The sequence below is a fragment of the Lathamus discolor genome, chromosome 6 (assembly GCF_037157495.1).
Source record: "Lathamus discolor isolate bLatDis1 chromosome 6, bLatDis1.hap1, whole genome shotgun sequence".
Lineage (NCBI taxonomy): Eukaryota > Metazoa > Chordata > Aves > Psittaciformes > Psittacidae > Lathamus > Lathamus discolor.
Genome location: NC_088889.1, coordinates 32,155,663 through 32,275,946, shown reverse-complemented (window position 1 = coordinate 32,275,946; position 120,284 = coordinate 32,155,663). Strand labels below are relative to the sequence as shown.

The 120,284-nt window shown below is 37.1% G+C and overlaps 1 protein-coding gene across 5 annotated transcripts; it reads right to left on the bottom strand.

Annotated features, from left to right (window-relative positions):
- Positions 1-5,946: 5,946 nt before the first annotated feature.
- On the bottom strand, positions 5,947-107,933 carry EML5 (EMAP like 5). 5 transcript variants are annotated; one of them, XM_065685869.1, is made up of 42 exons: positions 107,482-107,933; positions 88,242-88,401; positions 85,717-85,815; positions 85,075-85,143; positions 83,615-83,800; positions 75,044-75,179; positions 71,895-72,096; positions 70,899-71,036; positions 69,910-70,166; positions 67,973-68,185; positions 65,976-66,143; positions 64,312-64,418; positions 63,805-63,923; positions 57,081-57,267; positions 55,186-55,291; positions 53,866-53,959; positions 51,461-51,561; positions 49,416-49,618; positions 47,867-47,978; positions 46,770-46,897; positions 44,828-44,969; positions 43,133-43,285; positions 42,147-42,278; positions 41,117-41,205; positions 40,347-40,523; positions 39,205-39,406; positions 36,534-36,660; positions 25,363-25,441; positions 24,085-24,214; positions 23,658-23,756; positions 21,572-21,592; positions 18,543-18,716; positions 16,994-17,202; positions 15,908-16,065; positions 13,570-13,684; positions 12,898-13,086; positions 12,516-12,688; positions 11,189-11,351; positions 10,200-10,303; positions 8,867-9,020; positions 7,271-7,371; positions 5,947-6,959 (listed from the first exon to the last, which is right to left on the bottom strand). In XM_065685869.1, the coding sequence occupies exons 1-42, from the start codon at positions 107,676-107,678 to the stop codon at positions 6,923-6,925; spliced, it is 5,910 nt and encodes a 1,969-aa protein (XP_065541941.1). In that variant the 5' UTR covers positions 107,679-107,933; the 3' UTR covers positions 5,947-6,922. The 5 variants fall into 5 exon arrangements, 4 of the variants coding, with proteins under 4 accessions (XP_065541941.1, XP_065541942.1, XP_065541943.1 ...); XM_065685870.1 differs by lacking the exon at positions 21,572-21,592; XM_065685871.1 differs by lacking the exons at positions 5,947-6,959; positions 7,271-7,371; positions 8,867-9,020; ... (3 more) ...; positions 12,898-13,086; positions 13,570-13,684 and having other exon boundaries at positions 15,914-16,046.
- Between the last annotated feature and the right edge of the window lie 12,351 nt (positions 107,934-120,284).

Here is a 120,284-nt window from a genome sequence, read left to right as displayed (position 1 = left end):
GGTTAAGGGCTGCTATGGAAAGGGGATTGAAAAGAAAAAGGAGAGCAATGGGAAAGGTACTGAGTGAGTAACTGGATGAGGAATGGGAGGATGTTAAATGAAAACCTTTATGGTTTTGTTGTCCCCCAGCGGCTGTCACCCTGCAGGACTGACACTGAGCACCCACCTCTACTACTTCCTTCCTGCAGCACCCACCAACGGGATACTCACTTCAGTCACCTGTGGTTACTTCCTTAAGCACTCACCTCCTGCCTTGGCCCCACAGAGACCTGCCCAAGATGATGCCAGCTTTATGAAAGCTGCAGTTCCACTCGGCAATGGGACAGCAGCATTCCTCCCCTGCTGGAGGATTCCTCTCACTAAGAGCTGGTATAGCACAACTGACCTCAATCCTCCAGTTTAGAACACCTGCTTTGGTGGGCCTACTGAATAAGTTAAGTGGGCACAACGAGCTTGCTTTTAAGAACACAGAAAGGTGTGAATCAAGACACGCTGTTCACGACAGTAATTTTGGGGATAGTTTTAAAAACCAAAACAAGTTTGAGGTCGTTGGTTTTGTTTTGAAGGGCGTTTTGTTTTTAAATAAGCTCTCACATGACATCTGTGCCCAAACTGAGCAAGGTATGTACTACTAAGGGCAAAATCACTTTGTAGGGTCTTGAAGTTTTCCCGCAAGAAGCAACAGAAACTCGGGAAACTTACTTATACTTTGGCTTTTGGAAGAGAAATCCAGACACACAGAGGGATGGAACACTGTGCCTCCCACACCCCAGGCTGAGCTGTCCTCAGCAGGCAGGGAAGCAGCAGTCGCACTCTGTGCACAGATTTGGCATCCCTTACGAAGAGTTGCTACAGGTGAAAGACCAGTTCAGCTGTAAGCAGCTAAGCAGCACCTGCAATGGATTTGGATTTTTCTTTTACATGAAGTTCACATTAAGCCAATTACATCCTTATTTTGTAATGGTTTATTACAGCATCAAATTAAGAACTTTACTAATTCATTTTTACTCACGTGTATTTTTAGGCCCACATCACACACACCCTCCCTGACCTGCTATACCTAAGGTATAGGAACCACCGAAGGAAAGTTCATCTCCTGTGCAATTCAAACTGCCCTTGCAGACACCTGTCACCAGCACACCACGAGTTCAGGCCTCGGCTTTGGTGCCTCCCATCTTGAATGCTGTGACAGCAGCCCGGAATGGGTGAACAACATTTAGACAGCAATGGAATGAAAGAGGCAGGAACCAATACCACTTGTTCATGAGGAGGTTTCTAAAGCACAGTATTTCTTTGGTTTAATGCTTCTTTGTTTAAAGAACGCATTCAAGCCCAGTTGCACAGGAAGCTAAAATAAGGATAAATCAGAAAAAGCCACGTAACACCACTCATGCTTGGTTCATGTGGGAAAGATGAGATTAAACTCCTGCCAGAGCTCTCAACACTACATGGCATTTCTGCCTTTACAGTATTTTCTTTGCTACCAACATGCACATGCTGCAGCAGAAGTTAACCCATGTTAGCTGCTGCACTTGAGCACTAAATAGCTGTCCCACAGGGATGGGAGTGGAAACAGCAACGAAAAGGAGCAGATGCACCTTCCCAAAACCAGCCTCTCCATGAGCACTCCACTGCTCTCCAGCCCTGGGACTCCATGCCCAGTACCACGGGGGCAGCTCTTTGGTACTGCCTTTGGTTGGTTGTGAGCCTGCCTTCATCCGATTTCCTGTTCTCATTTCTTTCTCCTTTCCCCCAGGTTTATAGTTACCGGTTTCCTGTTATCGTTTGCTCCACCCTACGTTCCACAGTTTCAAAAATGAGTGGAAATTATGGGAATTGCCTCTTGGCACTGTGCTCAGACCTTACACTGTTGTTTTGTTTTACATGAGGAGGGAAAAGCACACATCCCATGCCTTCTTTCTTTTCCCTTTTTTTCTCTCTTTTCCCAAGGAAAGAGTGAATTGGTTGGATCCCTCGTTTAACAGTTAACAAAAAAACACCAGATCAAGGTGATGACTGGTGGCTGTTGGTAATCTGAGAAGGGGACGGTGAGTGGTTATCTGTTCCAGCATCAAGCAGATGGGAGAAAATCCCCAGCAAGCCACCTCTACTTCTTAGTTACTTATGATTTTGGCAAGGAAACCTATTGTGGCTGTTATTATACACCTAAAACTATTCTTTTTGTTCTCAAATGAAATAATGCAGTTTAAGTCTGAAGTCAACGTTAATTGAAGAGCAGAAGCTGGAGACAACCAAAGAAAACACACTGCAGTGACTGGTATGAAGAGTGCCCAGCAGGCTTTGGCAAGCTCACAGCTCTATATCCACATGATCCAAAAACTCAAATGGTGCTATGAACTTCAGGAAAACACAGCAGGTTGCAAGGAAGCATAAGAAAACCATGAGAACAAAAGAGTATGCAAGTGCAATACAGCCAGTGATGTTAAAATCACTGATGTGGCAACTGATCTGTGACTTGCAATCTTCCCTTTCTGTAGAGTCTACAGGCTGGTTTTGTCCAAAACACTGACAAGTCAACATCTGTCTATAGCTTATGCTAATAGCATTTAAGAACAAAAAAAAAAGAAGAATCTTTGCAGATTAAGGCCTGTCGCATCTGTGACACTAATACTGAAATAGGGAAACATCACCTTGCCCATGTAAGCATAGCATTTGAAACCAAAACCCTTAGCTTGTGACACTGCTGCACCTCGCGCTGCAAGTTCAGTAAGGGACTCCGATGCGCAGGTCTGGAGTGAAATCCACGTGCAAGGGGAGATTGAGCACTGTGGGGTGCAACCCAGAGGGAGCAGAGCAGGTGCTGCACAGATGGACACAGGGCTGGTTGAAGAGGGGCACCATTTGCCTTGGCAAGCCTGCAAGACCAATAGCAGGGTGTAGGCAACAGCCACGGGAGTGGATCATGGTTTTAAACTAAGTCATTCCTGAATGCTACCCAAGCCCTGCTCTTGGTACTGAAGTCCTTTTTTTTTTTTTGATCTAGTTTCCAGATTCAGGAGAGAACTGCAATGTGTCTGCTTTCTGACACTAAGATTCCAGGTCAGCGTCAACTGGACTTGTCTGAAGTTCAGAGTTACGCTGAAATGAATCTTGCTAATACTGAAACCCTGATACTGAGCAAAGTCAGAAGTTACTCTGAATGGATGCCCGCCTTCAGCTGTCAAAATGTGATAAAGTAACCTTAAAACTTTCTGAAATGCTTTCTTTATCCTTAGTTTCACACCATCTCTTGCCTCCCTATCATAATCAGAAAGTCATAATATGCAATGACTGCCTCCTTAAGGATAAAACCCCCTAAGATTTCAAGTCTAAATGATTGAATATATTTGGCCAATTTGTTCTCCCTGACCTAATCTCAACAGTGCTCCTCAGTTCCTGCAGTTAAGAGCAACTTTCAGTTCTCAGTGTGTTTATTTGTAATTTTTGTTTGCTCCTAGGAACTGGATTTTCTGTCTCTCATTCTCTTTTTTCTAAGCATACTTTAGTAGCTTTCGAGGGCAATTTATTTCTGCAAGTGAAATGCCATTTTGCTTTTATTGAATCAGTTCTCTAGTTTATTTCTTTTACACAAAAAACACTGCTGACTAAAGATCCCACAGATGTCAGGAAGGCAAGCTAGAGAACAAAGTCAGCCATGAGTGGTTAAATCACACAAAGAGCTTTTGCCTCCCCTTCCTTTGTGCTGTATTATCACACAAAAGGCTTTCTCCAGCTTCAAAGCAAGCCCTCCTGCCCGAAGTTCTTCTCTCTGATGCTCTGAAGGAAAGGCTGTCAGTAGTCCCTCCACATCCCAGCTTCTGCCCTGACCTGGCCTACAGGGTTATGTCATCCTCTGACAGGAGCTCCCATGGCCCACCACAGCAGGCAGTCTGTTCCTGAATACACGTGCTTCATGCAGGGATGGCAACAGTTAGCAGGTTACTACAGTAGCATTTAACGTAAACAGCAAAGGAGGCACAGGAACATGCATCATCGCAGACAAAGACCAAAAAGCCTACAAAGCTGCCACCTTTAACCATGCGCACAGCCAGCTGTTCAGCAGGGAATGCCACTTGTCCTACAGAATATGCTCCAAATTGTCCTCAGGAAGAAGGCTGCAACTGAGGCTGTACTCCCTCCTCTCGATGTACATGACCATTCCCAGCTGCTGACCCCATTTTACTTGGCAAACCACCAGCAGTTTGCCAGGGAAAACACCAGTTACCCATACCAGCTGCAACAGGAGGAAGAAGGCTGGTAGTTTTGCTGTTAAATAGCTCCTCAGCTTCCAGCCATTCCAGTCCCCACCCCCAGCCCTTCACTGCAGCAGTGAGGTTTGGAAGGGAGTGCAGAAGCAGGCAGATCCGGAGGCTCAGACTCCAGCACTGCAGCTATCAGCCTTGCACTGAGGCAATTCACCCATCAGCTGCCCACAGGTATTTCACCACTGGGGTGGTGGCATTTGAGCCTCCTCAGGGCACAACAAACGGACACATTATCAGTGCAGGGGCACAGCATTAGTGAAGGGGGTGGAGGGAGGGAGGGGAAGAGGGCATTACCAGTGACAGGCATAGAGGAACAAACCCCTTGACAGTCCACATATGTCTTTCATGGGATGAAGGCCTATGGAAGATTATGAGGCTGGGAGACACTGGGTTTAGGATTTTGAGGGAAAAAAATCAAAAAGAGGCAGAAAAATTTGGACTTTGATCTTGCAGTCTGAGTAAGTAAGACCATGAGGGAGCAAGCTCTCAACAGCCATCCAACTTGAACCAATGAAAGGCAACTTTAAAACAGAGGCAGGACAAATCTTACTGTAGGATAAGAAGTCCTGCAGAGATGTGTGTAATAAGGATAGAATCACAGCTACCAAATAGCCTACTGCAACTGATTTCTCTGTCACAGGTAAGATTTAAATGCCAGATAGTACTTTCCACATGAAACAGGTAGGCAGGCAGCAAGGTTACAAGACATATCAGGTCTAATCTCAATTCTCAAATGCAATTCTGCTGAAGTCAAAAACATAACCAGTACGATCTCCCTGTACACTCCTGACCAAATCCACAGGTTTTGCTCCTGTAGCTCATGACTGGAAAAAGTTTGCTAAGAACCATCATGCAAAGAAACCTGATAAGTGATTAGTTCTTCACTTCTTTAAAATAAGAATTTGTTATACCTTGATATATAGAATATACTATCGAAGACCATTGGGTAACTAGCTTCAAATAGAACACAAATGATTTTTAGACCTAGGAGAGCCCAGAAGGCTGGCTCATTAACTTTTTTCCCCCTTCCTTCCATACGCCAGCCCTCCCATTCCCTGTATAACCACCATGCACACAAGATGCTTACAAGAAGAGAAGAAGTTTATTTCTCTTTTACTTTTACCTGGCATAGGAGAATGCAAGGGGTGGGTAACATCAAAGCCTACCAACTGACCTACATAAATGCCGTTGTTAAAGCACTGCTGGCTTACACAGAGAAAAAGAGCTTTATGTTCACAGCAGAACATCATGATGAGAGTAGTGCTGAGAATTAGTGACTTCTGTTCCCTTCCACACTGCATGAACATGAACTGCACTGATTAAAAAACAGGTTCAGCCTGTAGTATGACATGATTTAGACAGACAGCTGAGATCTTCCTCACTTGTGCCCAAAACACAGCTTTGTTCAGGTTTTCATTATCACTGAAATCTTTTTCTCAACTAAGAGGCTCAGTTATGTTGCAGGATAGCATAAATGCACTTACACTAGAGGTGACAGCAGATCCATTTAAGGAAGCATACGACCAACAGTTTTTACAATCAGGAGAGAAATCTGAGTAGAGACATCTCCCAGCTAGTCCTAACTCTGTTAAAAAGTTCAAATGTACAAAATACAACATTTGGAAAGTTTATATTTTTTCTGAATTCCCTCTTCCCCCACCCCCCCCACCCCCCCCCCATGATGCTGAGAAAATAAAATCAATTCATATTGCTATGAAATTCTATTTTTGCAACTGGTGGCATCCCAAGCTTTATCTATGAACTATAAAATCTTCAGCCTCATCCACATTTCCAGCACAGCGGCTAACAGCCTAGCCAAGTAATACAGCAATAATCTCTCTTCCACTGAGAATACTTTTATTCACAAGGCAAAAATTGGAGTTAGACTTTTAGGTTGTGGGCAAGGCACTCGCAAAGTGAGCAAATCTGTTTTTGCTCACAGAACTAATTTAATGTTTAAGTGCAACAAAAACACTAAATTAGCCATGAAGATCATGCATATCCAACAGTTTTCACCAGACATGACTGTGACCCAGGCCTCTAAATACAGAAACATTAAAGTCCTAAGGAATCAGCTCTATTATTTTCTGCTTCACCAGATGATGTTTCCTTTTGACCAGTCATAGAAATATAATTTCTATTATCATAATTAAACATTTAATAAAATACTATATATTTAAGAGTTAATATATGGTTTCTTTCTGTAATAAAATATGGAATACTCTTTTTTCAATGATATTCAGACCCCAAAACTTAAAGGAGAAACATTCATGCTGAAAATAGATCAATGTACAGCACTAGGTCAGGAATCACATCTCTTGATTAAAACCCCAGCATCTCACTGTGAAACTGTACATTGATTAACAATTCACTGTTTCCTTTTATCCACATATTTCATTTTCAGCATCTGGCAGTGAGTGAAATACAAACCCGGATTATCCAACACTGAAGCAAATCTAACAGCCTCAGAGTATTTGTTACGGTCCATCCTTTTGACAAACTCTAGACACTTGTCTTTCAGAGACAGATTGCTCTATGTCTTGGATCAGCACCATGTCTTACTCATGCAGGGCACAGCAGAATGTCACATCACAATCCTGGGTTTTTCATGCCTGGTACTTCATGCAGTGTCCTCTTTGCAAGTCTCCATGTCTCTCTCAATGAGGCATATGCACGCATTTCCAAACAAACAAGCTGTGTTCCCAAAGAGATATTAAATATGAGATATGAAATACTACAATATTGGCAAAAGAAATGGCTAAGAGTCAAAAGAAAAAATTAACCTCTATAATGCTGAGTACAGATTAAAGCATATTTTCATTTGTTAAATCTTAACTTGTTCATATTAACATCTGGGCTATTTATTGTGCTGCAAATACCCATTTCTTTATATGCAAACAGAAAAGCAAGCACACAGACAAAAAGATGAATACTCTTAACTTGAACTTTATAGTGTTCTGGACTGTCCATGTCCGCTGCTGTGTACTGACAGGAAGGATACGTACCTGCAGTCATCCCCTCCAGCACTGACCACGTATCTATCTCCACTTGTGAATCGAATATTGGTTAAGTGGGCAGAGTGACCTAAAAATCGTTTGTGTTTTGCCTGGAAAAAAGACACAATACAACAAAATGAGGGTCTAAATATTTCGTGTCCTTCTCAGCCAAACAAGGCATGTATGTTTTTATCTACCTTTTTATTGCATAGCATTCAGAATGTTATATAGGTTTTCAAACATAAAAGATCTCCTAAAAGAGAACCATTATTGTGCTGCAACACAGTTGAAATGTCACTAAGTGAGACAGCACCTGCAAATTGGGAACAATGCTCAAGCTAACACAACTAAATGAAATACAGCTTGTCACAAGAAATATATCTTGCACAAACTCTAAATACTGTGCACAAATTCTTAAAACTGAAAAATTATATTGATCCTAAGTGTGTAAGGAGTTTACACTGTGCAGTCTCAAATCCTAAAATTGAGCAGTGCTAGTGTTAGTGAAAAATCTGTAAACTCTTCATCCATGGAAATACACAGATGGGACTAAAATTACCAGCTGTCTTCCTCATCTGTCAAATGGAGACTGGAGACGCAGATAAATAAAGCTAAGGGCTCTGAGATTTTTATTGTGGAGGCACTATGCTAATACAGGCTGCCTGGGGAGGTGGGCTGATGCCAACCTTATGAAGTTTAACCATGACAAATATAAGGCCCTACACCTGGGTTGGAGCAATCCCAGGCACAGCTACAGGTTGCGCAGAGAAGAGATTCAGAGCAGCCCTGCGGAGAAGGACTTGGGGGTGCTGGTCGGTGAGAAAATGAACATGAGCCAGCAGTGTGCGCTCGCAGCCCAGAAAGCCAACCGTATCCTGGGCTGCATCAAAAGGAGCGTGACCAGCAGGTTGAAAGAGCTGATCCTACCCCTCTACTCTGCTCTTGTGAAACCTCAATTGGAGTATTGTGCGCAGTTCTAGTGTCCTCAACATAAAAAGGACATGGAACTGCTGGAACAAGTCCAGAGGAGCACCACGAGGATGATCAGGGGACTGGAGCACCTCCCATATGAAGGGAGGTTATAGGAATGCTGGGGAGGGACTCTTCATTAGGGACTGTAGTGGTAGGACAATGGGTAACAGGTTAAAACATAAATAGGAAGTTTAGGTTAGATATAAGGAAGTTCTTTACTGTGAGGGTGGTGAGGCACTGGAATGGGTTGCCCAGGGAAGCTGTGAATGCTCCATCCCTGGCAGAGTTCAAGGCCAGACTGGACAAAGCCTTGGGTGGCATGGTTTAGTGAGAGGGATCCCTGCCCAGGGCAGGGGGGGTGGAACTGGATGGTCCTTTCCAACCCTAACTATTCTATGATTCTATGATTAACACATACAAGAGCTTATAGCTTACAGCAAGAGCTACTGAACAAAATAGGAAAACTTAAGAGAGACAAAGCATACTTGTGAGACTACAGAGATGAAGTTATACAGGTGCATTAAAAAGCTACAGATTTAGAGAAGGAAGTATTTCCATCACAGGTCTTCTGGAGAAACAGCACAAGACCATAATATCAACAGTACTTGTAATAATTGAAAAACAAGTTCTTACAAATTTTTCAGGACATGGGAAGTCAAACAGTTTGACCATGCCAAAATCATCGCCTGTTACAAGATTGATTCCCGAATGAGAGACACAGGCACAGTTCACATCAGCTTTTTCAGCATGCCTCGACCAGATTCCAATTACTTCATCCCCTAGAACACTGCAACAGAAGAACAACAGATTCTTTTGAAAACTACAGCAAAAAGAATAGAGTAAGGAAACAGTGAGCAGCTCTCACGTTGTAACTGATTCTATAGAATTGTACTTTTTACATTTTATTCTTACACATACACATCTCAGACAGGTTTTACTCGGTAACTAATTTTTGTATCACTCCATAATTACTTCTGAAAATGATTCAGTAATATACTTCCCAAAATAAAGTGGCCCATAACAACACTAAGAAGCAGAGGTGAAATCAATGGTACTAATATTATCCAGTGAGGTATTTGCCAAAAAATTGAATGAAGGAAAATTAAAAATCATCCTTCTTCATTATAACCAGAGGGAGAGAGAATTGTTCAAACCAGAAAACATAATTATCTTAAAGATTCCAAAACAGACATTTATAGAAAGTTTCCTTCACAAACTGTTGTGAAAAGTTGCTTTTCATTCAGCTTTGCTTACAACGTATGTGCATACTTCCAGGAATGCACAGAAGAAAAGCACTTTATCATTTGTTAGGAGGTGAATGATTTGGGAATTCTTCTGCAACTCTTTCCTCCTGAATCAGAGCACAGTACATCACATTCAAAAGGAATTATTTACTTCAGACTGAAATAAAAGTAAGATAAGGTAATTTCTAAGTCTGTTTAATGAACTATAACAACTTTAAGGTATTTAAAAGTACTTTTGTATATCTTTTGATATGCAAATGTTAATAACAACTTTAATACACAGATACCATTAGTGTAATACTGTAAATAAAACCTGAATCATCACAGTTTTGTATTGTCTTTTCATGTTTTGATATGTTTTAATATTACTTGTACTCTTATCCCTATGTTGCCATTTTGAAGTAAAAATTCCAAGTATTTGTGCAGTGCCATGAAAAACTACTGAGGCTGCTAGAGATACAGCAAGGTAAGGCAGAGATACACAGCAAACAGAAAGGCATATGTTGAAGATATCAGTTGTTACCGGATGTCCTCACCAGTCAAATTCATATTCTGTACTATCTTTTCCTGTACTGTACTTAACTGATCTGCTGCCAGAGCAGATGGGTGCATTAAAAGAAATTATCTGGCTCAATGAAGGAATGAAATATGCTTTTAAACAGTAGGTGCTTCTCCTGGAAGTTACAAGTGCTTTAACAGGTGTAAATGTGTGAATCATTTACCTTGTCCAAGTCGCCCAGGTTATTCTGTCAATCACAGCCTGGTCCACAAGCTGTTTTCCTGAAGGCACTTCATAGACTTGCCTTTTGTAAGACCCAGTAGAGACCTTTGAGTTGATGACAGACAATTCAGAATACACAAACTTTTTTGAAAAGATGAAAACATAAATCTAAAGAGCTTTAAAAAACATTTTCTTGATAGTTATCTTTTACTCTGTAACTTAGCTATTAATAAGCTTCCTTAATGAACTGAAAATTCTCAAGACTCTGTACAAGCCTAAAGCAACAGTGAGAAAGTATAAGAAATCTTGAATTTTAAAATAACTAATTGATAAAAAATAATTGAAACATCTCACAGTCTGCATAGTAATTCTATATATACAGATACTGTGTGCATTAGTATGTGTGTGTGTAAATAAGAAAGGCAAAATAAACTCCTATCTTTAAAACTGACACAAAGATATTCCTTTGTTGATTTGATAGTGAAAGAAGCTTATTCCTCCTACCAGATATGAACAAAATATAGAAAACAAAGCATGCCTATTTTATTTTGTTTTTAAGAAATGTTTTAAGCCCTGTGGGCTGGAAATTTTAACACCATGATTCTGGTGCTGCTCTGCCAAGGCTAGCACCAAAACAGTGTGTAATGCTGCCATTTTGGTCAGGGATATAAAAAATTCCCATGTCCCTGAGGCTTACAGAATAACAGACTACTAATTTTTCTTAAGCAGCCCATCAGCCTCACAGAGGTAAAAGGGCTGGGAGACATGTTACAGGGATTTTGAAATCCGTTTCTCATTTCTATGCTTATTCTTTGTATTTAATATCTAGGATAACTATTTTCATCACCCACTTATCACAAACAGCCCAAGGGCAGTAACCTACTGAACATTTCATTACAAACTCTAGCAGTTGTCAAAGGAGAATACTTGCAGGATCTCCCTCATGAGTATGTTTTACATTCAGTAATTTGAAAAATTAGTGACTGATACCTGGAGATAGGAGCTATCTGCAGAGAAGTCCATCTGGATCACAAAACTTGGGATATCTTTGCAATAGCTGACTCGATTCAGTGTGGGACCCAAAGTCAGATCGTAAAAATCCACTGCGTTCTCACTGGAACCAACGGCTAAGTAACGAGAATCTGGGCTAAACCTGAAGAGACAAAAGAGTCTGCTGAGCAAAATAGTTTCTGAAATAATTTTTTTCAGTGAACATACATGCCACAGAATGTGGCAATAACTTTGGTACAGTTGTCACATATAAGCGAAATGGGAACACTTCTGAATAACTCTGTTCATCATTACCTGTTCTCATTACCATTTCCGTGGTCTAACTTAGTGACATGCCCTGATACCTGATTCTCTAATGCCATACTTATAAGGCTAAAAACCAGAAAAACGAACTGCTGTAAATGAAGAAAAGCCAGACCTTCTAGATGAAACGTACTGAACAAAAAGGTGTGAAATCAAACCTTTCATCTGCCCAATGTATTTCTGCACAGTGGTTTCCTCCTTCCAGTTTTTCTTTCTAGTCTTGAAACTCAGCAGCTTCCTGAACTGAACAAATTCCTCACAGCCCCTTTTGTGTTACTAAGGAAATATCTTTATTATCATTATCTCTGAGATATACACTGGGACAGGTTTCTGATTCCAGCAACCCCCTAACTCCTAGCAGGGCTCTCCTGCCTCCTTGCAGCAAGGTCCTTGTTTGCTCATATTTCTCCTGCAAATCCCTCTTTGCTCTCCAGAAACTTCTCTCAGCTGATCACAACCAATTTAGCTCACAGAAGGAACACTCTTGCTCTCCTCTCAGGAAATGGAAGCAAAATTTTACTTCTAACTCCTTTCTAACAAAATACAACAAAGAGCAAACTGACATACAGGCATTTCCAGTGTCTCTCACAGTCCAGTCTGTGCCTGTGAACTTCTGATCTCATTTTACACGTCATCTCAACCTGCTCTTTTTCACACCTTCTCATCTGCCCCTTGATTAGGACAGTCTCTTCCTATTGTCCATTTCCTTTCTCATTCAACTCTTCATTTTAACTAATTCTTGACAATATCATCTGAACCCCCCATGGTATGGCCCAGGTTTTGAGTGACTGTATTCTTATGTCTTCATGTACCTCCTCCTCCCTTTTTAATTTCTGCTATCAGAGCAATCACACAAACTTCACAATTCACTTATTGATTCCAGAACTCTGAAATATCATTGCAGTGCTTCCCAGAACACAAACTTGTATTTTAAAAAAATCAAAATCTTATACATTTCTAGAATACTACAATAGAAAAAAAAATAGGCATTATATTTTCTGACCTTATATCTTGAATTGCTGATCTTCTGTCCCTTTTCTTCCCCCAGATTTTTAGAGAGGTTACAAGCAAGATAATAAATTCTCCATTTTTCATGCCAATAGCTACCATATCACCTTCTGGGCTGTAACAAACTGTACGTGCTGCATGTCCTAAGCTGACTTTGTTCAGCATCTTCTGTGAAGAAATAAAACCACAGGAGAGTAAATATTTGTATTTGTTCATACTTCAAAAGAACCTTATGCTAACAGATTGGCATTGTCAGATGGATTATTCTCAAAACACAGTAAGAAAACAAGTTTCAAGTCCTCAACACCACCACAAGTCTAGGATATTTTTTTTCTTACTATTTTTTTCCTAAACAACAACTGTCCTCCAACACCTACCTTTTCTCCAATATCCCAGAGTCTTACTGTGCCATCTTCTGCAGCAGAAAGGAAAAAATCTCTGGAAGGATGTGTTGCTAGGCCCCAGATCGGTCCATCCATATGACCATTAATCAGAATGTTACATGCAGCATTTTTCTCTCCAACTTCAATTATTTCAGCATTTCTTGTCCCAACGAGAATTTTCCCCTTCAACAACAGTGAAAGAATTATCTCTGATGTAACACATTAACTACTCATGATAAACAGTAATAAAGATACAATCCAAAACTATAGTTCTGACAAGAAGGTTTGCTGAGATCCAATGATTATTGAATCAAAGATAATTTATTTCTTAAACTCATCTATGACTTATTCAAGTACAAAGCTGTACACAATCATAATGCCAGTTGAGCTACTGCTTGTAAGTCAGATATTTGAAGTGTAAAAAGAAAACAGAAAAGAAATAATTAGTCTTTAATAAAAATATATAGAGAATATTATCCTAAGACTAGGATCTCCTGAAGTAATTTTTTTTTCTGTTGTAAAATCAGTTGCAGAAACCTTCTATCTTAAACTTTAATTTCAAATACTAATTATAGGAAAAAGAGGAAACAATTTACCATATATTTAATGCTATAGATCAACCCACAAATTCTAAGCGTCCTTTTAAAGTCATGAGGCTTTTTTTACCTTGCCTCTGCAAACAGAGCGAACACAGTCTGTCATTTGTCCTGTCTCTAGTCTGAAGGCACGGCATCGTTTCAGCTCTTGATCCCATAGCTTAACTGCTCCTCCCTCCTTTGAACTATGAAGAAATCAGGAACAACCATGAGTGTAATAGCTGGTACAAAAAAAAAAAAAGATGATTAACGTATGAAAGAACTGCATTATTTAACGTAAAGTATTATAAATGAGGCATTTCAGTGTGTTTTGAATCATTAAAGGCTCCATTTGTTTTTACTGAACATGTGATGTTAATATGCTGAGCCTCCTAGCCCAAGAAATTCTGATTCAAAGTCCCCATCGTGCTTCTTTACAGAGCAAGTTGAAAGACGGCTGCTGCTAAGCTTGGTCTGAATTGGTATCTCTTAGGAAATTTGCCTAGTCAAAGGAACAGTAAAGTGTGTGAACAAACTGTCATATTATTAAGATAGGCAGAAATTATCAAAATATAGTTGGGGAAACAGGAAAGATACAAGATCCATATTTTACTACTGTGAAATTAACAACAAGAACAAAAAAAAAATCACTTTTGTGAAAATTTCACTGGTTTCAGTGCTGTGAAATAAATGACAAAGATATAGTAGAAAATACACTCAATGTTAATTGCACAAGATACCCAAATAATCAGTACTAATCATGAAAGCTCTCAGTATTTCCCACCCACTTTCAAGAGAACTCATATTTCGGTAAAGAACACATTAAAAGAAGTTTCTAAAAAGGAGATAATGTTTAATGAAACTCTTATAAATATGGCATTTCCAGTTGAGCAGGGACATGTTTTATCCGTCTTCAAAAATAATCTCCCCCAACAGGAAATACAATGTTCCATGACATTGAGCTGCCATTGTTACAACTTTGATTACTGATTGAACCCTGACAAAGAACAACAGAAAGTTTAATCACAATTACTGCTTTTGTACTGTTATTACTAAAAGAAGTGTAACGTATTATAAATTGTTAGTTCTTGCAGTGCAATATTCTTTGCTTCCCAACAGCAGTGTTTTCACATATGATTGGTCATCATACTCAGCAAAAAGATTTTATCAAAAGAGGCTGGAGAACTGCAATCAAGAATGCCAAAGCAGAAGCAAACATGCAATTTTCCTAATTGTAGCTTTTGGTTTGTATACTTTTAATACTCCATTTTCTCACAGGGGATGGATTATTGTTTCTTACTGTTATTCATTACCATTTCTTTCAGGTCAAACACTAATTATTTAAGAGGCTCTGACAGTAAAATCATAGTGGTGTTTCCTAAATACTAGAAGAAAATATTTCAAGCAGAGAAATAAATTTTCAGCTGGGTTTGAGTATCAACCAGGATCTTTAAGGACTGTTTAAGGAAAAGGTAATAAGTGGTCTGCGTCCTGCAAAATGGGGTGCCATCAGATGGACTGTATTGCAGCTTAAGGAGGGAGAACTGTAATACAGTCCACCTGAAAGAAAACATAGGGTTTTTTTTCCCTTTTATCATTAGCAAGGCACTACAAAAAAATTAAAATGCTTGAAGAGGTATTTTGCTTACAACCCCAGAAACAAAGGATGTTGCTGTACCTTAGATTTCAGAGAAGAGAGTTTACCTCTGCCATCATAACTAAACAGATTTTTCCTTTAAAAGAAGTTGTGCTGTATGATGTTATAATATTTATCATTCATTTATTTAATCACAATTGTGCAAACTACTTAACAACCTCAGCTCAACTTCAGAAAAAGAAGTAACCACCAAGGACTAGGTAACTTTTTAATGCTTAAAACTATATTTTAAACTAAATGTTTTTGCCTTCTCTTTCAAAAGTAATACTGCTGTGATAAATACCACTGAATCATTTAGTAACATAATAACATGATCTCAAGGCTATTTTTATTATGATAATTCAGCCATTTTCAGCTTAAGGAGGGAGAACTGTATCATCTCATTGATAACTGTGACTGAAGAAGCTTGTACATGTGCTTTAGAAACATGACTGTTATCTAGAATTTAAAATTATGAAGAAGTACTTGTACAGCAGTTAGATTCTGATTCATCCCCCTTGACTTTAGGTACTTAAGGTACCCAGGTCAGAATTGTAGTGACTTTAGGCTCTCTTCATCAAGGAAAAAAATAGGTAATTGAAGTTCATATGGGCTTACCTTCTCTTTGGAGGTGGTTTCTACTTTTTTTCCTACCACCTAATCAGGAATCTGAAAATTACTACTCTTCTAATTTTGATGTCTCAACTGCCTAGTGTTAGATGGGATGAGTCCAAACAATTTTTAAAGAATGCATGTGCATGCAGAAAAAAACCCAGAACAAAAGATGACTCACGGCCTTTCTTTGCCTCCTGTAACGATCAAACCATCTCTTAATGTAGTATACATTGTGAAAACTGGTCCATTGTGAGCTTTGGCCACAATTCGTATCAATACATGATCTTTCCAAACACAAACATCTCCACTGATAGTACCTGTAAATGTCAAGTTATTCTGAAAAGGGGAAAAACATATTCATCATCTGATTCTGAGTAAGACAGGAAGAAAGCCATTCAGAAATAAAAATCATCACCATTTGCATTTAGGCTAGATTGGTTTTATTTGCTGCTGTAGAGGAGCAAATTGTAGAAGGGGTAATAACAACCTGTAGGGAAAAAACAACGAGCTAGTATATTCTTTCCTGAAGTCCGGAACATGCTTTCTTTTAGCAAATAGGCTCTGCAATACAGGAAGAAAGGCAGCCACAGGGCTATCTGTGTTTTCAACCTACAAAGTGCACAAACTCTTGTGAAAAAGTAGAAAAGCAAGAGCAAAGAAATTAATGGCCCAGGTGAATAGAATGAGTGCTGCTCATACAGAGCACTTTCTGAAATGGCAAAGATATGGAATTTAGCAAAGAGGCCTGCATCTGTCAAAAAAACCCCAAAGCAAAACAAAACAAAATCCTACCGCGGTCATCTAACAGTCACAGATGTTAGCGAATGCCCCAGGACAATGCTGTTCTTAGGTCACCCATAAGTAGTAAATGCATGCAGATTATAATACAATCACCCTCAGGCGGGCATAAAATTAGCCTCATTTCTACTCTTTGATTCCTGCAGTACAGCGTTGGCATTGTTTTACCTGGATTAAATAGCAAGCAGCATATTATCTGTCCAAAGCATGTACGTTTGTTTCTCTTGAAAAAACACAAATCCACAGTCTTTTTCTTTTCTGCTCTAAAGAAAGCTGGTATTCATTCTAACTAGCAGGCAAATATTAGAAACACTAATCTGAGTTTAATAAAACAACCGACATATTCATTAGCAGATTAGAAAAACCTCATTAAACTCATTGAATAAAGGCAGAAATGAAAAAAAAAAAAATTAAGAAAAAAAAAATTGTTTGCATGCATTTAAAAATTGTTTCTTAACATACATACCGCTCCGAATGCTACAGAAAGCATCGTTTGCATTCGGGCATCTTCTATGGAGCTCAGAAGCCCTTTTTTACTGAGAAGAGCTCTTCCAGCCAGTGTCCAGAACCTCACATGTTTTACTCCAACAGAAACAAACTGGGTATCTGAATCTGGTCTGAATTCTGCCACAAATATACGCTGGTTGTGACCAGCTCGGCTGGCAATTTTGGCACCTGGCAGAAAGAAAATGGATATTCTGAATTCAATGATGAAAAATACACATTTATAGTTAAAAAATCCCTAGTTATGGGGAATGATGAGTCACTCCAGACCATACAGGTCAGGAAGAAAAGCACAAACTGCTCCTAAATTAAAACTAAATCAAGATGCAGATAAAAAAATAAACCAGCAACCACCATATTAAATCAGTCCCTCTAGCAAAGTGTAGCACCTAATGAGTTAAGAGCTCAGATCCAAGTTCCCATCTCCTCTTACGCTCCTATGACTCCTCTGAAAACCCCAAACTTTGGACAAATTATAAGAGACTAATGAATTACTTCTCTTTAAATTTTGCCAAGGTTAGAAAACTTCCCACTTTCTGCAGAAAATGCAGAAACTGACTTGGTTACATATGGTCTTAGATTCAAAGCTAATGCTTTTCCAGTCTCTCCAAAAATGTTAAAATAAGGCCTTTTGACCCATATGAAGATTCCTCGGTCTGGTTCCTTAGCTGCCATGTTGAATCTGTATAAACTCTTAAGAAGGAGACTTCTGACTGACAGCAGTGAATTGCTGCATGACCTTTTACCACACATCCTTCATGCTAAGTAAGATTGTATAATACACATTTGACATTGCATCCAGCTCAACAGGATCTAGCAGACAAGCTGTAAAGGATAGTTTTTTATTAACTTGGTAGCTGATCTTCAAACTTCTGAGAGATACTAATTGATCAATGGATATAGCCAAAGAGAGAGGAAATAAACCCCTAAGATTAGAGAATCAGTTTCATGGTCTGGGCACGGTTTTGCCAGACAGAAAGAAGATCAGGAAAGGAGCTGACCAAAATGCTTTAGCCTAAATCCTGAACTCCAATCAAAGCACATCTGAAAACATTCAGTGTAACTTAAGACACCAACTATATAGCTGCATAAAGGATCTATATGGGCATCACATTTCTGCAACTTGCAATTTTGAGGGGATAATTTTAGGAGTACAACAAACTAGTCAGTAACAAGACTTCAAAGAAGAATAAGAACGGAGAAGAATTTCAGAAGCAAAACAGATTTTATAAAGAGTTTTTACCAAGCAGCAAAGAAATGCCTGAAATTTAAAAATAAATAAGTGAATAAATAAATAAAAAAAAATAGAAGAGTACAATTTTCTTTAATTATTCTAACTGGAAACCTTGGTCTTTACACAACAGTTCCAAAGGATATATACTTAGCAGTTAGTAGAACGGGCAACTGCATTTATATTACCTCTTCTGTATTTACGTTACAACTGCTCTTGTCTCAAGTCAAAGTTCCTCTAACAGTACAAACACATTCAACAGAAACAATTGCTTTCTTACCTTCCTGCCACTTCCAAATGGTAATGGTGTGTTCGGGATCCAGCCCTACGGAGAGCAGCAGTTTGCCAGTGGCACTGAAACTAACTGAGCACACGCCCTTTGAATGGTAGCACCGCAGCACCGACAGAGTCTGTTTGTTCATTGCATCCCACACATGAATAGAAGGAGCTGTAGCTACACAGATATAAAAACATGTAAGTGGTATATGTTTTGAAAATGTCTAATAAGGTCTTACTGAAGAATTCTTATTGAAGCAGGTAGTATTTTTTAATCAGACAAATAGAACTGTTCTGGGCAGACAGAGGAAGAAAAAGAAAACAAAAAAAAATGAGATTTTGGCCTTCCTTTGGCAACCAATTTGAGGCAAACAGGATCATTAAATAGGACTAAGAAGTTGGCCTTTGGCCTCCTTACACTACTGGAGATGAAAACTTTGCTTGTCCTTTTACTGGACTTCTGAGGCACAGCATACATAGAGGCTCTGAAAGCAAGCCATCTTCTCCTTGTTTTCTCCTAAGTAAAACTTAGCTCCACATGCTAACTCAAAAACCTTCATAAATATTGAATAGGTTATCAAGAATGTAATTTCTACATTGGGCTTTTGACAACTGGTAGCAACAGAGAAATTAGTTTACACTGTAAGGCCAAAATCTCCTTTTCTACAAAATGGCCATCTGTCTGAAATGCATGCTCTTAAGAGAGCGTCAGCTGAATAGTCAGCTTGCTTACTGATGCAGAAGAACTAGGGTATTTATTTTAGTTTGCGCTGTTTAGACTGCAAGCTCTCTGCAGTAAGAACCATCTTTCCATGCTATTAATATATGTGATTATATCTATTATGATGACAGCTAGGGTTTTTTTCCAAACGCAATTCCCTCTCCAGTGATCTTGCAATCCATGTATAGTTTGCAATCTCTAAATAGCATCTGGGGCATTTCCAGGACAGTACGATTCTCTTTCAAACTTCTTTACTTCTGATCTCTAGTAAATCTGACTGCAGAGCCTGGAGGTCACTGATTATTGTTGTAGACCCTGATTCATTTAAACTAAATTCTATTTCAGCTCCACGTTTTGTGTTTCTAATCAGCTAAACCTAGCCCCTCAAAGGCAGACATGCAATGGAAAACAGTAGGCAGAGGGACCTACGTAAATTTTAGCAACATGAAGCCAAGCACAGCTCCACAGATGTTCCAAAACAGTCTCTAGATAAATCTCCTTTTTCCCATTGGAATTCCTTCTCACGGTACCAACATACTGTTATTATCACCTTTCAAGAGGTACCACAGCACTGTACAGACATGCCATTAAAACAGAAAGGGCAGGGGCTGGCGACAACTGGCCTATCTCAAAATTGCTGTCTCAAAACTCCTTGCTGTCCTTACAGAAAGCTGAAGGAAGAAAGAGCTTTCTTATGGCTTCGAACTGTTTTTTCATCTTCAGCACTCCCCTGGGTAAAACTCTGCATTGCCCTTTACCTGCGCGCCTCCCACATAACCATGGCGAAAATTTATCTTCTGGGTGGCAGACAGAAATTTTCACCTAGGTTTTATGAATAAGAACCAACAAAATCTTTCAGAACAAGATTTGCAGGACAGCAAACGCAGACTCTGTCCTGACACTGTGTCCTCCTTATGGAGTACTCCAGCTGCTCAGCATCTGCTCTCACAAGAGAGATTTTCATCTCCTTCTGGGATAAGTCAGATAAAGCTACTATGGCCTGGCAGGACAAAAAAATACCTCCACTAAGATGAAGGAAATGTATACCAAGTCATTATGAAACTTAATATGCCATTCCAGCCTATTGCAAACATTACTGCTTCAAGAACCCCTGCATCACTGTAGGCAACATAAAATTGGAACAGGGAAAGTAAAAGCTGCTGATGACCAACGTGCCAGATAGCTATAGATAAATATTAAGTGAAACTATGCAACTTTCTAATGAAGGCAGGCAGCAGTTTGGATTCCAGACTAGTGGTTCCATAAAGAAAAAAGCAAGTGCTGGTTTTCAGGCAGTGACAAAAGAATTTAGTAACACATACAAGGTCAAACTAAACCTTCAGTAGGAAGGGGGCAGGCAAGAGAGGCAAAGTCTCTAGGCATTATATGCAGGACTAGAGATTTTCTTTCATATAAACAACCATATCACCACTTCTTTTATACAGTTTTAAAAGTGTGGGGAAAAAGTACCTATATGCTTCCTGCCATCCTTAAAGCAGGCACAATATGACATATTTAAAAGAAGCCAACACACATTAAAAATGCCATTGTACATTTATTCTTCACAGAAAAAGCTTTAGATCCACATGAAAATTATTATACTTTCTAGGTATACATGAACACACATTTATGCATCTCTGGAAGATGTGTCACAAAACAATTATGGCTGCTTAACAATGAACTCATTCACACATGATGGTGATGAATTTTTGAAGATTGCAGTTCAAAAAACAACATAGTAATAAAAAACGGCTCAGTCAAGACTGTCAAGCTGTCAAAGACCCAAAATGATAAAGAAAAAATTAAACTGACATCATAACCAGCATTTTGGATCAGTGGTAATAACTGCATGACAATCATACATAAATGTGAAAGGTGATTGGTTTTTTTTTCACTCAGTCACCTAGGCCTCCTCTATGGAATTTACTGTAGAAATTCGTATTTAAAATTATACTCAATTGAGTGTCTAAAATGAATGATAGCTGTCAGCCCCAACATGTCTATAAAATCTGCAGGTGTACGTAGGAATGCTACAGCGGAAGTATATATTAGAACCCACTGATCACTAGGCAGCAAGAAGGGAATATGTTACAACAAAAGTAATTTTTGAGTGTGTTCTAACATTTTAATTGGTTCTATACTTACAATTTGCTGAGCTGTTGTGGTTTATATTCAATGCTGACAGTAATATGACTGATATAGGTTTTAATAAACTAAAAATGAACTCATGTCACTCATTGCTCTACAAAGCTGTTGACAGCTACTAGATAGGCTAACTACACCTGAAGATGTTAAAATTTTATTGCCCTTACCTGACATATCTGCTGAGTCTCCTGTAATGGAAAAGCAGCAGAAAAATAATTAGACCAGAAATAAGATTAGTTCTAAAGAAAATATATGCCACATTTAGTGTAATTTCTTAACACACACCTTGATGTCATCTCTGCATCGCAGCAGCACCAGTACTGCTTTTAAAGATGAACAACTACTGATAAAAGGAGGCCACATCAGAAATAAAAATCAGTAGAATATATTTTGATTTTCCATTTTGACTTACAACATAAAAATCTAGTTTTGGTGTATGTTAGGTGTCCTTCTGCCAAGCTAAATAAAAATATATTTTATATGTTACTGATATTTTAATAAATTAAGTGGACCCCCCACCCCAAAAAAAAAACCACTGATAGCTACTTCTGCTAAGCAGTAATGTTTGAGTCTGATCTTGTCAAGTGGCAAATACACCCAATGTTCTTCTATAGGAGCATTAAGAAAGAAGGAATATAAAGGTTCAGGTACTGGGAAGTATTATCAAGACTTTGCATAGCAGCATTACAGTTTAAAAATGCTTGAAGTAATGTTTCTGTAAGTCTTTTGAAGATTTAAATCATGATGGTGAAGCTATGTTTGTGCCAGTCACATGAGTAGGAAAAGTAGCAGCAGTTAAGTATGTTCTTTATGGCATATTTACTCCTTAACATCTGTTCAGATTCTAAAAATAAATGTTGTTTGAAGATATTTTGCTTCCAGCTCATTTTTCAGATTTAATTCTCTCCTTAAAAATGTTTTGTAGTCTATTTTTTAAGTGTCATCTGCTCCTGATTTGTATGCCTTAATCCACATCACAAAGCAATTAAAATTGTTCTACTGCTATAGATGTAGAAATTATTACGAAATAAAAAAGCATTAAGGGTCCTGTGTTTCTTCTTGAGTAAAATGAACACAGAATAAAATTCACAAAAACCCCCCATTTTCACATTATGCCTACATTCCTCCCATATATTCTGTCATATGGAAAGGCAAACATGGCCAGATTAAGAAATACGCTGAAAAAGCAAATTCCTGAAGACAACAAAAGGTCTTTAATTCCTGCAAATGTTCTTTTCAACCAAAGCATAGGCAAAATCTGTTGATTGTTTTTTTCCATTTAAATAATTTCCATTAATGATTTCTTTAAATTGAAGTGAGGTAAGAAACTCACCAAGAAATGAAGCTAACCATTTTAGCTAAGCAGTTACCACTATCAATGAGTCAATTTTAATGAGACATGCACCTAAAAATCCAAAACGCAGAGGGAAGCAGGTAATAAACAAACTGACCATATTTAGAGGAAACATCTAAAACAAACCTACAGGGAAAAAAAACATATTCTGGCTAAAATGAACCAAGGGTTTTTGTATTCTATGCACTAAGGAAAACCATGTGGTTTTGAATCTGCTGAGAATCAAATGAAGAAAACTGCAGCTGGGTTGTAGGACTACAAAAACACACTGTTCTGCAAAATTTAGAATCAGCAGTATTAGTTCAGCTGTGGAGATGCATAGTGGGGATCTTTTTATTTTATTTTTTTTTCCTGGTTAGTTTGTAGACCAATTTTAATGTTATTATGAAACATATATATTTTTTGTCCCTAAAACTAAATCTTCTGTAGGGAAACAGCATTAGGGATTTAATTCAGGTTAGAATATTTCAACTATGTATTATCAAAACACCAAGTAGGTATTATAAATCTGCCTGATGAGATAGAACCTACATAAAGTGGCATTTATTTTAATAATTCTGAGTTTGGTCCATATAAAAATGAAGGGTAGCTCAATTAAGCTTCAGCATACTCAAGCTGATAGTTAAATAAAACCAGACTAATTTCATGGGGCTTAAGATTTGTAATAAAATATTTTTGATAACACTCCAAACAAAAGATAAGCTTAATCTTCTTTCATGCCTTAATGTTTTTGTTCAGCTTTATTAAATTACACTAAAACATATAAAGAGGACAGGTAACTGAGTAACACTCATACAAACGGAGATAGCATAATCAAATTTTTGTGATTTATCATGAACTCACACGGCCCTAATTGCATGCTCTTACATTAATTTCTTTTTACAAATATACAAACATACCTACTTGGCCAGTTGCCACTATGTTGGTAAACTTGGGGTGCTGATTTACAGTGAGGCACAAAATATCATCATTGTGTTCCTGGTAAAAAGACTGAGAGCCTAAAAACAAAAAAATAAAAAAGTCCAACCTTAATTATAATACTTACATACACATAGAGATGGTTAATGTTTGAAAAAGTTATCCAAAAGGAATTTTGGAAAGCTAATAACAAAATAATCAAATCTTTACTTCCTTCAAAATTCAGTCACTGGAAACATTTCAGTATTTTTAGTTTGTTGATGCAGATATTACAAATCATCCCCACAGGCTAAATTTTCAGCAATGAATACTATTTTTCCCACATACTTTCGTAAGACCTAAGGCATACCAGTTCTGCAATTCAAAGTGTGTGAGGAAATACTTTTCCTCAAGTGGGTTTTCTCCTACCTGTTGCCACATTATACAAGATCCCAATGGACGCAGTATGATATATTACATCAGCACCATCATTCAAGTAGTGCACATTGTTTCTGCAGTCCTTGCCTCGGTACCCAAATACCAGCTCCAAAATTAGGTCCTAAAAAAAAAAAAAAAAAAAAAAAAGGTATTTACATCCATTAGACATTCAAAACCTTAAAGCAATTATGAACTTTACTGTCTTTTCCAGGGTTTTATTTTCCAAATACATCTTTATGCAGTAAAAGAAAATATGTTTAACGATGTCTCAAACCAACAGAAACTGAGATCGTGCCTTCCCTATAAACTTACATTGCTGCTCTTTCTTGTCAGACCCAGTCATGTCATCCTGTCATCTCTGTTTGGTGGATGCTGTAGAATACTTATATGTGTATACATACTCACATACATATACATACAGATATTCATAGACATGCATGTAAATAAATTACAGTGAGCAAAGAACACAGTTTTTTTGATGCAAAAAGGTACCAAGAAACAAAGAGTGATAAACACTGGTCCGCAATTTAATTCCAGCTGGCCATTAAACAAGCTCAATTGCAGCCTAAAACTTCTAGAACACTAATGATAAAAGGCTATATTAATAAACAGCTATCATAGACCTATCATAGGAAATAAACGTAATAACCATAGGGAATAAACATAATAATAGAAGTATCATAGAAAATATTTCAGTTGACATGAAGAGCTGCATTTTTCAATGTTAGATGAAATTTCCACTTCAGATTAATCAAAACAAAGTATATTTATTTGCATAAGCCAAGTAATGAAAAAACACCAAATGCCCGAGCTAAGGACATCATTAATAGACTTTTAAAAATATTTTTAAAGCTAGTAACAATGATGAACTTCAGATAAAGTTTTAAAGTAAATTTTTTTAAGAACTGCTGTAAGAGATGCTTAGTTTTATTAGCGATAATACACCCATTAACAATTCAGTTATCTAACCAGAACATAACTGCTTTCCACACACTGCATTTAAAAGGTTTTATTGTTACTAAGAATTGAGTTGTGCTCCATTTCATTTGCAAGAAAAAATAGTATCAGGCTTTGGAGATGAAAAAACCCCACAAAAATCTCTGCCACTTTTTGGGCTATTTTCTCACTATTCAGTGTTTCCATCATTGATTACATGTAAAATGGATCAATCATTTAGTGTGTCCAAAATTTGTCAATTTTTGGGGAGATAAGGGGAAGGGAAATAATAATCCTAGAAGGAGAGGAAGAGGAGATCAATGTTTTTCTTACCTCTATAGGTCTCTTTTTTTTCCCAACGTTATTTGTCTGAAGTTTCTCCGGCTGTGGCAATGCCCTACTAACTGGTGGTCTGAAATAAAGAACTGCGAATAAGAGAACGCTGTCCGTCACCCATTCCATACTAACACAGTACCTTCCAACGTGCTAATGCATATGGAAAACTTATAGCCCTATCCTGCTTAACTGATATTTTCATTCATCTTTAAAAGAAATACCTCTGTCAAAGCAAAAAATAAAAAAGTAAAAAAAATCTTTGTTTAACATGCTAGGGTTTTTTTCTTTTTGTCAATTCTTCAACAACCCATGAGGTTAATGCAAAAGCTTGTTTTACAATGAATGACCACTGATAAAATATTCTTCACTTTTTCATGCTATACTCTTCAGGTATTTCCATCTTTGTAGCAATTTTTATTGGATAAACTTTAAAGGCTTACCTGATGAATCTAACTACTTGAGATAATCATTCCTGTTGCCACATGCCCTCAGAAGGCCCTAACTTTCCTATTTTTGTAATAGTTTGTAAAGAACTCAAGGGACAACTGCCCATTCACTTTTACATCAATAGAAACAAGTTATCAATCAACACTTAGAAGTAAACTATTACCATGCAAACGCATGAATATCAGCCATAACTTCTGTTCCACTGTTCTGAATAGCCCAGGCTGAAGAAATACCAAATAGATATGTTTGATAAAGATCTGTAACATATCTTTCAGATTATGTTCAATGGGTCATATACAAAGAAACACACATAAGTTTTCTTTATCTAAGGTGGGCAATTATTTCAAGTGATTTGCAGAACCATTAGTTATTGATTCTAGATATACAGCGTATGCGGCTATGAAAAGAAAACTAAGTTTGACCCATAAGAGAAAATTAATTTAAAAATAAATTCTATGTATATATTCAATGAAATCCAGATGATTTAATCCAATAGGCAGTATGACAAACTAGTATCACACATACAACAGGTCGGCTGTCTTTCATATTCCCTTTTTAGTATGAAGTACTTTTAATTCTACCTCTGGTCTTGAATGATGGCTTTGACACAAAATAATCACTATGTCCTTTCTAAGAATATACTGTGGTTTGTTTGTACATTGTATATTTTGAATTACATCTGAAAAGTATGTGGTTCAAATACATACAGATATTTGAATGATATTAAATTATTCAAATAAAATACCATTTTCTGAGCTTTATTAATGCATTTTCCCTGACTAATTTTAGTACTATTTATAGATTTATGTCATATCCCCAATTAAAAGACTTGTACATATTATAATGCAATTTTTACAGCAACTAACTATAGACTGTGTTCTGAGATACTTCAGTACTTCCTCTATGCTTAGATGCCTGTCAGGTACCTATGGAAAAAAAAAATACAAAAAACCCCACACAGATGACAAATTTCTGTTTGGTAAAGCAGCCTGGCAGATGCCTGGATCATGTAAACACGATCAAGTTTATTAAAACTTAACATGGGTATTAAACAAATTCTTATCAAAGTATAAAATAATAATGTAAAGTTAAAAGGAAAACTAAAGGCATGAAGGACAATAATTAAGGGTCATATTTCATATTCATTCATAAATAAGTGCAAATTAAAACAGAGGACACTAACTGAAGTATGAAGAAAGACTTCTATAACTTCATAAAGAATGGTAGTCTAACACTTGGTTTTTGCTACTCCAAAATTCTTACTCTTCGAAATCAGACTTCTAACAAACTGGCAGTAAAGGCAAAAATCTGGGGACACCAACAATATAGAGCAATGCAGGTGGGGATGTGCACTAAAGGTCTCCTTGCTCAGAAACAAATATTAAAAGATAGCAGCTCTTAAATACACTGTCAGTCCTGCTTGAAATACATCTGGTGGGAATGCAACCCCAGATTTCATTCTCAAAGGTCCTCAGTTACAGATCTTTTTTTCCTCTACGAGGTCTCCAGTTACAAGGAATCCACACACATCTCAAGACAGAAAAGCAAGGCATTTGAATTTGTTTCTTTCTCAGTTATAGCTTGGATCAAGCTCACAGCCATAGCTCCTGTCCCTTAGTTTGTGGAGATGAAAAAGGATTCTCCTAAATTTTGCAGAAAAGGCAGAAAAGTACACTGAGCACAGTCGGAGCTGCCCTCCTCATTACCTATATAAGCATGTTGGCCAGTACAGGAATCAAGGAATATATCTGATTTCTGTCAGCAAACCTAACATCCAATTTCATGACCACTCTTGAATCGCCCATCACTATCTCTCAACCAGCTCTTTCCAGGTTTTATAGTTGATGGAAAATTCCTCACCTCCCCAGCTATTTTCAAGGTCCTTTCTTCAATTCGGTCTTATCAACTCCTAGCATACTCTCATCTAGCCTGTCACATTACTAAGATAGTATCACTAAGTATAATTAAAGAGCTCACCTTTTAATTTTTAAAAATAAAGAAATCACAGTTTTCCTCAGAACGTTCTAAATCATCAACAGAAAACACTCATAACAGGTCACAATGTTTATCATATTACACACATATGGAGAGAGGATATCTAAAGTTTTGCAGAGGAAAAAAAAAATTGACCATATTTGTTCCCCCGCCTTCACAGTAGATGAGCAATTTCAGTTATAAATACACTGATCAAGAGGTTAACAGGTATCTCCCAGTGCCATATAAGCCTTCTTAACACTGTGCGCTACTCAAACTGAATCAACTCTAATCAAGTAAAACTACTGAAATTCATGAACAAAAACCGAAAGGTACAAATTCTATATGGGGAATGGGCTATTTTAAGAAATAAAGCTTTGTTTGAGGTTTGGAGTGGTTTGTTTGTTTGTTGGGTTTTTTTTGCATATGAACATAAGTACTGCTTAAAGCTGAACAAATTCTAGTCCTTATAGTGTCTGAAGTTAAATGGCAAAACAATAACCAGCTCCCTCCCTGTGCAATCAAAAGTCTTTGAAGAATGAATAGGGTTAACAAGTTAATTGAATATGCACATACATACCCCATTATTTTATGGATAAAAATTATAGTTATTGAAATACATATAATGACTGGTTTGTGTAATAGGTTAATGATATTAAGAGCTGCTAATGAATATTTTTCCCATTGACAGTTTATTGCTTTGGATTATAATTAAAATTCTTTAATTCCTTTGATAACTCCATAAATAATTGCTACTCATTTATTAACTAACTAGGAGCACAAATACAAACAAAAGAAATTCCTTAAAAAACACTTAAGAGAAATTTATGCTAGAATACTAAATCTAGAAATTTACATTCTTGCTCCTGTCATTTTGAACATCAGACTAAGAAGTGTATCAGTAACTAATGCTACTCAAAAAAACCCGAACAACTAGAACCAAAAAAACACTATGAAAAGTAGCTCAAGAGCAAATGAAGATTTCAGATCAAAGAGAGGAGACTACTACATCACCATCAAGAAAACCCACAGGATTTGAAGCAAGCAGTCCAAACTGTAGGGAACTGAGTCCAGTTCACTTGGGACAACTCCTAGCAATCTATCCATAAAAATATTTTAATGCCTATCTCAATTTAGAGATTCTAAAGAAAAAAAAAAAAAGGCATTCCCCAAAACATTACAGTTTAAGAGGAACAATGTGCATTTAATTGGTTGTCAGACGCTACTACTGTTTGACTGCTGTTGCAAATATACATAAAAATCAGAGACTGCATTGGTCAGGGGAGATATGAGACAATAAAAAAGATAAATCTAAACCAACAGATGAAATAAGTACTCCAAATAATTACACATTTGAGGTAAAGAAAATCAAAAGTAGATTCAACAACCTTTTCCCTGGGGAAAGAAAAACAACCATTCTCCACCCATTTCATTTATGGAAAAGGCAGCATAAAAAAAAAACAGATAGACCAGGAGTGCATATCTAATGTTTCATGAAAGCAGCAAAAACTGAAAGGACATGCTTCCAGCACAGGTTTATGTTACGGGAACTGAGCTGACTGGAAGTGAAGATTTCTCTGCTGTTTGGATGCAGAATGTGGCATTTTTATAATATGTCTGCTAATCCCTTGTGATCGAATGGGAGAAGAGGTAAAACTATCTCACATTATACAACCACCTGAATAGACCACCTATACTTAAAAAGACAATACAGATAAACAGATACAAATCTAGGCTGATATTCATCCTTAGCCCATCATTAGAGTGTATTTACGTCTGTACATTACCATACAAAAGAATCAAGTGAATGTACAATGGTCAATAAAACCTGACTTGACAATTCACACTCAGCCATATTATCTCACAGGTCACCTATACAATTTACACAAGTACCCACCTAAGAAAGGCTAAGTCTGTATTAATTCAGAGCAGTGGAACTAGAATGCAAATTACAAGGGTTTTTTTAAAGGTGTGAAAGCTAAAGGTGTTTTTCATTTACTATTTAATGTGCAGGCAAGTGAATAATGGCCAATACAACATGGTCACGTACCTGCATGCATAACTGGTTGCATGCTCAAAAACTGCATGCAAAAAGATGGGAAGGAGAGCATGAATAACATTTTGGGGTGAATGCTCATATGGATGGGATCAGTTTGCACATGCGGAAGGAGAGTTCCAGCCATCTATCATAGGGAAAATATATACCTTAATATCAGCATTTTACTTTCAACATTAAAATACACTTAGCATGTATATATATATATATATTTCTTGTTATAAGACCGTAAAAATGGAATACAAGCACTTGAAGTAGTTTGTGAAACAAAGAAAGCCCCATTTTATGGTTTTAGGCATTGTTTCAGTATTATTGACACTGCTACCCATATTGTCTTGCATGATGCTGTTGTACTTCACTCCCTTTTTTTAGTATTGATACTGAGTTTCTAAAATTATTAACAGAAAAAGGGATGGTCTTTTGTGGTTAATATAAACTGACAGCAATTCTTCAAGTTCCATGGTAACTTATGACAGTGTCAATCAACATTTAATTCTCTTTTAATAATCCAAGTGTTATTTTGGACATGATTTTGCAGAGCAAATTACAGCTGTTAGTACAAAAGAAGTCCCTTCCTGTGAGCGTCACTATAACTGCATCTCATAATTTGGGGGACTGGGAACTGATTTTGCACTAGCCTTCAGCATAAAGTGACTTTCACTGCCCAAAGGTGTCGGCAAGCATGAACTAATTTTAAAAGGAAAAGGTCCTTCCATTTATTCTTGGCAAGATTTTCAGAGTTACTTGTGTAACTTCTTACGTCTGATTTTCTTAGAAGATAATGAAACCTGCTAGTTTTTAAACAGTGCTTCTTGACAGTGATTATTCATAATTATTTTCATATATCCTATGAATAGAGTGAAAGGTGCATGGTATAGCACCCAACATGACAGATGGCTTTTTAAGGAAAATGAGAGATGAGAGTAAAATACAGACTAGACAGCAAAATAAAAGCATTACCTGGAACCTCTTTTCAGCAGCAGGTGGGAAAGAGAAAAGGATTACTTATACAAGTTTGGCTGATAGCTAGGTGTCTGTGGATTATTAATAGAAGTAATTATATTTGCTTTCTAGTTTGCTTACTTCTTTTTACAAGGGGATTATTCATAACTTCAGAGGTTATATAAACCTATTATTCTTACAGAAAACTCCCATTCATTTAAATGGGAATTACAAACAAGTGCTGTCATTAGAATAGAATTCTTAGGAATTAGTACTACGGCAAAAACATAGAAAGTAAGCAGAAGCAGACCCAAAAAGCTGTGAAGTATATCAAGTGTTTCAAGAGTTGGCAAACACAGCACCTGAATTACTCAAAGAAAGGTTGTGCAGGTTTAACTTCATGGAATAAGCATGTCTGCTGATGACACTAAGTTATGTGGTTCAGCTGATACACTGGAGGGAAGGGATGCCATCCAGAGGGAATGTGACATGCCTGTGAGGTGGGCCAATGCCAACCTCATGAAGTTCAACTATGTGAAGTGCAAGGTCCTACACCTGGTTTGAGGCAATCCCAGGCACAGCTAGCTACAGGTTGGGTCCTCATAGCAGCCTTTCAATATCTGAAGGGGACCTAACAACGATGTTGGAGAGGAACTCTTCATCAGGAGCTATAGCGAGAGGACAAGGGGTAATGGGTTTAAACTTAAATAGAGGGAGATTTAGGTTAGATATAAGGAAGAAACTCTTTACTGTTAGGATGGTGAGAAACTGAAACAGGTTAACTTCTGTGCTAGCCATAAAAATTACTAAGATACACAAATGCCCACTGCTCCTAGGAAAACTGCTGTTGTGAAGGGGAAAACAGTTGTTATATTTTCATTTTTTTTTTAACTCCTGCTATTGCAAGGAAAAAGAAAGTAATTTTGTGAGCCAAACAAGGAAACTGAGAACAGGACCCTACCTCCGATGGAGAGGTAGTGTGCACGTTCTAGAAACTGTGTTTACATTTTGAATTAAAGAAACACTGGCAGAAAATGATTATGCTACACTGAATGTAGAATCCCACGTTCCATACTTCACAGAGAAACTACCTGCTCACCAGACTGCAGTGTTTTGCAGCCTTTTTTGCTTATTTTCTCTTTCTGACCCTAGGGATTCTTTCATTCCTTTCTGTAGAGCTTTAGCAAAAAGGAGTGACACTGTTTTGACCCAACTAGTGATATGAAGTTTTGATGGACAAACAGCCTAAGCCTCCGATTTCCTATGTCACCCTACCACTTACAATGTAAAAGGCGAGATCAACTTAACCTAGTAACATTAGAATGAAAATAATCTTAGTGCATCAATTTTTGATACCCAGTTGAGTAATTTCTGACTCTAAATCCAGGCCATGGTGTTGGAATACTCCTGCCCTCACAGATGTGCTTTTGTGAGACAGAACTAAGAAACAGACAAGATTTCAGGTATGCTTTAGTATTCTACTGTTTCTCTCACTTAATAATCTGGATACTAAAACTCATATTCCCTCTATACAGAGGGCACATCACTAATCAGTCTTAAGTAGTAACTACATTTTTGGTATTGTCTTCATTTCCATCTTCTCCCATAGAGAATGCACTCAGTAAGAAAAGAGATTCAGGTAACTTTCTGATAAGGAATCTTCTTTATACACAAACTCAAAATTACTTGAAAAACATTCTCAGAAGCACATTCTACACTAGCATTTACTTCTACACTAGCATGGAGAATGTGATCCTGAGAATACAAGGGGTTTAATGAAGTGTTACTACATGAAACATATCTCTTCTAATGTCTGGCAGTCCATGTAACAAGCCTAAGTATAACACAGAATGCCACAGATGTACTTGGAGAGGAGGGAGACACTGCTCCTGAAAGCTTCCCATGTGTCCAATACAGCCAATGCCAGCTGGCTCCAAGACAGACCTGCTGCTGGCCAAGACCAAGCCCATCAATGACAGTGGTAACACCTCTGGGACAATATTTTTAAGAAGGGGGGAAAAAAAAAGCAACCTGGGCAATGGCAGCCAGAGAGAGGATTGAGAATATGTGAGAGAAACAGTTTTGCAAACACCAAGGTCAGTGAAGAAGGAAGGGAGGAGGTCCTCCAGGCACTGGAGCAGAGATTCCCCTGCAGCCTGTGGTGCAGACCATGGTGAGGCAAGCTGTGCCCCTGCAGCCCATGAAGGCCCATGAAGGAGCAGATATCCACCTGCAGCCTGGGGAGGACCTCCCATGGGAGTAAGGTGGATGCACTCAAAGGAGGTTGTGTGACCCTGTGGGAAGTCCACGCTGGAGCAGGTTTCCAACAGGACGTGTGGCCTCATGGAAGGGATTCACGCTGGAGCAGTACATGAAGAACTGCAGCCCATGGAAAGGACCCAAGTAAAAATTTGTGAAGAACTGTCTCTCATGGGAGGGCTCCTAAGCTGGAGCAGGGGAAGAGTGTGAGGAGTCTTCCCCTTTAGTAGGAAGAAGTGGCAGAAGCAAAGAAGCCTCAATCCCCATCCCCCTGTGCCACTGTGTGGGGAGCAGGCTGGGAATTGGGAGTAAAGTTAAGCTCAGGAAGAAGGGAGGGGTGGGGGGAAGGTGTCTGAAGATTTCGTTTTTCTTATTACCCTACACGAATTTGATTGGCAATTAAACATCTTTTTTTTCCCAAGGTAAGCCTCTTTTGCCTGTGACTGAGTGATCTCCCTGTCCTTATCTTGACCTACGAGCCGTTGTTAACATTTTCTTTCCTATGTTTGGCTGACGAGGGGAGTGACAGATCCACTTTAGTGGGCAGCTGGTGTCCAGCCAGGGTCAACTCATCACAGCAGTATACCCAAATACTCTGTGAATGAACCAATGCAGAAGGAAAGTCTGTGTGAGTTATACATGTTCTGTATAACTTGCAAAGAAACCGACTTTACAGATACACATTTTTTAAAAAGCCTAAAACCAGAATTAATTTGACACAGTGGTGTGAATGCTCCATTCCTAGTGGTGTTCAAGGACATGCTGGACATAGCCTTGGGTGATATGGTTTAGTGTGAGGTGTCCCTGCCCATGGCAGGGGGGTTGGAACTGGATGATCTTAAGGTCATAGAATCATAGAATAGTTAGGGTTGGAAAGGACCTTAAGATCATGTAGTTCCAACCTCCCCGCCATGGGCAGGGACACCTCAGACTAAACCATGCCACCCAAGGCTTCGTCCAACCTGACAAAGTCCTTTCCAACCCTAACTATTCTATTATTCTAGGATTTAAAAATTTAGATCAAGACTGTGGCTTTCTTGATTGTGTCAAGTTGTCTGCAGAAGGATACACAGAGAGTAACACAATTCTATCATCTATCACCACAGGGATGTGATTTCATTGTGGAAACAGGGTCCAGGTACGTATGAGGGAGTTCTCCTTTCTTAGGCTGTGTAGGTCCAAGTGTCCTGGCAGCTTAGTCTACCAGTCTGAAGGGTGCCCTACAACCTATGGATTTGTTCTACTACAAACGTAAGAGTATGTTTTTGAGTATGCATATATTCTTATTACTTATTACTACCTACTGCTGGCACCCAAGCTAGTTACTCTGCATGTCATATGGATGATACTTGGACCTAGCAGGTCAGATGCTTTAGTACAGATGCATCGGTACGTAAAATGCTGCAGCCAAGTCAATAACACTCCTGTTGTCCCTGAAGCTTTATTAGCTCCAACACAGTGGTGCAGACACGGTGATACTGCTTATACAGCCACTTCAGGCATCTCTGCAATGTGCTCCCTGCACATCTTATTCCATGCTGGACCTCTAGACCAACACTGTGATGCAGTCTTACAGAAGTCCACAAGAAGTCAGGCTTCTTGTTAGAGTGTATAAGCTACTTAAGTGAAGCTGTTCCCTAGCCACTCCAAAGTCATGAGGAAAAGAGGAGGAGACTTGATAATTTCCCCCCAGATACTCTATTTAGCACCCTTCTCACAGCCACTCAGACTGAGAACTGGGCTTATTCTTTGTCCCTTATCCCTTTTCCACCCATTAACAAGTTACTATTTAATAGCAAAGAGTTAAAACCTTCACTTCTATTTCAAAGTATCACTACTTTTCCAAGCAGCTTAAGTTACTAAAATGTGTTTGATCCTGGACTTTGTGTAAATGAACTTACCTGACTACCCCCTGCCTTCATATGAAGCAAAAGGAAAGGGAAATAAAAATAAAATAAAATTAGTATCTATGAAAGCAGACTTACTAAAACCTTTCCTAAGCTTACACAGTATTAACATCAGCAAAACAGAAGTTAAAATGCATGCAGCAACCATATTCTGGTTCCAATTTTCACAAAAAAAATTCTGTCAAATTTCAGGGCCCCAAACTTTTAAACAACACAGGCAATGAAATCCTTTTATGAACTTTCATGTGCTCTGAATCAGAACCTAGTTACCTTACAACAGATCTTTCTTTAATATTTTTACGTGAAACTGAAAAACACAACTCACTTATCTTCCAGAAACAATTACTGACAGAAATACCAGAGGCTTATAATTTCACTTAAAAATCACAAATCATACCTTTCATTAACAGCAGTAAATATAAACTCAAAATGTTGATGCCATGTGCAGTATTTATTTTTGATTTCCACATAAATTATTTAATAAACAGAAAGGCAGTTTCTAATTTTAAATGCAAGACAGGGAGCTACAGCTTCATACACAGGCATCCATTATCTCCTTCAGCAACAAAACTTAAAAAAAAAAAAAAAAAAAAGATGAGATCAAAACACCTACGTAAGTCATGTTGCATTTCTCAACAAAGGCATCACAGATCTGTTAACTTCACTGTGGAAAGAGGCATGTACATTGTAACAGAACTCCTCACATTCTTGCAGGAAGTTTCCAACCACTATTTCTCTATACTGTTACACTTAACTATACTGTGCCATGTTTTCCACACTTTCCTCTTTTTAATACTAATCTTCCTCAATTGCTACAGTATCATGTTAGGAATCTCTTTCCATTTCCCTCACATACACTATCCACATTTATTTTGCTGACATCTTTCAAGGTCCTGCGCTCAGCTGCACATTCTACAACTGGTTATGTTCTAGTGGTTATAAATAATTTCGCTTTCTCTACTTTACTCACTGGTTTTACTCTACTCTGCTCCCCACCCCCTTCTCCTCTAAAGCATACAATAGAAAACCAAGCAATGCAACTAACACTGCAAAGCAGTCCACTTCATTTTCCAAGACTCATTAATAGTAAAGGCAGAACCACCATGGAAAGAATTTTTCAAAGAAAGGTAGAAGTTACCTGGAGACAGACACAATGCAAGGAGCAGTTGAAGCTAAATTAGTCAAATTAGTTTGTTGCCGAAATAAAAAAACTGAGAGCTGGTTTTCAATAAAACAGTTGTACGCATTCATGCCTATAATGCCATCCCTAGATATCACTTGGTGTTAAGTGGCAAAAAAAATGTATTATCAAATATCAGCAAATAATTATCTCAAGAAACTCCTCAAACATAATAATATCTATACATCATTTGTAGTCTTTGGTGCTCTCTGAAAAAGATACAGCCTAGTCCTTTGGAAAGGCTTTTCTTAAGTCTGGTGGAGTTACTTTCCACAGAAGAAGCATTTCAACTATTTTTATACAGAACCTTTTAAGTTGTATATATATTCCAATATAATTATATTTTACTGTTAATCATCTTTCCAGACTGCTTTCTTGGCTGGAATTGTAATTTAGCAATTACCTTTCATCTAAGGTTGGCTCCTTTTGTTGCAGGTGAGGCTTAATTCCAAACATTGGTCTAATGTTTGTTGATAAGGCTTTGATGGTGTAGTTAATTTCATTTTCCCTTGTCACATCACTGTCATAACCTAACAAAATCAGAGTTAAAAGTACCAAAAACAAGAAACCAGGAAAAAAAAAATCATAATTTGTTAATTTGTGCAGGTTTCAACAATGTACTATAATACAGGAACAATTATACCATGTATTATTAGTAACATACATACACAACAGAAAGAAAGCAGCTGGGAATAATGAACACTGTTAATGAGACATTCTAAGAAAAAAATTCTCTACAATATCTTTGTGGAAAAAATTGTTAACAAAGATTAAAGGGATACTCAAGGATACCCAGTTTCTGCTTGCTTCGCCTTAACTCAGGGTCACTAATAAAGGACCTCACTACAAGACACCTGCTGTTAAGTTCTGGAGGACTTAGCACCACGCTGTTCTCAATTTCAGGATTCATCATTAGGATGGAATCTATAGGTCTGCACAGGTTTCCTACACAATGCTTGGGGAGGGACAGTCAGGCACATCCAGATGATGTTTACTAAATACGGCAAAAAAGCTAACAGGTGAAATAGTAACAGGATTGTGACCATCCTTTTGGCATGTTTCCCCCCCACAAACTCTGAGATTACTAATGGCAACTTAAGAATAGCTCTCGACTCTAACTGCAAGTACTAGGACTTGATGAAGAGAATTTTTTCTGAAAAATAAGTCAATGTCTGTTCTTGTAAAGATTAACTTCTTTCTTTTATAGTATTTTTGAATACACAGCTTAAGAGGGTTCTGTGTAAAGCACTAGAGCCTAGGAAAGGTTGTTGAGCAAAGATGTGCTAACAGGTCATAGGCAGAAGCTGGACAAAAACTCTGAAGATTGCAATTTTTGATTCAGAAAGCTAAAGCTGACCAAGTCCCCCCTGTGGGCAATTAAATTACTTTGCAGATGTACTCTTTAGGATTTTTAAGCAGAAAGACAGTGCATAGTTTTTATCTCCAATGAAAGTTTAATATGCCTGTCCTGGGTTTAGCAGGAGCAGTCAGTTTTTCTCTTTCTTAGCTGGTGCAGTGCTGTGTTTTGACTTTCAGCCCGGGAACAGAGCTGATAACACCAACATTTTTAGTTGTTGCTAAGTAATGTTTATTCTGACCAAGCACTTCGTGAGTCTCATGCTCTGCCAGGGACGAGGGGAGGCCGGGAGGAAGCAGAGACAGGACACCTGACCCAAGAGAGCCAAAGAGGTATTCCATACCACAGCACATCATGCCCAGGGAGGTAACTGGGAGTTAGCCGGAAGGGCACGGGCTCTCTTCGATGGGTCGAACTCGTTCGCGGTGGTATTGTATTCTCTTCCCTTGTTATTTTCTCTTATCATTATTATCATTGGTGGTAGCAGTAGTGATTTGTGTTATACCTTAGTTACTGGGCTGTTCTTATCTCAACCTGTGGGAGTTACGTTCTCTCAATTCTCCTCCCCATCCCTCCAGGAGCGGGGGTGGGGGGGCAGGGAGGAAGGAAAGAAAGAGGGAGAAAGGGGGGGGAGTGAGTGAATGAGCTGTGTGGCTCGGTTTAAACCATGACAATGCCTCTAATATTTAAAGTGTCTCTTAGGTCATCTAACAGGTTTTAGTGAAAACTGAAGCTAATTTATTACGCAGAACTATATAAACAGTAGCAGTGACAGTTGAATAATGCTTGAAGACTGAGGAATTGACAAGGAGAAAAACAGCACTTGGGAGCTGAGAGAACAAATTTGGAGGTTCATGAACCCTTGGAATAATAACATGAAAAAAATGCCACATTACGTATGGCAAAACCAACAAAAGTTAATTCTACAAAATGTAATTACCACTTTATAACTACTGATATTATCTTGGAATAAATTTTTCCATGTTATGGAAACAGACACTACAACATCAAGATAACTACAATCTTGCATTATACAGATTTCAACATAATTCCATTAGACCTAGGGCCCAAATCTAAACTGTAATTCTATAAAGATTTTTAAGTTACCTGTAATTGGCACTTAGGCTGAGGAAGTTGGGGCTGTTCAGCCCGGAGAAGAGAAGGCTGCGTGGGGACCTAATAGCAGCCTTCCAGTATCTGAAGGGGGCTATAGGGATGCTGGGGAGGGACTCTTCGTCAGGGACTGTAGTGACAGGACAAGGGGTAATGGGCTAAAACTTAAACAGGGGAAGTTTAGATTGGATATAAGGAGGAAATTCTTTCCTGTGAGGGCGGTGAGGCACTGGAATCGGTTGCCCAGGGAGGTTGTGAGTGCTCCATCCCTGGCGGTGTTCAAGGCCAGGTTGGATGAAGCCTTGTGTGGGATGGTTTAGTGTGAGGTGTCCCTGCCCATGGCAGGGGGGTTGGAACTAGATGATCTTGAGGTCCTTTCCAACCCTAACTATTCTATGATTCTATGTCAAAAGTCTTTTTATACACTCTGAATCAAAGCAGTAAATCACTTTATTATCATTTTCTTCACAACAGTTTATCAGTCGTTTGCTCAAAAGGAAATTTTACTTAACATTTTTGAAGCATTTTCTCTACTTAAGATCAAAACAATCTCAAGTCTTCCTGAGATAGCATGATCCAGCTAGCTTTATAAATTATTACTGACCTCCATCTTCTTCAGAATCTAGATCAGATTCTTCACTGTCACACTGCCTGCTATCCCGATGTCCTTCTATCTCATAAGTCCACAGCATTAAAGAGGTGTCTGCTCCTCCAACAGTGACCAATAAACTGTCATCATAGGTCCAGCGGACATTCGTTACATGGGTACTGTGAGCAACATACCTCTTAAATTTTCCAAACTTTCCCTAAGAAGGGAGAAGAAAAGGCACAGATCAAATTTAACCAGTCTACTAGATAAAACAGAAATGAATTGCCAGTACATAAGCAGCATGTTCTTAATTTCTTTACAGTTAATGCATCAGCTGCTTTGCATTTGTATGTATTACATGACTTGCCAAGTTCCTCTCCTATAGCAATCTCATGAAACGATAACCATATTTCCATACCAAGCATGCAAGAACTTGTTTGTAAACAGATTCCAGCAATAAACACTGCATAATTTTTCCTAAGAGACAAAAGAGTCTAACAGATTAAGAAGAAAATGTATATAGAATATTTTGAGTCAATGCTTGTGCACTGTTACCATCCCTAGCATGGCAAAATATTAAAAATTGAAAACATTTACTGATAAATATACAGGAAAACTAGAAAGGTCCAAAAAGAGCAATAAAAATATAATGTGCTTCTGGAATTGATTTTCTATGATACATGATTAAACAATATTAAAGCTCTTCATCTTAGAGAAAGCTGGCCGAGTTTGGACATAATGAAAGTCTATAAAATTATGAGTGAGAAGAAGGTGAGGAAAAAAGTGTTAATTGTGTTCAAAACAAGGGCCTAAGGGGCTAAAAAAGATGCTGATAAAAACACACTGAGAATATTAATGCCTAAGATATTATTAAACAGTGACTGTCCCGTTCTCATTCTTACAGGTTTTCCTATGCATTTATCACTGTCAGTGAGAGGACATTACATGAAATGACTCTTCAGTCTGACTTGGAATGGTTATTCTTATTAACTCAAAGCTTAATGCATTGCAAATTGCAGAGTAATATTACATGCCACCTTTGATCATAAGGACAAAATTATAAAAGCATTATTTTGTTCTGAGTGATGAGTTTTTATAGTTCTGAAAAGGCAGTTTTATTAACCAAACTTCTGCATGAACAGCTGAAAATTACTTACTTTAGCAGGGTATCGAAAAAGTTTCACAAATCCAAAATCATCTCCTGTGGCTAATACTTTACTGTCACTAGTGAGGCATGAAGCAGTTACGTCTGTGACTTCACCAATTATGGGCCAGATTCCTTCACAGCAAGAGCCCAAAACACTTGTCCATGATGCCCAGCCAATCTTTTCTACCTAAAAAAAAAAAAAAAAAAAAAAAAAAAAAAATACCATTTAAGACAGAGCATGCTTTTCCCTAGGCAGCTTTCTTTCATATCCATTTTCAAGAAAAATGGATTTCTTGCATTGAAAGATACATCACATCTAAAAGATAGTATCTGAACATATCAACCATTTATTTCCTGTCTATTCAGGATTTCATTTGAAATACTTAATTTCACCTCTCTTAACTTCCAAACCCCCTAAAAGTATTTAAAAAATCTTGATCTTACCTGCCCTTCAGCAAGATAAAAAGTAAAAATAAAAAAATTTACCTTTCTCAACCCTGCCTTTTGGGCTAACTCATCTGCAAGAGATTTTTAAAGGTGTTTAGGTACCAAAAGAGGCATACAGAAGTCCAATGAGATTTTTATGAGAGTTTAAGTCAACCAAATGTCCAAAAAATAAGGAAAAAAAAAAAAAAAAAGACAGCAAATGCCAAAACAGAAGCTTTTTTCAACAGACCAGTTACATTTGTTACACATCATTCCCTCTTATGTGGTAAGACAGTTGTACTGTACCGTAACTCTAATTTGCAAGCAAGTTAAGGCGGCAGTCTATTTCCTCACCTCCAAACTAGGAATTGTCTGTTTTTTCCCACGAGGAGCTTCAAAAAACAACTGCTCTTTAGCACCAGTGTTGACTTGCAAGAGCTTCCCTATAAAACATATTACATATTGTATATTAACGTTAAATAGAAAATTCCATTAAAACAAAAACATATTATCTTGAAATTGTTGCTAACAACATTAAACAAATTATTTTTTTCCATTGGAAAAAGTTGCATATGTAAACAGAGGACATGGAAGTATGGGCTTCTGAAGATCTGCATCCTTTGACCTTTTAAGTTCACTGTCCTTCCTCCTCCCTTTGAAAACTCTCATAATGCACCACTTTTCTCTCCCGTTTATAGCTGTCCTATCAGATGGTATAGAAAATGTACTGGGTCTAATTCAGAGCCTGTTTGTGTCAACTGGCTGGCCAGCATGCATGTGCTTTTGGGGCTGAACTCACGCTGCCTGGCCAATGGCTGAAGCTGACTCCTGCTTGCCTTTATAATAAGACTTTTCTGAGTGAAATTCTCATTAATGTTTCTGTCCTCTTCCTGCTTTCAAAATTCTCAGAGGCAGATAACTTGTAACACACTTTCAAATTAAATTGGACTGTTTGAAAAGTGATTATGTAGAGGAATAACAGCAGAACTAATAGATTGCACAACTGCAGTGCCTTGTTTTTGTATGAGAACAGGACTAAAGTTAGCATTTAAATTAACCACGCATTAAGACCCAGTCTTTCTGGTGTTTTTGACAAGGATGCACATTCCTGAGCTACAGATGCAACTGCATTACACAGTGCATTATTCAGGAAGTAGAAGTCAAATAATAAACACAGAAAAGGCAAAAAAAAAAAAAACCAACAACAACTCCTCAAACAAACCAATATGCAGAGACAGTTTTTCCTTGAAATACATATTGTAATGATATAAATAGTAGTAAATAAATCTGTCAGCAATAGCATAAATTCATCCTGCAGATGTACTGTATTTAGTCTGTAATGTAATCAATCTTCCAGCAGATTTTCAGAATGAATGTTACTCACCTCTTATGTCCCAGTCCATGTGTGTGATATAGCTGGAGGCTCCCTTGCATATTCCTACTCGTTTACTGCTCATTACATTGTAAATATCTACAAAGTTATCACAGGATGCCACAGCCAAGTACTTTCCAGCCCCTAAAACACAGCAGTACAAACACAAGACATTTTCAAAAACTGCAGTGCTCTGTATATTAAACACAAGTACATTCTGGAATTGAGCAATATACAACTCAGATTTCTTTGAAATGAGCTTGCTAATTTATACATAGTCCTTGACAGACTGATGCTCATATCACATAATCAAAATCACTATGAAATACACAACCGTTACATCATTACATCTTCAAACAGTAACAAATATTTGATGAAACTTTATAAACATTTATTGCACTCAGAAAGTGGTAAAGCTTAGGCACCAGAAAGTAATGTTGCATGAGAAACAGTATCAGTAATTTGCATCAAATTCCTTCTACAGAAAACTACTTTCACTAAAGCAGTATTATTAGTTTGTTTAGGCCATATATCCAAGTTCCTAAATAAGAGCCATACTGTTTACCTAGCCTCACTGGGAGTGCTAAGCACTGCACAGGGGAAAGAAGAAAAGAGATGCCACCAGAACTTTCTGACTCAACAGTTTCAAGCATTCTAATTAGCTAACAGTAACCTCAGTGAAGAGCCAAATTTATGCAGCTCAAAGTGGAACCCTAGGGACCTAAGGAGGCTGCTGGATATTCATGTTTTAAAACTGAGTGTTGTATTCAGGAGGTTACTATGAGCAAGCTTATTCCAATAATCTCATCCTCAAATGAGGAACATAGTCCTTGAAACCTAGTATTTTTCAAAAATGTTAATATTAACCTTCCTGGCTTGTTTGCTACATGTAAAAAAGTACTACAAATCTCTACTTTTTTTTTTTTTTTTTTTTTTTTTAAGGTTACAAAGTGTGCTTAAGCTACCTTGATATAAAAATCTTCTTTTCAATCACTTACCAGGAGAAAAACGGATCTCTGAAATAACATCTTTCCTGTGCTGGAAAGAGACTAGATCCTCCAGGGTATCTGCATTAACTATCAAAAAACTTCCATCATTGAGACCAACGGCTAATGCTTTTCCATCAGGAGAAAAGCAGCAACATCTGCCTCCTATGAGGAATACAGAAATGGCATTCAGGTACATTTACAGTGCATGATTTCTCTTTTAAAATTATTTTTCCAGTAGCAAAGGAAAGCTCTTCTTACAGTATATAGTCTAATAAAATTTTTTAGAAGTTGTCAAGATAATTTCCAAGTTCTAAATCTGTGATAGCATACAGAAGCTACTGGCAAATCAATACACAAACAACCCCAGATTCTTAGGTTACAATTTATTAGCATTCTAATTGACATATATACTACCTTAGTAATACAGATTAATCACTACTGTCTATGTATTTTAAATTTTCTCTCCTTATTAGTCTCTGGTGCCAGTTGTTTGTTACCATTTGCTCTGGTAAAGAGAACACAACTGGAAAGGACCTTCTGGACTCACAGAATCCAGTTGTTTGCTATCATGGTCACTATGTCATATAGTCCTTTTAATAAACATGTCAAGTTTCATTTGAAGGACAGTTTAATTTCCAATCTAAATTTCTTTATGGTCAGCTTATACACGTGTTGGTTTTTTTTTTTTCATGCCAGAATTTTCCATTAGCCTAAATAGTTTTCTCTACTACTTGTTCCTCTGATTAACTTGTAGACAGTAATCCTTTATTTAGCTGACTCCAGCACACAGCTTCTCATTCACTACCCTGTAGCTCCTCTTTCTCTACACTCAACTTCCAGTTCAATTTCATTCAGTTGAACACAGATGAGAACTGTACACCAAATAAGATTCTGATTAGTCTCTTGTAAATTACCTGAATACTTCATTATGCGCTGGGAAAAATATCTATCACACAAAATTGTCATCCTGCAATCAGCTAGATCATCCTGAGCTTTCTGCTCCTCAGTTACTCCTCAGCTACACAGACATTTTTCTTACAATTGGCAAGTCCTGCCTTTTTTCATTACCAAATATTATCGTATTTCCATCACTGCAGTCTGCAGAAGTATCCAGCTCTTTCTCTACAGTAGGCAGCTGCTTTCTAAGATTGTCAAAGCATCTCAGAATGTCTCATGAGCAAATTAAGTCATTGCAGTCCTTATTTTTCTGCAAAACTACTTTTAAAAATATTAAAAAATATCAGTTTTAAAGACTTGAGCAGACTTCACCAACTCGAAACTTTGTTTAATCCTTGCTTGTACCAGCTCACAGCTCTTCTTACATTTACGTTAATCAACCCAAATCATCTTCAACTAAGCTTCCCATAATGCTTTTCTGAACACCAAAAAGATAATGCCTATTGTATAACTTAGTCTAACACAGCACAGTTACCATAAAAAGCTTGTTAAGGCCAGATGTCACTTAAAACAGATTTCCCATCTGTCAAAATAAAATATAGTTATGTAGTATACAAGTAAGAATTTTATGACTTTTCTTTCCTTGACATTCCAGATTTTTCTAACATACACAAAGAAGAGAAATTCAATGTTACTTTTAATAATTTGAGCAAAGAAAGGAATTTATTCAACCTTGCTTTTGAAAGATTCATAACACTAGTGAATATCAATTGAATTCAGTTAAATTTTTCATACTAAGCATCTTACCCTTCTTCAATTTGCGAACAGCTAACATACAATGGCTAGGAGATAAATCCCATATTCTTAAAGTTTTGTCATCACTTACAGTGGCACAAATAGGTAAATGAGGATGAGTAGCTAGACCCCAAACTTCCCCCTCCATGTGACCCTGAAAAATACAATGAATAAGATGATTTTGCATTTTAAACTGAAATACGAAATAATAAATTTAAGGAAGTTAAAAACCCACCAGCATCAACAAAGAGAGAACATGCAGAATATGCGTATCTTTAGAGGATTATAAAGAAGTATCTGAATAGAAACATAGAACACCTGAAAAAAAAACATTACCCTGCTATTTAAAGTGCAAATTACAGTAACTAGTACTAGAGAAAACTTTTACTGAGAAATAATCCTCACCCACATCTCTGCCAGTGACATAATGGGATCAAGTGTACCCTTAGCAAGTTTGCTGACAACACCAAGCTCTGCGGGAAGGCTGACATGCCTGAGGGATGGGATGCCATTCGCAGGGACCAAGACAAGCTCAAGAACTGGGCCCACACAAACTGCATGAGGTTCAACAAGGCCAAGGGTCCTGCACCTGGGTCAGGGCAACCCCTAGCATCAATAGAGCTGGGGGACGAAGGGACTGAGAGCAACCCTGCAGAGGAGGACTTGGGGGTACTGGTGGATGAAAAGCTGGACATGAGCCAGCAGTGTGCACTTGCAGCCCAAAAAAGCCAACTGTATCCTGGGCTGCATTAAAAGGAGCATGGCCAAGAGGTAATGGGATGTGATTCTGCCCCTCTACTCTGCTTTCATGAGACCCAACCTGGGGTACTGTGTTTAGTTCTGGAGTCCTCAGTACAGGAAAGATATGGACCTGTTGGAGAAGGTCCAGAAGAGGGCCACAAAAATGATCAGAGGGCTGGAGTACCTCCCCTACGAATAAAGGCTGAAAGAGTTAAAGTTGTTCAGCCTGGAGAGAAGGCGGCTCTGGGGAGACTTTATTACAGCCTGTCAGTACATAAAGGAACCTATAAATAAAGATGGGGACTGACTTCTAAGAGGACCTGTTGCAAGAGGACAAGGGGTGATGGGTTTAAATTAAAAAAGAATAGATTCAGACTAGATATAAAGGCAGAAATTTTATACTATGAGGGCAGTGAAACACTGACACAGGTTGTCCAGAGAGATGGTGGATGCCCCACCCCTGGGAACATTCATGGTCAGGTTGGATAGGACTCTGAGCAACCTGATCTAGTTGAAGATGTCCACTGCTCAGTGCAGGGGGATCAGACAAGATGACCTTTAAAGGTCACTTCCTACCCAAACTACTCTATAACTCTATAATCTACAGTGTTTCTTTACCTTTGTTCTAACCTATTCTTAAAAAAAAAAAAATCTAGTTCTTTATATATTGTATTGGAAGCTCAGAAGTGTGAATTAAAAATCCACAAATTTTTATCTAAGTGTGAAAGAAAATCACAGAATATGATGTAAAAAAATCTGTTCTGTAGTCGGGCTTAAGAAATGTGGTCTCTGGTACGGCAAAGAAAATGAAAATGTTTTTTACTTAATTACAGATAAAATCTAAAAATCAGCTTCAAAGAGACAGCTTTTTAAAATAATAGGTGTAATAAGTACTAAGAAAAAGCTAGTACGGATTTTGGTGGAGGATCCACTGTTTCATACGCCTTGTTTTAACAGGAATATGATCTCTCTCTGTTTGGAAGGATGAACTTTATGAACAAATCAGTACATGAAATTCTGTGATCTATTTTGCTTATTAAAGAGTCATAATGTTTTAGCCTAGCATTAAAAAAAAAAAAAAAAAAATCTATACAGTGATAGTAACTTGCTAACTTCACTAGTAATTTAAATGCTTGCTATTCCACAACAGTGTTTACTTGAAAAAGAAAACAGTGTTTGTGGTATGGACTATTGACTGAAATTCAACACGTACCTGAACCAGCAGAGTTATTGGTCCACTTTTATCCACCTCTAATATTTCACCATTCTTTGTGCCCACCAAAATATGACCATGTCCTAAAGATATGGCACGTATAGAAGGATTATCTTCTAAGAGAAGACCTAGAACATTAAAATGTTAGAAGACAGAAGACTTTCAAGCATCCCTTAAAATGGATTTTTCACACATTACATTCTTATTGTAGAAGAAGATACTCAGTAATAAATAAGTAAAATCATTCCTGCATAGAAGAACTTAAATGTCTGGATTCATTTAGGAGTATTTAGCAGTTACCCAACTGACACTAATCTTTCTTCTCAACTGAGTATCTCCAAAGTTTATTCAGCCTCACTCATTGGCAACCTTTGTGAAAAATTGTGCATGTGAACTTATTAACTGTACTACCATACTGCTGGCATTTATGGTACCTTCTGATCTAGATTTTTATTTTACAGATATGAGAGTGAGATACTCTGTAGCAGAATGTTTTAGTTAATGGGTGTTTCCACTGATGATTTTTGAAAAATCAAACCACACACATTGGAAAACAGCTAATGTAAACTGGGGGGGAGAGAAGGCTATCCTGAATGTTACACAGGGAAAACTGTAAACTGTAAAAAGATCAAGAATAAATGGTAGAAACAGGAATAATAGTAATGAAAATTTTCTTAAATAATTTCAAAAGACGTATGCATTTACAGAAAACTGAGACAGAGATATATTAAGACCTTACAAAACTAACCACAATTCTCCTTTACATTCCTCCTCCAAAACATGAAAAATAAGACAAGATACTTCACAATTAGAAAAATAATAGGCGCTCTGGTTGCTACTTAAAAATTAACTGCCTGGGTGGGGTAAGATCAACTAATCAAATAAGGTAAATATTATGATCTGCACCCATGCAAAGGCACTATAGCATACCATTTCCCCTCCCAACAGAAAACTGACTTATTCAGAATCAATAAAGCTTTTAAAAAAATAATGTTTAGTATTCATTACGTCCAATGTAGATTTCTTCCTATCGGTGAAAGCAATTCCACAGTAAGCTTTCTAAAGAAAGTATTTTAATAGAATAAAGTCTCTGTTACCTTTAGACCCAGGGGCCAAAGCAGCCCTTTTGATGGCATAGGTTTTGAGACAACGTTCAAAGGTATCATCCCAGAGAGCTACTACCCCATCCTTTCCTCCAGTAACAAATCCCTGAGGTTAGGGGAAATAAAATAATAATCATTAAAAATAAATAAACCCCACGAGATACAATCAATCATTATCTTTCCTTAATTTTTCGGTGATTTCTGCAATACTGAAAATGGATTATCTACAACACTGAAATGCACAGAACTACAGATGTTAGAAATTAAAAGATTAGGGGCAACAAAACTATTGAATTCTCCTGACAAAAGCAGCACAGCTCTGTACAGTCCACGTACACGGCCTGGATTTGGAAGTTCTAACCAAAAACCTTCAAAATCCCTTTGGCATTTCACTTCATTGCTCCAAGCCAGACATAGTGCCACTCACAAAAAATTGATTAGTGCTTAAATTGTTCAAATATATGCATATTTGTGCCAGTTTGTCTTGAAATTTATTTACAGCTATTTAATAAGCAACATGTATACCTCATACTGAAATCATTAGTACTTTCCTTTGGAGAACTTAGTTCTGGGAATTGCTTGAAGGAGTCCAGTGCAGAGCCACAAAGATGATTAAGGGAGTGGAACATCTCCCTTATGAGGAGAGGCTGAGGGAGCTGGGTCTCTTTAGCTTGGAGAAGAGGAGACTGAGGGGTGACCTCATCAATGTTTACAAATATGTAAAGGGTGGGTGTCAGGATGATGGAGCTAGGCTTTTTTCAGTGATATCCAGTGATAGGACAAGGGGCAATGGGTGTAAACTGGAGCATAGGAAGTTCCACGTTAACATCAGGAAGAACTTCTTTACTGTAAGAGTGACAGAGCACTGGAACAGGTTGCCCAGGGGGGTTGTGGAGTCTCCTACACTGGAGATATTCAAGGCCCGCCTGGACAAGTTCCTGTGTGATGTACTGTAGGTTACCCTGCTCTTGGGGGGGGGTTGGACTAGATGATCTTTTGAGGTCCCTTCCAACCCTTGGGATTCTGTGATTCTGTGATTCTGTGAATAACATATGCTTTGGACAAAGCTGCTATACTGAAACTCAGATATTAGAAAGTGAAGCAACTTAGTCTAACCTAGGAAGATACAAATATATACATAACTTCAAACATACAAGTAATCTAACTGGAACACTTAGTGATCTGCAGACGGAATGCTGCTACTAGTAGAACAGAATTACACCACTAAATAGTAAGAATATGATCTTCCCTCTCTCTCGCAAGCTCACATATTCCATTAAACTTATGGATGCTTAAATCAAAAAATGCTTTTACTTTTCATAAGTCAGTATTTTTTCTTTAGCAAGAGGTCATGAAAATTACCGAATAAAATGTCACTTCATCACAAGGGTTTGAGACATGCAAAATACTGTTTTGAATGTGGACCTCACAAGGCTTTTCTGTAATGGAAATAAAGCCATGGATTCCTAAGCTTGGGAAAGGCCTAACTTTATAGTCTTTTTTTTTTGTCCAGACATCAAAAAACAATGAGCAGTTTATTTACTTTTTCCAATGCGTGCATGCTGAACACAGGACCATCATGTGCTTTGACAGTTTTTATGAGAAACACATCTCTCCAAATACACACATCCCCCGTGGAAGTTCCAGAGAACGCCATCTCTTCAGTCCAGCCATATACTGCACACATCATTGTATCAGTTCTTCCCAAGGCACCTATGCAGCCCTTTCTCCCAATTAGTCCTCCACCTGGTTCAAACCAAAAACAAGATATCAGATGTTTGCTTGGAGCTGTTTTCCAAAAACTATACAACCTTGCCCAAAGCAGCAAGCCCTTTTCCCCTGGGTCACCCCTGCTCCCCAAAAAATTAAGCCCAAGTTCTCAGAAAATAAAGTTTTTGCACAGTTTGTCATCTTTCAAGAAAAAAGAGCATTACTTTTAACTTACTACTTGAACCTGGATCTGAACATGTGCCACATATAGACATACAAAGAGAGTCTATTTATAAACTCTCATCTAAACAAAAACATTAATATCTGCCACACAGTTCACAGAAATTCCTAATGAAATTAACTTGGGGAAAAAAAAAAAGTTTAAATCTTGATATCCCATCCTTTTCACAATAACTTTCAGTGAGATTTTATTTTAGAGGTTTGCTGTACTGACCTCTGGATAGTAGAAATGTTACAGCTTTACAGATTTTAAAATACAGTATGGAAAATCATTTGATAAATACAAAACATGGTAACTTCTGGCTAGAACATCAGATTTTTATTTTCACCGTTGTCAGAGAAACTTCATCTGTTACAACACAGAAGCCCCTCAGGATGTGACACTTCGTATTGTTCTCATAATTACAGAGGCAACGTCTCTGAACCCCTCTGCCACCACTTGGCACTGATGAAAATTTAGTCCAAGCCATATACTTTGGTGTTACTTCTCACATCAAATGCACCTGCTCTAGTGCAGACTTCAGAGACTTAGCATTTGTTAAGGTGCACTGATACTCTACTCCTCACATTAACACTGCTAAGTGTGCTTCAAGGCAACTGCCTTGCCAGTGTGCCATTGTGATTACAGATGGGCTGTAGCATTAGATAAATTTGATTCCTGCTGATTGAGCAATGCCAAAGAGGAAAGAGGCATTTTAAAAAATTTCATTTGATTTAAAATCACCATCCCTAAGCTTTTATCGTAGTTAAGATTTCTTTCTACAGAAGTTATAGTAATTTGTTCATTAAATATTCTGACACACTTTGTTCTTTCTATAGATAGCAAGAACAGTAGTTACAATTAATTATTTATATAGACTTCAACAGCTTGAACTCAGGCAATGTTGACTAAGTTCTGTTGGAACCAGAACTGAGAAAACTAGTGTCTTTTTTTCCAGCCACAGAGTTTTCTTACCACAATAAATCTTTATCACAGGCTCACATGAATTGATGTGCATAAATAATTGGAATATTATGAGCAGATAAGCTAGTATTCCATAGCACATATGTCTTTATATACTTTTTGAGGTTTGAAACAATGAAGTTCACAGTAATATCAGGGAATGTATTTTTCACTCTTCAAAAATTTTTGAGCAGATAAAGCAAGATGTTTTTCTTTGGCTTTTATTTTTAGAGTTCAACAAAGGATTCTAAACAAACAGGTCTCAATTGGCACATGTATCCTCTTCAAGTACTTTGAATTCTTGTATGTGGATTTTTATAACTTTAAATTTACTTATATTTGTGCCTCTTTACGATATACCTCTTTTAAAGGTCCTTCTTCCAAATTATTCTATGATTTTAGAGCAGCTATGTAACATTATCAGATATGCTATATTATTATTAGATAAAAAGAAACAAAGTAGTAAATTCAGGGCCCTCTCTACTTGTATAGTTCTAAATCCATGGCAAATTTACCTTAAAAAGAAATCCTATTACTGCCATAATGCCAATTAATATGAATTTCTACTAGGCCGAAGCTAACAGAGAAGTACGTGGAGAAAACATTTGCCTTTAATACACAAAACATACTATAAGGGATTCACGGTTTATAATAGAAGTAATAGAAAATGCTGTAATTCTGAAAGTTTTCCTTACCTGCTCTACGCCAGAATTTCATGTGTTTAATTCCAACAGTAGTCAATTTATCAGGCATATACGGGTTAATCTTAACAACAAAAATTTTATCTTTACTTCCCCTGAAATGCAAAGCAAAATAGTTTAAATTAAAAAAAAAAAAAAAAAAAAAAACACAAAAAACTATTCATATTCTTAAATAGGTTTTGGTTTGGGGTTAGTTTGGGGTTTTTTTGTCCCATAACGTATACCTTCCCTATCTTGCTAACATTTACTTCCAAATCATTAACAATAATTTATTATGAGAAGAAAGCCAGAGAAGAGGAGACTGAGGGGTGACCTCATCAATGTTTATAAGTATGTAAAGGGTGAGTGTCAGGATGATGGAGCTAGGCTTTTTTCAGTGATATCCAGTGATAGGACAAGGGGCAATGGGTGTAAACTGGAGCATAGGAAGTTTCATGTGAACATCAGGAAAAACTTTTTTACTGTGAGAGTGACAGAGCACTGGAACAGGTTGCCCAGGGGGGTTGTGGAGTCTCCTACGTTGGAGATATTCAAGGCCCGCCTGGACAAGTTCCTGTGTGATGTACTGTAGGTTACCCTGCTCTTGCGGGGGGGTTGGACTAGATGATCTTTTGAGGTCCCTTCCAACCCTTGGGATTCTGTGATTCTGTGAACTTGCATACTGAGTCCTGCTCTATCTTCATTGCCCTTGACTCTTCAAAGAAGATAACTACGTTACTTCAGAAATCCACCAGGTGGCATTTTCTTTACAAAAGAATACACATTTGCACTAAGTTTAGCTATACAGCATTTCGACCTCTGACAGCTCATAATGAAACTTAAAATTGCAAATCTTATTTAAAAGCCTTTCATAGTGAAAACAAACTTCCATTCTCATTTACCTTTTATTTTTCCGTTTTTTCTTGTTAGTATAAAACATACACTGCTATCTCAATTTTAAATGGAAATTTTAGTTGTTTCTAGAAATACGAAAACCTGTTGTGTGTTTTAGATTTCTTACTATGTTTCTGTAAAATCAACACCTTGCTTCAGTCCTATAGTGTGGACACCACCCTCCCAAAAAGAAAACAAACCCCAAAACAAACAAACAAAAGCCACCAAAAAAAAAAAAAAACCCCAGCTTTCAAACGTGTTTGCTATCTGTGCAAGGTGAGAAACGCTTACTAGTAGGGATTTTTTTGCCTATAAAATGCAGAAGAGCCTCTAGTCTCTAATTTTTGCTCCCTGTTCAAGAGTAGCAATAATCTTTTACCTCTGTCATTTCCAGACCTCTAAATGAACTAGTAACAAGAAGAATGAACCAGTTTCTTACCAAACTCACAGTTTAATCTTCAATATGTATATGCTGCTCTCAAAAATTCTATTCAATTCTTCTGAGTAGGTAGGAAGAAAAACACTCAAGAAACTAAACCCAGTATAAACTGGTTAAAGTTTGATTAAAAAGGGGAATTAAGTGAGATTGATGTGTTCAGAAAGTAGGGGGATTTAAGAAAAAAAAAAAAAAACCCAACAACAACAATAAAAAAAAAAAACATCACTAGAAAGGAGGCAACTGAAAGGCCGAAACCAGCATCTTCAGAGAAGCCAAGTACCTGGGCTTCTAACAAATAATAAATCCTTTTTAAATCTACCTAAAACTATATTTAGTGTATACATACTGAATCCAGACAGAGCGGGGAAATACCCACTCACATTATTGCTCTATTTAATGCAACAGATCCTTAGAAGCAGCAAAGACAAAGGTTTCAAAAACATTACTTAACATCACAAATAAGATTTTTATCTTGTACATTAAAACTATATTTATTAAAATTACATTAAATAGTCTGTGCAGAGGCAAAAAAACCCTTCAAAAATATTTAACCTTTGAAGGTTATTTAATCCAACTTCCCATTCAAAGCAAAGCTAACTTCAAAGTCAGATCAGGCTGCTCAGGACTCAGAAAGGAAAATGAAAGAACACTGAAGAAAAGACAACATAAAAAAAACATCTCAAACTACTATCTCAAGACAGATTGGACTTCTGATGAAAGAGATTCTGAAAAGCAGAGCATACATTAGTATCTCTGAGAGGGCCAACAAAAGTGTATGGAGCGAGTTTTAATGAAATTATTTCAGAACTCATCAAAAAAAGTAAATAAACTTTGCCTTCTGTGTCTGCTTTCTTCACCAGTTGAGCTGTCACTGAAATAATTTTTGTTGACTCTCTGAGAGTCAACAGTTTCTTCTTTCAAAGAAAGTTTTAAGTCTGTGCTAAATATGTTTAAAGCTGTGCTCTATCACTGAAGTGACAGAAACTGCTAATTTATTAGAGAACCATTATTCTTCCGTTAATGTTTTCCTTACTGTCATTTGAGGGTAGATCTAGGTACAAATTTTAAAATGGAGTTACATTCCTACCTTACTGCTGAAAGCTTTTCCCCTTTCTTCCAATCCCAGAGTACAATAGTGTGATTGTCATCTATTCCAACAGAAGCCAATCGTTTCCCATCCGCTAGAAAGACAAATTTATGATTAAGAGAGTAGATACATAATTATGCTGCAATAATAAGGAACCATGTTAAAGAATATTATAACTTCACAAATATTATAAGAAGAATGTACAAATACGTAAATAATCATGTGACATATGCTTAAAGGCACCTCTGTCTGCTTTTAAACTTGAGTGGTCAGTTGGATAGAGCTTAGGACTTTAAGTCACCCTGTCTAAAAATTGTGCTTAGATCCTCTGCGTTTCTATCAAATCCTTTGTTCAGGCGGTTGCTGACATAACTGCACAAAAACTTTAATCACAGGTTGTACTATGAGAATTTTCTGCTCAGTCTGAAAAATCCGTGTTCATTTTTAAACAGGAAAGCATTAAAGCAATGCCATGAAGTTTATGAAATATCCTTGAACTTAGTAACAGTGTGAAGTCTTTGAGAAGCTCTGACATGTATCCCACACTAACATCCAAGAAAGAAGTTAGTTTTGCTTGCTTGTGCTAAACAACTTTCTGACATGTATCAATCTTTGAAATTGCTATATATCCATGACAAAATTTGGGATATCAGATTCGCATTTTGAAAAGAACCAAAGGTAAGAAGCATCAAAGACCCTGAACTACTCATCTTTGGGATCACACGTTTTCAGTGTGAGGTTACAGATCCTATCTAGTAAGTCCAAGACATTAAAGAATGAACAGAAGTCAGTGGAAAAGAGGAAATTTAACACTGGCACAGCAATTCAGTGTATGGGGTGTAAAAATCTCAAAAGATGTAACTGACAGTCTCTTGTTAGTATAAGATGGAGAGAACGGCTGGGTTTCTGCTCAGAACTCCTCCATAAATGGACTTTCTGAAATTACCAGTGCGCTACCCAATTGGCTTGCAGGATTTAAATTCTTTAAAACTGGACACCTGATAAATTTGCTTACACAGTTGTAATGCAGACATAACACTCAAGATCTGTATACCTGCCTCATACAACAAAAAGAGACTCCAAAGTGATCAACTCAGCTATTAAATGACACAGAACCTGTTCTTGCATTTCCTGATGTGCAAGACTCCACAGGAGCTTTTTGTAATCAATGATCATAGCCTCTCTCATTTGACATTGATCATTGGAGAATACTTTTAATGCAAAATCTTCAATGTAAAGGAATTCCCAGTCGCTCATTACAACTGACTAGCTTTCATATAGAAAACTAAAATTGTAAATAAATAAATAAATACTTATTACCTGAAAAATCAACAGCACAAACACCATACTGGTGATAGCCCTTTAATACTGAGAGTGGTTTTATCGTTTCTGTATCCCAAATGTGTATTGAGGAATCTCGACCAACCTGAAAGTAAACATTTATAAGAAATTTTTTTTCATTTCCCTGTTACTTCACACAGTTGTTTAAAAGCATAATACTTACAAATTCTTTAAAAAGTATTTGACAAATGTTTACAGAGGTAAAATTTTTGTAGTATTACTTTTGTCTGGCTAGCAGTTATTCCTTCTCCTGCTTTACAAATACCACTCCCCAGCTGGCTCTTTCTTTCCTCCAAATAACTCAGACACATTAATCACAACTGAAATCACTCTCCGCTTCGGGGAAGAGAACGGGAAGCAGCCCTTCATTGATTGCACTGTGGCATATTTATTCCATCAATTCTCTATCAATCATTCCCTGTCTAAAAATAAAAGGTTATTTTTATTGCTGGTATGGAAGCTACTCTGTTTGGGAAATCAAGGTGACTTCTGCTGCTTTCTGTTGTCATTACAAGTGCCTACAAGCCAGCTTTTAAAGCATCAATACCTATGGAGTAATATCCACAAAAATGGCACCAATGCAGGTAACTAGAACATGGTAAGAAAAGCAACATAGCTTATTCTTTTCAACTATATACAAGCACTATTAGTCAATATTTACAAGATTATTTGCTATGCCAAAGACTTTGCACCTCAGTACACAAAAAAGGCTGCAAAACCAGAACACTTTCCTGTGTTTAAGACCAGAGGAAGGACTCAAGAAAAAAGGATCTATTTCTCATTTTGTCACTAACATAACATGCAATGTTTGCAAAGCTCTTTGTAATATCCACTAGCAGGAAAATCTGAACCAGTGTTCCATGGGGAATTTGATTATTGCATTAACTAATTTCTGCAGGTAATGTAGTAAACAATAGTATATAATGTGCATATATAAGCCAGTACGTAACAGAGTATATGCTCCTGTTGATAGCATAAGGTGTTCTAAAACACAGCAAATCTGGGCATATTTTTAGTTTTAGTTTTTACTACTCCAAAATTAAACAGAATAAATTCTCACATTTAGGTCTTTAATCTCTAGACTGACCTGCGAATTGTGTTGATCACAAACATTTTTACACAAATTTAGGGCATTATAAGCAAAAGTTTATTTCTATTAAAAACTTCAGTTCACATATTATCCAATTTATATAACAACAACAGCAGTAATAACTTAAAAACCCTGAAACATCAAATCAAGCCTTCACGTCCTGGTGTATAAACATTTAGGTGAAGAGGTATTTGTCTGAACACATGAATGAAAAGGATATATCTAAAATTACTGTCTTGTGAAAGGTAAAATGAACTTCTTATAAATATTTTAGCACCATACACACCTGAGTTGCATGTACAAACAGTAAATGGTTTGGCTATAAGTGATAACCAAAACCAGAACACATGAAACTGAAATGCCAGAACGTAGTAACAACTGCTAACTTTATGTTATGTAATAGTATACAAATGCATATATAGCTAACTTCATAACTAAGATACTAAAAAAAAATGGTATTTTTATTGGACATTTCCTCCACTGTTATCGTGAAGCAGCAATGTGATGAAAAAAAATAAAACATGAATCCATTCTTAAGTAAAAAAGATGTTAAAAACCCCCAGATATTTACAAAAACCTATCAACTAAAGTCTCTTATCAGAATTAATATAAAGAACTGGGAAAAAAACCTTATGTAGCAGATGGAATCATGTTAAAGAACTGCAACTAAATACAGTCCTTCACCTCAATAAATGTACACTGGACTTTCTTCCTTCAAAATAGGCTTTTCTAAATTCAATAGTAACAATTTCAGATTCTTATTGCAGATAAACACGCATCCTACCTGGCCTGTTGCCACATAGTCCTTTAAGGGATGAATAGCAAGGCAAAGAATGTCATCATCATGACCTAGATAAAAGCGCTGTGTATTCTGCTGTCGATTGTACACCACTCCCACTGCTGCAACATGGTATACAATTTCACCCGTCTGAGTGTAAAATAAATTGCTTCGACAGTCATAACCTCTGTAACTGAAGAAAAAAAGTTTGTTCTTCAAGGACATAACGATACATACTGAAACTCTGAGGTAAAATAATGCAAAATGCATTTTGCACACATGAAAATTTAAACACTTAACAACTGCTGTTTTGGTGTTTTAATATTATTAACATATTTTCCTAAAGAAGCACCAATTTACCAATTCCACTTGCTATTCAGACATCAGTACTATTAGCATTAGTTTGAAAGTGGCTGCTATTTAACAGTAGCTCTCCACAACTAGTTTAGAAGAGAAAGTAATAGCGAGTCACTTTTTCAGACATCATGGAGAATCTGGGCGTGCAATGTGTAATCAAACAAAACAGCCAAACTAGTACTTTGGACATTTTCTATCTCTTACTATTTGAACAACAGGCAGCAAAAAGTTTCCATAAGAATGTGGACAACCCAGATTTCATAAAACTGAGTTTCTGGAAACTTACTAATACAAAATAAATGCATAAATTTTCTACCAGGTCAGCTTGTTTTGAAGGAAAACCCCGTATCCTTTCTGTACTGACACAGCAAGTGCATGAGTAGGCCAATTCCCTACTGAGGTCTGCATGCACTATCACAGTGTATACATTTTTTCTTAGGCATGATTACAATTCAGTACCCCGTAAGAAACAATGGTATCATTTTCAAAAAGGCTAGGGTCCTACTTTCAGACGTAATTTAAGAGGGTCAGAAACCTAAAACCATTAAACAATCAAGTTGTAAACTAGTGTTTTTAACAATGTGATCCCTGGCAGTCAACGGAGATAACATTAAAAAAATGTGTAACTTAAATCCATTCCCTCCTTTCTTCTGATACGAACAGTATTCCGTATACTCCTGACACATCTTGTTCCTATGCTATTAATTCCCCAGCTAACCTCTTTCTGTTTGTTCTTCTGTTCTTGCACATCTTCACTAAACTTTTGAATTATTTTACAAAGACGCAGGCAAAATCTGGTTACATTTCTAAATATACAGTTAGATTTACAAGAAGGGAATAACACTTGAATGTGCTTGAACTGGCCATAAGTTATCTTTATTTAGGAATCATAAGGCTTTACCTAAGTATTTCTGAACCCAGCTTCTAACTGAACTAATTGAAAAAAAGCCCTGACCATGGTAAGTCAGTCATTCTTGGCAAACAACTAAACTTTCAGCATTGGGCAACTGCAAACTGACAGAAATCCCAAACATCTGCTATACTTTTCATGATATGAATTGGTTTGCTTAATTAAAATTATGTTTCACCAGAACAAATTGCATCATTTTAAAGAACAAAACGAATGCCAGATCTTTTTGCAACACTGCAGCTCTTTATCACACAAGACAAAGATGCATTTGCACACATACCAGTAAGTGCCATACACAAAATTAATGGGATAGCATTAAGACAACTACTGCATAAGACACGTAAAAGGTTTAAATGACACAGAAATTATGTAGTCGAGGTAGAAAATTTTTCATAAAATTATATACAGCTTTCTTTGTGTAAACAGTGCACCAACACTAGACCAATACAAATACTAGATCTATGCATTACTGCAAAACATCACAGCAGGTGATTACTGGCAAACCTAGAGCAGGTTTGAACATCCTGTCTTTCCGTCTGCTCACCTTTACTACTCTCAATGGTACTTAGTTCACATGTTATTAGAGAAAAATTGCTAAAATCACCTCACAAAGCAGTCAGTCCAGGTCCATTCCTTCCCAGATTCAGACTGTTGCATTTCCCCTTTTTGAAGTTCGTAAGATTTCTCCCTCCCTAGTTCTCTAGCCTGTTCAGGTCCCTCTCAATGCAGCACAGCCATCTGGTGCACCAAGCACTCCTCCCAGCTTCATACTGCCTCCAATACTGTGAAGTCCAAAGCTGGATCTCTTTAGATTGCAAACAAGCAAGTTGCCATGGTTTAATGAACTTCTTAAACCAGCAAAAAATGTGACAGCACAGAAATAACGGCTTTTAAATACATCTCACTCCAGCCCACTGTTTACATTGGTACTCGCACTCAGGCTCTTAACATCAGGTTTGGCGCCAGTCCAGCAACTTTTCAAGTGTCTCCGGAGTTACTGCCCCTTCAAGGTCTCTAGAAAAGTTTCTCTTTCCATTAGGTCTGATGCTCAGCTATATGTTTGCTTCCTGCTCTTCTCAAAAGTGACTAACAATTTAGAGTCACAATACAAGTGCAGACTCTTCAATCATACTTCGATCTCCCTCCACCCATAACCCTCCCTAACAACTTCTCCTAGCAGCAGCATGTCTGGATGTTTTGAAGCTGATTTCTGCCTGACAAAAAGTGCTGCCTGTTTGCCCTGCCTGGCTAAACCTTCTTTGATGTCCAGCCACTAGTTTCTAAAGAGACATAACACAGAATGACCTACAGCAGCTGTGAAGAAAGAAAACCAAAATAACCTATCACAGTATGCAACATCAGCAGTTAAAGGAAATGACAACATTCAGTGAGGGGGAGGCACAGTGCCAAAGAAGATATTTGGACCTGTTGCTGCTTAGGCATCATTTTCCTGTGCTTCACTCTGGACTGTGCTGTTAAAAACACTGCATTCCCTTTGCAAATGCAGAGTAATAATATTTTATTTTTTTTTCAAAGCAGCTGAATATACACCCTGTACGAGAATATCTTGAAAAACAGCCACTAAAAATGTATGGTGAAAGAAATAATGCTTTAAAAATACTGGACATTGAGCAATTTCATACAAGGTTAGAAGTCACCTATAAAAGTAAAAAGCATTAGGACAGAAAAAGGGTCTCAGATCCTTCTCCCTGTAACCCAAAAATTCAGACTTTTCCCAGTTCTTGTTCTAACAGTTGCCTATTATTATGCTTCAGCTAAGCATAGTGGAACTGAGTATGTTAATGCCATATATCACTGTGCTACTCAAAACCTCCAAAATCTATCAAGGAAGCAGGAAATTACTTATTACTACTCACGGCTATAACCTTTTATGATAAGAAGTTGAGATTTTAGTTCACTTCTTCCATTATTAAAAAAGGTGTACAATCAGCTATTTACAACTAAAATAAAACATTATGTTGCCAAAATATCAAGCAGAGCAAACAAAGGCATTTTGTAGCACAGTTAAACATATCTGGTCATTCCCATACACCGGTTTACTAACTCCTTAACTATATAGGTACTTTTCACCAGAATGAATTGATGGGCTATCTAGTCCAAGCAGAGATACACTTTTCAGTGTAGAAGATCATTTCCTGAGTTCCAAAATACTTATATCTCCATTATTATGAAACCAATTTAGAACTAAGGTTATTAGCTAATCTCATAAAAAAAAAAAAAAGAGAAACAATTTCTTTGCATGCAGAAAACAAACCACAGAAGCAATTTACAAGGCAACTCAATTAGCAGCTACAAACTAAGTAACAATGAAAGCAAGCTCTGCATCATAGTTACTGGGTAATACGTAACAAGGCACAATAAAGGTAATAATACTGCATTCTGTTGATGACAACGCTGCAATAGTTGTTTCCAAGCGGTCTTCAGCAACAGGTAATCAAACCATCAATCCAGCTCCAGTTCAAGTTAATAGGATAGTATCTTTCAGACAAAGAGCCTCCTAATGCTAGTAGGAAAAAATTTTTGCCATTACCTAGGTCATGTAGAGGAGGGACGCGATTCAATCTGAGATTAAGACATGTAAATGCAGGTGTTTGCATGTGCTTTAGATATATTAACACCTATATTTTAACCAACAGTGCTATAGTCAATATAGTCAATGGAACCTGCAGGGCTATTCAGCTGACCAAACAGTCAACATTTAACTTTACTTGAGCCAAATCACTCCTTATGCTTTGCTGACTACTGACTGGATCTCCATAGACTGCAACAGAAGTTTAGATATACACATAAAACCACCTACTTTCAGGCACAGAAGTATAGTTTCTTCAACCTGAAGCTGGATCCTACCCACAGTTGCAAATTACGCATCTAAAGCCATCTAAGGGGCAACTTCGCAAGTACTGTCCACTCTGGGTAAAGCCTCAATGTCTAGTTTGTCTGATTCTGTAAGGGTTTCAAAATTCGTATGCTACTCTTCAAAGCATATGTAGAAAACTCCCAAATGGAGTGCAATCTTGCCCCAAAAATCTCCAGAAGAACCAAATGTCAAAATAAACATAGTTGAGGTCACAGTCTTTAGCACAAAGGCAGAGATTATTTTCTTTTAAAATATTTTTGCATGACAATAGTGTTTTCTCAACAGGCCCCACTTACAGCTTACTCCCTTCAGATGCTATTTGTATATATTTTAACCCTCTGGTAGGAATCCATGCAAGATGTTGTAAAGACTCTCATTTAAGGGCATGAGAAATCCCATGTCACCTTGGAAACATAACCAAATTTCATCTTATTTGGTAAGGCCAGTTCAATGAATATCCTGAAACTCAAACTAAATTTTGTTTAAAACCTTCGAATAACTAAAAGTCATTCTTGTGAGATCAGCAGCATAGCTTCATAGCTTTGAGAGAATACAGGACTACTATTCTTATTATATACTTCTATGAATATAATAGTATAATATTTGCATCCTTATTTCCTGCCAGCAGAAAGAAACTTTCATAAGCATTGAGTCTGAGAAAGGGGTTCCTCTGAATCTCTCTCAAAAGTAGTATCCTTTTTGTTTCTGAACCACCACCACTGTCAAAGACATGGCAGAAAGAAAATGTAGGCATAGTCAAAAAGAGTCCAAACTAGTACACCACTTTAATAACCTTTCTGATGATGACTGCATCAGACCTCTTAGAGAAAGATGCACTTAGAGATTAAACTGTTAATAGAAGTTGCTGTCTCATCTGTATTAGTCAGTGGCTGGCTCACATACTCAGAATTATTATTTTTATCCCTTCCCAGAATGGGAAGTAAGCAGAGGTTTAAAAGATTTCTTACACAATATGAAGAGATTTTAAAAAGCTCATCTTTCAAGGCAGTCGATAAAATTCAAAACATAACCAACATGCCCAAAAACAAAGAAAGGAAAAAGAGCTTCCTATTCCCCTAGTTCAAAAAAGCACCACTTTGCACACTTTCAAGGAACATCCAAGACATTTCCATTGCAGCTAAAGAAAGATGAAGCAAAGCAGACTTCCTGAATCAGAGAATATGCCTATTACTCACTTGGATGTGGGTCACTTTAAAGTTAACAGCCTGGACATTGAGAAAAATCTCTTGTTCAGCATGGATTCTTCATTAGTTTCCTTGATGCCCATTGGGTAACCAGACAGAACTCAACTGGACATTCTACTTCTGGTCATTCCTGGATATTCTGGTCAAGCTTCACTTCTGTTGTGAAGGAAATAACAATAATCCCAAAGATCCAGGGCCCTTGCTTCTGCTACATCCTCTTCAGGATCATTTGGTTCAATTCCTAGACCAAATTTTAAAGACTATATAGAGCTACCCACCTTAATGCATTTTCTACACCAATACAAAAATCTTCAACTGAGAATTCTGGAGCACCAAAATAGAAATAGAAAACCCCAACTCTGTAACAAGCTTCCCAGTTGTCATTATTTCCAAAGCTATTCCTCGGACTCCATGTCTTTTACAGACAAAAATGCCGAGTTGAAAAATTAACTATCCTTAGCCAATTAATTTATTAAGTATTTCATATGGAGCCCTTCTAAAATTAAGTATCATCATAAAGACAGTACCAGTAGTTATCTGTGCATTTACTTATCTCTAAAAAGAAGTTGTATTCCCGCAAAGAGGTACCTTTTTGAGAGGAAAACAGTATTACCCGATTTCCAGTGCCTTAATTTAATCAAGGCTTTGAGTATGTTTCGTATCAAGGGAATTTATATTTCATTCTTTCATTCTAATTTAGTAACACCTACTGCCGTTTTGCTTTAAGACACCACATCTTTGTTCTGATGAAAAAGTCTTCACTTATGAAGAGTTATGGGAGACTACCAGCCCTAAAGATGAAATCGTAGAACTGAAAGGATGAATCTGAAAGTCATTTTGGTACTTAAATCAGCACCAAAAAGAGAATGAAAGTGAATTTTAACACACTTGTAGGACCTGGTAAGAATTAAATTTAATTACTAAACTACCTTAGAAACATGTAAATTGTTTCAGATTAGGTACAAACAGGTTTTGGGTTGTTTGTTTTTTTGTTGTTTTCTTATTTAATAAAATATCAATAGAAACAACATTCAGCACAGAATCCAGCCATCTTCAACTATACCAAGCTTCCAAAATAATATACCAAAGAGAACTATTACTTTCCAAATGCTGAAAATTATGTAATAGCCAAATATTATAGTCACCTCTATTCAAATAATAAGTATCAGCTAAAGTTTCAGTGCAAATTCAATTCAGAATTCACACTTAGAATTAGTCTACTTTGGCATCAAAGGTTCCTATTAAATTAGTGTACATTTATTTTTACATAAATCACAATGCAACTGACCTAAAAGTCTTTCATCTGATTCTTAAATGATGATCACCAACCTACAAAACACAGTCTGCTTTGTGTATTTTAAAGAATCCTAGTTTTCATACCCATGAACAAAATGTAATCTTATACTGTTCCCCGGAGCTCGCTCTCGTCTCTTAGAAGCTGCACTTTTTCTTTTTTCTTTGCATTGCTCTTTAAGTTGAGGTAGATCTTCTTTGTAAACCTTTAAGAAGGAGCACACAATAAATTAAAAGATTCACGAGAAACACATTTCTGAGAATTCAGCCACAGTAATCATCCATATAAATGAAATACTGACATAATTGTAAAAAATCTCCAAGAACTGTAGCTGGCTATTGCACAGTGTAACTTGTTTTAAAATTACAACCAAAACTCTATCAGAGCATGTTAAGAATACATGTACTGTTTTTATTTTTCATCTATTGTGTCTTCAGATTTTGAATATATCAGATAATAAGAATTCTAAAAGTTTTGGTCAGTTCCTTGTCAGACTTCAATCTCTCCAGTTTTCAGACTTCAACAGGTATTCATAAAAGACCAACTTAAGCCCTGAGAAGCATTCCAAGTACCATCAAAACCAGAATGTTTACCTGTCGACGATAGGTGATCTGTGTCTCTTGTTCAATTTCAGAGTCCAGCTCTGGAACATCAGACTGATCTGAATCCGAGTCATCACTATTAGAATCAACCAAACTCTCTGCCACCAAAAAAACAGAAATAGAAAATGAAGCAACCTAAATTACAAACAAGAAAGCATTTAAAGTAACTGCTTAATGTTTCTGATTTGATATTCAATGCCTATGTTAACTACACATAAATTGCTAATAATTAACAGGCTGAAAGAATCAGTTCTGCTGAAATTAGAGAAATTTAGTAGAAATAAGACAACTTGTAAGTATGGTAATTTTGGGAGGGTTTGGGAGCGACTTAGTTTCATTCATTAAAATTATTTCATAGACATTAATGTGAGGAGGAAAGGAAGAAGTAAGAGAATGAACTAATGAGTATAAAGCAGAAAATAAGACTTGCAGAAAGGTAACAAGAGAAGTAAAGGACTCCAAAGAGAAACTTATGGTTAAGTGAGCCATTGATGTAAGTAGCAATTCTCCAGGTACATTACAGGGAAAAAAGAAAAAATCATATGTGGAAAGGAAGTGGCAAAATTTTCCATGACTATGGAGAAAGAGTAGTCATTTAAAGTTTCTGCTTTATACCTGGGGAAAGACAGATAATGTTACAGCACAGAATTTCATTCCAACAGAAACTGAAAAGAATGTCCTGGCTGATAAACTGGAATATATCTGGATCTTTCTGCAACCTTTGATTGAATGTTGCACATTTATTGATTAAGAAACCAGACATAAAGTCAGTCTAGAACACAAATTATTTTAAAAGATCTCAAAATGTAACTGCAAAGACAAAATCACCACTCAGTAAGAAATGTTTCCAGAAATATGCAATAAAAAGTAATCTTTTCATCAGTGATCCAGAGAAACCCAATATAGCTAGTGATAGTCAGTCAGAAAGGCCATTATCAGCACAATTACCAATAGTGTGACAAAACAGATGTATGCTGCCCTTAGTGTCAGATAGCCAGAAGTAAGGTTATATATCTATAGACAAGAAATCTGAACACTTTCTATATAGATATTTTATCTTGGGATGCATTAGCTAATAAGAAATCTGAGTAACAGAAAATAATTAGTTGAAAACCGATTCATACCATAAAGAATCAAACAGGCTTCTCGGAGGCTTCATTAAGGAGATGAAGAAAACTATAGCTTCTTTCTGCATTTGGTACTGACAAGGCCAGCACTGAAACAGCATTCATTTACCCAGTAGCTGGGTCTGCACTGATACATCTTCATATTAAACAAATCAATTATGAAGCTTAAATTATCATCTAAATAGTTCAAAATTTTAATCAACTTTTTTTTTTCCAGTAACATCTTGGCATCCAGTTGTTGTCAACTTAGTAAAGGATAATACATACGGAATTCATGAAGTTGTACCTACGATTCAAACTTTTGCATTTTCCCTGTGCACAGGTAACACAGGGGTTATTTTTATTTTCCCCCCAGAATCTTGATAGACCGCACATACAGGGTACAGGCAAGCATTAGCCAATGTTCTCAGGTGGCAATTCTGAATATCTATTTCTATACTTCCACCAAAGAATTTTACTTCCATTTTAGTTTCCCCTCCTCCTACCTGTTTTTGTTTTGTTTTGGTTTTTTTTAAATAAATGTCTTACCCTGGGGAGCTATATGAAGAGAATCCTTCAACTTCCGGTCAGGGACAAACTTCCACTGAAAGACAGAATGATCAGCCCCCCCAATGGAAACAACCCATTGGTGATCGTGTGACCATCTGACATTTGTCACATGAGCAGAATGACCAAGATATTTTTTAAACTTTGCTCCTAGAACAAGAATGAAAATATCTGTCAACGTACATGGAATAAATATTTCAGAAGCCCCTTAAGGAAACACATCAAGAAACCCTTATAAAAAGTAATAGTTTAATTAAAATATTCCAAGTGATATTTTAATTAAAATTAGCAGCAACTTTTTGCAATATTTCCAAATTTTATGTCTTTAAGATAAATTTTTAAATTTGCATTCCAGTATATAATATCTTTAACAAGTCAAACACAAAGACAGAAATCGTATGATAGTGTTGTATGAGGTGTACTAAAGGAAGATTTTCTTAAAACTTTTTTATATTAATCTTATATTTTTTACAAACCAGGATTTTGTCAATTACCGTTCCTATAGTGAAAACATGCAGTTATTTAAATGTTAAATTATGTATATTTGGCTCTGTGAAAGCATCCCCAATATGTGTGCTTGTAGCACTGGTTCCTATTTTTTGTACAATTTGAGCACTATGCACTTCCAGCAATTCATATCCTCACACCTTTAATAACAGTAGTAGCAACAGAACTACATCAAGTTAATGTTTTCACTGACTACTACATAATTACAATACAATCACTGGATCAGTTACTGAAAAGAAGTTCGTAACAGTACTCCATTATTCAGATCCTTGTGCCTTTTCTTTGTTTTTATATTTCTAGTGAAAAAAATAGGGGATAAAAAGGGAACAAATTTCAACTCCTTCAAAATGACAGAAGACTGCTTGCAAAAACATATTTTTCAGTTACCTCAGGTATCAGTAAAAGCCTTACCACTTTAAAAGTAAAACTGGAAAGATTAAAATGAAATGGTTTTTAATATTACCTTTCACAAAAAGAGTTGAAAAAGCTCTTCACACCATTCATTAAAAAAAATAAATAAATAAAATAATTTCTTCAAGCACACACTGTTTGAAGCCATATCGTAAGACCCGTCACAAAGATCATGCGGTTGTAGCCAGTATTAAGCATGCAATGCTGCAAACTGCAGTGATGCACCAGGGCAGCTTTTTGTTTCCCCTTTTAGAACTTAAGACATTAGATCTAGCCCCCGGACAAACTTTTTAGGTTAAGGGGACTCATCTTACAATCTAGAGAACATTTCACAGGCTTTCTCTGATCATCACCACATTACCAGCTTAAGACAGAGATCTCTGCTACTGATAATTCGTTACAGTTCACCTTGAACAGTGTCTTTAGCCTTTCTTGTCTAAAACAACATACATTCCTCCTCTGTTCCCTCAGTCCTCAACACGAAAGTTGAAAATTATATTCCTTGATTTAGGCTTCAGTTTTAGAAATTTCACGTGATTTGTCCTTATTACTAGCCAAAATTTGAGGAAAATGTCTCAGAAAAGTTCTTAAACTTCAAATGATATTCAGTGGCATATTCTGATTACAGGACCAATTTGCTATTCACATATGTATTGCCTCTAATCATTTACTAAAGTTATTTTTTTCTAGTTCTTAGCCTAAATCTCCATCACTGATCCAGAGGAAGGAAGAAAAATACTTGAAGACCAAGGTGGAATACTTAGGTATGTATATCATAGAAGGGTATATACTGCATCACCTCACGATATTCTAAGAAAAAAAAAAAAAGAAGCTATTTTTTCAGCAAATTTTTAGGTATTTGGTTCAAAACACAAGTAGTGCTAGTACTACAGCTGTCAATACACAAACCTATTATTTTTTTCCACCTCTGAACTCAAACTAAACCTCTAAGAATAAATATTGGTCATTCATATACTTTTTAAACACAGTTTTCTAAAACCTTTTTCTTGAATAGCCAAAATTCTAAAATATATGTTTGTAATTGAACTTAAAGGTGCTACCTTTTCTTAGACACGGGTATCGAAAGAGCTTTACTATTCCATAATCATCAGCTGTGACCATAACTTGCCCAATAAAATTTGCATCCACAGAATTAATATCATTTATATCTGAATATTTGGGCCAGATTCCATTAACTTCAAGGCCAGAAACACAGGTCCATGATGCCCACTGAACACCTTTTAATTCTTCCTTGTTTGTTACTTCTTTTCCACCTAAGAACAAAAAGAGCAATTTTTTAATATCCACTTATGTAATTCTAAAGAATGCAAAATTTATCATTCCTCAGAAAACAAATCCAAGTGAGACCGAATTAAAAACTGACTTCTAAAACTGTCCTGATATTGTCTAGTACAGCATCAGCAGTAAGGCTTCTCAAGACAACAGAAGATCATGAGTTTTGTAATTTACAGTTTACTTTTTCTTGGTAATCTGCTTAAGGCTGTGTTATTTTTAAATGTTTATAAAAAATGCATGTAGCCATTCTAAGAAAGCTTGGAAAAATTCTGTTGCTGAACTATTTTAGAAATGTGGATTACTTAGAGCAAAAAGAACTCCTCTGGCCACCCTCAATTACTGAAAACACCAACTTTATACTTAGATCCTTGTTACATTCTTTAACATCAGATCTACCTGTAATAAGATTGTTCCAGTCCCACAAAGTTTCATGTAAGACTTTAAGAACCGTGTCAGACTAAAAGCTCATTTAGGATAGGTAAGTACTGTGTCCATGGAACTATAAATAATGTACAGCGCAAACTGTAAGTATTGTATAACAAATGAAACTCTATAGTAAACGATGATGATAATAGATAAATACTGCAAACAAAATGAGTAGGAAAAATATAGAATAATATTATGTAAAGAGTGTATACACAGAAAAAACAAGTCAAAACTTGTGACAAACACTGCCCTTGACATATTGTAATCAGGACTTCAAAGGGAACTTGTCTTGAAAACTGTTTCAAGAGTATGGGACAGTTCAGTCAAATTTTCAAGACAGTGTTCTCTTGAAAATACTTACAATAATGGGGTCGTCACAGAGGCTGAAAATTATATTTCAGTATTATGAAAAATACTAATTTTCTCTAATAGTCATCTGCCATAAAACACATTTGAATTTGCAATATCAGTAAAATTAATTTTGATATTTTTATTCATTTTGAAGGTTGCATAATTGAATCATGTATATATTCCACTTCCATATTTCTTTTGTTTCCAGTGAGTAATTCCTGCATTCTGGCATTCTTACATCAGGTACTCTTATTTTCTCTAGTTACCTTAACCCATTATACTTCCAAATTAATATGCATTCTGATTCTGCTACAAATTTCTCACTGTAAAAGCTCTTTAAAGTTAAATTCCTCAGTTCTACTGCAAGAATAGTTCTAGAATACCAGACGACTCTTCCAAGACACAACATACTGACTTTTCCAAAAATTTTAAAAACATACAGTACAGATTGAAATCCATTTAATATGCAAGCTCAGTAAGAACAAAGCTATTAAGCTAATGCAAAACTTAATTTGAATGCAATGGGTTGTTTGGTTTTGTGGGGGGTATTTTTGTTTTTTGGGGGGGTTATGGGGTTTTTGTTTGGGTTTTTTTTTTCTTCTGTTGTTGTTGTTTGTTTGTTTATTTTTCTAAAAAAGTGTGAACAAAGATCTAGTTTTCAGAAATAGATCATAAGCCAGCATCTTTACCGTGAAAACATACATTATAAAGAGTAAACACATAAGATAAAAATATTTAAGTAGCTTTGTCAGAAAATACTGTACTTATTCAAATATAGCAGATATTTATAAGAAATTAGGAAAACAAAATAATTCTGTAACCCAATGCTTTGAACCAGAATGTATGTGTGGCTGTTCTTACCAAACTACTGTATGTTCTTTCTGTAACAAGTAACAGATATCATAAAGGCAACTCAGAATCTTACTTGGCATTCTGTAAAAAAGCCTCTTTCCATTGCCATCATTAGTCTGCAAGTATTTACTGTCTGAAGACCAATCCATATGGGTGATGAAACTTAAAGATCCAATACATTCCCCAACTTTCTTGTATCGCTGAACAACACCATATATATCCACAGAGCTGTCATTGGAACCAACAGCTAGAAAATTCCCATCTGGTGAATATTTCAGCTCATGAATAGCTTCTTTCCTGTCTTTGATATGAACAACCTCAGTCATATCTCTGTAGTATGAAAGAAAGCATGTCATAAGTATAAAAGAGCCTTATCAAACTGTCATGTTCCCAGTTTTAAAAAACAGATAAAATCATGAAGTGAACTTTACTATCATATATGCAAACACAAAATTGTTATTTTTAGAGTTGAGTAGAGCTTCATTGCCAAAACAGAAGGGAAGAGTGACGCAAAAAGGTGCTGCACTGGGCTGAGGAAGAGTGAACAAAAGGAACTCTTCAAATTGGGTCCATAAAAAAAAATTAATCAAGTAGGTTACCAGATCTTTATTCATTCACGGAAGAAAACTTCACTGACATGAGACACAAATCTCATTTTCCCTTTAAAACTTTGGGATCGTAGGAACAAGGCAGCAATGATTTTGAACGCATGATGTGCGACAGCAGCATCCCAACACATGGAAACAATTTAGGGATTAATGAAAATTTATGTTTTAGTAATTCAAGAATAATTAATAAAGCTAAAACCTAAAATTAAGCACTTCCTAGAACATTGCCATTCTTTGCAAATATACCTGTATAATTTTTCAAATGTGTTATGGACAACATGAACACATGTAGCACACGTTTAAAAAATCTGAGCACCCCAAGATCAGTAATTTAAAACAGCCATGTAAGTCATCTCATGTATGGTCACTACAGTGTCACTGTACAAAGAGTTTATAAAAGCAACTAGACACTATGCTTGAAAGAGTTAAGTGTATCTATTTTTTTGTAACATACCTGACTCGAAGCACAGTGAAAGAGCCATCCTTCATTCCAAGCGCCAGATGGATTCCATCAGTGCTAACTGCAGCACAACGAATGGGTTCCTCCATATTGCATCGGGCAATCAGAGCATGATCTATTAAACTCCAAATTCTAAAGTAAAGCAGTAAGTACAAATGTAATGAGTGGTTTGTAGCTGTGCTACAGATAGCATGAAGCCTGCATTTCTGCAGAACACTGAACATGATAGTGTCCTATTTCAAAATCATTTTTAATATTTTCCAGAACAAAAATATTAGATAAAAGCATGAATTTTGCATACAGCAAAGAACTCTCTATATTTAAAATATAGATAAAATATCTAATAAGAAAATGCAGGCACGGATTAATTTTGTTTAGCTTTCTGAATATGAAAACAACAACAACATCTGATAATATATACCAGGAACAGCCGCTCTGAAAATTCCACTATTTTGCTAATCATTCTAGCCAAGAAAAATTAAAGACTTTGGTCAGTAAACACATTCTTTTGTATTAACAAGTCATTATCAATAAACTAGTTATAACTAGATAATATTATAACATGTAAGTTTTTACTACAAGATACATTAGAACAGCTATCACTTACAAGATACATCTAGAATTCTAGAGCATTATTTCAATCATAATTTAACTGCTTTTTTGCTTAATCACATTATACTAAAGACACTTAACAAAAATGCCAATTTTTAATTGTAACCTGTAGCTCCTTAAAAGGAAACACAGAATACTTGCGTATGAGAGCTTAATGTTAGCCTAAATTAAATTTGTTCAGGTTTTGTACACTTCATTTTTTGTGAAATATATGTTTTGACTATATTTTATTACTGGAGAGTAATTTACACTAATCTCATGTGTAACTTAACTGGATCAATGCCACATTCTAAAATATCTACATTTTTATCAAGTTATCTACCAAATAAGCTGTTTCTATAAAACTGTACACAGTTAAACAAACAAACAATATTTAACCTGACTGATCGATCATCACTTCCAGTCATTGCTAGAGGTTTTGTAGGATGGACAGCCAAAGCCCAGAGCTCTCCTTCACAGTGCCCCTGCATTATCAGGAAAGGCTTATTACGCTCATGCACCACAATTTCAAAAATTTCACTGTCTTGTGTCCCAACAAGTATATGGTCTCCTCTCCAGCAAACACTTCTTACAGACAGACCTGTAGAAGAGATTGTTACTAAAAGATACATCCTGAGAATTTGTGAAACAAAGGTTATGTAGCACATGACAAAGCATAAAAGCAAGTAAATGTCAAGAAGTATCCATATACCTTCTCTTATTCCTCCATTTACTCCTTTTATGAATTCCACATAACACATACTGCCCTTATAACATTAACTTTTCAAGCTTAGTATTACAAAAAAATCTAAAATGTGACCCTTATTTTAATAAAGGGCATGTAACCAATTCACGTATGACAAGATCTCTGACAGAGAAAGGTAATACTGACATTTGTATCTGGAATTATACATTTCATGTCTTTAAATTTCAACAAAGGTAGCAGAGAATATAAATTACAACTTCTGATCAAACCACGGACCTTAGTACTAGCTAGATGAACCTACGTTTTATAAGTGACAAAAGCATCAGTGGAACATGTATTGTACATAAGACAATTAAAGAGCCTAGTTCTTCCCAGGCTGTGCCTGAGATGCTCCCCCTAAAGCAAATCTTTGTAACATCTTAATAATATCCAGAATTATTTTTCTCACTAAATAGAAAACAAAACTAAATCAAAACAAAACAACATATAAAGAGATGAAAAGGGTCTATGATGGAATTCCAATGTGCATTTCTAGTTAACTAATTCAGTTTATAGGCTTACAGTGAAAGTGAGCACTCAGAGGATGTACTTGTTTATAGATAAGGTTGAGAATAACAAAATGGAAGTTAGGACTGCTGTAACTGGGAATCCAGACTTGGGTGCCCAATTTTAGGAATATGCACCTTTTAAAACAGGCCATGCTTGTTACACTTTGATAGCGCAACTTAATTTTGCCAGTTTCAGGTGCAGATAACCAGATGGTAGCAATGCCTAACTTGATTCACTTTGCCTTAATTTATGTGCAGGATAGCTCAAGGATGATATTTGAAAAACTGCTCTGCATTAATATGAGACACAGTTTTACCTATCAGTTGAAAAGAATATTGTACCGATATGAGTTGACATGCTTCTGAAAAATACTTTTAACTACGTAGAGAAAAGAGCCACCTTATGTTATTAAATTTACATTGAAGAAAAATTTGCAACTCAGAAACAGTGAATGGGTGGGTTAGCAGGCCAGTCTGGTGGATCTGCACCGACATTTTAATTCTGACAAAGCCTGCTTTCAAAGCAAAGCTCCTGATTGTGCCTACTTAGCATGCTTTATATTACAAGATAGCCTTCAAGTGCACAAATAAGACTCCCTCCATACAAAACAGAACTGAAAGATGTGCTCCAAGAATGCACTTAGTACACTCCAACTGCAATAAAGTGTTCAGACCACTGAATCCAACTAGAGCTAACATCCCTCAAACACTCCTCAAAATGCATATGTATTGTGCTACTTTAATCCTCCACACTGATTGTTCTGTCTTACAGATTTGTTCCTATTGTGCTGCACTGGTGAATATAACCACCTCACCACTCAACCCTATGATCTAGACATTATATGGCTATATTGTCTACAGTGATTTAAAAAAAAAAAAGAAAAAGAAAAAGAAAAAGAAAAAGAAAAAGAAAGAAACAACCCTAATCTTGATGAAGGATGATTAAGATGTGTCTTAGTAATTTGGAATCTCTTATTGTGGAGAAAGATATTTTGAGAAACAATTTGACTACTTGGAGACATATCAAGAGTCAACTAATTGCTCTGCAAGACACTCACAGGGATACAGAACTTGAGTTTATGTTCACAGATAAAAGTACCAAGAGGTGAGGTTCAGCAGCAGCAGAAAATGCAATTAAGAATAAAAGTAGGACAGGTCATAAAGGCAATCCTCAAAAGAATAGAGTAAGAAAAAAAAAGACTGAAGTGAAAAGATTCAGGAAACTGAATTTATTAAAGATAGCATTTTTTAAAAGCTATTAGCTCTGCCAAAGCCGTTTGAGAAGTTAAAAGATGAGGACAGAGGTCACATAAGTGATCAAGAACCAAGAGCTCATGGTAAGAGTCTTTTCCACCAAAAGTAAAGGAAACAATCTTGAGTGAAGAGCAAGACTGAAAGAATAAAATGGGGAATAAAACACACATTTCAACAGAGCTCAAAAAAAGCAGCTAAGTCAATTTAAAATCAAAACAAAGCCACTGTACCAAAGGGCATTTAAAATGAAACTTATTCTATCTTATTGCAATACTTCACTATCTTGGTTGGAATGCCAAGTCAATTACAGAATACTAAGAATCAACTTGCAGTCAATTATTTACTGACCCTGAGTATCTGATTGCCATCGGACGCTGGACCACACTGTCAAATTCTTTGCAAGATATTAGAAAATAATGAAGTGACTGTGGGCAAAGAAAACCAAATGCCAACAAAAGCAATGCTGTAAGTGATATTAGTGCTTTAGTATACTTTTGTGTTCTGTTCCTGAATCACTACACCAACAATATCTAGAACGCTAACAAAACATGCTATAGACTGCCGCATTTAAAATTTCAGCATGACAAACTGTAGTTGAAGATATATGTATATGCAAGCAGCATTCTAAGTTCTATGAAACTGTAGATAACTTCTAAATAGTTTTTGTGAAAATTTAGACAACAAGTGCAATTTTTGTACTCCACTGTTTTACACTGATCTCACTGTATGTTTTAAGTTCTCTTAAGATTTTGCTGCTCCTTGTTAAAAACTCCTGTACTACAGAAAAGATGTGTGTTTTACTGACTTAAAGAAAAAAAAAATCTGTGTCTACAGCTTCACAGTACGTTTTGCAGTAACTCTGAAGGACTACATGACTTTCACACTAGTGGCATGATCAAATTTCTTTTCTAGCAAATAGTTCACAGTGACATACACGAAACAACCTTTTTGGTTGTTTGTTTTTTAAGTCTTTTTTTGTTCAAAACACTGGTAAATTTCCTACCTTATTGGTATACCAAAAATCGCAAACTTATTTTTACCTTTATATCCTTGGTCTGTTTCCCTGAGATCAATCACAGTAATTGGTTTAAAATTTAAGTCCCACAAGCGAACACAGCCATCCCTGCCACCAGTGGCAAACCCCTCTTCACATGCATTCATGCTGAAGATTCCTGCCTAAAGAGAGAAGAAAGTTATTTTTAACAGTATACACAGATTAGATACATCAATACAGAAAATGGAACTCTTGCTCATGTTGGTATTGATTGTCTTCCCGTATTCCTACCTGTTATGCTGCTGACAATAGCATAAACATATGCAACTAATACAAGCTTTAAATATGAGTCAAATAAATATAGAAAAAATTCAAATATGAGCAGAATTCACACTCAATGATAAAGAATAAGATACGAGAATTTTTGCAATACTGCATGAGGTTGATTGTAGTGATGTTGCTTCTTATCCCTAGAGTTTACTTTCACATCCTCTTGCCTTAGGGCCTGGTCCACCTCCCACAAATGTCAGAAGGTTGATATCTACTGATCTCCATTAGGCTTGTTTCAGGGCCTTTGTTGCTATTACTCAGTCTTTATGCAACTAGGAAGAAAATATTAGGCATGTTTTATATTTTAAGCTAAGGAAGATGAATTTAACATTAAAGTTCAGAAGCAAAATACAGAGGAACACAGTGATCCCTTTATGTCATTTAAAACTACATAATATAAAGCTCTTATTTTAAAGGTAGACATCAGGAAACCAAACCTAACAAACCGTCTTGAACTCACTTGGTATGTGCTTTTTCAGGATAAAGACAAGGCAAGGATGATATATCTATTATTAAACCAAAGATACCATATATCTACAGAACCACTAGATTTGACGTATACATGATGCCTCATCTAAAGAGCACACACCCTTTGCCTGGACTCACTAGTCTTATTTCCAGAAGTAGCTCACATATTTCAGTAAGCAAAGATGCTGAAAAGGCAACTTTGGGTAATAAGCCTATTAGAAGTAAAAAAGAAAAAAGAAAGTTCTGTATTTCTTCAAAATATTTAATATTCAGCTATGACAAAATAGGAGAGCATTAAAAACCATGGAAGGAAAAACTTGTCTCTGTATTCTTGTCTAAAAGAAGGTAGAACAGCCAATAACATGCGTATATCTTCTATAACACTGTTCTGAAATTTCTGTTTTGTAAAGAAGTAAATGTAAAGTTCCAATAGTCTGCTTGGGGTAATGAAGTACATTAACCCCCAAAGTGAATGCAACTTGCAAATGAGAGATTAGCTTTGGGGGGCAAATAAAGCTGTATGCTCACAGAACAAACTGGCACCCAGTGTTGTGGGTTGTCAGGATTCCCAGGAACTCATGACTCTTCTCTCCTACCAACCTGTTTTTTTCTACTAGAATTATAACTCAGGAAAATATCATCATGGCCTGATCATAATGAAGTATGGACTGTGTTTGCTTCTCTAGCATTCAGTAACGAGTACATCATTTTTCAAGTTGAGAGGAAAAAAAATAAAATAAAATCTCACTTTTCACAAAAAAAAAAATCCCATATTATTACTAGAATGTCAAATGATAATCAAAACTGAAAGACTAGGGTGACAAATCAGAGCGGCCCTGCAGAGAAGGACTTGGGGGTGCTGGTCAATGAGAAAATGAACATGAGCCGGCAGTGTGCGCTCGCAGCCCAGAAAGCCAACCGTATCCTGGGCTGCATCAAAAGGAACATGACCAGCAGGTCGAAAGAGGTGATCCTGCTCCTCTACTCTGCTCTTGTGAGACCCCACTTGGAGTATTGTGTGCAGGTCTGGTGTCCTCAACATAAAAAGGACATGGAACTGCTGGAACAAGTCCAGAGGAGGGCCACGAGGATGATCAGGGGACTGGAGCACCTCCCGTATGAAGATAGGCTGAGGAAGTTGGGGCTGCTCAGCCTGGAGAAGAGAAGGCTGCATGGGGACCTAATAGCAGCCTTCCAGTATCTGAAGGGGGCCTATAGGGATGCTGGGGAGGGACTCTTTGTCAGGGACTGTAGTGACAGGACAAGGGGTAATGGGTTCAAACTTAAACAGGGGAAGTTTAGATTGGATATAAGGAGGAAATTCTTTCCTGTTAGGGTGGTGAGACATTGGAATGGGTTGCCCAGGGAGGCTGTGAGTGCTCCATCCCTGGCGGTGTTCAAGGCCAGGTTGGATGAAGCCTTGTGTGGGATGGTTTAGTGTGAGGTGTCCCTGCCCATGGCAGGGGGGTTGGAACTAGATGATCTTGAGGTCCTTTCCAACCCTAACTATTCTATGATTCTATGACAACTCAGAATTTTTTGATGTGTCATGTCCATCCTTAAGATATGGACTTTTAAGGCAAGCCATATTTTGAGAAGTAGTATATGCCTAAACAGAAATGTAGTGGAATTTTTAACTCATAAGCAGATTAGAAGGCTAACTTTCATTATCTCCAACATCCTGAAAATCCTTTCTGTTTCTTCAGGAGCCTGGAGATCTTTCAAAAATACAACCCAAACTGTATTTCTTTCCATGTCTGTGTGTGTGCTTGTGTTTTACTGCATTAACCTTTTAGTGTCACTGAGCAAATAAAAGTCTAGAGGAATTTTGGCACATTTTGTACCATATACTGAATTCTGCCCAAGTTCTGGCATATTTAAATTTTCTACAGCTCTTTTTGGAATGCAACCTTGATAACAAAATTATTCTCTTTCCTCTAATTAACTCCTTCCAAAATCCACGATTTAATTAGTCAGTATTAAAAAAAGAATCAGACATTTGGCAATGTGGGAAGCTGGCTGAATGTTCTGAAGATAAGATCAAGTGGATCCAGGATTAATCTGTTTTCTATTTCACAGAATATCCTTGTCTTGAAAAGGACATGCTGGTTGTCAAGGAGATTTGGCAGATGTTGTGCTTGCTCAATCTCTTGAAATGCAACAGGACATTCTCATCTCAGACTATGTGCCACTGGAATAGAGTATTAGATGAAAACTAGAAAAAAGGTCCCTTATTAATGGAGACTGTAAGTACATAACGGAAGAAGCTGAGTTTAGCTACTCTTCATTTAATTGATAGGCTGACACTTAATGGGGAAAGACAGATTCCTTGCTCTCATAGTTTAGCCAGCCATAATTCTTCCAATAAATGTATCCTTTTGGAAACTGCAAAGACTGTTAATGCAAATCGATTTTGGAGTCTTGATGCTTCTCTTAATCCTTCTGCCTGAAACTGTCATATATATAATTTGATTTTTGATGGTCAATAGCCTTCTAGCAGTAATGAGAGGCAAACATTTACACTGACTTTGATCTGGTTGAATGAGCAAAAAAGATTGACTGTGTTCAAAATAAAAAGCATAGATCAAAGTCTTCAATCCTAAAAGTTACAAAGTTTGACATGAACTGCATTCTTCTGTTATACATTTTTCATTACATTTCCTAATGAACAGGAAAATTCTGGAAGTAACATCTCAAATTGATGAGCAGTTTTCTCAGAATGCAGAGTATTTCCTATTTTCCAGTAGAACTAACTGGTATCACACCAGTGCTCCCTCAAACTTGGAAAAAAAAAAAAAACAACCCAGGAAAAAAAAAAAAAAACAAACCCCCAAAAAATCTGAATGAGAGCAAATGAATAAAAAAATGCCAAGGTCTACCAGAAATTACAGTTGAAAGCTGGACAAGTACAAAAACAATGTGACAAAGATGGTCTCTACTCTATGAATATACTGCCACTGCTTGTAACCAATAAGCTTCTAATAGTGAAGTTGTCTCAGGTTTTCTATTGCTGCTGGACCTATCTTGCCTCAAAAACTTGATGAACGAAAATCAAGTGTTAATTTATCTAAATGCAGTCATTTCTATAAAATCCACCACACTTACTCTCACTACGCGATTCCTAAAACACATGACTGCAGTTAGCTATAATTAGGACAAAGCTTGAAAGATCATATGGAAACTTCAGCAGCAACTGACTACTACCGAGCAGTATGGAGAATGGAAACATATCAGTTCAGTAAGAAGACCCATGACTCCTTCTTACTCCTAGATTCAATCAGGACATAGATGCTAACATGTAAAGCAACATATGTTGAGCATTTACTCAAAGATATCATGTCTCTCAATATATGCTTGCATAGCAAGGAAATGTATTGCAAACATTTAAGGATGGAATCAGTAAGCTTACAGTGGAGAGCCACTACTGTGAAATTTAATCTTCCTGTCTAAAAAATCACTAATAAAACAGTTAAAAAATTGGCATATTATTTAAAATCAGCTTATTATTTAAAAATTGAAAACAGTTGCCTATACGCCTCTCACTGGCTGAAGTAAGGGGACAGTTTCCTTTCAAATCTATTACTAATCTAAGCAGGAGAAAAATACCACACAACTTAATGCATTGGTACATGACACCAGCTTAAAACCATTCATTTAAGTTCATTATATTGTTTCCATCTATATTTAATTACTATTCAGCCAAGTGACATAGGCGTGCAATAGTTTTAACAGAATGCCTGTTATTTAACCTCGAGCCTGTTATTTAACCTCAGTTTCTGACATCAATCCACACAACTTTAACGTGTACCCCTGAAAGACTATCTCAAAATAAATTATTCAGCTGCTGAGAAGGCATCTTATGTATATTCACTATGCAAGGCAAAGGCACACAAGAATCTTTAAAGAGTACAGTGTTTTAAAATAAGCATAACACTATTGTTTTAATACCCGAGTAACATCTTGTACATACACCCTAATAGCCACAGACTACCTCAAATTTAGAACATAGAAACAGAAGGCTCTACATAGCGCAATTTGCACTGGCACAAAAGTGCGACATCTAATAAAAGATTAATTTTTTTTATTTAGTCAAGGTTTATAGTAACTCTTCAGAATCAGATACATTGCCTACAATTAATCTCCTGAAGTACTACCAGTCCCAATGAACTTAGACATGCATTCATGTTGGTGTTTTCTTTCTTCTTTTTAAAACTTTCATTTTGGCATTATTGTTTAGAAGAGATCAGCAAAACTAGAATTTGAGTTTCCCGTTTCTATCCAGTACTCCCTGCACATGAACTCTGCGCCTTAGCTCTTCCAATTCCTGATCGTTTCCATCTTTTCCTACTTTTCATTCCTGCTTCTACATTAAGTGAACTCTCCACTCCTCTTCCAACTAATTCTCCAGTTATTACAACCTATTTGCTTTCAACTTTTTGTTTCTACTCAAACTTAGATAGAAATCTGCCAGAAACTCTTCTTTCCTCCGTCTACAGTTCTTAGTATTGCTGTGACAGAAGACAGATAATGCGTCTTAGCTGTGAATTCTTATTTTGCTTGCTAGTGTTAAAGTTGCTATCTCTTTCCTCAGTTGCTTACACTAGAACAGCTTGGTTTATTTTTCACACTGAATTACTCTTAAAATAAAAAATGTCTTTTCAGTAAGGTTAAATATAAAAAAGAGAGTCAACCTTCGAAAAGAACCTGTTTTCTGTACTAGTGCAGACCGCTACCTCTGGATGGACCATATCCCCACATGACTAACATGCTTTTGAAAATGTTTTCCTGCATCTCAGATGCCTACTGTTTATGCTGCAAGAAATGAATACATGGCACTTTATGCAAATAGACACACTTTCCTTTAATGAATTATAAGCTTAATGCAAGCCCATTGAGGAGTAATGACTCAGGATGATAAACAGGGAAGCAGGGATAACACCAGCATACTGAACGAAAATTTCTATCAATTCCCTATTATGGTTACACTGCTTTTAACAACATGCACACAAAAAATGTAATCATCTACCCTTGTGTTTTCTTTTATAAGAATGAACAAGCGTATGATTTATAAAATTATGTGCAAAATCACTATTAGGTATGATAATAATAGTTTAGTATGGCTGAAGAGACATTCCAAGCTGCCATATTTTGTTCTTACAATAGTCTAGCTATATTACCCTTTAAGGTAATATTTTATTGAAAAGCAAGGTTTCATATTGTTGGGAAGTAAGCTTCCAGAACAGATTTTATTGGGTCTTTTTTTTTCCCCTGAAATTGGTGAGATTTGTAGTGACACTAATCTCTCATGAAAATGAATTCCGGAGCCATGAACTACTGCCCCTACTTAATTTTCAGTACTGCAAAGCACAATTCCATGGAGCCTAAAGGACAGAGCCAAAAATAGAAGGCTAGATGAGACATACTCCAAGGTCACCTGAGCTCCATCCACTGACACTACTGAAGATAAGGACCACAGCACTTCAAATTTGATCTTGTGGTCAACAAAATTGACACAGCACATAAGTAATAGAGCAACAAGTGCTCTCCACATTTATCAGTTAGGTCATTTCACACTGAAAGGGTTGAAAAGCACAGCATTCTTCTGCAATGAACTGTTGCAACTCCAAATAATCCAAGTACAGATATGTGAATATACAGGACAGATATCTCCCACAGCGCCAAATAGGATGTGATGCTCTTTTCCTGATCAGTTTTGGATATGGGACAAAGTGCACTCTCTCTCCTCTGGGAATCCAGTTCTGTATATGCAATATAAGCATTTTAGAAGTTTCATTTAACTAATTTCAGCATCAAAGAGTAGATGTCCACATCACCTTAGGAAAATACAGATCAGAATACAACATTATTGAATACTAAAGTATGAACACTAAAACCAGATTTGAAGGTAGACAGTAACAATCAGGAAATATTTGAAGGTTAAAATATCCCTTTATACTTCTTGGCTTAGAATTTGTGCCTTCTTGAATACATTTAATATTTCTATAGATGCATAAAGGAGAGTATGCATATGTGTGGGTATACATTTTTTTTATATACATACATTTATCTGAATATGAAGAAAGCACAAACGCAAAATAGTCTTACACATGTTCTTCATAACTTTATTTTTGCTCCTAATAAGATACACTGTCATTATACTGCTGTCTGAATAAGCAGTCCAGTCACTTTTAAATTATTAGTTTAGCTGCCACTGTCCTGAATGTACATTTCTAAATCATCAATAAACCAGGAGTCTCCTTAGTACTGACTGACTGCAACCTCTCCCACACATGTATCATTCATCACTATTTGTCCCCTCCATTCTACCTGATCAAATCATAGAGTAATTTTAATACTTCAGTTACATACATACATCCAGTCATGCAATTTATTCTTATAAGAAAGAACAACTTACTGTTATTTTTACCTAGATTTTCAAAGCTGCAATACAGGAACTCATGTGCTTGTATTTTCACACTATTTTAAATTGATAAGGGAATTTTAAATATTATCTAGAAAGTGCAATGTGTTTCAAAACGAACAAACAAACAAAAAGACATCAACCTTCAACCAGCACATAATAAAGCTTCGTAAATTTACGTTAGCAGCTTCATGCCTCATAGGTTAAACCAACAACATGCTTTGGTTTTAAAGTGATACTTGGGGAAGTTAAAAGTTGAAACTTGCATTACATTACTGTATATAACTTACCACCATGAGAAGAAATGAGGACTCTCACAGATTGCCAGAAACAAATCAGACTGCAAACCACTAAGTCTTTTTTGTTCCCTACTTTAATCACAAAACCATATGATTTGAAAGAATATGGAAAATATAAACTTACATGCTAAAAATATAATCATTTCATTCTCACACTGAACACTTTGATTAAAAGAAATCTCACCAAGCCCTTTTGAAAAAATTTAACTTTCACTAATGCCGTCACTTTACAAAGCTGTATACTGTTCTAAAAAGCTGAATGAAGACAGTAAAAGGCAGCAACACTGAACAAGAAAGAGTGATTGAGTCCAGCTAAAACAACTAAATGAACATGTCTACAAACAAGCTGGGAGTCTGTGCTTACATTACACTTCACAAAAGCAGCCAGCTTCAGAGAGCTATCAGACAACCAGCCAGTAAGACTCAATTCACAGAATGACAGAATAGCTGATGCTGGGGAAAACTCTGGAGAGCTTCTAGTCCAAACCCCTGCTCAAAGCAGAGTTGGAAAACAGCGCACTACTCAAGAGTTGTGTCCAGCTATGTTGTATCTCCAAATTGACAGAGATGTGGATGAAGCTCCAGATCCACTCTGGGGACCTGTTTATTTGTTTCAACACCAATTACCTAAATAGAGCAGTCCAGGCCTTCAGAGATGCTTCTGGATTAATGAGAAATCCATAAAAGAAGGTCAGATAAAGTAGATCCATATTCTCTGGGGGAGGCAGCTATGTATTCAACTCCGGCATATAAAATATCACTACATATACCCATGCATGGGTAATTGAACAGAGTCTACTGAAGGATAAACTTAAATGCATTCCAGGCTCTATTGATTACTAAGTCCCTCATCAATGATAAAGGAAGATAATATATAAATAGACACCTAAACGTATATCTCAATCTAGCATTCACTTTCTAACACAACAGCAATCTTGAGCAACAGAGAGAAAGGACAGAAAAGGAAACATATTCAGATGAGAAATACTGAGTCTCTATCATTGAAATAGTTTAGAGACACAGACTAGGTGATCTTGCAATGCCCTTTCCAGCTTTCCAGAAATCTATTTAACTTTTTACATTAAAGAGATATACTTACAGCATGTGCTCCTTGTATTGTCCTTACAAGGTTGATTCCTTTCCATACATATATATCTCCATTCAGTGCACCAGAATACGTCACTTCATCCCTTGCACAGGCTAGGCACAATATAGTTTGGAGATCACCAGTTTTGCCAAAAACGCCACGTTTTGGTGTCAAGGAATTGCCACACAAGCTCCAGAACTGCAACGGTTTAAGAAAAATACACATCAACAAAAATCTCTTGCCTGATCTAAACGCCTATATATCTCTGGATTAAGATTTTCATTTAATGCTTTCTCAAAGGAAACACCATTTTTAAAAAGCTATTCATATTAAGTCTTCACAGAGCCTTAAAAGTCACTCAAATAAACTTTTGCTTATTTAAATAGATGGTTTAAATCATAAAGCCACCATAAATATATTAAATCGCTGCTGGCACAACATATTGTAAGATCTTGAAGTAGAAAAAAGATCATTATTAATCAAGCCTATGGAAATCTGTAAATGACCTGCTAAATGCTATGCTAAATCAAAGGCATGTGCAATCTAGCCAACACATGGAACACTTTCTTCAGTAAACCATACATACATATTAATCTAAAAATTCATTTTATGAAAACCAAAAAATTTTTCCCACTACATGAACCTACACATAACAGCAGCACAGAACTTGCAAGCTGCCATCTACTGCTGTTACGTGGTAACACAGAAGACAGTGCATGGGAGAAGGTAATGACTTTAGGAAACATATTTGATGACAATCGAACACTGATAATCCTGCTGACAGAATTGAGCTGTTTCTGCACAGTAGTTGGTACACGAATTTCATAGCATTTCATAGTATTTCATAGCACACTCTGCTTGAAAATGACATGAACTGTCTGAATTATGAATCTTGTAACTGGTAGAGTGCTCAAAATGATAAAGGTAGGAATAACAGCAGGGAAAAGTATTAAAAGAAAAGACAAGCATTTCCATTTCTCTTTCCACAGTATTCCCATGCTCTCTCACACTGTATGAAATGTTTTTTTCAATTCATTCTACCTCTGAATTGTAACAATACATTAACTCTTCAAGAATCAGAAACTTGATTACATGAACTCACCTTAAACGTGTGCATCCTGTCTTGTGCTACTTGTGGTTTCAAACAGCATGTTTTAAGACAATCTAAATTTTAAATTCTATTATGATCATTACATACAATGCTACTGAAAACTGTTTCATTCCTTCCACATTTCTTCTGCCAGGGCATGAACTCTGTTGAGCAGAGTTGGTCTGTTTTCTACTGTATGTATAACTTGTCTAGTGTAGTCAGGTGTGATCCATGATTGCAGTGCCTAAGAAGTAATATGACTCTTACAGAAGATCTTTTATATTATAATAATATGTTTATTTTAGGTTCTATTTTTATATATTTTACAGGATATAAACTACTGTAGCTTAAATGTTTTATGAATTAACATTTATTTCATTACCTTGATGTGTTTCACGCCACAGCTGACAAGCTTGTTTGGCTGGTACAAATCCCAAGAAATATCAAATATCTGCACAAAAAAATGCCCAAAGATGTCAGCAGAGATCACCCTTCTAGCATGGGACAGTTAAAACAGTAAAAAATTGTAGCAATTAACAGACAGTCTGAAAAACTTTAAATGGAACTATTGGAATGACATTTCATCACCTCATTCAATACTGAAACTGCAGCGTATATTAGCTCCGTTTAGGGTTTTTTTTTCACAAGAGTAATTACATCACATGATAAAACAACATTAAGGTTCATTTACGGACCAGAAAAATTTAAGCAATTACTTGCATCTTGATTTCCCATGTGGGAATTAGGGTCTAGGAAGTGCCTTAATTTTGCACTTCCCCTACGTGCTTACAGTCTCAACAAACCACAGACAAATAAACGGTGAGTTATGCATTTTATTTTAGAAATAAATGTGCATATCTAAAATATCTTCACATATCTTAATACATATCCACGCATTATGCAAATTCAATTTCTAAAACGTAAAATGTTTTTTTTCCCCTCAGACATAGCTCTAGTATGTCTACACAGACATGGTTTAACAAACTAAAATTACACTGACACCAAATTCTTCAGTTACACTTACTCTGTCTGTATGACCAGGAGCCATTGACAGTAATTTTCCTTTTCTCCAGTCCCATACACAGACTGTGTTTTTTGAATCCAAACCAACTGAGACCAAGCGCTAAAAAAGTCCAAGAGAAGTACATTTAAAAATTCAGTATATTAATGAAAACTAGAGTAATCATTTTGAATTGTAACAAATTCATGACATATTTGAGTTAGAAGCAATAGCTGCATTTTGATATAGAAAAAAGCTAAAGATACAACAACTTATACCAAAGCTTCCATAGACATAATTCTTCAGTTACAGTATCATGATCATAAAGATCTTCTCAGATAACAACATATTTAGGATTTATAATGTCTAATATATATATAATTATATATAGCACACATGGCAAGCAGCAGTCAGGAGACATTTGCAAAAAGGAAGACTCTCACTGAAGTTAATGAAACTACTTGGGTTTACTTTTAATTACATTTAACGTGCAGAATTTAAGTATTTATTTCACAAGTTCAGGACATACAATGAAAAATATTTTCTTCAATCTTCTTGAAACAAACAGAACGTTTAAAAGCTTTAAGAGTCTTTTGCTTGATTCTTCAAAACAGCTGCACCAGGGAAGGTTTAGATTGAATATTAGAAAAAAAATTCTTCACCAAAAGGGTGATCAGGTATTGGAACAGGCTGCTCAGGAAAGTGGTGGAATTACCATCTCTTGAAGTGCTCAAAAAACATGTAGATGAGGCCCTTAGTGCATAGCTTAGTGGCAGACTTGGCAGTCCTGGAGTAAAGGCTGGACTTGATGATTTAAACATCTTTCCAACCTAGTTGATTCTGTGTATGAGTAACTACTCCTTTCCAGATTTCTTGATACAAATCATTGACCATATTAGCCAACAGTAGACTTTTACTTTATTTGCTAACTAGTCAAAACGTTGTTTTTCCTATAGAAATTCTCAACAGAAAGACTAACAGTATTAAAGAGCTGATAAAAAGACTTTGAGTTTTATTTTTAACGAAAATTAAGTCTTTTTGTTCAGTTTATGCATGAATTGTGCCATCTTAATTTTGATAGATGAAAGCTTTGCAAATCTTTAAGGACAAAGTTTTTGCACTGTTCAGCAGTTAATACCTACACACATTAAAGACAAATTTCATTTCAATTTCTACATAGGTTATAAAACTGAGTTTGTAAAAGCAAAAGCAAACTCCAAACTTAAGCAAATATTTTCCTGAAGACAGCAACTTATTCCCAATAACATGATTTCTTTACTGTTTGAGAAGCTCCAAAATTACATGAAGCAAGTTCAATACAATTGTTATTCATACTCCCTATTTATTAATGTCAACTTTAATTTCTCAGATACTGCAAAGTCCATCCTTTCTATTCCATCTTTGAAAATATTCTCAGAAGGAACACCAGTTTCAATGCCAGCTATGCTTCCAAGCAGTTCAATTCCAGTCCTACTGCAGAATGAGAGGAGTAAACGCAAACTAGTTTTACGCTTATTGCATACCCATCACAAAAAAAATTTGGTGATGCCTTTCCAGACATAAGCCAATACAATGACTTCTCAAAAAGGGAGATTAAATTATGTTCTCAGTTCCCCTAAGAACAAGAAAATCTTGTTACCAACCCGCGTATTTCCACAGTGGAGTACAGCTCAGAAAAAAGCAAAAAATAACCCGGCACACTCATGGAAGAACATATCATAAAGCTAGCTGAACTTCTCTCAGAACCAAGGAGACTGAAGGGTAACCTTGGTTTTAGGTGCATCAATGAATCATCAGATTCCCCAAGACAATTAACAAAGGACAATAAATACAGAATAAATTATGCCTCTCTGAGCTAGGCAGACCAGTTGGGGGTGGGGAGGAGAGCGGGTCTGTGGCACAGCACAACACGAAGCATGAGAAATGAACAAGTAATAGAAAAAACTTGAAAAGCACAATGGGCTTGACCTCACTTCAGTCCACATATTCCTTCCCAGTGACTGAAGATGACCAACATTTGTGACAGTGATCATGTAGAGACCAGTAATAGGAACCACATTTTTGTTGTGATTCATCTGTATATTGCATGTTTTTCTTGACTCTTAGGATCCAGGATATGTGACTCTGAACAAATAACAAAAATGTGGAGAGTCACCAACACATAAAAAATGCATGACAGAGAAGGGAATACTGCCTGAAGGTGTCTAGGAGTCCAAGATAAGTAACATCGCTTTGTGCACAAGACACATCCCTGCACCACTAGCCCCGATATCTCCAGCCATTTAGTATAACCTTGCCCTGTGGCCTACAAACCACAAGGATCTCCCTACCACCTCATCTTCATTAAACACTCTTTTGAAGTTATACTTGCCAGATATGAGTATTTGTCAGTAATTAGTAATGCCAACTTCTTTCTCCTCAACTTGAGAATAAGCAGATAAAACCTGAGCCAATACATATCCTTAAAACACCACAAAGCTACTTAACAAGATGTGACAGATAAACAGTTAATTTGTTTGAAAAAAAAAAAAAGAATATTAATTACATACCTGACCATCTAAATCAAAAGCCAAGCAAGCTATACCATGCGTGTGAACATCTTTCATAACAGATACAGTCTGCACAGTGTACGAGTCCCACACGCAGATATACGGTTCTTTTCCAACTTGACCTGTTGCCACCAACACACGTTCAGGATGCAAAGCAAGGCTGCCGAAGGAAAATACACAAAATATTTTTGAATGAAACTTTACATTTGCTAGACTTTTTTTATTAATAGGTCTCCTTAATAATGATTTTATAATATCTTCCTAACTGATAACAGATATTAACAAGTCCTTTCGTATCGCAAATTCTACAATAGCTCTAATAGTTGGTATTTAGCTATCTACAGATCTATCATCAATGGAGACATATGTATCTCCAGAACTACCTCATTCTACATACTATTTAACATTCTTTTTATGAGAGATCTTACAGCAAGCCAAAGCATGACTAGCTTAGATAGATACTATGGCTAGACTTCAGATGTCTACACTGAAGTGACATGAGATTATCTTCAAAGTCTTAATTTTAATATCAAACAATTGGGAATAATTGATTTTGAATAATTATTAACTATCCATATTTCTAATATTGCAGAGTACTTTCTTACAGTTGATATTTCCAAATCTTTTAAAGTTGACAGCGGATCATTACAACTGTTTCATCAAATCTGGGACCAAGCTAGAAAGCAGGCTAGTCGCAAGACAGTTTTTTGTTTTCCTTATGCAATCAGGCAGCAAGGGAGGACATGAGGTCTGAAGATTCAGATTTTATAACACAGAAAATTAAGAAAGAATATATTTTAATAGAAACCCAAACAAGCTACTTCATAACATTCTACACAGACTAGGTATAGCAGTCCAAAATGATGTAGAAGTCCCACCATTAAGTCAGTGAGATAAAAATTTCAGAGGTTACTATTTCATTTGGCCAAAATATTTCCTCCCCTAACTACTAATATGGTAACAATCTTGAGAGACTGGTGGACAGAACCACTAACATAAAGATTACTTGTAAAGGAGAAAGGTTGAGCACTTTGCAATGGTACAATGACCTTACACCTGAACAGAGATTTTGGTTAATGAAATTCCAAGGGTGAAGATAAGGGGAGTCTATAAACAGAAGTAGCAAGGAGAAAGCTAACCAGGAAATCACCAGGAAAAAAAAAAAATCTAAGTAAAAAGATCATACATTTTCTATATACAAAAAAGACTAACAGAAAACTGTGTCAGAAGTTACTTAATGCTTCATGAAGTCATACTGCACTACATGATAAACTTTTCTTTTTTTCTATTGTACTGGAGCATTTCAGTTGGTTGATATTGTTTGACAAATACCACATGGACAACTCTGAGAGAAACCTTTAACTTCAAAGTTTCTACAAAAGGTAAAGAGCCTCTAGACCTTTCAACTTTTTATGGGAATTCCTCATCTTTGCTGCTCTGCGTTATCCTCAGCACTGAGATCAAGCAACCAACATTTACCCTCTTTGCTTCTCTTCAACTCCAGAGTTATTTCTCTGGTTCTTCCCTTTCTGCTTTATTTGAAAGATCAATTTCATAATTTAAAAAAAAAAAAAAAAAAAAAAGTAGAAAGGAGCTGGCAGCAAAACTTAGCACATTTCACTGCAGTTTTGCCACCTAATCCTGACCAGTATCTGCATATCTCCCAGGGCAAACACAGGCCGGTGGTGTACGCATGGGACAAAAGGAAAAGCATCTGGAGGGGGGGAAATCCTGCATTTGAAATGATCTAGTTTTCTCAATAACACCACAGAAAGGGAGAGATATGACCACGTGGACAATAAAGAAATTCAGGGAGAGAAAGGAAGTGAAAAGAATACGGCGGGTGAAAAAGTAGAAACACAGCAGTCTTAGGACTGATTCATGACCTCTTCAATCCTGTATTTAGCTCTGCTATTAGTGCATTATGCAGTTTAAAGCAAGTGAAAACCACCCCATACTGCAGCATTGAAAAAACACTCAGGCACTACCCAGGACACAGATACATGCAAAAGCACCCCCACACCACACCTTGCAAAACACTTTTCAGCAACTAAAAATTACCTTAGCATGTTTTTGGTGAAAAATCAGAATAAAAACACAATGCATCAGAGATGCCAGGCACTACCAATGCCAGGAAAACATTGCTTTAGCCCAAATGTGCCAACTAATTCCACTCAAAGCACATTAGGCAAATACATACATTTCCTCTCTTTTCAAATTAATAAATGGAAAATAATAACTAATAGCAATGTCATAGTATTAATGCTTTCTATATCATTATATAAAATACTGGCTTGAACAACTGAGTTCAAATTCTGCCTTGAGATGGGATAATGCACCACAAATTAAGATCCAAATCATAACAGACACCACCATAGAACTATCAATGTCCTTCCACTTCAGTCTCTATAGTAAACTGCTAACAACCTTTCTAGATAGTCATTGAAAGCAGAAGAAAATTAATATACTATAAATATTTTAAAAGATCAAGCTTTTTTACAAAAGGCAGTATGCAGGGATTTTGGGGAAACTGAACAGCAGAACTATTGGCAGTGGCTGATGAAATACCTGAGAAAACCTTCCCTCACCATTCCTCCCAGACCAAGGAGTGAAGGATAGGTTAAAGTACTGTACTTTAAGTACAAAGTGCAAGTATTTTATCCTACTGGCTATGAGGACAGACGGAAAAGGGAAGTCTGGAAAGAGGCCAGGGACTACTGATTCTAGTACCAACATTAAAAAAAAAAAAAAAAAGGAAATGCCACACATATTCAAATTACTTTCATCTTAACTGTGAATGATACGATGATGCTTTTCTTTAATACTCAAGCCTTGGCCATTGTTAAAGCCATGGGGTATGATGCAGAGTTCCAGGTCTGAAATGTTAAGTCCTGATCAACGCTCGAGGATTAGACTCCAGTTTAAGCAATATGGAGACCCTCTGTAGTTCTTTAATTGGACTATGAGTGATTAAGCAATCTTTACAGGCACAGCAATTAATACAAAAATACAGTATGTTGGTCTAGCCTCTAGAGTAAACACATTGGTAACACCTCACATATTCAGAATCTTTCATTATTGAAACAGTCCCAAGCAATGCATTGTAAATAGCTTCTTAGTGCAGAAGGGAAAAAAAATAACTATAATAGACACCCAGAAATGGATAATTATAAATGTTTACTATACAGGGACTACGCTGTAGTCCCTGCATCACTGGCATGATACAGTTAACAGGATCAAATAATGAGTGTGAGCTGTCCCTGGATACCCCACGTAAGATCTCCAAGACACCTCTACAGAGGTGTTAATAGTATAAAAACTATTGAAATAATATTTGAAATAGTTGCTTAGTACCCATCCAGTCAGTCCCTGAGGACATGCAGAAAAGCATGAGTGTGGCTCAGCTCTTAAGACAGCTTCTAAATCTGTTGATGTGGGCTCTGTGAACTTGAGTGCACTGACACACTCACACAGATTTTCTTGCATTTTTTCTCACAGGGAGAGTAAAGAGACTGCTTAATGGACAAGACACTCTGCATTCAAGAGAACTTGAGTTCTGTTTACTGCCCTGCTAATGAAAGCTGGGATGACCTATTCAGATTAGACTGCTGAAACCGTGCTTGCATCTAGCTGACACAGCCAGACAGTAAACTTGTGCTTGACATTTTTCCTCTTCCTTGAAGGATGACTAAGCTGATGAATGAGGTAACACTTTTTGTCCAAAAAAGGAAACAAATATTCCTAATGAGACATGTTCAGGCCTTCTTGCTTGTCTCTGGCATTTCTGACTTCAACTTTTCAAGAACAGATGTTAGATCTAACATAGTCTCTCTGAAGAGGCAGATACTAAGGAAGATGTCCAAAAGGCAAATGTGACCATGAAACAAAGCAGAAATTTGGCTAAAAACCTGATAAGTCAGATTAATTTTGAAATTGACTATAAAATTTGGTACTTCTCAGAAGAGGTCAGAAATAGAAAATGTAAAAAAATCCACCTGTCACTACTGCAACAAAATGAAGTATCTGGACCTGCAGAGAACAGAGATTTCCACCGGTATCTCTGACTGACAGGCCTTTCCCTAGACAGATGTTCAAAGCAAGCTGAAATACAGTATTACGATTTTAACAGTATACTGAAAATGGGTATGTTTCTCAATTTAGTGATCTTCTTTTATATTTCATAGAAAAAGTTTTCGTCTTTTTAAGGCAGCATACAAGCATTCCCACCATTTTGACCAAATCCATGTACTATACAATACCTATGTTAGATTAATGATATTCAATTATCATTATTAGCAGCTTATGAAAAAAGCATAAAAGCTGTCCATACTGTGTCCGTTTTGGGATGAGACCAAAGATATGGATATGACCCCTCAATTTGTGTGAGATTTGTAGTGGCAGGGGATCCTGAAGGAGACGAGTCTATAATAAACTACTTCATTATAACAGAAATTAAGATTTTTTTCATCTTTACTTGGTTTGTGCTAAGCATTAACAGGCACTGATTAATACAGACAAGCTGCAGACAAGGATACAGTATTAAAGATGATGTTTCCTTAGCAACAATATTGGATGAAAATCCAAGAATATATTCATGTGACTTCTCCTGAGCTTCATGAAACTAGGGCACCAGTAAAAATGCACAAAAGAACACTGCAGTAAAATAACAGCATCTCAGATATCTATTGATTGTTACTTCCAAGTGTGAAATCAATTCCCTGAGTAAATTCAAGAAAGTATTTTCATTGTGTGTTTATAGATATTTTTACATAGTTGTGTGTATTTTCTTATTTGCTGCCATTGACCTGTATTTCCCCAGAAAGAATGACAGGAGAAACTACAAACCTGAAACTACAAATATGACTTTTGTCATATTATTTGTTAAAACAGAAAGAGCTGTAATCAGCAAACATCTCTCATCAAAGTTTAAACTGATCAAGTCAGAGCACACTTCCTGCAGACAAAACAAAGCAGTTCTCATCATGGAGCACCACTACTGGGTCTTTGGGAACTATATGCTGCTTTATGCAGATGCCATATTTGCCTTGCATAGTTCACATCCTCCACTGAAGAGGAATGGATTGGCTTAAGCTTTCCAGAGATGGTAACTCTTTTACTAGAAAAGAGAATAAAAATAAAGATACCCTTCTTCTTTTCAAACATGAATGCTTTTGCCAGTGCCAATAGGAGAACCTGTGTTTTGACTGGAGGCGAGGAGGTATGCGTACTGGGGATTTTTTCCAAATTCTACATGATCTTTACACTTTCATTACTGAGTTTTCACTATCTCATTTTTTCTGAGGAAAACTTCTTTTGTAACATGACCCCTGAAAAGGAAAGCAGCAACATTTCTTGCATTTTCCCAGAAAAATGCTCTTCGCACTGAAAAGTCAGAAATACCATATACTCCAAAATGATTTGGAGGTAAATTTGCTAAGACAGAGTCCTATTATATGTTACTAGCTATTCGCATGAAAGAAGCAATTCTGACTGCATTAATTTGTGGTACAATAATATGACATATTAAAGCCTGAAGGCAAGCAAGGAATGGAATCCCACCTAAATAAACATCCAACTTCCTTTTTTCCTCTTGAGACAATACAAGGACTTAAGACTTATTCTTTAAACCATTATTACATATAAATTGTCAAATATAATTCACACACAAACCAGAAAAGGAAAAAAAAAAAAAAAGGGAAATAAAATGCAGAAGAGGAAGATCTGCAGAAAGCACAGGTACTGCAATCAGTTGTCAATAATTCTAGCTATTCATCTCCTCTGGGTCACTACATTTGACCATAGAATCCTAGAATGGTTTGGGTTGCAAGAGACTTTAAAGATCATCTAGTTTCATCCCCCCTGCCATTGGCAGGGACATCTTCCACTAGACCAGGTTCCTCAGAGGCCCATCCAATCTGGCCCTGAACACTTCCAGGGATGTGTTCTCTGGAGAATCTGTTCCGGTGTCTCACCAACTTCACGGTGAAGAACATCTTCCGAACGTCTAATCTAAATTTCCCCTCTTTCAGTTTAGAGCCCTTGTCCCATCACTATATGCATAAGGAATGCAAGCTACACATACACATGGGATTTTTTATTGGAGTACAACCCTTTCCCAGTCTATCTCCAATAGTGTCAGTTCCCAAAAAACTTTGCTTATCCCCAAGGAGGCTTCAAAATCCTCACCCACATCCTACCTTGGTGAGGGTGGAGGAGAAGGTCACCTCACACTGGAACACACTGTGTGTTCCACCTCACGGGGTACACACTGGAAGGTGACTGTGAGCAAGATGCCCAGGCAGTCTCTCCTGCTCTAAATCTTCTTTGATTGGTAATGAAAAACAGGTAATGACATCACAGACGCAAAAGAGATCCCTTAACAAATCAGCAAGCACTATTAAATGATTTGGTTAGTATTTGTCAGTCACAAATTTATAAACTAGTTCTTCACTCCTGAAAACAACTGGTGAAAAGTATACAAGCCTACAAAATGATCATAGCTCAAAAAACTGAGGCCACCTAAAATTCAATGGAAATACTGATTTTCCATTCTTATTAGTTTACAAGCTAAGAAACTACCCAATTAGCTTACGTTAAAGATTATCATGCTGTAGCCACTTAATTATGTGGACACTGAGACAAGGATGGCTATAAACTTAGAACAGATTTAATTTCAAGTAAAGTTTGCAATGAAATGCAGGCTAGAAAGGGAAACTGAATGACATAAATTCTTGTCACAGTTATAATCACTCATTTTTCTGGGCACAAAACCTCATTGCACTGTTTGCTGAATTACAAATATACAGAATAAATGACGTAAAGTCCAAGAAGCATTTAATCCAAATCTTCTAGCCAGGAAAATTTTGAAAATTTCTTTCCAGAAAAAGGCTATTTTTGGATGCTTTGAACCTCATAAGTTTTAACTAAACTTGCTTGAGGTACAAAATTTTCTAGTTTCTTAATCTTTTACTATTATGGTTAAACCCTTTAAACAATCTTTCGTCCAGTCACTACTGTTTGTTTCTTCTCCATGAGAAGTTTTTAACTACTAGATTAATCTTCCATTATTTTTTTAAATTTATACTAGATCTTCTAATATTGCACACACACCAAAAAAAAATAACCACAGATTGTGCAATTTTCTTTCATATTTCTGAACAAGTATATTAAACAGCAATTCGGTCTTCTCTCCTATGGGATGTATTAAGAAAAATTTACCTAATATGTGAGAACTTCTCAGCTGAATATTCAAGAGTGGAGTCACAGAATAATTAGTGACAACTTTTGAAAGGGTTTTCTTTTATACAGAAAGGTCACCCTCACAAAATTAGAAGTTGGTTCAAAATAAGGAATGGTGGGAAGAAGGCAGTGGCAGAGCTGCTAGTGAAATAAGCTGAGATAAACACAATATTCTGTGATTCAACAGGCTGAGTTTCATTACAAACAAGGAAGGTTTAGAGCTGAAGAGAGCACTAAGCCAACTTTCATGTTGCCAGCACTGGAGACTTTAGATTTCTTCCTGAGCTCTTGAAAACATCAGGCCTACAGATGTTCCACAGGTGTTAGTCAGAGGTATTTTCCTATAGAAAATTAAAGCCAATAACTAGCAACTTGTCTCAAACTTACTATCCCAGCATTTGATTTCATGTCCAGAAAGGCAAAATGAGTCAGGATACCACTTAAAGTTGGAACAACATGTGAACCATCATTTAGAAAAACTACAAAAATGTGATTGAGGCCACAGAATAGAAATATATACATGAAAGCCTGTCTGCTAAAACAAACACTCCACATGTACAAGAACCATAAAAAAAAAAAAACCAGTAAAAAAACAGGAAAGAAACATGGAAAAACGCAAGAATACTAAAGAGACTCCAAGTCAATCTGTGTTTGGTAGGCAGTGAAAGCTGTCAGATACACAGGCTCACAAAATTAATTACTAAAAATCACTAAAAAGGAGAAGATGGATAACGAACATTCATGAGCAACAATTTCAAGAAAATACTTCTCTAAATTTCTTTCTCTCAAGAATACCGATCCAGATTACTATTCCCTATGAGCTAATGTAATGTATACTCATAAGCATATGCTGTAGCCTGCAAAAGTTAAAATCTCAATTATTTATAAATTCATTTATTACTCAATAACATTCCAAAGGCTATTCATTTTTATAGTATTCATTTCTATGGTAGAAGAACCAACACTAATAAAGCAGTAAGTGAAAGTGGAACCTGGAACTAAATATGTAAATACCACTAAAGTGCAACCTCAATCTCAAAACCACAAAACCAAACATCTACCAGTTCCTCAATTTTTCCTATATTTCCCCAAATACTCTGGAAGAATATCTAGCTTAAAATGTCACATTCACCACAATAAATCTTCAGGCAATTTCCAAATGCTGTCAGATGTCTTTGCTTGATCTAAGATAAAGCATCATTCACCTTGCTTGCTCTTGCAGAGTGATTATAAGCAGGGAACGAGGATTAGCACAGTTCTGAAAGTCAGGAGAAGGTTTATACAGCTGTCAGCTAACCAAAACATAGAATTAATCCACACATTCTACACACATGCTGTCTTGATAAAATGGAGAAAACTAAAGAGAGACTAAAATGCATAAATATTTTTAAGTGACTTCTACCCTGAAGTATGCTTTGGGTTTTTTCCCCCCCATCATATGTAGGTATAATGTTTGTATGCATCTATATCAGTCTGTCATTTTCAGAAGCTTTATTATTTTTAAAATAAATTACCCTATAATTCAGAAAATTGAAGGGTTATTGTTATTTTTATGTACTTGGGTGAGGATTTTCTGAAGACGGGGTCCTGGTTCCAAGATTAAAGCATATGTTTATGACTCTTATTTCTACATATCTATCTTAAAACCTAGTAATTCTGATTATATCTGGAAAGTATGAAGCAAAAAAAATTACGGTGAACAAACTGGTGTACCTCAGCACAGAAAAGGAGGCATTTCACTTCACAGCTCAAGAGAAGCTATTACTCCCACTATATGAATACACTGCTTTTTAGCATAAGAACATCATTCTGATGCAAAACAGTGCAAATAATACCAAGATCCCTCCAAGTAAGCGAGACAGTAAAAATATTTTTCAAAGATGACCCCGTGAATATTTAATCGATAAGAAGTTAAGCATTACTGTTGATAAGAGTATTTGGTGAGTTGGGTTTTTTGACAGATGAAAGGAAGTAATGTGTTTTTAAAGCAGAAGAATCAGACTAATCTGGGCATAGAGATACAGGTCTTGATCCATCCTGTCTGCAAGCCAAAGCAACAGGCACTATAAAGAAAATTCAAATGAGAAAGTTTGGAAGATCAAGCAGTGACATGAAATTAAAAAAATATGAGAAAGAGCTGTAAGGGTTGTCAACTGTATCTTCTGAAGCAGTATCTCAATACCCAGAGTTTTCATAGAACGATAAGCATCAGGCACCATCATACAGATCCTATTTGAAACAAAAGGAGTCTAACAGAAAGACTCTCAACAATAATGAGGATTTCTAGTTAAGGGAAAGTCTTTTTCAAGTAGAGCCAAGGAAAATTATTCTGAAAAAGAGATGCAAGATTTCTCTAGAGATTTAATAATATGGGTATCCTCTTGCAGCTACGTAAAATAACAAAAAAAAAAAAACCACAAACCAAAAGCCCCCCAAAAACTAAACCTGCTATTCTAACAGAAATGGTCACACAAAACCATCTAGCTTTAAATGCAGTCTAGAAGTGGAATTTCTCACCTATTGCCAAAATAATATGTATGTCAGGTTGGGGACTTCAAAGAACAGATTTTCTTTAAGTTCCCAGGCTAATGAAGATGTCTCCAGAAGTGATTTTGCTCAACTCAGTTATCAGCTACTACCGATTATCAAAGTTTGTCCTCTTCCTTGGCACATCTTTTTTTTTTTGCCATTTTCAGCACCGAAATTGAAGCAGAAAAACAAAAACTTGAAATGAAAGTAAAGGCGGTCAACACCAAAAATGTTTCAGGGATTTCTTATCACACAGTTCATGCAGAAGACATCTTTGTGGTTTCTGGGTTTTGCAATTCATAACAGATAGGAATCATAAACCTGGCTTAAAAATTCAATCATATCTTTTGCCATCGAGAGTTAAGGCAATCTCGGCTAATTCTGACCTTTTCTGTGCAAATCAAGCCCTGCATTTCCAAAGTCTATTACTATTGTAATAGCTACAATAGCAACACAAATAATGACATCTGTTATCTCTTGAAGAAATTGAAGTTTTTTATAGCCACTGGAGTAATCAGAGCAATCTGCACCCTAATGGAAGTAATTTATATGTACCTCTAATATTCTGCAAGGTGCTTAAACAGCATCTATGTTGAACACTCTACTGAATTATTAAGATGGACACGTAAGTGCAGGGAATATTTTAACTTTTTTTTTTCTTAAGTTATTTCAAGTACTCAGTAACTTGGTCTAACACACAAAAGTACTAAAAGCAACAGGTTATTCCATGTCAAATAAATATACGCTGAATAAACCAATTTCCCTGATAATACTGTAAGAACATTATAATTCTAAGGGTATCTTAAGAAATCAAAATTTTAAATTGAGCATATGACTGACCCTCATTGGTCCAGATTAGACAGTTTTATGAATCAAATTATTTTTCTTTTAAAATCCTTGACACTAACCAAAAGTGCTGTCCTAAATCACAAATGTAATTCTGTAAGTGATAGAATAATATTTTGAAAACTAGGTAAACTACATTTTGAAGAAAAACCCTTGAGATATTGTATAATGTAAAACTAAGTTCTCTGGCATTTTAGCTTTATGTTACTATCAGCTTAAACTTTAAAGCCCAAAAATTGTAGATGACATAAAACTAGATATAACTTTTTATATTTTTTGTTGTTCAGGGGAGGTTTTACAATTATTTCAGGCCTTGTTTCAAGCAATGTATGCTTTTTAAAAAGCCTATCATGCATGTCTCAATAACAGTAAAATCTAAACTCTTTTTTATATCTATCAGACAGATCTAGTATACTGGTTTTCAATACAGAAGGGGGATAATTCAACTCTTAAATAATTAAAATTAGCTTCAGGTTTAAAAGTTATGTCTTAACTGAAACTTTCTATTTTGTATTAATAAAACCCCAAACATCTGACTTCAGACAAACCCTTCAAAAGAAGTATTTTATTCAAATATGCTAAGCTCCTCCCTACCATAATCATAGTAACATTGTAAACACAATAATAATTTAACTTCATAATGCTGTTAAAAAATCAGCCAGGAACATAATTTACTTTCCTACCTCATCAAGAGGATGACTAACAAATTAAAACATCAGAGCAAAACATAGGTAAACAGAAACATAATTGATTTGACTGCAGTTTGGAAAAGTGAAAAAAATAGGGCAGACCTCAAAATCTCTGCAAAAAATCCTATAAGTTTTTTGATGATCATACATTATTAAGCCTTCGGTTGTATTTCTTGTTCTTCTCTGTTTGTCCTAGAGCCTTGTGTTGTCGCATTAGGTCTGAGGAAAAGTGCCTACTACCAAATCACGAGAAGTGTTTCCTACAGCACCAAGATGTTTTCTCATTTAAGTATTGACCTGATCGGACCCCAAGTCCAAGTGCTGACAGAATCAGATCAGAAGGTGATGTGACTGCTGGCTATGAAAAGCATGATGCATGAAGGCAAGCTCATAAGCCTGTAGTTCCTTGCTGTGTCGATCTACTTTAATCAACTTCTAGTATGTTTTAGACATTCCATTCTGGCTGGATATTTTTGGTATTTCTATTTATGTAGTTTTAACTAGGAAAAATAAAGTTTTTAATGGTATGAAGGCATATTAAACAACAGGTATGCTCTAATCCCATTTCAAAACTGAATCCAGGAAATATTTTATTCTGTAATCCTAAAATATTTGCATTTTATCTAACTGAATCCAAGCAAAGGACATTTTTAAAAGATGACACACAAAGCTCTCAGTTAAAAAAAAAAAAAAAAAAGAAGAAAAAAAGAGCTTGCAATGAAGATTTGACAATAAATCCCTCACAGAACATCTTCCAGCCTGATACAACATGTGTTCCAGAACAGCTTTAGAACTATCCAGAAAACCTTGCTTTCCTCAGGGAAAAAGCAGATAATTCTCCCTCCCCTCTCTGTCTGATCTACGCAAGACATAAACCCAAATCTTCCCTCCAGACTTTTACACGTTTGACAATTTGAGATCACTTAACATGCAAAGCTGGACAGAACTTAACTGCACCTTTGTCCCCATGAACCATGGCATAAAATGCCATGCCATTCTGCTGTAAAAACTGCCATAGACAGTGAAAAGATAGTTGAGCTAGAGGCTCTTAGGAGGACTGATCAGATTAATTATGACATAATTTAGGCCCTATTAAGTTATGAGTTTTTTAATGGAGGGAAATAAAATGATTATGCTCTTAAAGATCACCTGGAGACGAGAAAGTGATAGTAGATGGATTTATGCTTAGTATAAATAAAATAGTCTTGGCACCATGTAAGCCTAAGTATAAGCTAAGGAGACTTGATTTTTTAAGTTTCAAATCTAAACTTTCTGGAGAAAAAAAAAAACAAAAAAAAAAACACCCAACAACAAACAAACAGTCCCTCAAAATACTGTATTCAGGAAAGGAAAATGCCTTATTCAAAGAAGTACATTAGCTTAGTGATTTATTCTTGTCAAGTGATTTGGGCTGCTGTAATAAACCTCTCAGAATGGTGCACATGATATGTTTTCAGCATTACATTGCTGTCATCTTTTGAAGGTTTCCTCATCAAGTGTGAATGGAGAATGAACCCCACTGGCCAGGGGCACACTGGCACACCTGCTCCTCTTTGCAGAAAACAAATTAACACTATTAGGTTTCATAGTAATCATTGCACAGAAAAAAAACAATCTATTCTCAGGGTTTAATTTTCTTAAAGAAAAAATAATTTCAGAAATATCTTCCTTCACTACAGACTTACATGAAATTACTTTATTTGAATTTGCTTGTGGAAAGAAGATCACAACTGAATTTTTGAGGTCAGGATCCTGAAGCTTTAGAACTGAACTTCCAGTTCTGGAAGTCACCACTCTTCAGCCCGGGGCTCCGAATTTGGCTTTTGGTTGGAAAGTCACTTCATCTGTCACCTAGCACCACTGAAAAAGAGCCTGACTCCATTACCTTTATACTTTCTCTTCAGGTATTTATATACATTGATAAGATCCCCTCTGAGCTTCCTCTTCTCTAGGCTAAATGGTCCCAGCTCTCTCAGCCTTTCCTCAGGAACTTGAGCCATTTGTTGAGGTTTTTGAGAACTAGCATGGATCTTAGGGTGTCAGTCTACTGGAGGAACAGAAGAGATGGAAATAATTCTCCTCTACATTCTTGTGAATGGGTTTAGCTCTTTTTTGAGAAAAAATACTTCTTTCACAAGATTTTTTTATGACACAGGTCTAATGAAAACTGAGGCAGAATGATACAGTGAGGTGGTAGACATGCACAGCACCTTTACAGAAAAAGTCCAACAGTTAGTCATACACAGTCATAACAATGCATGGTTAAAAAACAGAGAAGAGGAGGAAAAGACCAAAGTCATCATCAAAACTAGGATGTGACTATTCACTGCACTGCTAGAATTTCTGTTTGCAAACCACAGCTGACAGACACACAGGAAGCCTGGCCCCTAGACCTGCTCTTGGAGAACATTACCTAGCAGCAGTCAGACAGAATGAGCAAGTGCAATTCTTAGGTGCTGATGGTCAGACTGATGTTAAGGGAGAAAAAACTTCATTCAAGCAGAGCTGGTGTACAGCACTAATATCTGGGAGCAGACATGATTTTAGTAATTTTTGTTTTTCACTAGAATCTAAGAAATATTGACACTAAAAAGAAATGGCCTATTTTGCCTTGGAATACAGGAGTAAAAAAATCACAGAATCTCAGCCAGGACAATCTCCTGTAGGTTGAGCTAAATTCTGAAATAAAACAATGACAGTCTTAAATTAAGTGCCCAGAAAGACCACAGTTCTGATTGACCATAGGTCTGGCTGCTGCTTTTTTCTTCCTTGGTAAATAAAAGTCCAAGATGATTCCTATGGAGTTTACAGGAAAAATAAGAAAAAATGCCTTCACAAAAGATGTGACTTAAACAAATACACTATTTTCCTTAAAACAGCTAAACACTGTTTCTGAAAAAAGTACAGAGAAATGATTTGTCATTCTTTCTACCTGTCTTGCATATGTCTTTGCTTTCTGCAAGCATGCAATTTACCTCTCTACAGTCTTGGCTACAGAGGGGCACAAAGAGGAAAAGAACCAGATGTTTTTAACCACTCTAAAGGCAGAATTCTTTCTCCTCTGACTTCGTAGGAGGGGATCCGTCAGTTTCTGGTACTAGACCTCATAACAGTAAAGAATTTTAATGCTTTCTGAATAATTTTTAAAGTTTTATCTATCCTAAAAACAGACCTCTGCATGAGTCCCAGGGCAGACGATGCAGGATTTCTTCCTGTAAACTTAGCCCAAGACACAGACTTCCAGACAAGTAGGGAAATGAACTTATTAGACACAGCCTATTGTTGCTCTACAGCAGATAGAGATGGCATTAGCAGCAGAAATTCAAGCTTTTTTTCCTAGCAGAAGATGTGCCAGTTACTACCTTTAACAACAAAACCTAAACATAACACAAACACCTCAATCAAGCAGTCACTGTTTACTGGTGATAAAGTTGTAGAAAGATTATACAAGAGCACAAGAGCACTATTACTTGCCAGCCAACTCACACAATGAATATTAAAAAAAAAAAAAAAAAAAAAAAAGAAAAACGGGAGAGGGTTAACAGCTCTTCCTTATTTCTCTCTCCTTGACAGAAAAACATAGTTCCTCTTTTCTTTCTTTGACCTGCATGGTTGTGTGGCTGTTTTGCGCAAACATAGAGAAAATGGTGCACAAGGACTGACTTACAAATGAGTGCTGAAGTTTTCATGAAAATGTCATGGAAAACAAAATACGCATTTTTGCCAAGTCTACTAAAGATCTCAAAAAGATGCACTGATTTGATCTTAGGTTGTGCTTTTGTGCTTCAGTAGCAACATCAATGCCAGGTGAAAATTCCAATACTCTAAAGCTCACAAGAGATGACAATCATAGGGCTAGCATTAAGGAAATAATAAGAAGAAAATAAAAAATGCATTAAAAAAAAATTATTCCAAAAGTCTTCTTGGAGCAGGTCAACATAGAGAATAGCCTTAGTAACATCAAAGGCTTCTACCAGCAGACAGCAATTTATAAACGTGGATGAGTTCAGGGTTTCCAATTTTCCTACCTTCCACCAGAGAAAGTACATAAACACATTTTAGCTAGCCCAGACAAATAAAGAGCCTCAACATGAGCATCAGTTTCCCATATAAGCTAATACTCTGAGGGAGCATCTTCCAAAATCTTTGTATAATCTCTGATTTGTATAATCAGGATTAAATATGATCCCCCTAAGGTGTCTCAGACAGGGGAAGGACGGCCGACATTAATTAACCCATGTTCCTCTAAAACACTAAAATTATTAATAGGTCTTTCCTTTGCTCTCTAACCAGAACACACCAAGACACTGTTTCTTCCTCTTCTACAATAAAGTAAACCGATCTACAACTCATAAGCTAGTTTGGTAATTTATTAAATCATACCGAACACACAGTAAATATCAGTAACTTTGCAGAAATAATTCACATATTCATTCAACATTAGTATCTCCTACATACACATAGCCCAGGCTGGACAGGGGATCTTATTTGCTGCCAAAACAGTCAACATCCAAGTTATGCTGGCGGCAATGGACAGAACTATCAAGTGACCCAAGATTTCAGGTACAAGATTTTCCTCCTTATTTACTCCTAAAAAAATACAAGAAAAAACCTCAGTTATCAGCACTCCCAAAAGATGCAAATTTCCAAAGCACTTCTGCATCTGAGTGACAGGTTCCACAAATGTCTGCACACACCCAGGAGGACATCCACAATAAAAATGTGAGGATGCACAAGAAATGGGAGATAAGATTGAAAACATGATACTCTCTATCCTACAGAACACTGGGTTGGTTTCTGGAAAGTAATTCTCAGGAGAGATAACAAAAAAACAAAATATAAAAATCAAAAGCTTACGAGAAAGCAAGAGAAGTCCTTTTCAAGACAGATTGGAACTGAATGACTGAGGTTGTTCAATTCTAAAAAGAGACTAATAAAAGAGGCCCCAGGTGATCCTAACTACCCTCTTCTATTTCAAAAACCTGTTTGATAGAACCGAGGGACAGAACACTGAAAAAGAGCTCTCATATTTTCAATATAGAGTTAACTGAGGCTGGGGGACAGGGGAGAGAGGGAGTGTGGAAACCATGATTAAAATTAAGATTATACATTTATACTGGAAATATGTTTAAACATCTAATCATATAAAGAAATCTTACAGAAGGTTTGTAGTTTTACCTCCTTTTGCTAAACAAAAATCTTCACAGCGGAAGACAAACTAACTGCTAGTTGCAGAAAGAAATTTTCTAAATGAAAATTAGCTGTCCATTAATCTAATACTGGTGTCTATTATTATAGATAAAGAACTGGTCTCTGCCTTAAGAATTGCAATTCCTTTCTTCCTGACTGATACTTAAAATTAGAATGGCATTCAAAGCATGCTAATGATATAAAAGTTCTCATAATGAAAAGTACTAATAATATCGCCATGTAACATGCAATATATACTGCTTAGTCTTTGTAGCTATGGAGCTGCGCTCACGGAAGTACGATTCTTTAAATATGTCAGATTTTCAGACACAAGACCTGCTTTCACAAATGACATCCCATACTTGTAAGAAGACTCTCAATCCTCCCAAAAACATCACAAATGCTTCAGCATTCGGACAGTACTTACTGAGCCTATTAAAACACAAAACCTGATTTATTTTTTTTAATTTTTTTCTTTTGCAGTACAGCAACTGAATTTGCTATCTTCAGAAAGAAAATTTAGTAACACCGATTACTGTATTATATAATCCCACTTTTGCACCTGCACTCTCTTTTAAAAATCCATTTTCCCATTACTTCACCTTCCTACTATGACTGCTTTAAATATTGAGAACTGACATGCCTAGGTACCCAAGTTTAGTCAGGAAAAGTATGGGATGATGACATTTAAATGGCACCATGATGCTTTTAGAAAAAGCATCAAGTAAAACACTGATCACTGCAAATCTAATCTTACTATTAGAAATACCCATGCTGCTTTTAAATCAAGCACTCTAAGCATACTAACATTTCTGCACAGCTTTTGCATGTAAGCAGCATGCAAAATTCTAATTGAATAAATCTGTAATGCTTTAACAGAACTATGTTCAAAGCAGGAGAAACTCCAGTACGCTGGGTCACGGTACCATACAAATCAAAGTACATACTCATAGAAATCAGACAAAGTCATTATAGTCTTTCTCTCTGGTTTGCTGACTTTTGACACATTGTTTGTTTGAGTACTATTCTGAATAATGAGTTCTGTCACATTTTGGCCAAATGTAGCACACTGTAACAAAACTGAGAAGACAGTGAGCAAAAAACTGTTACCACAGGAAAATACAAACAACTTCCCCACTTGCAGGCTCAAAACACTTATACCATAAGGAGTCATACTGAAATAAAGGGTGCCACTTGGAAGCACTCATGAATACATGGCATTAAATGTGTTATTATACTATGGCAACCTTGGACTTCACATTAAAACTAGTTGTGCTTCCTTAGCACAATGGGAAGTTGCGGATTTGGACTTCCTGCAACACCGGACATTAGATATGGCAAGCACTTCTTAAGAAACACTCTTCCTGGACTAAAATGACAATTTTAAAGCATTAAATGATGCAAATAATAGTGATTCAAACTTCTGATTCAACAGCCCTAGTCCAACAATCTATAATGGTACATTGCCTGCCCACCTTTTTCGTCACATTTTTAGCACCAAGGCAAAATGTACCATAGACATGATACCCTTCTAAGAGACATTCACAGCCGTACTGCAGAACTAGATTTTTTTAAGAAGATTTAAATAAAGAAAAATGTGGCCATTATTACTAAGTTTTCTAGTGTGTCTAAGAACTTAAATGACAGACATAGCATCTATTCTGCTCTCCACAGGTAATACCTGTTACTCATATGAGTAACACATACCTTCTAAGATATGTCTTGAAGCACTAAGCATCATAGAAACAAATTTTGTGCTGAAAATTGCCTACCAAATTGTCTACTGCTACCTCTTACCCAAAAGGAAAAGCAAAAGGAATCATAATTTAAAATCCATCCGCAATGACACCTACTGGAAGGGACAGGATTGATGACTCAGGCTCACATCTGCCCTTCATACTCCTCAAATTCTCTCACTGATCTCACAACACCACTAGGCTTATAAAAACATCCTTAGGCTGAAAATACATTTAAGAAATGTCACCAGCACATTAGTTCTGCAACATCACTCTGTAATTATTTTTCTTATGTTAGCACCTGCTAACATTCACTGCCAAGTAAACTACTGAGCTACAGAAGAAGCCTCAATTCTGCAAGAAAAGCTGATCTTTTAAGATAACCCTAAAAGTTGTGCGAGTTACAGGCAAGCCACTAATTCCCCACGTAATCGTCGCCTTTTAAATGCGAGCCAAAGGTCTACCTGCTGCAGATTAACCTCCTCCGCAGCCCAAGCACTTCAGGGCACATACGCGATTACTCCTCCCGCCGGCCCTTTGACATTCAGGGGTGGCCGGGGACCGAGCCTCGGCCCTCAGGCTGCCGCGCCGTGCTGTGCCGGGCACACCGGCGCACCAGCGCCTGGACAAGTTTCGGCACCGCGCACCGGGTGGCGACGGGGACACACACGCCACGGACCGTTAAACCAGACAGCCAAAAGCCATTTCCCGGCTGTTTCTGCCCACGGCGAAGCCCAGCGGGAGGCGGGGGGATGTGGAGGAAGAGCTGACTGTCCTTGATATATTTCGATCCGCTCCCCGGATCCGCACAGCGCTGGCCGCACGCAGGAGGCGGACTGCCGACGCAGCCCGGGACGGCACCTGGGGCAGGCAGCGGCGGCCAGGGGGCCACTCGAGCCTCGCTCCAAGGGAGCCTGAGGTGCGGTCGGGGGCCGAGCCGGGCAGGGGCGCCCGGAGGGCGCTGGGACCCGAGGCGGGATGCGGCCCGACGGCCCGCTTCGGAGGCTCTACCTGATGATGTCGTCCTGGTGCCCCAGGTAGAATTTCTGCCGGTGCTCCCTGGGGCTGTAGACCACGCCGACCCCCGCCACGAAGTAGACGATCTCCTTGGCCGCCGTGTAGTAGAGGTTGTTGCGGCACTGGTGACCCCGGTAACCGTAGACCCACTCCAGCCGCAGGTGGCAGCTCGGCGCGCTCCGGTCAGCCATGTCCCCTCGGCCCCGCCGGCTCTCTCAGGCCGGAGACCCCGCGGGAAGGGGGCGACGAGTCGGCCGCCCCCTCCGCTCGGCTGGGTGTCCGCCGCGCTAATCCCTGGCCGCCGACATGAATGCCCGCCGCCGCCGCCGCTCGTCCGCCGCCGCCTCACAGAGGGCAGCGCCGACCCAGCCCGCCTCGCCGCCTCGCGCCGCCAGACATGGCTGCACTGAAACACCGCCCGGGACGCGGCGCGAGGGCGCGGCGCCGCTCCGGGCCCCAGCCCCCCTACTCAGCCCGCACCCGAGCCTGCGCCTGCGCAAAGGCAGCGCCGTCAGGCGGCGGGGCGGGGCGGGGCGGGCCGGGCCTGGGGAGCTGGGAGGAGATGGCGGTGTGCGGGCGGCGTCGTTGGTGGGTGCGGGATGTAGCGGGCGGCTTGCGGGACTGTTATTTGTGTGTGCGCTTGTTTGTTTCTAGGCGAGGCTGTGCCTTCTCCCTGTCCCCCAAGTGTAATTCGTATTTTCACTGCTCCTTTGGGGAATATCGTGGCTCCCTACCTACCCGTCTGACCCCCGCCGTGTGTGTGGAGACCCCGTCCCGGCCCGCCCTCCGCGGGGCCCAGCCGCACACCGGGTCCGTTTCATCCAAGAAGAGAATTTCAGCTGTCGTTTTAACGACTTATATTCAACCCTCGAGCCCACCACCTGGCTCAGACACCACACGCTTCCCCGTCCGTGCCTTAGCTTCCTCATCACACAACTTTTCACCCGTGGATCTCAAAGCGCTTTACGTGGGAAAGTCACCGTTTCCCGATGTCCCAGGTGCGGAAGTAACTTCTCTGTGTTGCATGAGGCAGCAGTGTGGTCTCGTCACGACCCGAATGTGTTTCCAGCTTTGTCACGCTGTCCAGTCCGTGGGCAGCTAAGCAAATGCATGTTATGTGGTCATGCAAACACTTTTGCACCATGAACTTGAATACTTGCTCTAAAAGCTCCTGGATAACTAGCCTGATTTGACAATTGGAAATAACACCAACTGTTTTCCTGTTACTTTCAGCACAGATTTGGCTTTCCAAGTGCGTGTACTTTGTCAGGATTTATTTCTAAATCTCCATTTGTTTTAACTTTTGTTTCTCTTCTATTTCCTTAGTCATATTGACATTTCATCCATAAAACATCTAATTCTAACCAGTTACTTCATGTTGGAGGCATTTTTCCGTGTCACTCTATTTTCGTTTCAATTAGTGGGAGTTTTTCCTCTTAAATCTTTGTTGAGTAAAATTAAAATTACGTTATTTCCCTTCATTGTTTTAGGAAAAGAATTCTTTCATAAAAACATGCATTTGAGCATTCTAGTCAATTAGCTTTATATTAACATTTTCTCACAATCTAGAACACCAACAGATTATATTTATCTCAAGCTCTTACAACAAAGATTTTCATTACACCAGGATCAAGTGCAGCTTTCAGTCCCATACGTTTATTGAAAACAACACAAGGTGCATATAACAGAAATCTGCAGAGAGATTCATGCAGACTGAAACTGGCATCAAATATACAGCCAATGAAACCTGTTCTTCCAGATTTATTTTTTTTTTTTTTTAAGAAAAAAAGAAAGGAAAACAGAAAAAGGCTTCTGTCCCTAATCGGTGCTGTTGGTGAATATATATTTACCATAGATAACCAAATGTTACTTCCACAAAAATCATAGGCAGTCTTTTTCCCTTCTGTTTGCTTCCTAAACAGCCAGAGCACCTTGGAACTCAAATAGCCACAGTTTCTCAGGAGTCCCTAAAATGGGAGACTGGAAAATTCCCAACTAAATCATCTTAAGAGGTACAAAACATACTCTTCTTTCTGCTGCATAGCTGTTCTGTGTTGCTGTCCCAGCTCTTTTCATGGGAAAGGTGGTTACAGAAAAAGTTTATAACAATGCTTAGTCTCCTTCTGGAAATAATATGGAAAAGAAATGAACAGTCTTCCTTTTGAAAAACAAAACCCCCAAAATTTGCATTTTTACATTGCTTCCCCTTGAACTCCACTGATTGTTTTGAATGTTGACATACATTTAATCAAACTGCTAGTAAGATTTTTTGCAGTTCCATAAAGTTACAGATATGTTGGGGCTAAAAATAAGATTACAACTGTAAGACTCCTCCCTGCATTAGCCAAAGCTTATAAGAAGGTAAGTTTGAAAAATACTGAATGTACATTATGACTGAAATAACTTATTTCTAGTTTTTAAATGTTAATTGGTTGGATTATCAGCAAACAGGCATTTGACACATATTTGGCCTCTGTTGTTGCAAAAGCTTGTTTAAAAGTAGAAGCCTTTTTGTGATACAAATTAAGAATATATTAATTTTCTTTTTAGTGCACATTTATTGCATGTTTAAACATGAATGTACAAAAAATACAGAATTGTGGTGTCTCTACTTCTACTCTATATAAATATGTACTTCTGTTCAGTTATTAAGGTGAAATTCTGGACCTCTTGAGATCAATGCTACGTGGGGTATTAACCTCAACAGAACTAAAATTTTAATCTTGTGCTCTTATTTGCAACTCAGAAATTAGAATAAGAGAGTATTTGGTTAGTGAAAATGAACAGGCTGGTTTGAGCCACATATTCCATAACCAGTGCTAGTAAAAGTGAAAAGAAAAAACAGAAATCAGGGAGAAACTTCAAAGTGTAATGACATTGGCTCTGTCGGGAAGTTGCAGATCATGTTTCCTATAATGAACAGGAGAACCTAAAACCGTAGTCATATGTGTGCAATGCAAGGAGGATGGAAACAGCTGTATGGCACACCCACACAGCCAGTATTTCCTTTTGATTGTTCTGGAACTGACTACCATCTCTACTATGAGGGAGTGTCTGAGAGAAAGTTCCAAGAGGAAAACTGTTCATTGTCATATTTTGCTAACCTGTATAAGGGGTGCAAGTGAAATTTTACACACTCAGCATGTGTTTTTGCCAGGAATAGGAAACAGTGTGGTATCACCTTTTCCTCTACCTTTACCCTGCCTAGTTTTTCCACTGGGCTTCAACACACGTAATTTCTTTGGCTTCTACTGGCCTGGATACCTCCACGCAGTAGGACTGACTGGTGCTGGGCGGTCTTCACATCTGTAGTCACCAGGACCCATGACATCCCTCTGCCAGCTGTTGTGTGCATTGCAGATGTGCCCTAGGAATCTGACACCAGCTCCATTATCTTCCTCGGCAGGCACAAAAACGGCAGTGGCCTGGCTTTTCCAAGCTCTCCCCAAAGCGCACGAGTCCCCACAGCTGCCCCGCGGGCTGAGCCTGGCGCTGTCCGTGGTGCTGACCTCGGTAGGCGGGATCCGTGAGACCAGAAGGTACCTGCAGGGAGAGGAAAGGTATGACTTATTAGACCGATGGTTACAGCGGGAAATAAACGACCTTTTAGCCATATAATAATTTTTTGTGCTTCCAGTAAGATATTTTACAAGTGAAACATGGTGTTTAGTTGTTTTGCCTCAGCTCCCTATGATGGGTTTTAAATCTTTCCTATGATGTCAGATACATCACTGCAAATTGTATTTAATTAGTATACACTGACACCAGTACATCACTTCTCTAAATAAAATCAAATAAGTGGCTTTTTTATGTCTCACAATGTGTGCTTATAAGAAGATGTACTTGCTAGCATTTTGTAAATACATTTACAATGTATCTGATGTTCTGCTAAATGGAACAAGGCTTAAAGAAGTGATTTCTTAAACAAATGCTCTTGGAACAGCTAATTCCAGAGCACACAAGATGAGGGATTATTCTGTTAAATCCTAAGTAATACAGAGTAGCTGGTTCAAGTAGTAATTATATAATATGAAGCAGATGAGCAACAGTGACAATATTAGTTTCAACATCCTTGGGGACAAAAAGGTCTCAGTCTGTTATGGGAACACAATGTCTGAAAATAATATAATACATTGCAAAACTAAGAAACCTATTTAAGAGAGAAAGTAATGAGAATTACCTGCTACAATTTCATAGCACCAAGGCAAACACTAAGGATCACAAAGGCCTTTTACTATTGGATAAAAATAGGAAGTCAAGGAAAAAAGACAGCATCGCAAATTCAAACACTATTTGAATTCAGTTAGCTATTTCTCTTTCAGAAAATGGAAAATTTAATGTGAGATTTTTTTTACCATATCAGACAACACATAAGATGCAAATTAGTAAGAAATTCTAAAGGACTAAGTTACATTATTAAATTAACAGTAGAGTTGGGTTTCGGTTTTTTTCTTAAGTAACATTAAAAGTAGAAAAGCCATGGAAATAATCGGTAGGTCTACTGCATCATCAAGAAGCAAAGGGATGAATGAAGGTTAAGAAAATGGCACAGAAAAATAGTTATTGATTTCTTCACATCACTGCTCAACACAGAAGAATCTGGGAAATGCAAGATGGGAGCACGTACAGGGTATGGTCACAGAAAGAGATACCTTTGTAACAGGGTACTGGAAAATTGTTACACTGTACCTCCAAAAATTCTGATAATTTCAAAATGTAGTTGTCATGCTCTGAAGAAAAAAACGCGATTGCTCTTTAAAATCATCTCCTGTGTTAAAACATCATCCAATATGTAACCATTTTAAAAGCAAGTTCTGTTATAAACTTGGTAACTACAAATACTTATATTTTCTTTTGGTATTGATTGATAAACTACAGACAATGTTTGAAATGAAAATGAAACAACTGTATATGTGTGAAATTAAATATTACAGACATTAATTTGTCCCTCTGCAAGATAAATTACACCTTGATGATTATAGGAATTGTATTCATTTGGTAAACATTCATTCTGGGCACTGGAAGAAATAGGCACCCTATTGAAAAGATAATGCAACGTAATTTTCACAATGCAGACAGCAACTGGGGCTGCAATACTTTTATTCATGGAAATTTGATTTAGAAATGTCCTCACATAATGTTTCCTAACATAGGGCTGATAAAGGATAGACAAGATACAGACATTACTGAAATTAAATTCATTATCATTAGTACAGAAAGCAACAACTTCTGGATGTTCTAAAGCAGAAATAAATCTGGTTAGGACAGAAAGTGATGCAAGTACATCCGTAAACAATACCAGCTGAAACTGCAGAAGGCACACACTTACCATAAACTGTATACTGGCTTATTTTGCTGTGACATTTTTTGCCAAAAGATCTTGTTTTATGGTCTCCCCTGTAATCCAAAGTTCAAATCTTCTCTTTTGAAACCGAGAAAAGGGTTTCTACCATTATTTCAATGGAAAAAAAAAAAAACCCTCAGGCTAAGAATTTCCATCACAACACATATCTTTTTCCAAGTAAATGCAAAAAATACCTTACACATTTAGTTCTAAATTTGAAGTTGCTGTAGTAAAATTATTTGTAGTATTAGTCCCAAAAGTAAGGTACTAACATTTGTATTCTTTCTAAAAATGTCTATCACAAGCTTTAAAAATCAGTCCTAAAATCTATGTTAGCACATGGGAATAGTTCACTAAAATAAAATTCTTCTTAGTCTATAAACAATGAAAAAACTACTGTGTTTCAGACTGCCAACAATCTGAATGAACACTGGAATGCATTTTGAAGTCACTCATTGGAGCACTCAGTTTCTTTCAGCAATGACATTGTGTTTACACAACATGGCTCTAGTTGCCCCACACACTTGTATCTAAATAGCTTTTTTCAGCTTGCATTTCATGTACAATTATATGTGTACTGAAGACATTCATCTAGGTGATTTGAAGAACTTGTATCAAGCACCAGCACTTGATACGACAACCTAAATAGACTTAGATGCAGCACATAAAGAGAAGCTGATTAAATCCCAATAGACGTGATGAAAATCTGATACTGAACTCTCAAAATCAATTGATTTTAACTGTTGAATAAACTAAATATAGAATGCAGTTATGTGACAGCTGTTTCTGGCTCTATCTTATGATCAAAACCAATGTGAAGCAACACCTTGTTTACATGCAATGATAATTTTTCAACCTGTTCTCAATTTTTTCTTTACAGACAGGATAATGGTACGATGATCAACCCCAAAGCTTGTTAATATTGGGTTTTGGGGGTAAATTAAAATTTCAGCTGGCTAATGCTAATTATTAGATTTAAAATTGTCAGGTCAAGATGACATCTTTTTACACAGAAGTTGACAATGTTTCAAAATATAATACACAATACTGACTTTGCAAAAGCTCAGCTGTCAAAAGGAATCATAAAAGAGCTTAGCCATAAGTCAGTACTTAGAATCAACGTACAATAATGCAGGTTTATCAAACATGACATAATTTGCCAGTGATAACATAAACATCCAGAAGAACTGAAGGAAATAACATATTTAAACTTTAAAAAAAGTAACAGTATTAACTATCACAAGGCTGAGAAACTAAAAAAAAACCAGCATAGCACTATTAATCCAGCAGTGGAGTGTAAACATTGAATTAATCTCATCGTATGATTCCATAGTATCAGATTTGACTAAGTACTGGAACAGACTGTTTAAGGACAGAATAGATGGCCCAAAGAGGCTGTGGATTCTCCATCCTCAGAGAGTCTCTAATCTCTGCTGGCCAAGAGATTAGAGCAACCTGAGCAACCTCATCCAACTTTGGAGTTTACCCTGTTTTGAGTGAGAGGTTGAATTAGCCTTCAAAGATCCCTTCCAACTTAAATCATTCTCTGATTTAGGTACTCATTTGTGTAGGCTGGTTCCCTACAGTATATATTCAGTGTACCAAATGAAGTAAAGTAAGCTTACTTTAGGGACAGCAAATAATTCATTTTAAGTGATTCCAATTGTAATAGAAAATATGGGTAAAAGACTGCTACACAATATAACTTTTTAGTGTAACTTACAGTACACAAGCCTCTATAAAATAGGCAATCCTCACAGTAGGAAAAATAGATCTTTTTCCCACATTTTTGCTCTAAAAATGATAAATTACTAACAGAACAGTTTAACACTCCTAAAAGGATGAAAGTAGATTTGTGGGGTACCTACATCGTTTTTTGGTGGGAGCTAACAGGTATGTAACAAATGTTGATGATGGAATGGCTTTGTAGACTAAGTACCAGATCTGTATTCTCTCTCAAGTGCTTTAATATTTATATATTTATAGAGCTAGATATGAGCAAACCCATTTATATCAAGTTTTTCAGATATGATTGTTAGTATTATTACCAGAGTTCCTACTTTGATACTTAGGGTCCGCTGCAAATAAGTGTGCTAGGCTAGCTGCTCTAAACTTGAAAAGACAGAGTCAAGCCCAGGGGTGTTTTAAGCTGCGTATCCAGTCATCAGTGAATCCTTTGCAATTTTTTGCAACCTATCTTTAAATGGAAATAACATACCAGCCTTTTCATAGGTAGCTGTTTATTTTTATAGCTGCATTGATTCCTGCTAGTGTGATGAACATCAATCTATATTCAGTGCAGCATACAGAGCATCTGCATCAAACAAGTAGTGCCTCATATGAACCACCGAAGATAAAAAAGAAGGTAACAGTAACACTTGAAAAACATCCTGTTCATCCTGCACACTGAAGGAGGTGTGCATCCAATCACAAAAGTTGTATTCGGTCCACGCATGAATACAACAGGAAAGATCTAAGGTCAAAAGACACTTAATGGCAGGGGACCGGAACAGTACTGCCACTTAAATTCTGTTATCAACTGCTGGGTCTGGCTTTTTCAGCCAGACCACGGTAATCATGGTTACGGTATCATGTATGATCAGCAAGAAGAGGCAGTATCCTTATTTATGATAGCAATAATTGCTGTTGATGTTTATTGTTATCTTGGCTGGTTACAGAATTAAATCTGCAGCTGCTACTACAAATTACTTTCCCCAGTGCTGAATCTAAGCCTCAGCACAAAACTCTGCTCTTAATGCAGTTTCATTTGCATGATCTCTCCTAATTTCTAGCCAGTAAGAAATGGGTTCTACAAGCTAATTTTATGTGAACTCGAGATGGCAGGGTCCTTGCTGAAAATAGCATGTAAAGATGGAACTTCCTCCTTGTACTCTTCTGGCACAACTACACACCTTCTCAAAAAGCAGGCAGTTGGCATGGCCTAGTCTGTAGTCCTGTCTGGGTTCATTCAAAGCACACAAAATAGACCTCACTCTATGCTCTGTTGCTTTCAGTTCTCCCAATGCCAAATGTATCTGAATCATTAGAATGAACCCTTTTTGCATGCCATCTTTCACAATGCCAGTTCTTTTTCAAAGGCAAGCCAGATGTCTCTAGCTGAGGCAATCTTCAGGTAAATATGTGGTAACACCAATGTTCATTTTCAAGTTCTTGTTAATTGTATTGCCCAGCAAATTACATCTTTCTTCTGTCTTCTTATGTCTTGAGAGAGATGAGTAACTGACAGAAGCAGTAGCCTGCATCTGAATGCTTTAGCTACTGAGGGACACAGGACATTTCTCCACAGGCTTGCTTAAGAAATATTAATATACCAACAGAATTTTAGGAACTGTTTTTAGGTTCTGTTCTTGGTTTTATCATAAGACTGTGAATTCATGATGAGAGATAAGGCCTGAGAATTAGCATTCCTAGTTCAAGAAATAAGTATGATTGCTTTATGCATAGAAGACCCCCATGGGAGACTTACAGAGAAAGGCAAAGTCAGCCTATAGCATGTGTTTTTGAAATGAAAGGGGTCTTAGATACCAGTGGGTCCTGTTCTACTCCCTCTTCCACATGCACATTGTAAGAAACTAATTCATGTATCTCATACTCACAGTTTAAATGTTAAGAGACTGATGCAGAAGAATCATAAGAAAATTTGAAAAATGCGAATCATTTTAGGCATACCAATAGTTTATTCTGTAGGAGTATGTACAGGAGGAAAACATTAAATGCATCTATCCTTTCAGACCCATATTCAGTATCAGTTTAAAGTACCCTTGTGAGTGGGAAGAAGAAACTTTATCAACATAAAAGGTGAAAATGCAAAGCAGATTTAAATCTCTAAGCAACATTTATTCTTGACAAGTAATTGAACAATTAATTGAAAAACGAGTGAAATCCAGTACACAGATATAGATGTCAACAAAACCTACATTTTATAAAAATCAATTACACAAATCCATGTGTTTTATTAATAAAGATAAATAATAAGGGATTCCTGATATTCAGTAGAGCTCCCTGATACTTTCATTTAGAAATAATTATAAGAATTATTTATTGTATCCTGTCTCAGGGGCATCTAGTTTTCAAATGAACAATAAACCACAGAAGAGGCTTCTTGAAGAGTCTGTTCTTGGTTCAAGTAAATGAGTGCAAAGTTCAAATTACTCATGAGACAGTGATACTATCACAATACTCCAGATGTAAATAAAGCAGCACCACTGAATTTCCTCTCCTTTCACAGAAGATGAGAACTGTCTCTCTAAACATACCAGCTAGGGCCAGGTTGCTTCTAATACAATGAACACGCATAGTATTGGGGTAGCAAGTATTAGAGATACTTGCTGGACTACCAGTCTTGCTTCTAAGCAGTGTTTGAGAAGTATGTGAGTGTGCAAGAGTGCCTCTGTATGTGCCAGAAATAAGTATTCAGATCCAGATTTGTCTGGAAATAAATATCATAGGCAGATGGTTAGGTTGAGTTGCTCAGTTGAACAGGTTCTCCCAGTTTGATATCACCTGACTTCATCTGCATCAAATTACATCTTTTTCTTTCCCTGAAGGTAATCTGGTCATAGGCCATGACTCTAATTCCTGACTTTTTAGTTTTGATGTCATTATACTGGAGGGGTACTGCCATACAGAACTCTACAAAGCACAGGAAGAAAGACAGAGGGACTTTGCATATCTTATTCCAGGATTTTAATAAATAAGAAAAGTGGTGTGGCTACCCACACAGATTATTATTATTTGAAGGAAGTGATAGACTGGTCAAAGGTTCAAATTTGTGGATTTTGATAATCAAGATACACAGAGTTCCCATATTAAAAAAGCTCAGAATGCTCCCCACACAGGAAGTGAAAGCTAGCATTTTCAGTGGAAAAGGCTTCAAAGATAATATGTAGGATGATCTCTGTGCCAATACCAGAAACAGGCCAGGAGGTAAGCATGCCAAGAAAGCACACCAGCAGCACACTTGGGGATTTGGTCTCACCTAGTAGCGGCAGCAGGCCATGCCAGAGAGAATGCATTTTTATGCCTGCTGCTGGACTCCAGGGATCCAAATAGTGTCCCACCAGGGGACTGGCTTTACTTGAAAGGTAAATTGTGTAATTTTATGTCTAAAGGCTCTGCTCATATAGAAATCTGTCAATCAGATTGAATCTTCTGTGCAATGTTCCTCCAGGATCAGGACATACTGTTTTAGACAGTTGTTTCCAAGAATAAAACAGTGCCACAGTTTAGAGAGCTGACGTTCTCCCAAGACTTACGGAGAATGAACATAGATATTCTCACATCTACATCCCCTGAATAGTGCACAGAGAGCCCAAATGTGCTGAATTACCTAACATGGTAACAGCCAGCATTTAAAAAACAGATCATCTCACAAATGTACACAAAAGTGGAGGAGCTTCAAGTTAGTATTTTTAATAACTCTGTGGTTTTTGACCATTGTTCACAATTACTCTGAATAGCACATCCCACTCATTGTGCTAAGCCTGACCATAAAACACATGCTGAAGGATTTGCCATTTAAAAGAATTTATAAACAAAATGGGGTAATACCGTACAGCTCAAAAGTTACTCAGCCACAGCAGTACAACTGCATAGCAGTATCACAACAGATGGTCTGACAGAGGAACAAGAGATACTGTTCATCCTTCTGACCAACCTGAGGCATACAGTGAGTCTCTTGTGCAAGTCTTCTACGTGCTTTGTGGGAATATAGCACATACAGACTCTCCAATGACTTAAAAGCAGATAAGGGACAGAAACTATTGTACTATTCTTTCCACCCTTCTTAACTGGGGGTGGCATGGGTCCCAGAAAAGACTTCACTCAGATCACTGTTTCCCTGTGTAGTGAGTTGACCATAACGATGCCAGGTGCCCACCAAAGCCACCCTATCACTCCCCTCCTCACCAGACAGGGCAGAGAAAATAAAATTTAAAGCTCGTGGGTAGAGATAAGGACAGGGAGATCACTCGGCAATTACTATCACAGGCAAAAAAGACTCAGCTTGGGGAAATTAATTTAATTTATTACCAATCAAATCAGAGCAGGATAATGAGAAATAAAAACTAAATCTTAAAACACCTTCCCCCTACCTCTCCTTTCTTCCCAGGCTTAACTTTACCCCTGAATTCTCTACCTCCAACCCCACAACAGCACAGGGGAATGGGAGTTGCAATCAGTTCATCACGTTGTCTATGCCATTTCTTCCTCCTAAAGAGGAGGACCTCACACACTTCCCCTGCTCCAGTGTGGGGTCCCTCTCACAGGAGACAATTCTCCATAAATTTCTCCAGCATGGGTCCTTCCCATGGGCTGCAGAGAGCTCCTCCAGCATGAGCTCCCTTCCACGGGGTGCAGTCCTTTAGGCACAGACTGCTCCAGTGTGGGTCCTCCCATGGGGTCACAGCTTCTGCTAGCAAACTGGCTCTAGTGTGGGCTCTTCTCTGAACAGGTCCACAGGTCCTGCCAGGAGCCTGCTCCAGCGCGGGCTTCCCATACTGTCACAGCATCCTTCGGGTGCCTCCCCCTGCTCTGTCATGGGGTCCTTCCCAGGCTGCAGGTGGGTATCTGCTCCACCGTGGACCTCCATGGGCTGCAGGGGACAGCCTGCTTCACCATGGACTGCAGGGGAATCTCTGCTTCAGTGTCTGGAGTACCTCCTGCCCCTCCTTCTACACTGACCTTGGTGCCTTCAGAGCTGTTTCTGTCAGATATTCTCACACCCCTCTCTGGCTGCTGCTGGTCTTGCACAGGTTTTTTTCCACCTTCTTAAATGTATTATCCCAGAGGTGCTACCGTCATCACTGATGGGCTCAGCCTTGGGTAGCAGCGAGTCTGACTTGGAGCCAGTTGGCATTGGCTGTACTGGGCACAGAAAAGCTTCTAGCAGCTTCTCACAGAAGCTGCTCCCATGCCTGCCCCCTCCTCCTTTTGCCATACGAACCCAGTACACCTGTGCACTCCATAAGACCAAAACCCAGCTGCCTCTAGCTGCTACTTCAGTTCAGGCCACTTACTCCCATATTAGAATAAGCTGTAGTCTTGGGATTGGCATTTCTGTTTCTCCATCTTTCCACCTGACATTGATCTTGCTAACCTGCACATCATGTCATGGATCTTGGAGAAAAGCTAATATCTAGGTGAGACAGAAGCAATATAACCAGAATGATCTGTTAAAATGCCAATGACATTATTTTAGCTATCATATTCGTGTTCATCCATCAAAAATTTTCACATCAAAAACTTACTTATTTGTAAGTAATTTGTATTTTACTTAGACAAAACTTACTTTGTCTAAGCATCCCTAGATATTCCTCCCCCCACTTTTACTTGGGCTCATGGTTGCAATCAGCATCTTACAATACAGAGAAAGGAAGAATAGATGTATTACAGCTTTTTTTCATCAAGTATCTCAGTCTTACTGCTGCTCTGC

Excerpts from the sequence above, each read along its gene's own strand:
- EML5 (XM_065685869.1), bottom strand. The coding sequence starts at position 107,678 with ATGGCTGACCGGAGCGCGCCGAGCTGCCACCTGCGGCTGGAGTGGGTC. Across the intron at positions 55,292-57,080 it reads ACTATGTGGCAACAGGCCAG|GTTGGTCGAGATTCCTCAAT; the intron begins GTAGGATGCGTG and ends GTTTACTTTCAG. Across the intron at positions 41,206-42,146 it reads CATGGACTGGGACATAAGAG|GGAAGCTCTTGCAAGTCAAC; the intron begins GTGAGTAACATT and ends TATGTTTTATAG.